The sequence below is a fragment of the Mixophyes fleayi genome, chromosome 4, assembly GCF_038048845.1.
Source record: "Mixophyes fleayi isolate aMixFle1 chromosome 4, aMixFle1.hap1, whole genome shotgun sequence".
Taxonomy (NCBI): Eukaryota; Metazoa; Chordata; class Amphibia; order Anura; family Limnodynastidae; genus Mixophyes; species Mixophyes fleayi.
This window is the reverse complement of record NC_134405.1, coordinates 154578101-154722279: the sequence shown is the minus strand read 5'-3', so window position 1 is coordinate 154722279 and position 144179 is coordinate 154578101. Positions and strand designations below refer to the sequence as shown.

The following is a 144179-nucleotide window of genomic DNA, read 5'->3' as shown; positions in this document are numbered from 1 at the left end:
AGTGTTCGCCAGCGATGGGCATTTTCACTTCACCCTATTATTGTTATTATATTTTCTTTATCACCAACGCTGTACATTGAGGTGATTGTGATTTTATCTTTCTATATTTCCTCACTGACATTTTACTGTGTCTCATTCCTTGTCTTTCTGTTGGCCTATATCAGCAGCACCTTTTTCTCTCCCTGTAGCTCTTCTTTCCTGATACACTATCTGGCTTCCTGTCACTAAGGAGCAGATTCCATCCAGCAGGAGCTCCCATAGGAGCCTCACATGAAGTGCGGCTGCACTCACCTCCGGGTATTATGAGGTGCAATTTTTTTGGGTCCAAACATCCCAAAAGGCTCCGATGGGGCTGACTGAATTCCCCCGTCACTGTACTCACCATGGTAACTCAATGTCACACTTTAGACGTAGAGTACCTGCTAACGTTGGCACAACTCTAGAGGGGGGTGCGGAGTCTAACGTGCCCCTGGTTTTCACCAAGAACCCCCGCAAGGAGGTATTGGCTCCACTGCATTAGGCATGCAGGTCGCGGTCCTTCCCTGAGTCCATATAGCGAGGCAGAAGATAGGGTAGTCTGGTAAGCCGGGTCATTAACGTGCTGGCAACGAGGTACAAGGGGGAATCCAGAAGATATGTCAGACAAGCCGGGTCGTAGGGGCACAGGAATATCAGAGGTAGTCAGACAAGCCGAATCACATGAACGCTGGAGTAGGGAGGAAGACCTAATACTCTGGCACAGACGGGAGGAAGGAACTGCTTTATATACTATAGGCAGCCAATGAGGGGGAGAGAGGTTAGCCAGATGCACCGAGGGTGGAGACAGGCGACCGTCCCGAGGTGGCAGCGGGACGGCGCATGACACTGAATAAATACTTAAAAATTAACAGAACTTTATCAAACAAATTCAATTCTAACATCTGCCATTTCTAATTTTTATTGCTATCTCATAAGCTGATCACCAATGCTGGCACATTAAAAAACATATTTTTACAACATGTAGCTGGTACATTTAACATTTTAATGTCCCTGCATAAACAACGGCTATTTGTGGCCTTCCTTCAGTCACCTATAGATACAGATACAGCACATGTACCTGGATCTGGGCAGCTGGTAATTACAAGCACCGTGCTAGATTCTAGCATCAGGCATTTGGTAATAAAAGGTACAGTGATATTTCCTGGCTATAAGTATCACAGAGTTATATCATCTCTGGTTTGCATTAACTTAAAAGAAATTAAAATGGTGCAAAAAAATTATTTTCAAGCTGTAAGCTTTTATTATGAATGAATGGGCTTATAGCCCTTCAGTAATAACTTAAATATTATTTTCGGTGGTAGATTTAATATATCTTTTATTATTATTATTATTATTACCATTTATTTATATAGCGCCACTAATTCTGCAGCGATGTACAGAGAACTCACATTAGTCCCTGCCCCATTGGGGCTTACAATCTAAATTCCCTAACATACAGACAGAGACAGATACACAGACAGAGACACACAGACAGACACACAGACTAGGATAAATTTTGTTAGCAGCCAATTAACCTACCAGTAAGTTTTTGGAGTGTGGGGGGAAACCGGAGCACCCGGAGGAAACCCATGCAAACATATTATTCTATATTATTACTATCATATATTTTGATATAAAGTAGCTTTTCATATAGGCCCCTGTACATACTCAGCAGAGCAGAATTGGAGCTTCCAGAGCGACAAATAACCTCAGTTGCTATGGAGAAAACAATCATCACTGCAGTAAGCACAGTGTCACCATGACACCCCAATTCCTACTCAACAGGCAACTCAAGATCCTCCTCATGCTCATGGTGAAAACAAGAAACCTCTGTAGTTACATTGTGTTAATAGAGTCTCAACAAATATCATAAAGGTGTTTGATAGCCCTTCAACGGCCTTCTGAAGGATAAAGAGGGAAACCTTTTTAGTGGAAAAGAGCAGATACTTAGTAAATGGTCTGAATATTTTTACCAATTATTGAACATGAATAAGAGAAGGTGAATCTGAAGGAATATCAGTAGATGGAATAGATGGCTAGAAGGAAGTAATGTATATGGAAGGAACAAACTCGGAAGAAAGGAATGACGAATAAGCTCTACACTAGAGGAAGTTAAAATTGCGGCACCCAGCTGTGGTCCAAAATCTGACTTATTCTCTGCTTTATTATATATAATAAGAATAAACAGGAGCAGTTGGCTTCAACGTTACCTGAACTCTTCTGCACATGGCAGGGAGGTCACATAGTAAAACCAGGGGAGGAGGAGAGTTTGCAGTGCATTCTGCACCACATGCTCTCCCTCCTTACTCTGTGGGCTCCGGCTGTGCAGGTAAGAGTTTATGTGGAGAGGTCAAGGTGGCAATGTGAGGAGGTATGAGTGGCATGTGGGGCAGTTTTGGAGTGCATGTGAAATCTAAGGAGGGCATTTTATGGCAAGTGGGGGTCTGAGTACATGTGGGACTATTTTGCAGTAATTGGGAGGTCTGCGTGGCATGTGGTATAATTTTGGAGCAAGTAAGGTTCGTGTATGGGCATTTTGGGATGAGTGAAGTGGGAATGTCGAGGTCAGTTTGGGGCTGTTTTTTCATTCTTCAAATTAAGGGTAATGAACTGTCCTGAAGATTGGAGGGTCACACATGTGGTCCTGGAAGTATGTTGGGTTGCCCAACACTGTGTTACTTTGATGCATCAATATTTGTGATAGGTAAGGCTAGGTGCACACTGGAGCTTTTTCGTCCACTCGTCGTGCAAAACAGCTGACATACGACCGCTCGTTTGGATGTCAGCTTAGTGTGTATAATTACATGATGGTCGAAAGTCGCCCCAAAGTGCCAATTGTCGGTTCATTTGGTTGTTCGTACTGTTTAATAATCTTGTTCCTATCACTTTATGATCATGTAGTGTATATAAGTTTCCAATCGATCAACGACCAACTGCCGATAGTTCCTCGAGCTGCGACTTCTTTGGGGGCGTGTGTATGTATATTTCTGATTCTTGTACCTCTCCCACGTGGTGCGGTGTCCGCACGTCATTTACTTGGTAATTAGGTGCATCTAACAGTAAAGCAATAGTAGCTGTCTACTACATTGATGTGTATAGCATATTTGCTTGTTTAATTATACACCTTTGTCAGTACAGTCTACAAGAAATGGACGTAGCTTTGTTTTCTATATATGTGTATTGCATATGTCTACCTCAATAATTATACCCCTTTGTCACTCTAATACAGAATATAGAACTTCAGTGATAGCATCACAGGTCTCAGGAATTATCAAGCCCAGAGCTTGAGTTGAAATTGTTGTGCTGTATTTGGGATCAGCCAGTGTCTTCCCTGTGGCCAAAAATCGTAGGGTAGCAACCAGTCTCTGCTGTGCAATACGTCCTCCTTCTGGATGGTGGGAGTGACTAGTTATAGCAGTTCCTGGAATGTGCGTTCATTAATTTGCAGGACATTCCTAAAGTCATCAGAGATGTTGTTCCGTATCTCCTACAGCAGGGGCATATGAGAGAATGACTCTTTCCTCTGGAACCACTCTTTGGTCCCAACAAGTCCAATTTTTTCTCCTTCTTTCCCTTTGGGTCTGTACTTGCAGTCTTCTTGCCATAGCGAGTAGTAAAAGAGGAGTTGCTTGCGGTTGTTCAACAGTATCCATAATAGTAAAATAATTAGTTGCTGTGCGGTTGTGAATGAAAGTACACTGTTCACAACTATGTGTTACAGAATGAATGAAGAAGACGTGTTTCCTTCTCTTTTTAAGTGCTTTTGAGTGGTACTCGATGAACATGCTTGGCCCATTATTTAAATTTCTTGGGGATATCGCTACAAGGACCACATATGTCGTTTTAGTGTGTACGAAATCCAAATCTTTTAACACGACAATATGACTGTGAAAAGATGCTGCCCAGATGGTCCGTCTTTAATTGTTTAAAAAGTGTCTACTGTGTGGGCACAAATTGCCCGAGCAATTGGATCTTGAGTCATTAGTTATCGTTGTAGATAACACGTCCATCGGAAAATTCTTCATTGTGTACCTAGTCTAAGGTAGGAATTTATTGGTTCTTTTGTATTCTGTACTAAATACCTTTCAGATATACTATCACAATGAAACTATTAAGGTCAACATATCTGATATACCTGTTTAATATAGAAATGTTCCTGTTATTTTCCCAGGCTGTAGATTCCAGTGATAAATAGAGGTACACATGAGATCTATGCCCCATACATGCCCCAGGAATCCTAAAATGTTCCCACATGTGCCACAGTACACAAACGACTGACCCTGACTTTGGTTTCTTATCCTGAATCACTAAATCTTAAAGACTGGCAAAAGAATTGTTATTTAACAAGATTGATCAAAATTGAGTTTGTTTTCAAACTACCAGCTAGGGCATCACTTCCTGTATGTGACTCTATTCTATTGGCAGGTTGTATGTTTGTTGTATAGGACAATCTAGGTCTATGGGTAATCAATGGCCATGCCCCTCCTCCTCCCAAAGATTCCAGCAGCCTGCCTCACCTTCCTATCCAACACATGAGGAATTTGGTACATTTTCTCAGTCTCCTGCAGCCCATTGACCAGACAAGAAATCTCTGCAAAGATGATTTGGAAAAAAGTTGTGTTTCTGTCATTTGCTGCAGCAGTGGTTCTCCTAGCAGGTAAGAACAATCTGGTTATTTTTTTTCAATAAAGCTGATACCTTGTGTGATGCATTTTCCTATAAAGATGTTATCTCCTTGCTTATATTCAATATACTGATAGATGATGCTGCTTTGGATCTTAAAATGGACTTTTGTTTATTTATTATACATATTAAATTATATTACAATGCACTAGTGAATATTTAAGCTAATAACTGCTTGGCTGAACATATATTTAATGAGTTAATAAACTGTTTGTGGCAATGTGAGCAAACTAATTTATCTATCTGTACTGTTCATACACGATTTGAAGGTATATAATTTTTTTTAATTACATTTTTAAAAATTGTAGGTGCAATCTTAGTAACAATGTAATAGTTTAAGCTAGTATGGTTATCTGTTATGTCAGCTGGTTAGTAAGCATTTCCTCAATGATAAAAGCAATACAAACAATTATTAAGGCAAAATAATGTTCAATTGTTTCCATCGTTGTCATCCTTTTATTCCGTGTTATCTAGTTTTCCAGGAGGGTGAATGTGCTTCAGTTAAAAAAACTGAGGATGGGGCTCCGAACAGGAAGGAAAGTAAGGAAAGTAAGTATAGCATCTCTTTCTGGAATTAGTTTACTGTAGGTGTTATTTTATAGTACAAGCTATTTAGATTTGAAGACATTTAGCTAAAAGAAGACAAGAGAACATTTTAAATATAATACTCAATATGATTACTAGAGAACAAAATAAAACCAATGAGAGTTTGCGTTTCGAGGGAGGAATTGATAGTTTATATAGGATATTGTATTTTATATATCAACATAAACCCATTAAACTCACCCAGGTCTGAAGAAGATTTTCATGCAGGAATCTGAGGCTTCAAAGTTTTTCAAGAAACGTGGCAAGAGATCACCTAAATCCCAGGATGAAATAAACGGTGAGGGTGTTTGTTTTGTGGAAACATATTTACTTTTCTGACCCACAGTTTCCTTGAAATTGTCCAGGATTCCTGCTGTCACTATAAGGATATATTGCTGGATTGCATTTATGTGTTGCCTTTGGATATGAAGATGCTTCTAATGATTGATGATGATTTATGAGCAGGGTGCAAGCAAATTTTATATTATTATCTTAAACATACTGACCGATAAATGTATACTATATAAATCACCATACATAAATATGTAAATTGTTCAACATGCCCATTTCAAATGATCAGTTTACTGACCCTGCAGAACACATTTACCCCTTGACAGATACATAAACATGCCCTGCAAATGTATTTATCTTGACCTTATACATACAGAATATCTGTATTTCAGCAATTATTATTCTAAAGTTTATCAGTCTGCGCCTATTCTGTTTTCATTACGCAAGTGTTTATAAATTGTATCCTAATTAGATTAATCATAGGTATCAGATAATACTGTTTATTTATGTGAAAACATAATGTGTGTCTCTTTGCTGGCCCATCCAGACCACCATTTACATGATTTCCAGATTGACAAACTATGTGACCTTTATAGTTACATAGAATCATCCAGATTAACTACAAAAACCACCACTTAGCCGAGATGAACGCTTCATTTCCCTCTGTACGTATAAAGACAGTGCACATGTATTATTTGACATAAACTTACATCTAGCCTGTGGGCTTAGTCTATATAAATGACTGTTGAATATAAAGAAACAAAATATTGAACCATATACAGTAGATAGATTATTTTGCCATAACCATGGAACGCTTTTCCTTAAATCTCAGGTATTTCACCTCCGGTGGTGTTTGCATTACTCTGTACAATGAAGGGCTGTTTTACTTAGGCAGTGTGTGTGTGTACTAGACAGAGCAGCAGGGAGTCTGGTATGTGCTGGACAGCACCAAGTAGCTGCAGGAGGCACAGGACAGCATGGAGAAAATACTAAGGTGGCTGTCCCTCCTAAGTCCATGATTAAACTGGCATAGTAGGTGGATCATTAATGTTAAGTGCACTTTATTTATTGATACTGTGTAAACATCTTATGAGCTTTTCTTCTTTTTTATGTGCACACACAGTGTATATAATTTAGAGATGTTTTCTAAAACATCTGGTGCACAAGTAGAACTTCCCAGGTCCTGGAGAAAAATGTGTATTGCAAGAGAGCATATACACGTGCAGGTCATAATAAGCATATAATACCTAAGGTCAGTATATAGTGGCACAATATACCAGAGAGCCGTATAGATTTAAATAAAACACTTAGCCCTTTATAGCTCAGCTCATTGTGTTAGGGTATTGGGTCCAGTGGTTATACACCCCTCTATTGCTAACATGGAAATCAAGGTTTAGAGAGATTCAATTGCCGATGTAGAGTGCAGCCATTGCGCTGCACACGCTGCCGTCAATTACAGTAGCAATGTCATGCCGATGTTCTGGCTGGAATCTCCTCGTACTTTACGGAGATACCTCGTGCCCAATTGAATCTCCACCTATTGTTTGTTTCATCATGTGGACTCTGTGTTCATTTGGAGAGCTTGTATGCCAAGGGACAGATTTATTTCAATGAAGCCTGAAGACACACAACCTATGATGCCCTAACTCTGCCCCTTGTAACCGCTTTAAATAGAACAATTCATAACCTTGACACTCCTGTCACCGAACAGAACATAGGTACACTACTATTATAAATACTATTTATTTTTCATCCCTTTATCAATTAATTTAGGTTCTTGAAGTAAACATTCTCCACCTATAACTCTACTTCTTTTAAACCAGCATCACCTTATTTATCTGATTACATCAGTTATTTTTCTTTTTTAGGTTAAAGATGAAAGTTTGATATACAGGTCTTTTCCAAGGCTCAGGCCTACCATAACCTGATGGTGCTGTCTAGCATATCGATATGTCCTCGATTAGTGCACATATACACTTCTTTTGTAATCTCATCTTTGGAGTTAGTATTGGCAATAAAGTGAAAGGCTACACAAATAATGGATTGCCTTTAACACTATATTAATGCAATTACCTGTATCATTAATAATGAACTGCTTATATGTCATGAAGTGCAAGACCTGGGCTCACTTATAAGTGAGTCTCTCCTGGAATGTAACATGACGGAATATGTTCCAAATGTCATATATTTATGTCCAATAATGATTTTGCTTAATCAACAGTAGAAATATTTCATATTTATATTTACTACTTTCTACAACAACCTACTTTCAAAAACTCTCATTTACATAGAGGAGCACTGAATCGAGAGAGGAACTAATGGACAAAGGGACGAAAACAAAAACATTGTAAACAGACATTTCTGAATTATTATTATAAAATTGGTTTTACTCAAAAATCCGTGGTCAGAAGTCCTCCTAGGCATACCCTTTACAAACAGGTCATTTGGGTTTTGTTTGTTTTTTGTTGGCAAAGTATTTACATTTGATGTCACCAAATATTTAAACGATAAATAAACAAGTGGCTAAACATGCCAGAAAAGCCCGCGAAAAAGCCAATAATTACAGTGTATTTCAGTTTGTCCATATAATTATGGTGAAAAAAATGAATACCCTTGCATGTGTTTATTAACAGAGACATCAAGTTTTTAAGTGTAAGAGAAAAGGGTATAACTATTTATTCATCATTGCAGGATCAGCTCTCCTCAGACACGAATGGAAATGGAAGAAAAAAATTCACTGGTGGATTAATAATGAAATAATATTCATAGCCCATAGTTGCCAACTGTCTCTTATTTATACTGATAGTCCCAGAAGTTAAAGAACTTTTTCTAGTCTGCTTAGTTGCATGTGCACACAAAAGTGACCCTAGATGTTTTAATCATATGCTGGCAGTCATGCATAGACACAAATGGAACAGTGCTAACTTATTCTAAAAATAATGAACAACGGCTTGGCAGCAATAACTTCATTTTTAGATGTGGAGCAGAGACAATGAAGTCCCTGGCTCAGTATTGAACCAGGCACTTCCATGTTTCAGTCTTCATGAGTCTTCCAATGTTTGGCCTACATGCGTGTGCATTGACATCAGTCCTGTACAATTAGAAAATAAGAACCCTTTAAGAGGTAAGTTTGTTGTTCTTTCCCATATTGCATATGATGATTCTTGATTATCAGATGAGATAAAGAGTAAACTCAATATCACTATGAGAAGAGAGCATAATTGTCTTTCTCAAAAAGAACCACCAGTCATAAAATATATTGTTTTCAAATAAGTATTCATTATAATGTCCCTTTACCAAAAATGTTGATTTTGCTGGGTGTCAACCAATCCCAGTAGTAGAAAGGCATTCATATATTGAGTCACAATGGGGGGAAGGTAGGAATATTTGAGGATGATGATCGTTGATCACTAATGAATTTACTCAACCTAAAAATTTACCAAAGCATCACAACAAAGAGCCGGGATCATGAACAAATCTCTGTCATGAAGTTTACTATTTTACAATGGGGGACAAACAAAAATATTAATTTAACATGTTATGTGATTAAATGTGTTCCAGCTGAGAACCGACAGAGACTGTCAGCAGATGAGCGAAGGAGAGAGTACTACGAGGAGCAGAGGAATGAGTTTGAGAACTATGTAGAAGAGGAGCAGGATGGTAAGAATTTTTGTGAATGTTTTTTTTTTCTTTTTTAATTATTTAAACTTTGTAAGTCTCTTATGTTATCTTGCATTTTAAAAGGGAATGTAACCTTATTTTTTTAGGTTTAATAGTACCTAGCACAGCGAAATGTATCTGCCACAAATCTTTGCTGTCTCCTTCAAATGCTTGAAGGTCCAAGAAACCTTCATGGATTCTCATACTTACTAACTCTTCCTATTTTCCAGGGACAGTCTATTTTCCAAGGCAAACTGTAGGTGACTAACTGGACGGTAGCCCTGAGTTCACCACACAACAGGGGCTCCCCACTAAGTCTAGAGTGAACAGGGGACGTGACAGAACACCCACTATGTAAACTACTTTAAGGCATAGGAATTGCCCTCCTCTGCTGTTAATCACCACGACAGTAGCCACTAGTTCACTTTTACATTAAGGATGTTCTAATGTCGCCATGACCTCAGCATATCAAATAACTACTACAAACACATGGTACAGAAAATGCAGGTGACAATGGAGGCAAGTATGGCACAGGATGGTGAGGAGGGTTGCATATAGAGCTTTGGGTGGGCAATATTAGTTATATACTATTGGTGTGAAAATGAAAAGTTAAGTATGTGTGACAGGCTGGACCGCTGATGCCACCCTGTCTGTTGTTGCTGGGAACCGGCTGGGCTTACGTTGCTACCATTCCCTTTCGTTTTCCCAAATGCGCCCTCTTTCCGCAGTAGGAGGGGCTTACAATGCTGCCACCACTGAGCTCCATTTATGGCACTCAGAACCACGTTCCTTCTGGGTAACTGATGCTGCTAGCGTACCTCGTTGCTGCTGTACCTGGGCTGGTACTCCTGACCTCTTACTATGGATCAGGGTTGCTGTGTATGGATCCCCCCCTGGCCTAACCCACTGACCAGGGCTGCATGGGTAGCAGGCAGAGCGGTGGTACTGGAGAGCTTGGGTCCAAACCTCAAAACAGTTGGAGAACGGATTAGTTTTAGGGTCAAATCTGCAGGTCACAGGAATACAGCAATATTGAAGATGTTTCCAAGCAGGTCTTTGAAGCAAGATGTTTATTTGCTCACACTGGTTAGAGGTACCAGTGAGCAGTTCAGATGTTGAAAGCAGAAGAACACATTTCAGTGTACAATACAGTCCTTTTATACAGATTTGGACACAGGCTATTTTTAGAATCAGGATGTACCCTGTTTACCAAAACATAGATTTACATGAATTGCAAAACTAATAATATTTACACATATCTGTGAAATTCTAGAAATGCTGTGATATCCTGCATCTTTGTTTTAGACACAGGAATTGTAGCAGCACGTTTTAAATTAAACCTTCCTGTCTACAAATGAAACCTCACACATCAAAAGACCCAATTAACATATGGGCCTTTCTTCAGACAGTTCGGAAAACACATTCCCAAAGACAGGAACAACAAAGCATTTCATTGCGTAAGATATGCAAAAATGCTTTTAAAACAAAGACTTATTGTATCAGATATACATCAGAGATAAGGTTTTTGAAAGGTTAGAATAGAAAAACCAAATTTTCTACCCTGGTCTCAGGAGATAACTATTTCCTATCTCACAATATAAAAAATAAGTGCCTGTGCATTTATATAAATAAGCGCCCTGCGCTATTTCCTTTAAATAAATTTATACCAAAAGTTATTTATCAGTGATCCAGTCACACTATGTATAACTTTTAAGTTATTTGTATATTGCCTACATATTACAAAGGGCTTTACATAAAATATTTAGTCATTCACATCAGTTCCTGCCCTAATGGACCTTACAATCTATATTTCCTAACACAAGGACACAGATACACATACGGGTTAATTTCATCAGAAGCCAATTAAACTATCAGTATGTCTTCAGAGTGTGGGAAGAAACCAGAGTTCCCTGGTGGAAACCCATGCAAACATGGTGAGAACATACAAACTCCACAGATAGGGCCATTGTCGAAATCAAACCCTTGACCCCAGTGTTGTGAGGCAACAATGCTAACCACTTTGCCACCTCAATATATCATTTTTATTACATATAACTGTTACTGGTTCATTATTGTAATTTATTGTAACATTAAAAAATCCCAAAAATAAATGTTTTGAGCATGCAGTTAGTGTTTTTGTTTTCCGTATTTACTCAATGAGAATGGATATGTGGGGAGGGGCATGATGGTGAAGTGTCATTATGCCCCATCCACAAATCAGTGCACAGAAAATTAGTTTGACTCTAGCACTGCCCCTACACATTAAATTCCATGCACTGTTTACAGGGAGCTGTGTGCCCGCTGCCTGGGGCACTGACAATGCCGGACAGCATTAATTGCTAGTGTTAGGCTATTCGGATTTCAGTTTGATAATGAAGTATCAGTGGTAGGTGCCACTTCTTAGTTTACTTGTGGATTTCTCTCGATTTTTCCATACTGACCTACTGTACACTATACTTCCTCCTATGATGTATATTGAATGAAATTCTTACAATCCGTTTTTGGCTTTATAAGCTAGATGTTTTTTATGGGCTTTATACATTAATGTTTCAAAATGTTGCCAACTATGCATTTCTACATATGTGATACAAGGGCAATCCATATGTGTGGATGGGATACAGGTTTGTATATTATTTTGACAAGTTAGAACTAGAAGTTCCAGTTTTGCAACTGGGATTCTTAGGGAATGCAAACGTTTCCCTGTCTACTTCATACAATATTTCCCAGTATTCAACATTGTCCTTGATCGTCTGTACAACTGCAGGATCAATGTTCCTTACTTTGGGGTGTTTGAACGCTGCTGAAAGAGTCTCGGAGCCAAGGAACATGGGATACTTCATTGTTTTGTGGAAATATTTTAGTAATGTTGTTTGAAATGGGTGCACAACTAGAAAGCATATACACCAGTGATTTAGACCAGCATGTTGAATAGGCAGTAATATCATAAGCAAACTTGTGGATCCCTGGGAAGTCTTCAGGAAAAACAAACCTCTATAAAATGGCTTCTACAGGAATATTTTACAATGTTTCACGTGAATACTGATGCAGCGTCTACATCAGATTGCAGGTACATAAGCTATGTGAAATACAACCTATTCTCTATTTGTATGAATTAAAATGTAACGTGGATTTTAGAAGGTACAGAAAGATTTTCTACACATTAAGAACAGGCTGAAGGAGGGAGTCATTGTATTTCCAAGATAGGCCATCACAGGAGGTACAGTGAGGATTGGCTCATGAATCATGATATATTGCTAATACACTGCAAGTTATATTGCTTATTTTTTGTTTAGCTTCCCCCCTCCATTAAATAACTGACAGAACTGAGGCAGAATGAGTAAGATGCTTGCTGGTAGTGGACATGCTTTGGCACAGTATCAAAATTGTTCTTTTTCATACAGCAGCTAAAGCAACAGATAAACTGCAGCTCAATCTTTTTTTCTTTTTCCATTTGTCTACAGAGCAACAAGAGCGCACCCGTGAACAAGTGGAACAGTGGCGCCAGTGGCATTATGATGGACTGTCTCCATCTTACCTTTACCAGCGTCAAAACATTTAATAACTATAAAATTAGTGTACATAGAACAGTTTTCAATTGATAACAATACCAAAGAAAAGGTCTGCTAGAAGATAAAGTTTCTACAGATCAAAGCAGTACTAGTTTCCAAGGATCATAAATTGTATTTTATCTGCAGTGTTGTTGTATTATTGTAGGCCATTGTTGCTCATACGCAAATTGTCTTTTGTTGTAAAATTTGTTCTCGCTCTGACTCTCTTATAGGAGAATGTTTGGTAGAAAATTTTAAAAGCTTGCATGTGCATTATATAATCATTCTTACATACTAGGGTAAAACATTTTTTTTGTGGGTGGGAGTAAATAAACAAAAAAAAGTGAAAAGTGTGAAGTGATAGTGTCCTCCAAAGTGATGTCTTTTTAAACCTTAATAAAACAGTTTTTTGAAATCTTTAATTTTTTTCAGTCACAACCTCAATGATAAAAAATATCCATTTATATGCAACATTTAATTATGTCTTACTGTGCAAATATATGTTACCAGTTACGCAAGAAGTATCTAAAAACTCAGCAGTGATGAAACTGCCCAATAGTTCAGAAATGGGATAAGACTTACCACCCACCGGTCATCATAAACCCGATAAACTCTGCACTTTAAGAGACATTATTTTGCCTTGGGCAAATGCCATATGTAGAGAAAACAGTCTCTCTGGCAGATCGGTTTATTTTCAGTGACCTGAGATAAAATCCAATAACAGATCTGCTTTCTAGATACAAATATATTGCTTCCAATGTACAGACCTGAGCTTAAGGGCTCATTCATATGTCCAGATATTGCACCAGAATCTATACATGACCTGCCTGGGTCAACAGCACCGTCAAAGGACTTATTCATGCCTATGCCACAGCAGTAGTTGTAACAAAATTATGCAGACTCCATTTTATTTTCTTGGTCCAGTATTTAATTCCTGTCCCTGTAAACAGAATACATGACCATAAGAATCAAGAGGTACCTTGCCATTTGTATTTACAAAGCAGGGTAATTGTGATGCATTTTGTATGGTATGCAATACAAAAGGTCTGCTTCACTCCGTTGTCATATTCAAGGAAATAAATATAAACAGATCTAACTAGAAGGTAAATTCAAGTGAAGGTGGAGCCTCTTCAATACATTCTGTCAGTAGGAAAACCTATTCCCTTTTATCTGCACACATAGGAGACTGTACCTTGTAGGACAAATCCCCCTTTTATAGTCCAAAACTCACCGAAGTAATCCACTGAGTAAAGGAATGTTTAGAGGCTGGCCAGCCTCTCTTATCAATGTCATAAAAGACAGGTCATCAGTTCTGCGCAAAGCTTTGGTCCTGTTCCCATCCAGCGATTGAAGAAAGTCTTGTTCCTCTGGAGACTTAGCCTACTCCAAAGCCGGAAACACAATTTCCTGTTTCAGGTGGAACCATGGTTGAAATTAAGATTTGGTCCTAAGGACCGCTCTGTCCTCATAAGAAAATAAGGAACAGAGATCTACAAGACAAAACTCCTAGCTCCAAAACTCTCCTGGCAGAAGAGAAAGCAAACAGGAAACCGGTCTTCCAGGTGAGATATTCCAACTTCACTGAACCAATAGGTTCAAAGGGCAGGTGCTGCGAGTCAGTCAGCACCAAATTTAATCCTCCCCTCCAAACTGTCCTGCAAAATTGCAGCAAGCCTTGATCATGGTCTTATTTACCCTATCAGAGAACCCCTTAGCCTTAAGAATTGTAGCTTCAAGCCAGACGAGGTAAACTAGTGGAGGAAGGGGCACTGACTTAAGAGGTCTGGTTCTTAGAGGCATACGCCATGCCGCACCCTCTGCGATGCTGAGGATGTCAGAATACGAAGACTCGCCCTAGGCCAGTCCAATGCAACAAGAATCACCAGAACACCCTCTCTTTTTAGCTTGTTTAGTACCTGCGAAAGCATGGCTATCGGTGGGAACAGGTATATGAGATCAAAGGCCCATGGAGCAGACATAGCGTCCCCTAGAAATGCCTGCAGATCTCTCGTCCTGAGCAAAAGTGCTCCACCTTGTGGTTTAACTGAGACACCATCATATCAATATTGGCTGACCCCACCTCAACACCAGCTGCTAGAAAATATCCAGGTGAAGAAACCGTTACCCAAGATGAAGGGCCTACCTGCTGGCAATGTCGGCTTCCCAGTTCTCTACTCCTAGGAAAACCGCAGATATGGGTAGAACCTACTGTTCGGCCCAATGGAAGAATTTGGCAGCCTCCTTCAAGGCCATGGCACTCTTAGTGACCCCCTTGGTGATTTATGTATGCCCCGGCCATGGCGTTGTCAGACTGCACCTGTATGATCCTTCCTCGCAGAAATTACTGGTTTATGTACATAACCGCTCTGAGCTCAAAAAGAATTGATGGGATGTTTGAATTCCTCTTTCAAAACCCAAACCCCCTGAAACAGACTCCCAGCCCCAGAGACTGGCATTGGTTGTCACCAAAATCCAGTCCCAGATGGCAAACCTTGTTGAGGTTGTCACTTATCAGCCACCAGCAGAGTGAAACGTCTGCTTAGACAAAAGCTGGTGTGACTTGTTACATTTTGAGATTAACTCTCTCCTGAATGAAACTGCAAACTGTACTACTTCAAAGGCAGACACTATCTTTCTCAAAACATTTATCCCTAGGTTTACAGACACCCACCTGCACGCTAAACAAAACTTTACTGGTTCATGTCCTCAGTTGCTGATGAACAGAAGGCCCAGGAAGATCATCCTTTGGGTTGGGCTCAGGTTCAGTTCTTGATATTCATAATCTAAGCATGCGATTGTAACACCTGGGCAAGGCCAGGGAATGCGCCCTAACCAGTAGATCAACTGAGTGGATGAATGAGAAATCGCCTGTGGCAGGCATCACAGTGAGCTGTGTAAGCTCAGACATTGCCTGCGCCAGAGACCTGACTCAGGATAGCTCTGTAATGTCAGTGTGTGCACTCACAAACGAGCGCTTGTCGCTGGACCAGAGCCATGGACTGGGTACAAGTCCATTTGGCATAACTTTAACAGGAAAAAACTTTTACTGCTGTCCCACCTCCAGGCTTGGCCCTGAACAAACTCCCCTTTCAAAGATGATAGAAATCAGGGAAAAAAAGAGAACAGAACAACAGTTGCACAATCTAAGAGGATGTGCAACTGCACAGGCACAAGTCAAGGACAAGGAAAAAAAAGCACACAATACCTCACCACTAAATCAGTACAGCCAAGAGGATAGACAGAGAGAAGTGACTGCTGCATAAGGCTGCTCTTAAAATGGCTGTTGTGGTTGTTCTGGTGGACTTGCCAAATCAGGAAGCTCCACCAGGGAGGAGGTGCTGAATCGCCCTGCCCCAGAAAGCACTGAAGATGGCTACAGTCCAAAGGACAGCTCCCTTAGCCAACCAGTGCCTAGTGAGGGAATGCTAAGTAGAGCAGCTCCCACCTGGACACCTATACTGCACTCACTAGGGTCAAGGGATAGGACCACGACTCCTACCCGGATGCTCGCTCGAACTTACTGTTGTTACCATGATCCTGATACGGCTGTTGGCAACAGGATAAGCTGCTTGCGACATCCACCCCAGCCTGTTCTAGGCATCCCCATGGACTGCTGAGGGATGCTGGACACAGAATAGCCGATTTTAGCCGAGAAGGGGGGAAAAAAAAAGAATGAAAATAAATAAAACTCAGTGCGCAGCCATTAACATGTGTCAAGCTCCTAAGGGCAAACAAAAAGCTGAGGACTATAGAGCAGCCAATGGAGTGTAGAAAGGGGAGGCGTTACAACTTCAGCTATAAATTTGAAAGGGTCAAGTCTCCAGCAACAAATCTCTATAACCCTACAGTCTCCAGCATACTACATGGATGTCAGAGAAATGTAGTTGTAACAGCAATATAAATTAAATTGTAGCAGTGTGGCAACTGTAGGTGTTACTGACTCATAATGGTTTCAAAGGGTTGTCAAATTTTTGACAAACCCTCTAAATACAACAGCACCTCACATACCAAATAGTTGGGACATCCCTTGAGTGTTTTCCCTCTCACCAGGAGACAGACTGTGCTCAAAACCAAAAACAACAATCTGTCCAGTCATACTCCAGAGTGCTAGTGAAGAGGCTTGGATAGATTGAGCTCACCAGGACTGTGTCTTGCAGCACAAACTGGCTACCAACTTCGAGTAACTGGGAGTGACGGTGGAGACCTCCTCCACCGCTACTCCATTTGCTATATGGCAATTTTGGGCAGGTATTAAAGTGAACAATCTTAATGAGGAAAAAAAAATGTAGATTTTTGTACTTACGTTAAATCTTTCTCAGATACCATGTGAGGGACACTGCTACCATAAGGTTGTTTGAGGGCGCATGGAGTTGGCACTTAAATAGTTAGCAACTAAACTTGCTGCTGCTGACTCCTTCCCTCTGCAGACCCATAGACCTCAGTAATACTAAAGTCCCAAGAAAAGGGTACAACAATACAAACTAAACCGTAGAACAGCAAAAGGGAGGGATTGCAAAGAAATTTAACGCAAGTTAAAAAATCTTCTTTTCTCCTACATCCACTCTGGGGGACACTGCTACCATAGGGACCTTCTAAAGTATCCCCTAAGGGAGGGAATGCTCTGGCCTACCAGCCCGCAAAACACTGCAGCGAAAACAGGCATGCGAAGATGCAAAAATGTTGAACTGGTAAAAACGAGTAAAGGTATGAACAGAGGACCAGGTCGATGTCCTACACAGTTGATCTGCAGAAGCCACGGGTAGAGTGCGCCGTGGGAACCCAGCTCGATTCAAACTCGCTTAGGCATGCTTAATCATGAACTGAATCCAATGAGCAATGGTTTGCTTGGTAGTTGGCCAACTTCTCTTATGAGCATCATAAAGTACAATAAGAGCGTTGGTCCTCCGACAAGAAGTCCTATCCACATAAACCTACAAGGCACAGACAACGTCCAGGCAGATAGAGGAAGAAGGTTTAGAGGGAGAAATACCTTTCCAAATAGCTGGCACCACTATCTCCTGGTTAATATGAAAATCAGAAATTACCTATGGCAAAAAAGTAGACAGTTCTGAGAACCGTCCTATCCTTGTGGAACACTAGATGTGGAACACTAGATAGGGAACTCTACAGGAAAAAGCCCCTAGCTCCAACACCTGTCGAGCAGAAGCAATGGCCAACAAAAACACCACCTTCCACGTCAAGAAATGTGGATCGACCGACTCCAGTGGTTCAAATGGAGGCTGCTGGAGGACATCAAGGACCAATTCAGGTCCCACAGGGTCAGTGGAGGAATGCGAGGACCCTGAACATGCAGCACTCCTTGAAGAAAAGTACGAACAATGGGAAGGCAAGCCAAACGGGGCTGAAAAAAAGATAGAAAGCGCAGAGCCCTGAAGCTTCAGAGAACTCAGCCTAAGGCCCATCTGCAACCCATCCTGTAGAAAACTCAGAAACCGGGCTAGACTAAAAGATGCAGAGCTATGACGTCTTCTCTCGCACAACTGTACGTAAAACTACCACACCTGGTGATAGATCTTGGCTGCAACTGGCTTCCAAGTCTACATGAGAGTTTCCACTACCCTAGAAGAGAAACTCCTAGATCTCCCGAGGCCGGCTTTAACAGGCACACTATTAAGCCAACCGAGGTAAGTTCGGGTGCTGGAAGGGTCCCTTACTGAGAAGATCGGGTCTGAGGGGAAGAGCTCAACTCGGTCCTTTGGCCATAAACAAGATGTTGGTGAACCAAACCCGCCTGGGGCAATTTGGTGCCACCAGAATGACCGGAAGACCTCCCAACCTTACTCGCTGTAGAACCCGAGGAATCATTGGAATTGGTGGAAAGTGGTATCCCAACCGAAAATTCCACCGCATGGACATCACATCCCGCAAGATGATGTCTGGTTGTTGCACAAAATCTTGGCACCTCATGTTTGTGTGTGGACGCCATCACATTCAGATCCGGAAGACCCCATCTGTTGACCAGTTTTTAAAAAACCTGAGGGTGCAGGGACCACTCTCTCTGAAGGATTGCGTGCCTGCTGAGGTAATCTGCTTCCCAGTTGTCTACCCCAGGGAAAATTGCAAATATTGCTGGAACACAGGCTTCTGCCCTAGCCAGAATTTGTTCCGCCACCTGCATGGCTCCTGAGCTCTTTGTTTTTCCCTGGCGTTTTACATACGCCACTGTTATGGTGTTGTCTAATTGGCGCCAAATTGGCTATCCCTGAAGGAAAGCTTGTGCTCCCTGAAGGGCTAACAACATTGCTCGAGACCCTGAAGACGAAGATGGAGAACCACTGGCCCCCAGGCTGGTATCCGACGTTACTATGATCCAACCCAAGGGAATGTCAAAGTCGTATAATTGGATGAAAAAGTATATTATTATTATTATTAATTTTTATTTATAAGGCGCCACAAGGCGTCCGCAGCGCCGTACAGAGACAAATTACATACAATGGGAGACAGCACAGTACAGTAAACAGTAAGCACAGCAACTCAGTAAGCTCAATGCACAGCTAGAGAGGGCGGTGAAGGGGGAGGATGGATCCTCAAATGACGGGGCCCAAGGAGGGCGTGGAAGACATGGAGACCCCCAGGGGGGAGGAGGGAGCGAGAGTGGACGTGGGGTGGAGGACTCTCGAGGAGGAGGGCTAAGTAGCTGGAGAGCAGAGTTAGAAGTGGTGGAAACAGGAGGAGAGATGGCCCTGTCAGAGGAGCGTACAATCTAAGGGGAGAGGTGGACAGACAGAGACACGCAGGGGAGAGAGGGAGAGTAGGGGGACGGAGGCAGAAGATAGGGTAGGAAGTTAAGTGGGAGACAGAAAGGCTTTAAGAAAAAGGTGGGTTTTTAGGGCCCGTTTGAAACTGGACAGATTAGGGGAAGTTCTGATGGAGGGAGGCAGCGCGGGCAAAGTCTTGGATACGCGCGTGGGAGGAGGTTATGAGGGGGGAAGAGAGGCGACGGTCAGAAGCAGAACGGAGAGGGCGGGATGGAGCATGAATAGAGAAGAGGGTGGAGATGTAGGGCGCAGTGGAGTTGGCGAGGGCCTTGTAGGCGAGTGTGAGGAGCTTAAAGAGGATTCTGAAGGGGAATGGGAGCCAGTGAAGGGCTAGGTAGAGGGGGAGACAGAAGAGGAGCGGCGAGAAAGGAAAATAAGTATTGCGGCAGCGTTTAGAACAGATCGAAGGGGATCGAGATGAGAGTGGGGGAGGCCAGTGAGGAGGAGGTTGCAGTAGTCCAGGCGGGAGATGATTAGAGAGTGGATAAGGCATTTGGTGGCATCTTGGGAGAGGAAAGGCCGGATGCGAGCGATGTTACGCAGCTGGAAGCGGCAGGATTTAGCAAGAGAGAGGATGTGGGGGCCAAAGGAGAGAGAGGAGTCGAGGATGACACCAAGGCAGCGAAGTTGGGGGACAGGGAAGATAGAGGTGTTGTCGACAGTGATGGAGAGGTCAGAAGGGGATGAGGTATATGAGAGGGAGGAAAAACTATGAGCTCAGTTTTGGCAAGGTTAAGTTTGAGGAATCGAGAGGACATCCAGGAAGAGATGGCAGAGAGGCAGGCGGACACCCTAGAGAGGAGGGAGGGAGGGAGAGAGATCAGGAGAGGAGAGGTATAGTTGAGTGTCGTCAGCGTAAAGGTGGTAGCTGAAGCCAAAGGAGCTGATGAGTTCACCCAGGGAGGAGGTGTATAGAGAGAAGAGTAAGGGTCCCAGAACAGAGCCCTGAGGGACCCCGACTGGAAGGGTGAACGGGGGGGAGAGAGACCCAGAGGTGGTGACAGAGAAGGATCGGTGAGTAAGGTAAGAGGTGAACCAGGACAGGACTGGGCCAGAGAGGCCGAAAGACTGGAGGGTGTGAAGGAGGAGGGGGTGGTCAACGGTGTCAAAGGCTGCAGAGAGGTCAAGGAGGATGAGAAGGGAGAAGTGGCCCCTGGCTTTAGCAGAGAGGAGGTCATTGGTGACTTTAGCCAGGGCAGTTTCAGTGGAGTGGAGGGGGCGGAAACCAGACTGGAGAGGATCAAGGAGGGAGTATTCAGAAAGGTAGGAGGTGAGACGGCTACAGACGAGCCTCTCGAGAATTTTGGGGGCAAAAGGGAGAAGAGATATGGGGCGATAGTTCGAGAGAGAAGTGGGGTCGAGATTAGGTTTCTTAAGAATGGAGGATACGAGAGCATGTTTGAAGGAAGAGGGGAAGATGCAAGTGGAGAGGGAGAGATTAAAGAGGTGAGCAAGGTGGGAGCAGGTGGTGGGGAAAAAGGAGCAAAGAAGGTGGGAGGGGATGGGATCCAGGGGACAGGTACTGGTGGGGGGGGGGGGGAGGATGAAATGAGAGAGTGGACTTCCTCGCCGGTGGTGGGACGGAAGGAGTGGAGGGGAAGGTGGTTGGGAGGGGGAGGATGGAAGAGTGGGAGGGGTGGAAGAGAGTGGAGATTTCAAGTCGGATGGCCTCGATTTTAGAGGAGAAGAAGGAGGCGAAATCTGAGGCAGTCAGGGAGGGGGGAGGAGGCCAGGAGAGTGCTGAAGGTGGCGAAGAGGCGGCGGGGGTTAGAGGACTGGGAAGAGATGAGGGATTTAAAGAAAGATTGTTTAGCGAGTGAGAGGGCAGAGCTGTAGGATAAAAGGATGAATTTAAAGTGGAGGAAGTCAGCCAGGGAGCGGGATTTTCTCCAGTGACGTTCGGCGGTACGGGAGCATTTTTGGAGGAAGCGGGTAAATTTGGAGTGCCAGGGTTGGGGTTTGGAGCAGCGGGGGTGGACGGAGTGGGCAGGGGCGACCGCGTCCAGAGCGTAGGTGAGGGTGTGATTGTAGAGGGAGACCGCCTGGTTGGAAAGGGGAGAAAGGAGGGTATCGAGAGAGGACAGAGGCAGGGTCAAGAGCGTTGAGGTTGCGTATGGACAGAGTAGGTTTGGGCAGGGGGAGGGGAGCAGGAGAAGAGGAGAGAGAGAAGGAGAGGAGATGGTGGTCGGATAGAGGAAAGGGAGAGATGGAGAAGTCGGAGAGACGACATAGGTAGAAGACAAGATCAAGGGAGTGACCAAGGCATATATATTAAGGTATATATATTATACCAAGGTATATTGATTAATATCGTTTTACCATGCGATTGCGATCAGTACGCCACGTGTTATGTGTAATGGCGCAATCGCACGATAAGTCACATACGCATACACTCGCACTTACACATTCATATATATATATTTCATATTTATAATAGTTCCACTCCACTCCTTTATGAGCAGATGTTATTTGGATTATAGTTAGATATTATAAGGTTATATGTACAATTAGTGATATTTAAAGTTCAGGTCACGGGAAGCATGTCATGTTTGGTATCATTCTAATCCCCTATTTATCCGCAGTTGTCCGATTCATTCGCCCAAAAGGATCGCACATTGTGTGCTCTAGTTATCGATGATAGGGAATAAATGATTAGAATGATATTGTCTGTGTAATGCTAATAGACCAGTTTGAACCAGTTCTTGGCAGGAAAACTAAGTATGCATCATCTGGAGAGCTCACCCCCACCCTTGGAGGGGGTTGTTTGAACTGACCTATGGACTGCATTACACTGGACCTTCCTAAAACCTGAACCTATGGAAACTTGCCAAGTCACCTGTATTGTATTTACTGTAACACCAAATGTATATATACTGCTCCCTGGAATACGCAGTCACACTGACCAGTCTTCAGGACTGAAGGATTGTCTAGCTGGATCTTTAGAGGCGGACCGAGCCGCCTCTAAAGATTTCTTGGATTCCCCCTTCAGCATCCCAGGAGCGAAGCCAAAGTGTTATCCTAGCTGTCACTGCAGGCGCGGATACAGAAGAGGAAATGGAAGCTGCATTCTGAGCCACCTCATAAAGGTAACCCGAAGCCTTCTTAAGGTGAAGAGCCAATGGAAGGAGCGCAGAACCCTGCAGCCACACTGCCAATTGGTCAGCCCAAGACTCCATAGCTATGGCCAATTATTTGGATGAGAACAAGGGTCTAAAAGATTTACCGGCCACAGGAAGATGTTCCTAGGAAACCCAACTATCCTGTGGTCCTGAAGGACCGCCAAGCTTGGTACCTGGAGGTAGTATGCCAGGGTAAACTGGCAACCAAACTATCCACTCTAGGTAAGTGCTCCCAAATAAGCTACCTTCTGCTCCTGCAGAGAGTGAATCATTGCATATCTGTGAGGAACCAAAAACTTCTCCAGACGGACTCCACAATCTCTGTGAGCTCCGGCGATGATGGACTACAAACAGTTCTGGGTTTACTGCGCTTAAAAGGCCCTTTTCAGAAAGACCCATGTCTTCCTCCACCATAACCAAATCCTGAATGCCCTGAATTCTGGCTTTGTCATCCCAGTCACCGAAGTGTTTGTGGAATCTGAATCCTTCACCAACTCGCCTTCCTCCACAGATGAACCCTCTGATTCTTAAAACAACAGAGTGTGAGAAAGGTGGGAGCGCTTGGCTCTAAGCACCAAGCGTCTATGAGAGTCTAAAAACCTGTTCAGGCAGTCCAAATGCTTTCCCTGAGAGGATGACCACGCAGGCTCTGCCTGAATTACCTGGGACAGATATGGGAGGGCCTGTAGGACCTCACTCCTGAACCCTCAGAAGCTATGGGGTTAACTGCCTCACCAGAGACTGCTGAGGAGGATCCTGCATTAACATTAATAGACGCTGCAGTAACCTATGCTTGGCGGTTGATAAGCTGGGCCAGCATGGAAACTGACTGTGCCAAAAAGGACTCCCAGGCTGGTTCCTCTGGGACAGAAGGCCCACCCCGGGACTGTCCGCCCTGGTCCTCTGCTTCACACTGTGCACAAAAAGCTCGCTAGTCTGCTGGCCCACTGGCAAAGCATTTTGAGCAGGTATAGCATTTAACACGAGAACTCTTGGCCTTCTCAAACATCTTAGTTTGTTTATTTTTTTTCAATAAAAAACAATACAGTGAGAATTGACACTTAACTAGTTAACCAAACACACCACAGTAGTTCAATTACTTGTTCCGACCCTGGCTAAAAGCCTCAAAACAGTACTCAGGTAGACTATGTCTAATATGGATAATATATATCCATCTCTATCTCTCTCTAGATATAGATATATCTATATATAGATATATTTATTGTGATCAGAGATACCGGGTTCCATAGGAACTAATGATGGATGACACTGGATTAGATGGGTGATGTAACTCCCTGTTACATTTAAAAATAATGGGGGAAGGGTCATAGATTAGTTACGATTCAAGGGGATTACTGAAATAGTTAAAAGCCATTTCCCCATAGTGCCCAATTCAGATGTCATCTTGTTGTAAATCTCCTTTTCTGCTTTCCTGTTGTTCTGTAAGTCACTTCAGTATTATTATTCTTTGCTATCTTATTGCCCGTTCTTTACACTAATAACTCTCAATACCTCAATCTTTTCTTATAAAGAGGTACAAAATACAGACACTGTCCTAAAGGGTTATATCTGGGTAAAGGCTCATTCAAATGTTTCTAATATTGCTGTGCCATACTCAGGATTCTTGCAAGTAGATGTGGTATCCCTAGAGTTATATAGAAAGTCATAGGGGTATTCATTTTACTGGTAATAACTTTCAGATAATGGGTACAATGTAATGAGCAGTGATAGTAAGTTACATACTCTATCAGGCACAAGCCAGTGGGAAAATAGATTAGTACTATCTAGAGCAAACTGAATAGAGCGATAGTTGAAATTAGATTGGAGTGGCCACTAGTCCTCCCCACTATCAGAATCACTTCTAAACCACCTTTTGAAATACTTTTGACAAGCAACATCACTTGATGTTAGATTCCCGACATGAGTTCATAATGGAGAGATTGTTGAAAATCTTGCAAACAAAAGCAAATAATGAAACAGCAACAAAGGACGTTCAAAACACTGTCTCCTGATATGTTACACTAACTGTCATGATGTTGGACTGGGAGCGTATGTTATGGACTGTAATTTCCTACGATCAAGTTGTTTGACAGATGGGTACCAAGTGTTGACGACCAGCATCACATCGCTAGGAGTAGCAGAGAGACACTTGGACCCATTCCACCCACTGCAGAGGAATCAACACCCAGAGAAGGTTCAAATTATACCCGGGAATGACACTCATGAATCTGTGCGGGGAGTAAACTAAATTGATTAATATTGTTTTACTGTACGATTGCGATTAGTACGCCACACGTAATGACGCAATCGCACGGCTTAACACACATTTACATTCGCACTTACACTTGTGAATAGTACACATGTATTAAGGTTCCAATCCACATTTAGTAGTAAAATGTATTAGAGATTATTTATACATAGATACAACTATAGTAAAAAGGTATTTATGGTTCAGGTCCTCTAAAAGGTAAAGCGTTTGGTCTCGTATTAAAGCTTATTTCACCAGCATTAACCTGGTTTTTACAGAGTAGCGATCACCTCTAGCGGTCACAAGTTATGAGCAATATGAGATTAATATTCAAAAGTACTTTGCTCATGGGTCAGTTTGAACTGGTTATTCGGCAGGAAGATATGTAGGCAACAGTTGGGGGAAGTTGCCCCCCACCCCTTGGAAAAGATCAAATTAATTAACCTATGACCAGCAGACAACTGGAACATCGTTAACCCTGGACCAAAGACGACCTCTCTGAGTGTTATCTGTGTACATAGTGACTTTTTTTTGTTAATTGAAACGACATATAAGCAAGTTCCTGGGCCATTGTTAAAATCTCTATCTTCCTGACTGCAAACTAAATGGATCTGGGCCCATGTGAAGCGCTAGCGGAAATGTAAGGTATTCGGTTTTTATACTTTCCGGTTTGTTATATCTTTTATGCTCCAGCATGGCTTGCTGTAAATCCTGCTATATTTTGCAATTAAATCTTTGTTGGAACCATAATAATTGCATTGGACAATGTTTATTGGTAGCGATAAAACGAACATTACAGCAGTGAAGGAGGAATTACAGTTATAACAAATAAAACAATCCTTACTGCATTGTAAATAATATATATCAAATTAATCCATTTATAATTGGTGTTTCTCTGTAAATTAAGGTGCAAGGAAAACTTCAAAGCAGAGCCACGCTCTCAAAGGGTTAATTGTTTATTCTGCGGCTCTGCAGAGTCAAGAGCTACAAGATACCATTTTCACCTGTAGGGTAAATTGAGCAGCTTAAAAGGTTCCTTGAGTGAGATATGGCCAGGTATAGCTGTGGGTTTTGGCACTTGAACAGACGTTATGGAGCCGTTCCCAGCATGTGTAAGACCACAAGGAGACCGCATAATGGCTTGCTATACTTTATATAGGCAAATATAATTCAGTTTCCAAAATACCACCTAAAATCAAATAATCCCAGTAAAATTTACATTTTAGCATTGGGTATTAAAACAGAGAACATGTAATTGTAAAATGATGTCAGGCCGCTTCCCCTGGAGACCAAATCCCCGGAAGGAAAGGTGACAAAGTGTCTTAAAAAAAGATGAAACCACTAGCAAGAATTTGCCAGTCTTTTGGGAAAGCAATAAACATTGGATAAGCTTTCCATCTTCCAAGCCAATTTCCCTTGGCACAGATTATACAACAACATGTATGTACGTTTTTATTCTGAATTTTATGCTTTTCTTTTACATGTTTTTCTGCTTGTGATATGTCATCTTTTATGAATTGTTTTTATAACCTGTAAGCACTGTACTTTTATATATTTAAACTGAAAAATGAATAAGTGCTGTCTTAATTGCTCTAAACGAACTCCGTGCCTGTTTAGAGAGAAACACAAAGAACAAATAATTAGGCGCTAATGGTAAAATATCATAAATGACTTCACCAACCGCTGTTACTGCATACAGCAGATAGGTGTTTTTTTTTTTTACTTTTATATACATCTGGCAAAAAAAGCAACAAAAACTATAGAAGAGCGCTGGTTATGGTGAAATATTATTCTCATATTTATTAAAAATAATACAATTTATAAAAATATATATAAAATCATAAGCAAATCATGCAATAAAATATATATATTCCTTGATTGTGGCAAACTCAAAAGCAGTAATTGATAAATACCATCTCCTCAGCACCAATAGTTTGCTGGTTACAATTAATTAGTAACCCATATATATGTAAATACAGATGGCCACAGACATTTCATACATAATTCCTAAAAGTTCTGTAACAATTACTTGTTCAAAGAATCAGGACAAAGTCCCTTAATAAATTGTGTGGTTAGAATGCATTGTCCAAAAACAATTCCACACAGCAATCCAAAAAATATTCCAAATGTCAGTAGGACTGTTCAGTCAGAATTTAAATAACTGTTCACAACTGGTATTTAGGATAAAAATAAAATCCCATTGAAAAATATGACAGATCAAATATAGACAATTCGAAGCCAAGAAAAATTTCCACTGTAAGCACATGTAATAAATGTCATACCTTAATTTAGATGGAGCGCTCCAAACTGTACAGTCCACATAGGCATTGGAAAGGCCAAAAAAATCCACTTTGCTGTTGATATACGAGGAGCTGAGTATTTCAGTTAGTTGCCACTGATATCACCTGACACATTTCTCCGCCTCTAAAGGGGGCGGTTTCATCAGAGGTAAATACAGAGGCAATACAGAAGCCCTTAAATACCATTCAGTGTGTTGTATAAACCAATACTCCTCCATTTCTTTTAAACTTAAGACATTCTCATTCAATAATAACTAACCGTTTATATGATGGTACAAAAAACACAAGCATTGGTCTACTATGCTTATCAATTGCAAATACAAGATAAGATTCTTCTATACCAGGGGTAGGCAACCTGCGGCTCTCCAGGTGTTGTGAAACTGCAAATCCCAGCATGCCTTGCCACCTATCTGCTGGTTATCTACTGGCAAAGCATGCTGGGACTTGTCGTTTCCCAACACCTGGAGAGCCGCAGGTTGCCTATCCCTGTTCTATACAGACGTAACTGATCCACACAAAGAAAAGACATGTGATCCATCTCTTATCAAATGACGTTTCAGTCTCTGGCATATCATAACAGAGTTTATTGTTATCACGATTGCATCTACGATCTCACACTTTGAAAGCCGATTAGTGGGACACACCCACAAAAGGTGTCCGAGTCACATGATTTAAATAACCAATCAAATGGTCAGAATATCGTAGCTGACATACTGTAGAGAAAATACAGTTGATTCCTCAAATTAATTTGTGACGGACTGATTATGACTAAGCTCAATGCTGATAGTTATTTAAAGAGTAGGACCAATAAATAGCATAAACTGACTATTTGTCAGTCACAAACTCCTAACCAATAAATCTAAATAAACCAATAAAGTTCTAAAATATGCTAACACCATTTGAATATCTAGACCTCCAATCTATTATATAGATATTTAACAAAAATAATGGGATTTTTATACTTGCGTAAAATCCGTTTCTCTAAGTCCATTGGGGGACACCAGGGACATTGGGGTATAGAGTAGGGACAGGGCGAACTGGCACTTTAAACTTCCGTTTAACTAAGCCCTAGCTCCTCCCCCTCTATACCCCACCTCCTGTCCAGCCTCAGTTTATGTTTAACCAAGCCCACAGAAAGCGGAGATAGAGAAACAGGAAAAGAGAATAAAATTAACAAACAACAACATTCTCTTACCAACAAGACTACATATCAAACTATAGGAGAAACTAGAGCGTTAAGGGTGGGCGCCCGGTGTCCCTCAAAAAATCCCATTTTCTCTGTCCTCCTTTGGGGGACACCGGGGACATCCCAAAGCTGCCCTACGGGAGGGAATGCGCAGAAGAAATAGCATGAAACACCTTTCTTCTAAAACTTGCATTCTTGGATGCAAACACATTAAACTTGTGAATGTGTGTACAGACTACCATGTGGCAGTCTTACACAGCTGTTCTCTGGAAGCACCATAGCAGGCCGCCCAGGAAGCACTTACAGACTCTGTAGAGTGCTTGCATAGATTATCTGGGACAGGCTCCGCAGCCTTAATATAAGCTTGACGAATAATAGCCGTAATCCACCTAGCAATAATTACTTTAGAAGCTAGCCAGCCTCTTTTGTGAGCATGATAGAGACTCAAAAGATCGCCAGTCTTGTGCATCTTCTGAGACCTCTGCACATAAATTCGGAAGACTCGGACATTAATAAATCCAATAGAAATAGCACTAAAATGAATACATAAAATCATTCAGGACCGGATCGACAATGTGTTGATTTAGATAAAAACCAGACACAACCGTAGGAAGGAAAGAGGTCCTGTTTCGAAGAACTGCCCTGTTATGAAAAACAAGAAGAGGAGACTTGTAAGATAAAGCAGCAAGCTCTGAAAACAGTGCGTGCCGTAGAAATGGGCAAAACAGTTTTCTAGGATAGAAATTTGAATTCCACTGTATTCAAAAGGTTCAAAAAGGCGGATGCTGTAAAGCATTCAAACACCAAATTAAAATCCCATGGTGGTACCGGAAGAACATATGGAGGTTGTACATGAAGAACGCCCTGAATGAAAATGTGCACATAAGGAATGACAGCAAGTTTTCTTTGAAAGAAGACAGAAAAAACTGACAACTGACCTTAAAAAGAACTAAGGCGCAAACCTGCATCCAACCCCTCCTGCAAGAACCTAAGTAACCTGGCCAAGCAAATAAAAGTAGGATATCCCTTCTTTTTACACCAGTCAATAAGTTTTCCAGACTCGATAAGAAATCTTTGCAGAGGCTGGTTTCCTAGCACAAAGCATGATTTGCACCTCAAGTTCGGAAACACCTTAGCGCTTAGGATCATAGCTTCAACAGTCACACTGTTAAAGCTAGACGTTGTAAACGTAGATGACAAAAAGGGATCTTGAGTTAATAGATCTGGGCGTAGCGGCAATCGCCAGGTCCGAGCTCGTCGGTGTACCAGGCCCTCTGCGGCCAATCCGGCCCTATCAGAAGAACTGGAACAGCCTCTCTCTTTACCTTTCTTAACACCCTTGGAAGCATGGCTACCAGTGGAAAAAGGTACACTAAGCAATACCTCCAAAAAGAACAGAGATGGCGTCTACTGCAACAGCCATAGGATCTCTTGCATGGGAGCAGAAGAGGAGAACCTTGTGGTTCATCCGAGATGCCACCATGTCGATATTCGGGTGACCCCACCATTCCACCAACTGACAAAACACCTTAGGATGAAGGGACAATTTCTGCATGGCCAAGGAACTTTTGGTACCGCTCTGATGATTGAGGTATGCCATGATGTAGCATTAACAATAGATATACATATGCGCTCAATATCAGACTAGGTGACACACTCGCAGCAGCGGGGGAACCAAGGAATCCCTCCTTGTAGATACAGTACAAATAAATATGTTCCAACTGCGCTCGCGAAGTGTTAATAAAGGAAAAGGGTGAATATTGCAGCAGAATAAATAAAACACATCATATACAATGGCTGGATATAACAAAAATAAAGGTGGTGTATCAATGCATACCATAGAATGAACTGTAAATTGGTCTGAATAGAGAAAAAAAACCCAAAAAGAGCAAAAAATCCTTGGCTCTATGAGTCCACAAAAAAACACACACAATGTCTCTGAAAAAACACTAGCAGGATTTGGAATTGCTGTCAATGGAGTATAAACCAATTGGGGATCAATCCAGAAATCCACACATGTCCACGTTTGTCAGGATATACCTCAAAAAGAAGGAAAAGAAAGGGAAGGAGGGAGGGGGGGGGGGGGGAAGGAGAATTGGAGAGGGAAAGGAGAAAAGAAGAAAAAAGAGGGTAATATCAGCTGGTGATATGTATTATGATTGATACACAGTGATATTGTAGTAAGGAATGCAACTTGCTGACTGAACAAAGGTATGTGACCAGGAGGGGTTAACTAAAAGCAGTTTAATAAGACCCAATATTAGCTATAACGATCAACTACAATGAATCATGCACAGCATGAAACGCTAACTAGAATACAAACAGAGAATACATATGAAAGATAAAAAAATGAAAAATGAAGTGATGACCGGAGTGTGCACCACCAAACTCACGCTAGGGTTGGTAAACGGCGTGGAAGCGTTGCTGGATGAAGGAGAATCAAGGTCCAATGATCTCCTTCAGAATGGAACTCCAGAACAGGCAGGCTGGTTGCAAACGTCGGATCGTGTACGCCGGAATCCGCGGGTGAGATGCGTTCCACAGTGGAGCGCAGAGTCACTTCCTATCTACGGATGCCGGAATGAGTCAAAAAGGTGTCACAACGCGTTTCATCTCGAACGGAGACAATGATGTAGCATGGTCTGACTGAATCTTCACTGGCCTTCCCTGCAGCAAGTGTTGTGCGCTTATAAGAGCATGAAGACTGCTCACAGTTCAAAGACATTGATTGGAAGCTTGGATTCCTTTTGAGTAGAAAAACCCTGAAACCGAGCATGAAGACAGAAGGCCTCTAATCTCGAAGGCTGGCATTCTTTGTGATTAAAGTCCAATTTTAAATTGATAAATTGCGTCCCCTGGCGAGAATCTGTTTATGTAACCACCAAAGAAGCAACTAACTGGTCTGCGGAGACAGGTGAAATACCTGGGCCGCCAGATTCAGATGATATTTGTTGCATTGCAACAGTAGATCCAACTGGGACTGCCGTGCATGAAACTGAGCAAACTGGACCGGCTAGAAAGACGATACCATGTTGCCAAAAACGCTCAGGCCGAAATGTACCGAAGGCTACCTTGCCGCCAACCAAGATCTTACCAACCAAGACAGGTTTCTGGCCTTGTAGAACAGGTTAAGAACACCCGTTTTGACAGATGTGAAATAAAAATACTCAAAAAGATCATTTGCTGAGATGGGAGCAACCTGGACTATTTGAAGTTGAGAATCCAACCGTGAAACTGTAGAGTCTGGATTACTACTTGGATATGTCGCCTACAGCACCTTTGGAGCCTCTGTCACTAAAAGAAGATTGTCCAGGCAAGGGATGATTGTAATCCTCTTGGACTTTAGCAGAGCAGCCACGACCGTCATGGTCTCTGTGAAGATACGTGGGGTCGTGGCCAGACCAAAGGGAAGAGCCTGAACTTGTTAGTGCTGTGACCGAACCGCAAACCTCAAAAGGGACTGATGACCCCTCTAGATAGGTACATGAAGATAGGCATTTTTGATGTCTAGAATCCCCATGAATTTTCCTTGTTCCATGCCGTGAACGACCGAGCTCAAAGGCTCGATCTTAAACCTGGGCACTGTGACATGGGTGTTGAAACATTTTCTGAGTCAGAATTGGTCTGAACAAGCCCTTTGGTTTTAGTACGAGAAAAAGGTTGTAATAAAAACCCAAACCTCTGCGAATCTGGCACCGGAATCATCACTCCGGAATAAAGGAGAGGTTTCTCGTAAAAACCAGTCGCTTTCGTGCACAAGTGGGAAGCCCTATGGCAAAAACTGTCTGGGAGAAAGACAGAGCAGATCAATCTTGTATCCTCAATCCACTACACCCAAGCCCAGACATCGGTAGTAGACTGCAACCACTGATCCCTGAACAAGAAAAGACGAGCTCACACCACTGGCGACAGCGGAGGAGCAAAATGTCCGTCATGCTTGTTTGCAGGTTTCGCTGCTGGACGTCAAGCAGACTAGGCCTGGCGCCCACGCAGTAAACCATCCCTAGGGGCGGATGACTGGCCTGAGGAATATTAACCCCGAAACCTTCCTGAGGACTGAAAGGACTGGAATTTGGATAATCTTTTTTTGGGAGCATTAACTGGGAGAAAAGTGCCCTTTCCACCTGTAGCTTGACTGATAATGGAGTCAAGCTGACGTCCAAACAAAAGACCCCCAGAAAACGGTATGGTCTCGAGAACCTTTTCAGACTCCCCATCAGCCTTCCAGGACTTAAGGCAGAGAATAAGACGAGTTGAAACTGCAGAGGCAGAAATACATGCACCAATCAGTCCCGCGTATGTAGTTGCCTCGCTTAAGTAATCTATCGCCCTCTGAATTTGCTCCACTAATGGAAGCAGTTCAGAGGAAGGTCTGCCTGCCAACAAACCTTGAAAACTGTGTTTTGACCAGCATTCTACTGCTTTGTTAACCCACACAGATGCCAAAGCAGGCCTGAAAGAGGCACATGCTGCATTGAAAATGAACTTAAGGACGGCCTTAACCTAATGGTCTGTACCATCCTTAAGAGTGGCTATGTTAGGACAAGCAATAGTAGTTACCTTGGCTAACCGTGTAACTGCAGCATCCACACGTGGAAGCGTCTACCATTTAGCAAAAAACTTCAGGAGGAAAAGGATAAACAGACTGCAGTCACTGAAATACTTGGAACTTGCTATCTAGGGAAGTCCAAGGCTCTGACAACAAATCTTCCAATAAGGAAGAAGCCAAGAAAAAGAGAGAATTTTTTTTTTCTGTGCAAAAAGAGGTGCCTGTGCAACATGAGGAACCTCTTACGTAGGAAAGTGAAGTACCTGACACACAGCTTGTATTAATTCTTCCACACTCTGGCGAACCGAATGAATCTCCTCCACAACCAAAGGAGTATCCATGTCAGAATTCACCGCTAAATTACCTTCATTTTTGGGAACTACAGTTAAATCTGGCTTATCTTCCTGAAGTTGTGGCGCCATCCTCCTACGCTTATGTGAGGAAGACGGTGCCACAGATTGTAACATCCTCTCTAAGAGGAAGAAACCTAAACCAAACCCTGTACAAAGGATGCAATTCCCTGTACCCAAGCAGGCTGCACACACTCTGCCAGGGAGAAACAGTCAACCTTGACTTCGCAAACTAGAACCCATGTCAGTTGCTACAGTGCAAGCAGAATCAGAAGATGGAGCGACCACAGCCTGTGACAGCACCAACTGAGCAAGTTCAGCCACTGTATTGGAGAGAGACCAAACCCAGGCATGTGCTGCCATATGTAAAGCAGCAGCTGCTGTATTACACGGTATGCTCTTTGAATGCCGGCAGGCTGCGCACAGTGCCTCTGCGCCTGACTGACCTGATGGTAGCTTTACATGACAGACAGCCCAGGTGAATCTCAACATTGATGTAACACCAGCTTTACCACGCATGGTTGTTCCCCTTCTGACATGTTAACAGATGGGACAAAACACAAACAAAACAGTGTAATAAACAGTGTAACAAAACACAATATAAATAACAAGCAGCCCACAATACTGAACAGAAAGTGAGCCTGCAATACAGCCAACACAACCCCACAGGAGTAAAAGTAATAAACTTTTGAAAATAACAATCCCCAAACCTTTCTATCAGGACTCCGGACAGAAAAGGGGAGCTATAAAATGGCTGTTAATTCTGGTGTCTGCACACATAATAGTGAGAGACTACCATGGAGGAAGTGTAATAGATTCCCCCAGGGCCCAGCACTAAATTGGTAATATTCAACAATCCAGTGCCTACCAGAGCTCACTAGGTTAGTGACCCTTGCCTGACCCTGTCTCCTGAGCTAAAAATAGAATCTCTTTCTTTTTTTATAGAATGACTGCTCCTAGTAAGAAGCAGCCTGCTCAGGGGGACACTGCGATTTTCTAGCCCTCTCTCTCTCAGCATTGTGCTGGGAGAGGGTTTCACTTACCTTCTGCCACCCCTCCACACGCAGTGTCTGCAGTCTGACTGTCAGATCAGGAGGACGAACATAGCCTGCGTCGACTGTGCCCGGCTCCTTTGAGGGTATGAAAACGTTGGGAAAGGGAGGCTGGCAACAGAGGCACCTCTCACAGCACTTCCGATCCCCCTCTCCATACAGCGCTTGACGCACGCTGCCATAAAATAATAAAAGTAACAGAAGAGGGCTGCTGAGCAGCCCAGATACAGCCCTTTCGCCGGGCACTTAAACTAGACTGAGGCTGGACAGGAGGTGGGGTATAGAGGGGGAGGAGCTAGGGCTTAGTTAAACAGAAGTTTAAAGTGCCAGTTCGCCCTGTCCCTACTCTATACCCCAATGTCCCCCAAAGGAAGACAGAGAAATACTGCTAGTATTAATATATATATATATTATATATATATATATATATATATATATATATATATATATATATATATATATATATATATATATATATATATATATATATATATATATAAAGTACAAATACATAAAAAAAAGGGCCTGATTCATTAAGGATCTTAATTCAGGTCTCCTGGACAAAACCATGTTACAATGCAAGGGGTGCCAATTAGCATTCTGTTTTGCACATAGGTTAAATACTGACTGTTTTTCCATGTAGCACACAAATACTTGATTGCTTATTTGTACACTGAAATGTAAAGTTGATATTTGTGTGCTACATGAAAAAACAGTCAGTATTTAACTTATGTGCAAAACAGAATACTAATTTGCACCCCTTGCATTGTAACATGGTTTTGTCCAGGAGACTGAAATAAGAAGGTTCTCAAGTTAAGATCCTTAATGAATCAGGCCCAAGATTTGCAATATTGACTCCCAAACTAGAAGTCATATTGTTAAGGCCTATAGTATAATTCAAACCTTGAGGCATAAGGGTTTTTAATCTGAATATGCCTCCCGTTTGCACAGGAGATTGAAGGACCCCCCCCTCTATTTGTCACTTGGACCTGCTCAATAGCTCCAACTCTTATGTCCTTTAACGAACCAATTCCACAATTGTTAAAATGACAGGACAGACTGAGTTTTAACTTGTTTCAAAACATTTCTACGATGTTCTAAGAAACATAAGTACAATGGTTTAGCTGTCCACCCCATGTATTGAAAATCACAGCCGCAATTGATTAGACTACATAACTAGACCTATAGTCTATAATATTTTTAATACAGAACTTCTCTTTGGCTATGAATGGTGTAAATTCACTCGCTTTGTGTTCAAAGACAGCGTCGTTTCCCACATTTATAAAAACCATTAGGGCATGTATTGAGCCAGAATTCAGGATTCCCAACTATTGCAAGATAACAAAATATCAAGAAATGGCTTGTCCCTAAAGAAACTTGGAGCTAACAATTCCTTGAGATTCTTGAATTCCTGAATACAACATTCTTTCTTCCATTTATATTGGGGCTTATGAATTCATCCAATTCCAATATTGCTGAATTGTTATTGATTATATGCCTAATTTTTTTTTGTATCCGAGTTGAATTTAGTGACAAACACCAATGATTTGTCACTATTTACTATACTTCTTATCTTCTTCCTATTTTGCACCATAAGAGTACCTCGATCCAACCCTGTAACTACTTCCAAGAAGCCATCTAATAGTCCTTTTGGGTAACCCTGCAATAAGAATGATTCTTAAAGAGCCTTCACCTGTCTGTCAAAACCACTGTAATTTGTACAGTTCCTCCTAATCCGAAAAAAACTGTCCCTTTGGAATGTTTTTCTTCAATCCCTTCACATGATTACTTCTATAATTCAGATAATTGAAACCATCTACCTCCTTAGGATAAGTTTCTGTATATATTTTCTTTTCCCTCACTGTGCAATATCCAAAAAGGTGATTTTTACCGCATCGTGTTGAATCTAATGCCAAAATCATTATTTAAGTGTACCAAAGTGCGAAACAGAAATTTTATCACCATCCCAAAAATAAAATCCATCTTCAATAATATCTGCCATAGAGAACCAGGCTCACCCCAAAGTCAGATTCCCAAATGTAAAGGTCTTCGAACATACCCACGTAAAGGTTGGCATAACTTGGGGCGATTCCTGTCCCGATTCTCTGAACAAGTAATTGTTACAGAACTTTTAGGAATTATATATGACATTTCTGTGCCAATCTGTATTTGCATATGTAAGGGCTACTAATTGTAACCAGCAAAGTATTGGTGCTGAGGGGTTGGGATTTATCAATTACTGCTTTTAAATTTGCCACAATCAAGGAATATATATTTTATTGCATTATTTGCTTATGTTTTTATAAATATTTTTATAAATTGTTTTATTTTTAATAAATATGAGAATTAATAACATTTGACTATAACCAGTGCTCTTCTATAGTTTTGTTTGTTTAGAAGAGGTTGAGTGCTTGGCTGTGTTAACACTTTAAATACCAGTGTGGGAAGTGTTAACTCTTTTAGCTATCAGAGTGCAGAGTGTGCACAATTGGGTAATTAAGTCATAGGTTTGCTACAGGCCTTATATGTAGCTGATGACAGTTGTGGAGAGGTGTGGAAGTGTGTGCCTGTGTTGGGGAAGGAAACAGTTAAATCTGTAGTATAAAAGATAGGTAAGAGCAGGATTGAGACTGGAATCCTGTGTGTTCCCTTAACCTAAACTTCCCAAGTCAGTAGTGTGGTTGGTGACAGGTAAAGGTGGTCAGAAGTGGTTTCTTGACAAAATAGAGGAGATATATTTTGTGACTGTTCGCAAGCTCCCTGATTTAATAACTTATGTATTCAGAGGCAGCTATCCCTGACCGTGTTGTAATAGAAAATGAACAATATGTGCAGACAGAATACCACACTAAAGTTGCTGTCCTGATGCTCAGTCTCCGATACGAAGACATAAGAGTTATATAGCAACTGACCACTCATCCTACATGAATAAAGTAATGACCACCAACTATCTAATAAAAACCATGTATAGACACACTGGACACCACATTTGAAATAATTTATTACATACAAAACATTTTACATAAAGAAATGTTTAGCACCAGTTCAATGTCTTAGCTGCTTTGTACATGTATTATAAAAATTGCAAAGACATTCGTAATAGAAAACATATATATATTTTTAAATGGCAGCTAATTGCAAGGTTTCTTAGCCAATAAAATATTTAACTACAAAAACATTTAATAAAATATTTCTGGTGGCTATAAGTGATCAATTTCAATTTTCTAGAACCCTAAATGTACAGTACATGTGACCTAGTCAAGTACATCAGAGCTACTAATAGTTTAATGAATTAATTGAGATCAAGATAAACATTTTTTTTTTTTTTTTAAGTATGCACCTTACAAAAATATCTAAAAAAAAAAAAAGGGACCAATATTTAAAATAAGACCAATATATATGAATTGGCCATTTTGAATTAAAAAAATTAAAACTATGATATAGTTCTGTCTTCCCTAATTGGCAATGTGGATGCATTGAGACTTGATTGAACACTAATGTTTCAGTAGTTACAGTAACACATTATGGTTAACAGAAGGAATCCATTTCTTTGACTAGACACAATACACAGTGTAATACTTTAACATTATTTAAGACTATTAAGAAACTTGCCATGTTCCTCTCCTCTTGGTAACAGTGTTTCACCTCCAATTTTTGGCCCACTCTTTTCCTAGAATTAAAAAATAAAATCCTTGTAATCTATGTAGAGTCTCAATTGTAAATGGTTTTCAAGTACTCGCTCTTCCTACTTGACGGTATGTTCATTATATATTACCATGTGCATCTATTGCTTATTACTCATTCACTGTAAGCAGTTTGTATGTGAAGTCTTTTCAATTCTAGAAAGTCAGTGAGCAGACACTTTTCGACCAACAAAAACAAGATGCAGCATCCTATTTCTTATATATGTCAAAGGCCTGCTAATTTCAACTCAAATATGGAATCCCATTGCTGATCTCACAATTCCAAAGATTAGTTCATCATGTGGACTTGAAGGGTGTGTTATGTGGGACACGCACACTGCAATATCACTGCATGTGTCGTTCCAAAATTAGCACAATTCCAAATAATGATCCTATCGCAATTGAAAGAATCATTATGAGCATGTTGGTAAATGAAGTATGAGGGCAGTTATCGGCTTGAGTCATCTTCGAACTACACTTAAAAGGTGCAAATGTAAGGTCAGAAGTAATCTGTCCAAGTAGCATATAGGAACCTAATTTCATATAGATGTGCACATGACACAGCAATCTTATTGCAACAGTTTAAAAGACGTTTTAAATAATTACTCTGTTTTGACTAGGGTTAAATAACCTAGCACACCATGGAACATCTTACTGATAAGCAATGTTGCCTATCATCAAGTACACTTACCTTAAGCATGCCATCTCTTTCCCATTTGAACAACCCACATGTGCTACAGAAGGGGGATAAAAAAAAAAAAAAAAAAAAAAAGTTTAGATACATACACTTTTTTTGTCAGCCAAAATACATACAAAGAGACTCTCAAAAAAACATGTAGAGCTGTATGGAAACATTTAAAAAGAATCACATGTGACTCCACCTCCAATGCATGTATGCATTCCAGGCACAAAAAAAGTGCAATTTGGAAGGCATGCAACTAATAATGAAAGATGCAAAAGTGTGAATACAAGTTGAAACTCGGCATACCACAAACCAGTAAAATTTATTAAGACGACCTAGTATTGAAAACAACCCTGACAACACGGAGCATCCTACATGGAACCATATTATTCAATGGGGGTTATACCTGCAGTGTTTCCTGGGGAGTCTGTCTAGCGAGATTGCTCTGTTACCACATGGACATTTGAAAAAACGTTTCACAGCGTCATGCCAGTGGAAATCATGGTTTTCATTAACACAGGTGTCCAGGAGTTTATAATGAGTGTATTTACACTATAAAAGAAAAAAGGATGAACAGTTTAAATCTGCGCTGTGTTTTATAACAATGTCTTTTAAAGGCAAGAACAAAACATGCAGGTGAATCCTAGGCTATAGAGGGAGATGAGAATATATGAGATGACTAGGAGAATCAATGCAAGAAAATATTTTTTCCCTCTATAAAAAAGGGCAAATGTACAATTTGAGTAAAACGCCTAGCTCCTAATTCATTTGTAGGAGGAACACAGAATTAAGAAACTCATGTTCTGAGGACCACAGGTTACGTTGTAAACACAAAATATGAAAACTCAATATATGAAACTGTTCAAGACAAAAATATCATGCATCTCGTTCATCACACTCACCGTCCTACATGTGACTGCACGACATTTTTGTTCCTTTATGCTTCTCATCTTTTCTTCCAGTTGTTCTTTCTTTACCAGTGGCTCAAAATACTGCTCTTGAATCTCTGCTTCAGCCTAGGAGACCATCAGATAATGCGCAAAACAAAATACACCAGAATATTACCTCAAAGTGAATTAGAGGTTAGTCACCTTTACTTAGGTGAAGAAATTAAACAGACACAGCAAGTGTAACCCGTCCAAGTGGTAAAGCATACCATACAGTGGAAAGTACAAAACTAAGTCGCCAAGAAACAGGATTATATAGAAAGCAAGCCAGGTACATTTTTTTTTTATGGTTCAAACATACGCACTAAAACAATGTTTGAAACAGAGCAAGATCACTGTATTATCCTCCAAAATCACTATGCACCAATAAAAAGAAGAAACTTTTAATTTAAAGTTAATAATCACTCTTTGAATTTAGGATTCACAAATTTGCAGCTCCTCTCTAGTACATTATAGAGCACCCTGCATTACGTAATCATGTATTCCTATCTTCCAGGTTGCCCTGTCCAAAAAAAAAATAGTATCAAACGGTTTCAGTATCTCCAATACAGTCTTATGTTTGGACTCAATACAATTATAAGTTACATTAGCATGATTATTGAAATAATTCCATACCTCCTTAAGGACACCAGTGTGCTTAGACTTGGCTTTAAATATCTTCTGGAACTCTTCAGACTGCAGGTAGGCAAGTTGTTCTCTGTGTCTTTTCACAGCTGGCTCAGTCCCATCTGCAGCTGTAGAGATCATTCACATGAAGAGACACTAACTTTAATTAAATATTACTTATTTATACACAGGTGGTGTAGATACTGGCATAAAACAGCTGTAAAGGATTTATTTTCTTTTTCACTGTCTGACATTAGTGGTAATGAAAGATAATCTCACTACAGTGACAATATTAGAACATGTCAATCGTATGTATATTTCACATTTAACCTACTGTTACTGCTTCATTTTTTATTTCCTTCATAAAATTTCAGTCATGTCTGAGCGGCCTTCCAGCCTTCAAGGTCACATAGGGGAAGGAGGGATAGCACAGTGCACTTTGGGTATGCCAATGGTTTCCTTGCAGTGTGTAGAGGAGGTCATGTGACCTGAAAGCTGCATGCCCCCTCTCTGATAAGATCGGGAGCAGCAAACTGGGGTGGCCCACAGGTGAAGGCTTGACTGGCCGCCTGTTGCCCACTGCAACCTAGATATTTCCACTTCACAAAACTACAATTAACTGGGGCAGGTCTAGCAGGGCAGAAATGTGTCAAACTGACCTGTTTGAATTGTGACATATGACAGTGCCAGTTGAAAGTCATTGCGCTTTTCAACATATATATAGCAGGAGTGTAGAGTGTAGCTGCGAATATTCAGGATAGAGTTTCAGTATTGAGTGTCCTGCCTCCTAGTGGTGAAGAAGCATACACCCTCAGTCATCTGCACTGACTTAAGTCAGCTTCAAGAAATGAGGCTAATAGAAGCCACTTTGGCATTCCAAGGTTCAATGTAAGTAGGAGTATCATTCATATGCTACATAGTTTGACAAACATCTATGGGAGGTTATATCCAAGCCAAGAGGCATGAAAAACAGCTTCCATTTCCAGGTAGATTTTTTGTAGGTGTAACAAGGGAACTTATGGTCTTAATCAGAACATATCAAGCTTAAAAGGCAGAACTGCCAATCAAATTCAAAGCATGACCTAATAATGGCATGTGCGTCTGTCAGTAATATAAAGCAATTTACCTTCAGGTGATGAGGAATTTATCTCCACTCTCTCAACCACATGATCTATATCAGAGGAGCTGGACCTCTTTCTCTTGATGCTGTTAGGATCTGCCTTTGTTAGGGGTTGTCCTTTGGTTTTCAATTTCACAATAGCAGCCCGCTGTTCAGAAAAAAGAGTGTTGGTAGTGATGAAAGACCACTGATGGTTTCTGTTGGTTTTCATTGCCTTAACTCTATAAATTTCATTAAATAAATTAAATGGGAAAGGTTTTAAAAAAAATCAAAATAACTTATCCCCCCTGCGCCAAGACTCTCTATTGGAGTTTTGCTTTTTAACTTCTGTAGAGTTATCCAATGGGCCAACAACACTGCCAATCAATATACTTACATTAGTACCGATTAAATGGATCGCTGGCCCACTACATCTCTACTAGCTAGTTAGTGTTCTGGATAGAGAAAGCAACAACATATTCCAAACAAGCACAGGATATATATATAGAGATATATAGATATAGATATATATATATATATTTTAGAGATGAGCGGGCTCGGATATCTGAAATCCGAGCCCATCCGAGCCCACCCGAACGCTGCCGATCCGAGCTGGATCCGAGACAGATCCGGGTATTCCCGCCAATTGCAAAACTGAAACCGAGGCTCCGAGTCATAATCCCGCTGTCGGATCTCGCGATTATTTTTTATTATTAATTTTTATTTATAGGGCGCCACAAAGTATCCGTAGCGCCGTACAAGGACAAACAATGGCACAGTACAAGGTGAAACAGCAGAGTACAAGTAACAGTAAGCACTATAACTCTGGGGGCTCAGGCACAGCATGAAAGAGAGGGAGGGAGGGGAAAAGTGAGTACAGGCAGGTAACTATGGCCCAAGAGGGTGGGCACGGATGACAGGTTGAGGGTCACTGAGGGGAGCGGAGAGAAGCGAGAAGAGACAGAGGGCAGAGGGACTGAGAGGAGGTGAGCTGAGTAGCTGGAGAGCGCAGTTAAAAGTGATGGAAACAGAAGGTAGGAGAGCCCTGCTCAAAGGAGCGAACAATCTAAAGGGAGGGGAAGACAGACAGACACATGGATGAGACGGAGAGACGGGAGGAAGGGGGAGAAGGGAAGAAGGGATGAGAAAGAGAGGTAGCCGACCGGTGGGAGTTTAGGCATGAGACTGGAAGGCTTTTAGGAAAAGGTGGGTTTTTAATGTTCGTTTGAAAGAGGACAGATTAGGGGAAGTTCTGATGGATCGGGGGAGCTCGTTCCAATGGAGGGGAGCGGCGCGGGAGAAGTCTTGGATACGTGCGTGAGAGGAGGTAATCAGAGGGGAAGAGAGGCGACGATCGTTGGACGATCGCAGTGAGCGGGAGGGAGTGTGAATAGAGATAAGGTTAGAGATGTAGGGAGCAGTGGAGTTGGCGAGGGCCTTGTAAGACAGAGTGAGGAGCTTGAAAAGGATTCTGTAGGGGAAGGGAAGCCAGTGAAGGGCTTGGTAGAGTGGGGATACAGAGGTGGAACGGCGAGAGAGGAAAATAAGCCTAGCAGCGGCGTTAAGTACAGATCTAAGGGGAGCGAGATGAGAGGGGGAGGCCGATAAGGAGAAGGTTGCAGTAGTCCAAGCGGGAGATAATCAGAGAGTGGACGAGAGATTTGGTGGAATCCTGGGAGAGGAAGGGCCGAATGCGGGCAATGTTGCGAAGCTGGAAACGGCAGGATTTGGCGAGAGAGTGAATGTGAGGGGCAAAGGAGAGAGAGGAGTCGAGGAGGACACCTAGGCAGCGGAGTTGGGGAACAGGGGAGATAGATGAGTTGTCAACAGTGATGGAGAGGTCAGAGGGGAAGGAGGTACGAGAGGGAGGAAAGACAATGAGTTCAGTTTTAGCAAGATTGAGCTTAAGAAATCTAGAGGACATCCAGGAGGAGATGGCAGAGAGGCATGCGGATACCCTAGAAAGAAGGGAGGGAGAGAGATCAGGAGAAGAAAGGTAGAGTTGAGTGTCATCAGCATAAAGGTGGTACTTGAGGCCGAAGGAGCTGATGAGTGCACCCAGAGAAGAGGTGTATAGTGAGAATAGTAAGGGTCCAAGGACAGAGCCCTGAGGGACCCCGACTGGAAGGGAGGAAGAAGGGGAGAGAGAATCAGAGAAGGAACAGTCGGCAAGGTAAGAGGTGAACCAGGAGAGGACGGTACCGGAGAGGCCAATGGACTGAAGGGTGTGAAGCAGGAGGGGGTGGTCAACAGTGTCGAAGGGTGTGAAGCAGGAGGGGGTGGTCAACGGTGTCAAAGGCCGCTGAGGGGTCGAGGAGAATCAGGAGGGAGTAGTGGCCCATGGCTTTAGCCGAGAGGAGATCGTTCGTAACTTGAGCCAGGGCAGTTTCAGTGGAATGGAGGGGGCGGAAGCCTGATTGGAGAGGGTCAAGGAGGGAGTGTTCAGAGAGGTAGGTGGAGAGACGGTTGCAGACAAGTCTCTCGAGTATTTTGGAGGCAAATGGGAGAAGGGAAATGGGGCGGTAATTAGAGAGTGATGTGGGGTCAAGATTGGGTTTCTTGAGAATGGGTGAGACGAGAGCATGTTTAAAGGCGGAGGGGAAGATGCCAGTGGAGAGGGACAGATTAAAGAGGTGAGCGAGGTGGGAACAGGTAGAAAGGGAGCGAAGAAGGTGAGAAGGGATGGGGTCCTGGGGGCAGGTAGAAGGGGGGGGGGGGGGGGGGGGAGAAGAAATGAGCGATACTCGGATCCTATAAATTCCCCGCTAGCCGCCGCCATCTTCACTCGGGCATTGATCAGGGTAGAGGGAGGTTGTGTTAGGTGGTCCTCTGTCCTGCTATATCTCGTGCTGTGCTGTTCAATTCTGTGCTGTGTCCTTCTGAGTTCAGTGGTGCTGCTGGGTCCTGTTCAGTCCAGTGGTGCTGTGTCTTGTGCTCTGTCCTTCTAAGGGCATTGTTATTTCCCCATTATTCCCAAGTTATAAAAAATTTTTTAAAAAAAATAAAAAAATAAAAAATAGAATTATAAAAAAAATAAATTAAAAGTCCAGTGGTACTGCAATATTACAAAGTACACTGATCCAGCAGTATAAGTCCAGTGGTACTGCTATATTACAAAGTTCACTGATTCTGCAGTATAATTCCAGTGGTACTGCTATATTACAAAGTTCACTGATTCAGCAGTATAATTCCAGTGGTACTGCTATATTACAAAGTTCACTGATTCAGCAGTATAAGTCCAGTGGTACTCTCCTGTGCCGCATATAATTTTTAAAGGCTTTGCCGAGTGTGTGTGGCTTAGGGGTACGCTCTCTTGTGCTACATATAATGGAAAACCAAAATTTGGAGGATAAAGTAGGGAAAGATCAAGACCCACTTCCTCCTAATGCTGAAGCTGCTGCCACTAGTCATGACATAGACGATGAAATGCCATCAACATCGTCTTCCAAGCCCGATGCCCAATCTCCTAGTACAGGGCATGTAAAATCCAAAAAGCCCAAGTTCTCAAAAAGTAGCAAAAAGAGAAACTTAAAATCATCTGCATTTGCAGCACACCCTCTGCATATGTTTGAAGGATCACCCACAGTGTAGATCCAGATTTGGATAATCAAGGTGTCAATGTTGTACACCGGGAGGAGGCTATTGATGTAGCTTGCGCTGTGGAGGAACTTGATGATGAGGATGGTGATGTGGTTATTGTAAATGAGGCACAGGGGGGGGAAACAGCTGATGTCCATGGGATGAAAAAGCCCATCGTCATGCCTAGTCAGAAGACCAAAAAATGCACCTCTTCGGTCTGGAGTTATTTTTATCCAAATCCGGACAACCAATGTATGGCCATATGTAGCTTATGTAAAGCTCAAATAAGCAGGGGTAAGGATCTTGCCCACCTAGGGACATCCTCCCTTATAAGTCACCTGAATAACCTTCATAGTTCAGGAACTGGGCCTAGGACCGTCATCAGTACAGGGACACCTAAATCCCTTGGTCCTGTTGGATACACACCACCAACACCCTCCTCGTCAACTTCCTCCACGATCTCCATCAGATTTAGTACTGCAGGCCATGTCACCAGCCAGACTGAGTCCTCTTCTATACGGGATTCATCCGAGGAATCCTGCAGCGGTACGCCTACTACTGCCACTGCTGCTGTTGCTAGTCAGTCATCTTCCCAGAGGGGAAGTCGTAAGACCGCTACGTCTTTCAAAAAACAATTGACCGCCCAACAGTCGTTTGCCATGAACACAAAATACGATAGTAGTCACCCTATTGCAAAGCGTATAACTGCGGCTGTAACTGCTATGTTGGTGTTCGACGTGCGCCCGGTGTCCGCCATCAGTGGAGTGGGATTTAGAGGGTTGATGGAGGTATTGTGTCCCCGGTACCAAATCCCGTCGAGATTCCACTTCACTAGGCAGGCGATACCAAAGATGTACAGAGAAGTACGAGCAAGTGTCCTCAGTGCTCTTAAAAATGCGGTTGTACCCCCTGTCCACTTAACCACGGACATGTGGACAAGTGGTTCTGGGCAAACGAAGGACTATATGACTGTGACAGCCCACTGGGTAGATGCATCCCCTTCCGCAGCAACTGCATCAGTAGCAGCATCTACACAACGTCTGCTCGTGCCAAGGCAGGCAACATTGTGTATTACAGGCTTTAATAAGAGGCACAACGCTGACAACCCATTAGAGAAAATGAGGGAAATTATTTCGCAGTGGCTTACCCCACTTAGACTGTCCTGGGGATTTGTGGTGTCAGACAATGCCAGTAACATTGTGCGGGCATTGCATATGGGCAATTTCCAGCACGCCCCATGTTTTGCCCACACCGTTAATTTGGTGGTGCAGCATTACCTCAAGAGTGACAGGGGTGTGCAGGAGATGCTTGCGGTGGCCCGCAAAATTGCTGGACACTTTAGGCATTCTGCCAGTGCCTACCGCAGACTAGAGGCACATCAAAAAAGCCTGAACCTGCACTGCCATCCTCTATATGCTGCAGAGGATGGAGGAGCAGCAAAAGGCCATTCAGGCCTACACCGCCACCTACGACATAGGCAAAGGAGTGGGGATGCATCTGAGTCAAGCACAGTGGAGACTGATTTCCGTGTTGTGCAAGGTTCTGCAGCCATTTGAACTTGCCACACGAGAAGTCAGTTCCGACACTGCCAGCTTGAGTCAGGTGATTCCCCTGATCAGGCTGTTGCAGAAGCAGCTGGAGAAAGTGAGGGAGGAGCTGGTAAACCATTGCGATTCCACCAAGCATGTAGCTCTTGTGGCTGAAGCCCTTCGTACGCTTTGCCAGGATCCGAGGGTGGTCACTCTTTTAAAGTCAGAGGAATACATTCTGGCCACTGTTCTCGATCCTCGGTTTAAAGCTTATGTTGTGTCTCTGTTTCCGGCGGACACAAGTCTGCAGCGGTGCAAAGACCTGCTGGTCAGGAGATTGTCCTCTGAAGAGGACCGTGACATGCCAACAGCTCCTCCTTCATTTTCTTCCACATCTGTGGCTGCGAGGAAAAAGCTGAGATTTCCTAAAAGAGCCGCTGGCGGGGATGCTGATAACATCTGGTCCGGACTGAAGGACCTGCCAACCATTGCAGACATGTCTACTGTTGCTGCATTGGATGCTGTCACAATAGAAAAAAATGGTGGAGGATTATTTTGCTGACACCATCCAAATAGACATGTCAGACAGTCCATATTGTTACTGGCAGGAAAAAAATGCAGTTTGGAAGCCCCTGTACAAACTGGCTCTATTTTACCGGAGTTGTCCCCCCTCCAGTGTGTACTCGGAAAGAGTTTTTAGTGCAGCGGGGAACCTGGTCAGTGAGCGGCGAAGGAGGTTGCTTCCTCAGAACATTGAAAAAATGATGTTCATAAAAATGAATTATCAATTCCTCAATCAAGTACAGCACTGCCCTCCAGATAGTACAGAGGGACCTGTGGTTGTGGAGTCCAGCGGGGACAAATTGATAATGTGTGAGGAGGAGCAAGTACACACTGTAGGGGGAGAGGAATCAGAGGTTGAGGATGAGGACGACATCTTGCCTCAGTAGAGCCTGTTTAGTTTGTACAGGGAGAGATGAATAGCTTTTTTGGTGTGGGGGCCCAAACAAACCAATCATTTCAGCCACAGTTGTTTGGTAGGCCCGGTCGCTGAAATGATTGGTTTGTTAAAGTGTGCATGTCCTATTTCAACAACATAAGGACAATTCCATCTTGCAACTCTTTTTTTGCCATTATGTGACCATTCAACAGTCGTTTGCCATGAGCACAAAGTAAAACAAAATTAAAACAAATTCAACAAATTAAACCAAAAGTAAAATGCCCTGTCATAATCAAAAACAAGAGGTATTGATGTGCTAGAACTACTGTAGTGTTTATAACTTATAAACACTACACTTGAAAGTTTGAGCCTTTAATAGAAAAAGTCACTCTTCATTGCACGAATATTTGCAACAGCGACAATTTTTTGGTTAACAAAGTCAACAAATAACACTTCGACGCTGTCTGTCTTTCACATACTTGATGGGATCTCAATGATGAATGCTCTGTACCATGGTCGTCTAAAACAAGAGGTATTGACGTGCTTGAACTACTGTAGTTTTTAAAAATTATAAACACTAAACTTGAAAGTTGGAGGAGGTATTGTGGCCCTGGTACCAAATTGGGTACCGTGGCCACTCCACTATGCAGTCCAGATAGAGGCGTGTCAGATATTAAACAACGTTGACTGTTGCTGCCAAATCATAAATTAATGAAAATGACCTGTCATTGTCTAAAATAAGAGGTATTGACACGCTCGAACTACACCCTGTATATGCTGCAGAGGATGTAGGAGCAGGCAGCTGTGCAGTGGAATTCAGACCATTTGAAGGCGGAGGTATTGTCACTGCACTATGCAGTCCAGAAAGCTACCTCGGTGAAACGTTTTGGACTAAAAACAATATTGTGATGTGTGAGGTGTTCAGAATAGACTGGGAATTAGTGGAAATGATTGTTATTGAATGTTATTGAGGTTAATAATAGCGTAGGAGTGAAAATAAACAAAAAAAAAAACCTTGTTTTTAACACTTTTTATGTTTTTTTCAAAACAAATCCGAATCCAAAACCTTAAATCCGAACCAAAACCTTTCGTCAGGTGTTTTGCGAAACAAATCCGAACCCAAAACACGAGACACCAAAAGTGGCCGGTGCACATCCCTAATATATATACACACACATACATTGGAGATGAAAAAGTGTATGTGCAAAAAATTTCCAGAAGCACTTTAGCATTTGATACACTAGATTACATAGGTCATTTTAACTCTGTAATGTCTCAATATATTCCTCAGTGACAAAAATTCTGAGCAATGGTTTAAAATGAAATTATTTAAAGATGGTTGCATGTATAAGGGGATTTCTAAGAGTTATGTGTACCTTTTTCGCTATAGCAGAAGGACTTAGCTTGTAGGCAGGAGGTGGAGACAAATCAAAGAAGAGTACATCTTCTCCCTCAGAAAAACCACGAGCTAACTTAGGAGTGGACACCTGTTGAGACATGGGGAATTCGGCAGCTTGCTTTGGAGATTGAAATGTGGTCTGTCCTACACTGGTAGCTATATTGGACATTTCTGATTTATCAGCGCTGTCAAGAAACCTAAAAATATAAATAAAATATTAATCAACATTAAATACCAAGTGTTTCCACTAAATAAAAGTAACAGCTACATTTCTAACCAATGCATATTAATTGTCAATTAGCTGTAAATCAATTAAAATGCAATGTCTAAGATCAGCAGTATCTGCTCATCACTCATGTTCTTTTTTGGAGCAGCTATTATTATCAGAAAGGGGAATAACTAAAGATTAAACAAAAAAAATTATTCTTGTTATGTCAAATGCTCAATGTTAGACTCAAGCACAACTATCTCTGGGAGATAAATCACAGTACAGCGTTTCAAAGTGACCAGTCTATTCATAAAATATATTAATTCTCAGTAGCTAAACGGCAGCCTGATAAACGTTTGCATAATATATGATCATTATTAGAAGTAATATACCATAGGCTTTATATGTATTTCTCCATTATATAAAACATGGAGAGTCAATTACTGATATGTCGTAAAATTGGACTTTTGTACTTGCATTAAATATTTTTCTCAGAGTCCAATAGGAGACACTAGATACGCAGTGTACTATGAAAGGAGTTTGGGCACTTTTAAAGTTTGCCTTCAAAAAACCTACACCCCTCCTAAATATCTTGGAAGCCTGCTAGAAAGTTCAGTATATTTGGAACAAAGTCCAGTGGACACAATCAAGAGTACTGAACAAGAGGGAGAGGAGAAAAAGAAGATTTTGACTCACCGTAAAATCGTTCTCTCTTACTCCATTGGGGGGACACTGCGAGACATTGGGGCTATAGTAGTGGGTGTAGGAGTCTAGGCACGTATCAAGTTATTTGATCTTCACTCTCCTCCACTACTATACCACTCCACTCCTGTGGATACCGCAGTTTTGACTAATCAAGCAAATGAGGAAGGGAAAGCCCTATAGGGCAAAGAACATAAGCATAAAGTTCACACAACAGAACTATTTACAGAGCAAGGAAGGGTGCAGAATGGAGTAAGAGAAATCGATTTTACGGTGAGTGAAAGTCTTCTTTTCTCTTACCTACCATTGAGAAACAGTGCGAGACATTGAGGACATACCAAAGCTGCCTCTAACGGAGGGAATGCTCTGGAAGGACTGCACACAATACCTTGCTCCGAAAGCTCGCAGCAGAAGATGCAAAGCCCTGCAACATGTAGAATTTAGAGAATGTATAGACAGATGGACCATGTAGCCACTCTGCATAGCTGCTCTGTCGAGGCCCCATGATGCGGTGGAAGTGATCCAGTGGGCAAGACTGTTTGGAAGCCGGCCAACCCTGCTCCTGCGCATCGTAATGCATAAAAAGATACTTGGTTTTATGGACAGAGGCCGTGTGGTCAACAGAATACCGAAGAGGACGAACCACGTCCAGTGGCAGTAAGTCATCATTAGAAGAAGACGACGAAGACGATGGTGGAAAGCCGGGACCACAATCTTTTGATTTAAGTGGAACCTGGATATTACCTTCGGAACAAAAGAGGGTTTGGTGCGAAGAACCGCTCTATCTTCGTGAAAAACTAGGAAAGGGGAAGTGCAGCAGAGTGCCAATTCTGACAATCTACGGGCTGACGAGATAGCCAAGAGAAATACCGTTTTCCAAGTGAGATGGCGCAAATCCATCAAATCTAGCTGTTCAAACGGCATATGGATGAGTGCATTATGCACCAGGTTGAGGTCCCAAGGCTCTACTGGGTGAACGAAAGGAGGCTGCACATGAAGGACCCCCCCCCCCCCCCCCTTCCCTGCAGGAAAGTCTGAAGATTCCCGACGGCCACCAGCTTACGCTGAAAATAGGAGTGCCGAGACCTGAACCTTAAGGGACCCCAGACGGAGCCCCTTATGTAGGCCGGCCTGCAGGAAGGCTAGCAGGCTAAACCTGGATGTGTGGAAACCCTGGGCCTCACACCAAAGAATGTAAGTCTTCCAGACTCGATAATATATGACTGAGGAGGACAATTTTCTGGCCTTGATCAGAGTATCAATAACCTCTTGAGAGAAGCCCTTGGCCCTGAGGAATAAGGTCTCAGTAGCCACGCCGTCAAAGTTAGCCGATCTAAATCGTGGCAGAGAAGAGGACCTTGAACGAGAAGGTCCTGTCACACTGGCAGGCGTAAGGGAGGATTGGTCACACTGGCAGGCGGAAGGGAGGATCCGTTGCCAGTCTCACAATGTCTGAAAACCATGTCCTGCGTGGCCAATAAGGGGCTACCAGAATTGCTCTTTTTAGCTTTTTTAGTACACATAAGAATCGGAGGAAACAGATACACTAGCCGAAAGTGCCATGGAACTGACATGGCATCCATGACATGTGCCTGAGGATCTCGAGACTGATCCCCGCACAGGGGAATTTGATGGTTTAGCCTGGATGCCATGAGATCGATCTCTGGTATGCCCCAGCGTTCCACTAGGAGGGCAAAGACTCGCTTGTTGAAAGACCATTCATCCGGGTGAACACTCAACCTGCTGAGGAAGTCTGCCTCCCAATTTTTCATGCCTGGAATGTAAACGGCAGATATCTGGGGGGCTCCGCCCATACCATGATTCTGGCTGTCTCCCGCATGTTGCCTACACTGCGATTTCCCCCTTGGTGATTCAGATATGCTACGGATGTAGCATTGTCTGATTGAATCTGAAGAGGCTTCCCTGTCAGAAACCTCTGACCTTTTGTCAATGTCCTGTACACCACTGAGTTCTAGAATACTGATCAAGAGTGTGGCCTCTTGGGGGGACCAGAAATCCTGCAATCTCAGGAGCCCCTTCATCCCTCCCCAGCCTAGCAGACTTGCGTCTGTGGTAACAAGGTCCATGGACCTGTCGGAACGGTCTGACCCTTGTCCAAATTTTGCTTGGACAACCACAACACCAGAGAAAGACAGGCGAAAAATTTGCCTGTCTAAATGCTCTTGAGATCCTGACCACTTTAGAAGAATCTCTTGTTGAAGTGGGCGAGATTGGTATTGTGCAAAGGGCAGGGGCTCGAACACTGAAACCACAGTCCCCAGGAGTTTTATGCAACTGAGGAGAGATACCTATCCCGCGCAAGTAAGGTCCTGGTTCTGCGCAAGAGGGTCGAGGACCTTGTTTTCGGGTAAATAGACTCTCTGGGTAACTGTGCCGAACATGAGACCCAGGAAGCGCATCCGCTGTGACGGAATGAGAGATTATTTGTGTAAATTCAGAATCCACCCATGAGCCTCCAGAAACTGTATAGTGATCTAAATGTGGCGAGTTAAGAGCGTTGCTGATGGTGCTCTCAGAAGATTGTCTGGATAGGGAACTATTGTGACTCCCCTCTGCTGCAGGAGCCCGCGGGAGCGGTAGCTAGACTGAAAGGTAGGGCCCTGAACTGAAAGTGAGAGATTCACCGAAAAGCGAAGGCGGCATTGGTGCCCCCTCCATATAGGAACATGTAAGTAGGCATCCTTGATGTCTATGAAAACCAGAAACTCTCCCTGCTCCATTCCTGTGATGACAGTGAAAGTTCACTCCATTTTGAAGTTTTGAGTTACCTGCTTGTTCAGAGACTGCAGATTTAAAATTGGGCGAAATGATCCATCCTGTTTTGACACTAGGAAGAGACTGGAGTAAAAGGCTGACCTCTCGTGTTGGAACGGGAACAATAAATTCCTGAAGAGCCTTGCGCTTGAGGGAACAAGGGGGGGCTGCTGTGGAGAAGAACCTTGGTGGTGGGACCTGAGCTAGGTCTACGACATAACCCCGGGACACAACGCCTCGTGTCCAATCGTCCATGGTGGAAGCCCGCCACTGGCCCTGGAAACGAAGACCACGTGCCCCCACCACAGATTCCCCTGGGGGAAGACTGTCACACTGCGGGCTTATCACCCGGTCTCAAAGTTCCTCGCCTAACAGAATCCTTACCCTCTTGCTATACGCTCCCCTAGGGGCAGAGGACTGGCCCCTCGACAGGGTGCCACAGCCTCGGGCGAAAGAACGAAAATACCGAAAACCTTGTCGTGGTCTACTGGAACACAAGGGAAGAGTGTTGCTCTTTCCTCCGATGGCCACCTGAATAACCTTTTCTAGCTCTGACCCAAACAGAGTAACCCCATCAAAAGGCAAGCCCTCTAGAGCTCGCTTTCAATCAGTGTCCACTGTCCAAGAGCGTAACCACAAAGTACGCCGTGCTGCTATAATGAGAGCCGAGAATCTAGAATTAACGGAGACAGCATCCAGGGCTGCCTGGCCACAAAATCAGAAGTCTCCTGAATATGCTCAACCAAGAAGAGTAGTTCCGCATGTGGAACGTTTCCTTGAATACCTGCAACTAACTATTCAGCCCATTGCTGAATAGCTTTGTTAGCCCAGGCAACTGCCATAGTTGGTCTAAACATGCTACCTGACGCAACATAAGCTGAGCGGAGGGCGTGATTGCACTTTTTGTCCGTGGGTTCCCTTAGTGAGACCAGCTCCTGAGGGGGGATAGCAGAAATTGAGGACAAGCGCGCTACAGGAGTGTCCACTCTAGGGGAGGCCTTCCATTTAACGGAATCTACTGCCGGGAGAGGGAAAAGATACTTAAATCTACCCGGCATCATAAACTGCTTATTAGGCCTTAGCCAGGCATCTGTTACCATCTCCATCATCTGAGGGGGTAGTGGAAACACAGCCACCTGCGCTTTGGTCTTTTCTAAAAAATTCAATAAAAACCTTTTGAGTTAAAAAAAAAAAAAAGAAGCATATTACAAAAATGCGCTTTGGTCTTTTTAAACAATGAGAAACCTGAAGGAGCCATGGGCTACAGATCTGCAAAATCTAAAGTATGTCTGATACCCAAAATGAGGTTATCAACATTATGGACAGAGGCAGAATCTACAGCACAGAGTCTTCTTCCTGAAGGTCAATGTCTAACTCACCCTCCTCTTCTGAGGAATGCTCGGAGTCATGATCGCTGCCCTGGGCCGCATCAGAAATAATCCTCTTGGCCCTGTGCGATACTGTAAGTAGCCGCTCTTCGTCCTAAACTGAATCAGACTGAGAGGATGTCCTGCGGCAGCTACGGGGTGTGAAGAAGTATGAGAAACTGAAACTTCACGTACCTCTGTGGACTGAAACATCACTCTGGTGAGCTCTGCCATGGCTGTTGCTAGTGACTTAGCCCAGAGCGGTTCCTACATAGCTGTTGCCTCGAGCTGGATGACGTCGCTCCTGGTGTTCAGCTTCGCAAGCCGCACAGAAAGCTTCCTGGTCAGGCTATCCAAGAGATAATTTAGCATTACATCTGGCACATGTATAAAATAGTGCAGACATACCGGAAGATCCCTTATTTTTGGACATCCCCTTCTCAGACAGGTTTAAAATGGTATAACAGATTAGTACCAAAACAAGATTTAGAAAAGAAAAAAAAGTCTGAGGCTATATTCAGCACACAGAACAAGAATTTTACAAAGTCTCTATACTAGGTAAATGTCTGAGTCTACACCAATCACCAGGAACTGAGAATAGTAGTCCTGAAAAAAAACCACAGTATTCAATATGTCTCTATAGAGTACAATATTAAAAACAGCATAAACTATACCAGTTGAGGAGAGACAGAGCAGAGGAACAGCATGCAGCACGATGATATCCATGTCCAAATATGGCTGCTTCCGTCTCCAGGAAGGAAGATCCTCCTCCAAGACCTCCCCCCAAAATGGCTGCCCCTGTAGACTGCATACATTAGAATGGCTGCCGGCGTGTGTAGCAATCACGCCTCTCTCAGAGTGCCCAGGTAGCATGTGCCAGTGATCAGTAAACGAATCGCCTCTAAAGGAGTGCGATAGTTACTGTGTCCCTCGCTGCTCGTTGTCTAGGGGCGGAGAGACTTGCCGACATGTCCGTCGTGACGAGAGGAAGGGCTGCTACAGCTTCACTCCCGCCTGACTAGGGAGACTAAATTGCGGCCGCTTGCTGCCGATCCTTAAGAGCACAGATAGTGTTTTTAAGTAAATGCTGCCTCTATGGCAGACCTATGAAATATCCCCCTGTTGCTCGTCAATCTAGGGGAAGGTCAGGCTGCCGGCAATGGTGCGAGGGGGGAGTGAGCTGAAGCTGCTGCACACCCTCCGCAGGGACCCAGAGTGAAGGAAGCAGACAGGCTATTCACTCATCCGGGTCTTGGGTTCGATCCCTGCACTGCACCTAAAAGGGAGAAACAAAACAAACACGAAAAACCTATTTCTAAATAAAGTATAGGCAGGAGCCTATACTGAAGTGACCTAACTACTAGGCACTTTTAAAAAAACAAAAAAAACAAACAAACCAGATATCCACAGGAGAGGAGGGGCATAGTAGGGGAGGAGAGTGAAGATCAAAGAACTTGATAAGTGCCTAGAATCCTACACCCACTACTATATCCCAATGTCTCGCAGTGTCCCCCAATGGTAGGAAAGAAAACAACTTTTCAAACAAGCCTTTTTTCTTAATGGAACAGTATGTGATATCAACAGTAACCTTCTGCAACACTTGTTTCACAAATAACTTGCTTGAATGACTGGTTTGTGTATATTATCTTCCAGGCAGCAGCTGATATTAGTGAGAAGTCCCCATAATTTCAAAGGTTTGCACAGATAGTTATGCAGATTTTCTTGCACATATAACTTGTTCAAATTACCAATTTGTATGTGCCAGTTTGCCCTTTGGACAGCAGCTGATTATACTCACAAAACCCCATTGGTTTTAGAGGTCAAAACAGATGATATTGCAGGTTTGCCAATATAATCTCTCTCTATATAATATCTATCCATCTATTCATCCATCTATCTAGTATTCCAATCCTCTAATACACGGTTTTCCAACTCCAGTCTTCAGGTCACAAGTGAAATTAGTACCACCTGTTGATTTTTCAAAATGTGTCAGTTCGTAATGAAAACACCTGTGCTCCAGCAAAGAGATAGGGAAAACATGCACTGTTAGGGGTCCATGAGAACTGGAGTTGGGAATGACTGCTCTAATACAACAGCCACAAACTTCTCTTTGGTACCAGATAATACACACTCTGATGAAACCACACAATATATGCAGTGGAGAAACAGGTAAGAGTTTGGGACTTATTTTTAGCTCTAAGTAGAAAATTATGTTTTCCTGTTTGGTTCCAGATAATGGGCGATCCTTGCAATCAAAGATAGATACACACACACACACACACACACACACACACACCAGGATTCTGTGATAAGAGGGGAAGGAACTTAGGAGCTGGGTTCATTTAAAATTTATGTCCAAAAACCTGTCACCACACTATATACTGAGCATATCCAGTATGCCTCATGGACAAAAGAGAAAATAAAGTTACGCAATGACCGTTTTTGACCCCGGCCACTTTCGATTATAGCTACACTATTATGTAGTGATATGACATCTAATTGTTCAATTACCTTTTCTGTATCTCCTCTGTCCTCTTTTTTCTTGCCTGTAACATCTGTTGTTTTTGTTGTTTCAAAAGCTCTGAAGCAGGTATAGACTGAAAAGATGGACCTGCTTTGACAGAAGCTGGCACAAAAACAGAATGCAAATAGATTGAATGTATGGAAAACTATTGTTTGCACAAACAAGATATCCGGTCTCTTTGGCAGAGTGCCATATGTTAAATAAGTGGATAAAGGAAAAAAAAAAAAGTACCTTGTGTGTTCAGGCCAGACAAATGTTTCTTCAAATTAAGTGCTCCAGGTGTTGGCACAGCCAAAAGCTCATTTAGCTCATCTGAACATGGCACAATGCCCTTCCTCACAGCAGCTGCAACAACAAAAACACTTATACTAACAGACACTCAATAAGGTGCACACCAAGTCATTATCAGAAGCTTAAACAAATTTTTGTTATATGAATATAAGATACCAATCTATACAAAACAACACAGTTCACAGAAACAAGAGTCTCATAAAAACTCCAATACCCATTTTCTGTTTTGCTTCCAGGGCTATGGCATCTGCTCCTCTAACCACCATTTTGGTAAGCGTTGTCTGGACAGATTTCTTTGGTGCTGCGGCTGTTGCACTGTAAGACAATTTGTATTTTTCAAACAATGTTGTATACCAATACTATTATCCTGTGTTATAAAACAGCTCTTTGTTAGACTGTTTAGACTGCTGTCACTGCTTTAAAACAGTCTGTGTGACATCTGTAAGTCTCAAGCAGATAACAGGCATAACTCCTGAACCTGTTATATCCTACTCTTCAGTTTCCAGGTTACAGTTCAAACCATTATAAAATATGCATCTATTTTACACCAATCATAACCTAATGCCTTAGAGTGTGAAAAATCTTTTTACATTGCAAAAATATTGTTGCAATAAAATCAGCAAGAACAAATCGGAGGAAATGTTCCTGCACCGAATCTGCATCTCATTATCTAATTTTCAAAAACTATACAATTACAAAAGTTACATCTATTGCAGGCAATACAACAATTGTCCCGATAATGGACATGTATTATAAGTGTTAGGCTAGGAATTTGTATACTTACAGGGAAGCTGCATATGCCATGGATGAAACGCCACCATAGTGAAAGCCACCCTGGCATAGTCGCTCTTTAAGGCCGTTTCCACCCCTAGCCATCTTCTTAGGGACGTGACCAGAATAGCTGGACTGCAGATCTGCTCGTTTGGCACTCACTTTTTTGTACTGAGCCTGTACATGATACTGACAGTACTCACAGTCATTCTGTATACAAAAAGAAAAACATTGATCTCCACCTTAGTGTTCCTTCAGGATAGAAGAAAATATTTGTACTTGCTGCAACATCGGCAATGCAATAGGAAGACAAAAATGGTGCTTATGCTTAGCCTCTAGGATTCAGGAAACAAGAGCCAAATTCTCGTTATAACCGCCCCTGCTCCTTGCTAGGTTTATAATTAGATCAGCAAGGAGTCATGAAAATTGGATTTTGTACTTAAATCTTTTTCTCCGAGTCTAATAGACGACATTGGAGACACTGCAATATAGAGTGCAATGACAGTAATTTGGGGACATTTAAATTCAAGTTCCCCCTCTATACCCTGAAATCCTACCAGGAACTTCAGTCCCCCCTCCCCCTGAACAAAGCCACATGGACAGAAACAGGAGTAACGAACAAGGAGGAGAAGAGAGGAGAGAAGAAGGTTTTCCAACAAAACAGCAGAAATGCTGGGGGCTGTCACGCTCAAAATTCAGTGTACAGCAACTTCCCTCCAAGGCTATTATCTATGAACTCCAAATATTGCATTGGTTTAACTTCGGAAAATATGTAAAGACCAGTTAGTTGGCTGCCAGACACAGCTGTAAAGCTGAGGCCCCTTGCTGTGTTACCTGGGAAGCACCTACTAATCTGGTGGAGGGTGCCAACACATTTTCTGTGACAGGTTTACCTGCTCCCAAAAGAAGACTGGCGAATTACTGAAGTAATCCACCTAGCAATGATCTGTTTAGAGGTGGACATCATAGAGGACTAAGAGGTCCTGCTCTATTCATTGGTTGTATGGAATGAAGTGTTAAAGTCCATAACCATGTACAGAGCGAAGAGAGCAGAAGAAAGCCTTTCAGGCAAGGTGGTTTTACTCCACACAATCACATATTCAGCACCAGGATAGGATCCAAAAGGGGGATGTGTAGAGGCTGCAAAGTGCATCACTCCTTGTAAGAAAGTCTGCATTTCAATAAAAAAATAAATAAAAAAAAAATAAAAAAATTAGAGAACGCAGACACCTAGACCTTCAAGAACCAAGTCTCAGTCTCCAGACTGCATGAAGAAAAGAAAAATGGGCCAAATCGAAGAGGCAGAAAACCCCTTTGGTACGCACCAGGAGATGTAGGTCTTCCAGACCCAGAGATAATCCATGGTAAAAACTGGCTCCTTAACCCTGAGCATGATCTGAACCATGCTGACCAGAAAGCCATTGGCTTTAAAGGATCATGGTTTCAAGAGCCATGCCGACAAAGCCAGCCAATGTAACACTGGTCAGATGATGGTAGATTACGTTCCATTTTGAAATAAGCTCGATTTGGAACTCCCCTGACTGTAACCATGTAAATTACACTGCCTTGAAGGTGGAGACCAGCTCTGCCTAGTACTTTCAAACAAAGGCGAATAGACACCAGTCTGTGATCTAACAGGGTCTTCACGAACCTCTGTAAGGAGAGGAATATGTTCTCTAGAAAGAACACTGCCTACTGGTGGGTATTGAAGAGCAATCTCAGGAAGACCAGCCTGCTGATATTCCAAGCTCTGGGCTGTCTCCCAAACATGAACTTGCCTCAAGGCCGTGGAATGCCCCATCTTGATCAGCAGATATAGCAGGTAGGGAATGACAGTCACCACCAGGATCTCTGAAGGGCAGCCATCACTGCCGTGATCTAGGTGAACAACCGCAGCACCACTGACAGGCTGAAAAGCAGAGCCCAAACGTAAATTGTGGGACAGTACAGGAAACCTGAGGAGACACAGGTTTCCTTTCCTGATTGAAATTATGCATCCTTGATGCCCGTGGCCTCACTCTAGTACATGCTGCAGCTGACAGTCCTCAAGGATTCCATCCATCCTGAACCTATCCAGCCAAAGTTGGACATTGAGGGATTTCAGGTTTAAAAATTGGTGAAAAAGGATCAGTCTGGTTTCTGAACCAAGAAGAGATCTGAGTAAAAACCCATGTCCCTTCTGACCGAATGCTTCCAGTAGAGCAAAAACTGGTTTGCTTCATTTTCCAGAAAGAGTGGAAAAAAGCCATCTGGGTGGGGACCTCATGAGATCTATGATGTATCCCCAACAAACAATACCTCTGATCCAGGCATGTGATGGAATTGAACCACCAGTCCTAGAAGAAAGCAGAAAGATCATTTCCCCCATAGGAGATTCTGAGTTGGCAGTCTGCCCCATCAGGCTGACCATTTTCTCCGGGCTTGAGAGCTGGACCCCTAGCTGCTGAAGCCCATAAACCTCTCTGATGACTTCCAGGAGAAGTGGAGGTTGTACTCTAGAGGTCTGACTCCTCACCCTCCCCGACTGTTAAATAGAGCGAAAACGTGGGGACCCTATGTCTGGGAGCATAAACAGGCAGAAGGGAACTTTCCTCCTGTGGCCAGGACAATAATCCTGTACAATTCAGGGGAGAATAAATAACACTCCAGAGAGGGGCAAGTACTCCAGAGGCCGTTTGGACTCTATTTCAGCATCCCAAGTACCTAAACCAGAGGTCACAGAGTGAAAAGACAAATACAAGCCCTAATGAGGCCCGCATCAATGGCCGCTTCCCCCAAATAACCAGAAGCTTCAAGGATATGCTCCACTAGAGTGTGCAAATCTGCTCAAGGTATGCTAAACTCCACAAATAGCTCCAACCACCTCTCCATCTTCTTATCCATAAAAGAAGCAAATCATAATGGTGGTGCACTGAAAAAGGAATTTACCAATCTCACCGTATCTTCGCTAGGGAAAATATAACAAAGGTTCCTCAATCTGTGGGATCTACAATCAGACTCATTAGACTGGTATACTAACATTCCTCCTACTGCTTTGACTGTAAAACTGTCAATTTCCATTCACATACATTTTTCATACCGCCAGTTCTAAACATTTCTACTTCAACAATAGATCGGGCTAAATCCACGCTTTGCATAAATGGTCTTCCAACTGAGGGTAAGAGAGGAAGGAAACAAACTGTTTCTACAACCTCTTCTAGTTATTCAGCAAGGGAGTCCAAAGTCTCCTAGGTATGCGGTACTGAAAAAGAAAAAATATGTTCTCAAGCTCCCCCCTGAGGTGGCAGAGTAGGTTAGGTACCCACTTGTCTCCTGGGGAAAACTAGACAGCTGAAATGCACCAGGTCAAAGACCTCTTCCAGGCAGGTTTTTAACGATACAATAGAAAACTTCCTAAAATGAAATGCGGCTGTTGAACCTCCACCTCACATGCTGCACCTAAGTCAGCAGTTGAGTGCCCACTGGACAATCCAGCATGGAACCTGGACAGGTAACTAAAAAAAATGAGATTCCCTTCCCAGGCATAGCCATGGACATACTCCCCTTATCTGATATTATAGGAAAGATGAGGAGAGATAGAGCGGACAATTGCAGAGCACAAAAACCAGCTGAAAGTGGACTGCAAAACAGTCACCAAGTTCAGAGCAAAGCTGCAGTGCACAGAGACGTATTGACTGTGGACTGCGTAACAGACACCAAGTTCAGAGCAAAAGTGACTGGATGAACTCTACTCACAGTGAATCCTATAAATCCTAAGAAAGAGGGAAAGCTGTTGGCTCTGCTGTCTCTATTTTTGGTGGGCTAGCCTCAAAGAATTAAAGCCCTGCCAATGAGGTGGTGCTGGATATGGATAGTACCCTTCCCCAAGCACTAAGATACCACCTCCATAAGTACGGGCTCCAGACACCATCCTATGTCCAGTGTGGGGCTGCCTGGACAGGGAGCACCCCTTCCGCCCATGCAGGTGCCTGGGCTGACAGCGACTTAAATCCAGCTGCTCTGTCCGGAGGCATTCCCACTGTGGGTGCTGGTAGTCAATAGGATGGGAACCAATCACAGTACCTCCTGAGCCCACTCCAGACATACCCAGTTATTGGAAACAATCCAGATTGATTGACCCCTGCAACTTTTCAGGAGGACCCCTGGTGAGCATGGCTGACATTCAGCCTTCATTGTTGGGACACTGAGCTGATTAGGATGGAAAGACCAAAGATGCTGCTGGGGTGAGTATCAATTACAAACACCTCCTCAAATGAAGCGCCATAGTTCACTTAACCCGTAGCTGAAGCCCAGGTATTCCAGCAGTGAAAACAGATGGGCAGAAGCAGTAGGGAAGACACACAATGCCACGCACGAGGGGACAATTAAGTACATCCCTCGAAGCTGTAAACAAAAAAAATAAAAATAAATAAATGAACAAACAAACAAGCGGAGGAGCTCTTCTTATTCAGTATACTTAAATAAGCAGTAGGGGAGTTCTAGGAAGGATGAGCGGGTTTTTCTTATCTCTATTGCGTTGCCTACAAGTAATAAAGCATCACAAGCTACCTAGGTCACCCTACTACTGAAGTAGAAATAAGAATAACCAGGTAAAGAAAATAAAAGAAAAAAAAGAATAGCAGCAATTTAAAGAAGTCCCAGAGAATTATGCAGCAACTAGCATGTGATGAGGAAGTGTTCTTCCATACTATGCTTCCATATACCTGGCCACAACTACTTCCAACATCATGGATATCGATAATTTTAGACCTGCATTTTTAAGAGAGATACTCATTAATTGCAAATAAGCACTGACCAGGTTCACCATTTGTGTGCAAGGATCTCCATTTTTCTTACGAGCTTTACATGTTCCTAAATCCATTGCTTCTCCTATTAGCAAGATCTTCTGTGGATTATCGACAGATATGCACACCTGCACAAAAACAATGACCATTCCTTCTTAAACTGTACATCGATATTAAGATTAGTATTAATAGCCAAGAATAATTTTCAATATAAAATAGATGTCTATGACATGTGACAAAAAAAGATCCGTAGAGGTTATAGAGGACAAGTAGTCTGCAAAAAAAAAATCTCTTTTTTTTTACGTAAAATACAAAAGGACACAAGATCTAGACAAATAGTGTGGTGTTCCAAAAGGTCATTGCCTCTCAAAGTATAATTAAAAAGGTATGCACCACATCTTAATATTAAACTCTTTTTGAGTACTCTTAATAGAACATTTTCAAGATTATCCCTGAACACATTATGCCCACAAGAGAGCATATTTATAAAAACCTACCCTGCTCACAAATGGTGACAAAAAAAAAAAAAGCAAACCAAAAACTTAATATGTTCCTAAAAGGCTCTCATAAAAATGTTACTATACGAAATTGAAAACACCTTACATGCCGTTTTCAGAATGCCCATTTTGTTCCCTATGTTTTTGTTTTTAATGGTCATTAAACCTCACATTAGTAAGCATAATCTCCTTCTAATTCTAGAAACCATCAAGGGGGAAAAAACCCCCAGATATTACAATTTCACTTTTGTGTTAGTGAGCATCATAGTCTGTCATAGTGTAATCATCTTAACACCAATTTTTTAAAAATTTGGTCCCAGTGTATCTTGTGACACTAACTCATTGGATGTCAAATGTTCCACCTAGAAAGGTGAAATTCTTCCTTCAAAATTTAGTATAGTAACTCACATCCTCATGCTCCCCCTCTAAATTATCTGTGGGTGCAAAGGAGTTCCACCCTCTGAAAAAATCTGGCCACCAAAGGGGAGCCCAATTTGGAATAGGATGCAGCTGAGCCTTGTCAGACCGTCACCTGTCCCAGTGATTACATGACTATAACTTGCAATCATCATTGTGCCTTTGAAAATTACATTATGTCCCAAACCGATGCGACAAAAGCAGAAGACAGGGCTGAAATAAAAAAATTCTGCTTACAGTTTACATCAAATTGTTCCAGATTTCTTCTGGGACCACTACAGTACAGAGGACTGTGCATCAGAGAAGGGATCTCCACAATTATAGAAAGGGGTGCAAAAGGAATGTGGATTACTTTGTAAAATCTGCCAACAAAAAAGGTAGTTATATTTTTGTCTTTTTCAAAAAAGCTGCTAACCAATATAATGTTGGTGAGTGCATAAGAAGTTATATCTTTCACATATTCCACTACGGTATCAAAAAGGTATTATGCTAACTTGCATAAAAGTACTGCAGAGGATGAACAATCAAGCTGGAAATCAATGCAAAGTTACAATTTAGCTATAGAGCCAAGAGCAAGCTTAGGATGAGTGCCTATGTAGAGAAAGCTGGGCAGAAAAATAAATTGGGAGTTTTTTGGGATAACACATTGTGTGCAGTATTTACACATTACTAAATGAGTGTATTGACAACCATGCAAAAGTTGCATCAATGTTATACAGGATGCATAGATTAAGTTTGTATGGGATAGAGATGGAGTTCAATGGGTGGAAGGGATGTTGTTTAGTTTTTAAGATACCTAATCCTTTGATGTACTGTTTATGTTTTAGTTTCTTATTTGTACTGTATTTAATATTTTACCATTTTATTTAATTTTTTTTATTTTTACTGGGTGCTCACAGAGGTGCAGTAGGGACTTCATTCATTTAGAGATGCTCAGACTCTGTTCCCCGAGAACCGAACCTAGCAGATACAAGTACCTAGCCGAGTCCTCGGAATTGAAAATGAGGCAAAACGTCATTGCTAAGTCGTCGGATCTCGCAAGTTTTGGATTCTATAAGTACCGCCTTCCACGGCGATCCAGTGCCATTTCACAGAGGGACACAGAAGGGGTAGGATAGTTCTTGGCAGTCTCTAGTGCAGTTGTGCAACGTCATAGGTAGAAAAGAAAGAGAGGAAGCAATTTTCTTCAAAGTCTCCAGTGACATTCAGGAGAGCTCCATTGCTGAAATACAAATGGGTCTGGCAGGCTTGGTCTTCTGAATCTGCAGTCCCATTGTACGGTGTTATCAAAATGGATTCACAGCAGTACACAGAAGACCAGGAGCATCCAGCAGCTGCTGGCAACAGTCATGAAGATAGTAATCCCTCTATGTCATCTGCTAAAGCATATGTTAAAGTGCATAGTGTTTTTATAAATCAGAGAAACAAAAATGTAAACCCCCTCCCCCCCCCCCCAAAAAAAACCCGGGAATTGGGGGCTGATTCGAAGCTCAGTGATGAACTTGCTTTTTGCTGTGAATTACAATGACTCTGTAGTGCATTGTCTGGCACCCTGGATTGGTCTGCTACTGTATAAGATTTTTCTATTCTCTGTAAATTGAGATGAGCAGGTTTCCAAAATATAATATTTCTATTCTTTATTAAAAGATATCATGCATAGATACAGCCATTACTGGAGGAAGCAGACATACGTCCAGGGTCTCAAATGCCAATTGACAATCTATATTTGATTAAGTCATTCTTTTACAGAAAACGTTACTCATTGCTTAAAAAACAAACCTTTCCAGCTTACATCACTGCTGGCACTCTTAGTCTCCATCATTAATCTTCATTAAAGTGACATGTTATTGGAGGGGTCTTTTTGAAGGGTCTTCTTGACCTTCTTTGAAGCAAATATGGTCAATTCATCGACCATGGCCTTATCTGTGAGGAGTTTGTATGTTCTCCCCGTGTTTTCGTGGGTTTCCTCTAGGTGCTCCGGTTTCCTCCCACACTCCAAAAACATACTGGTAGGTTAATTGGCTGCTAACAAATTGACCCTAGTCTGTCTGTGTGTGTATGTTAGGGAATTTAGACTGTAAGCCCCAATGGGGCAGGGACTGATGTGAGCGAGTTCTCTGTACAGCGCTGCGGAATTAATGGCGCTATATAAAAAAATGGTGATGATGATATTGTGAAATGAACATGTGACCCTTATATAACTTCTTGTTCTCTGTATTGTGCAATACGTGTTTTTCCGTTCTCTTAAAAGCACAGACAGATAAAATTCAAGTTCATTCTATTGAACTAATTGGTAGTATAGGGTTTTTGTTAATTATTACTTCGACACTAAGGAGAGATCTTCTGCCCTAACATGAGCAAGTCATTTTTGGGAGGTTGTTTGGCGATATAATTTCAACCCTAATGCAGAATCAGTATTTCTGCATTGTGAAATAGAGAGCAGAGTGAGAGCTGTGTTTCTCTGACCTTGTGACTGGAAAAAAGAAACCCAACGGTTCCTAGTCACAACACTGGCAGCCTGGTTTAGCGGAAACACATATTTTATACACACACACACACACACACACACGTACACAGTGGCCAGATAGCAAATGGTTAATGGGTTAAAAATTCAAAAAATATACTTTAAGATGCTGCACATTGCTTGATTTAACTCACCTCATCAGAGCCCTCCTTTGGTTTCATTGGGTTAGCATTTAGGATTCCAACAACAGTACCCTGATCGGTTTTCCAGTGCTCTTTGTGTACATCACCAAATAAGAACAGGGAAACAGATGTATCCAAATTCTTTAAGTCATTTAGTCGCCATATACTAAAAGTTTTACCCTAAAGAATGACAAAAAAAATATTTTTTTTTTAAAATAACAGGAAAATTAAAAAAAATGTATTTCAACTATGCTGTGTAATGTATACGATTGACAGACTACTTCAAATGAACAATGAATGCTAGCGAGCCAGAAAAAGGGAGCCAACTGTATAATTTAAATGATCTTACATTATTCGAACTTTGGGGAGTAATCTTCTTTACAACCACGCCAAAAGTAACCCAATCCTGATCCTCCAGCTTCTCTGTAGCAATTTTGTTCTGTAACTGAACCAGTCTGATCAGCTTCCTCCCATTCATTTTCTTATCCATTTCTGTAGACGACACCCTGGGATTCCTTTATTTACAAGGAAAACAAAAGATATTGAGACCAAATATAAAAAAAACAAAAAAACATTTCATACCTTCATTAAATACTTTTCTCTAAATGTAATGGGGGACACTGGACAATGTGGGATAAAGAGTGTGTAAAGAAGTGGAAGTTGCTCAAATCAATTTATAGGCCATAGCAGGTGCTTGAAAGGGTGGGGTTATCTTGAAAGGAACAAACACACAGAGATCCCCCAGCACACTGCTATAGCCAGCAACATATCTGCCATTTCTACTGTAGAAAAAAATGCAGAAGTCTTAGTTGCACACATTTGCAAATGAATGTTACAGCCACCTGCCACTCCACAGGGCTTTTGCTAATCCCAAAAGCACTCGCCAATCTAGTGAAATGTGCTCGCACATTTTCCGGGACAGACCATTCTACTCCAATGTACGGCTGGTAAATAACCAAAGTAATCCATCTGTCAATAGTCTGTTTAAAGACTGGCCAGCCTCGCTTACAAACGCCATAAAGCGCTAACCGGTCCTCTGTCCTGCATAAAGTCCTTGTTCCTGTCAACATGTCCTCAAGAACCAAACCACATCCAGAGATAGAAGAGAGCCCTCTTCTCTGGATACATACCCTTCCAAGCTAAAAATCACAATTCTCTAATTCTGGTGGAACAGATAGACCACTTTGGGTTGAAACAAAAATTTGGTCCAAAGCACTGCTCTGACCTTGTGCAAAATTAGGAACGGAGATCTACAAGAAAAAGCCTTCATTTCTGAACTTCTCAATTGGTTCAAAAGAGGGTGCTGAAAGGCAGTCAGCACCAAAACAGAGATCCCACAGAGCTACTGGAAGGGTGTGCGGAGTTTGCCGCATCACTCCATGCAAGAAGCTCTGTACTTCAGGCAAAAGAGCCGGTTTTCTTTCAGAGAAAACCAAAATGGATGAAACTTGGACCTTCAATGAACTCAGTTTCTCGGACATCTTTGGGGGATACCGGGACCTTGGGGTATAGAGTAGGGAAGGGGAACACTGGCACTTTAACTTTAGTTAAACAAAGCTCTGGCTCCACCCCCTCTATACCCCACCTCCTGCTAGAGGCCGGTCTAGTTTAAGTGCCCGGCGAAAAGGCTGTGTCTGGGTTGATCAGCAGACCTCTTCTGTTACTTTTATTATTTTATGGCAGGAATATGCAGTATGCAGCGTACGGCAAGCGCTGTATGGAGGGGGGGGGGGGGGAAATCAGAGGTGCTGCTAGAGGTATCTCTGTTGCCAGCCTCCCTCTCGCAACTTTTCATACCCTCCTATTAGCCGGGCAGAGTCGACGCAGGCTGTATCCGTCCTCCTGATCCGACAGTCAGATAGACGGCAGACACTGCGTGAGGAGGGGTGGCAGAAGGTAAGTGAACCCTCTCCCAGCACAAATGCTGAGGGAGAGGGCTAGAAAATCGCAGTCCCTGAGCAGGCCGCTTTTTACTAGAAGCAGTCCCATCTGTTAACATGTCAGAAGGGGAAAAACCATGCGTGGTAAATCTGGTGTTACATCAATGTTGAGATTCACCTGGGCTGTCTGTCATGTAAAGCTACCATCAGGTCAGTCAGGCGCAGAGGCACTGTGCGCAGCCTGCCGGCTTTCAAAGAGCATACCGTGTAATACAGCAGCTGCTGCTTTACATACGGCAACACATGCCTGGGTTCGGTCTCTCTCCAATACAGTGGCTGAACTTGCTCAGTTGGTGCTGTCACAGGTTGTGGTCGCTCCATCTTCTGGTTCTTTAGCAACTGACATGGGTACTAGTTTGCTAAGTCAAGGTTGACTGTTTCTCCCTGGCAGAGTGTGTGCAGCCTGCTTGGATACAGGGAATTGCATCCTCTGTACAGGGTTTGGTTTAGGTTTCTTCCTCTTAGAGAGGATGTTACAATCTGTGGCACCGTCTTCCTCACATAAGCGTAGGAGGATGGCGCCACAACTTCAGGAAGATAAGCCAGATTTTGACTGTAGTTCCCAGAATGAAGGTAATTTAGCAGTGAATTCTGACATGGATACTCCTTTGGTTGTGGAGGAGATTCATTCGGTTTGCCAGAGTGTGGAGGAATTAATACAGCTGTGTGTCAGGTACTTCACTTTCCTAAGTAAGAGGTTCCTCATGTTGCACAAGCTCGGACTTCCCCAGATAGCAAGTTCCAAGTATTTAGGTGACTGCAGTCGGTTTATCCTTTTCCTACTGAAGTTTTTGCTAAGTGGTAAATGCTTCCACGTGTGGATGCTGCAGTTACAAAGTTATCCAAGTTAACTACTATTCCTTTTCCTAACATTGCCACTCTTAAGGATGGTACAGACCATTAGGTTAAGCTTGTCTTTAAATTCATTTTCCTGGCAGCATGTGCCTCTTTCAGGCCTGCTTTGGCATCTGTGTGGGTTAACAAAGCAGTAGAACACTGGTCAAAACACCGTTTTCAGGGTTTGCTGGCAGGCAGGCCTTCCTCTGAACTGCTCCTATTACTGGAGCAAATTCAGAGGGCGATAGATTATTTATGAGAGGCAGCTACATACGCGGGACTGAGTGGTGCAAGTATTTCTGCCTCTGCAGTTACAGCTTGTCGCATTCTCTGCCTTAAGTCCTGGAAAGCTGATGGGGAGTCTGAAAAGGTTCTTGAGACCATACCGCTTTCTGGGGGGTCTTTTGTTTGGACCTCGGCTTGACTCCATTATCAGTCAAGCTACAGGTGGAAAGGGCATTTTTCTCCCAGTTAATGCTCCCAAACAAAGATTATCCAAATTCCAGTCCTTAGGAAGGTTTCGGGGTTAATATTCCTCAGGCCAATCATCCGCCCCTAGAGGTGGTTTGCAGCGGGGACATCAGGCCTGGTCTGGGCGACGTCCAGCTGCAAAGCCTGCAGACAAACAGTCTGCATGACGGCTTTTTTTGCTCCTCCGCTGTCGTTGGTGGTAGGAGCCAGTCTTCTGCGGTTCAGGGATCGGTGGTGTCAGTCTACTACTGATGTCTGGATTCGGGGAGTGGTGAACCAGGGTTACAAGATCGATCTGCTCGGTCTTCCTCCCAGACGGTTCGTCGCCACAGGGCTTCCATCTTGTCCGAGGAAACGATTGGTTTTAATAGAAGCGATTCAATCCCTTCTTTCGTCTGGAGTGATTATTCTGGTTCCTCATTCTCAAAGAGGTTTGGGGTTTTATTCCAATCTTTTTCTTGTGACAAAACCAGACGGCTCCTTCAGACCGATTCTCAATCTAAAGTATTTAAATACACAGGTCAGAGTGCCCAACTTCAAGATGGAGTCTTTACGCTTGGTCATTCTCGGCATGGAACAGGGAGAATTTATGGTGGCTCTAGACATCAAGGATGCATATCTCCATGTGCCTATTTGGAAGGGTCATCAGTCCCTGTTGAGGTTTGCAGTTCGGTCAGAGCACTTCCAATTTCAGGCTCTCCCATTCGGTCTCGCCACAGCTCCACGTATCTTCACCAAGATCATGGAGTTTATGGCTGCTCTGCTAAGGGCCAAGGGAATTACAATCATCCCTTACCTGGACGATCTACTTTTATAGGCAGATTCTTCAGAGAAGCTTCTGTTGCATATTCAGGTAGTAATCCATACCCTGGAGTCGCACGGTTGGATCATCAACTTCAAAAAATCCAAGTTGATCTCATCCCAGCGGATGGTGTTTCTGGGTCTCTTATTCGATACCCGTCTGAGACGGGTGTTCTTTCCTCAGGACAAGATCCTAGCCAATTTGGAATTGGATTCTGATAACAGATGCCAGCCTTCGGGGTTGGGGGGCTGTGTCTTCAGGCTCGGTTTCAGGGGCTTTGGACTCAGAAGGAATCCAAACTTCCAATAAATATCTTAGAACTGCACACAGTGTTTAATGCTCTAAGAAGTGCACTTGTTGCAGGGAAAGCCAGTAAAGATTCAATCGGACAATGTCACAGCAGTGGCATATCTCAACCTTCAGGGCGGCACCAGGAGTCCCTTGGCCATGAGGGAGACTCACCGGATATTTCTGTGGGCTGAAGCTCACGTTTCGGCACTCGTGGCCATCTTCATTCCTGGAATAGAAAATGGGGAAGCAGAGTTCCTAAGCAGGCAGACTCTGCATCCAGGAGAATGGTCTCTTCATCCGGAGGTGTTTCATCAGTTAGTGGTGAAATGGGGTCAACCGGATGTCGACATGATGGCATCTCGGTTGAATCACAGGGTTTCCCGCTACTGTTCCCGTGCAAGAGATCGCGGGGCAGTCGCGGTAGACACTATGTCCGATCCTTGGTGGTACCGCCTAGTGTACCTTTTTCTCGTTTTTTTTCGGTGGACTCCACTCCCTAGGGAATCCAGCCCAGCGCTGAACAGTCTAGGGTTGGTTAGTCATTATGGCAGGGAGACCCCTGGCGTGTGTCCCACTGCTATAGTGCCGCCAACCCTGGCTGGTTTGCCTAGTGCTGGTAAAGTGAAAATGGGGGGACCCCATGCAAAATTTTTCCCCGATTTTCACGGGACCAGCACTAGTCAGGCAGCACTAGTGTTAAGCTGGAATAGCGGGGGGACCTCACGCTTTTTTTTTTTTTTTTTTTCACTTTGATCTATTCTTTACAGTTTTTACGGGCTCCGGCAGCTGTATGACAGGTCAGTGTAACAGTGATGTGTTTGGCAAACTCTCCTGTGTTGTAACAGTGAGTTGTAAACACGAGAGTTAGCTAAACTCGGGAGTGTTTACATCGTACAAAATCGCCAGAGATGACCAGCGATTTTGAACATCAGTGTCAAAATCGCAGCTTGATACATTTCATGGTTTTTTTTCAAAACTCGCGGGTAAACACCCGCGATTTGCAGCGATTTAAACACGCTGGCAAACTCGCACTTTGATACATTTACCCCCAGCTCTCTTTAGCCTTTTTAGTACCTGTTGAAGCATGGCTACAGATGGAAAACCTGTATAGGAAAATCAAGGCCAACAGAACAGACATGTGTTAACTAGAGACGCCTGGAGATACCTCTGGATACCCCTGTAGCAGAAGCACTTCACCTTGTGGTTTAATTGAGACGCCAGCATGTTGATGCCTGACTGACCCCACCTCATCACGACCTGCTGGAAGACCTCCAAGTAAAGAGACCGTTACCCGGGATGAAGGGCTTACCAGTTTAGAAAGACTGCTTCCCACTTCTCTATGCCTGGGATGAGGAACACAGAAATATATGGTTGCACACAACAGAAGCTTTTCTCCATCTCCCTCATGGCTAGGGCACTCTTGGTGTCCCCTCCTGGCATTTTATGTATGTAACTGCCATGGCTAGTTGGATTGCACCTTTATTACCCTTATTCGCAGAAATTGCAGGGCTGCGTACAGAGCACTGAGAACCATTCAGAGCTTCAAAACATTCATGGTAAGTTTGGACTCTGGAGGAGTCCAAAACCCCTGAAACCGATGCTGGAGTATGACAGTCCCGCCCATCCCCGGAGACGGGCATTGATTTTCACCAATGTCCAGTCCCAGATGGCTAACAGACGACCACTGTGAAGGTTGTCCGTAGCAGCCACCAATAGAGCGAATCTTTCGTCTCTGGCGACAGAGAACATCTGTTTGGACAAGAGTTGATAAGACTTGTTCCACTTTGTCATTTACAAGTGTTTCAGCTCGACTTGATCACTGTGCAAATTGCACTGCTTCATCCCCAGCTGAAGCGAACACCCTTCTGTGAACTAACAGGGATTTCACCAGTCTCTGTTCCTGCCAGAGGACAAGGTCCTCTTGCTACACTCATTGCTTTCGTGTGTCAAATAGAAGGCCCATGAAGATTATCCTCTGGAAATGGCTCACGCTGAACTTCCAAAGATGGAATCCCACAGGTGGATCATCAAATACTCAGGTGATCTCCTGACCATAGACCGAAGCAAGGCCAGGGAGCTTACCTTGATCAGTAGATCATCGAGGTACGGAAAAACTGCCACCCCTCTGGATTGAAGGGCTGCCATTGCCATCATTATCTTGGTGAACACCTTCTGTGTTGTTGCCAGGCTGAAGAATAGAGACCGAAATGGATAATGTTGAGATTGATCAGAGAAGGCAATGGTGGCCTTCTCAAATTGGAACATGAAGCTACATGTCCTTGATGTTCATTGACACCATGAACTAGTCTCGCTCCATGCTGTTGAGAACAGACCATAAAGACTCAATCTTGGATCTGTCCACCCTCAAATGCATGTTTAGGGACCACTAAGTAACTGTAGATGAGAAGTAACTCCATAAGGCTGCTCCCAAAATGGCTGTGTCTCTTCTGGTGGGCTTGCCTAGCCAAGAAAAGCCACCAGGGAGGGAGTGCTGAAAAGGATCTCACCTCTCCCCAGTGTATAGCACTAAAAAGTTTGCTGCCGTCTGAAGGACAGCCTCATAGCTAGCCAGTCCATAGTGGGGGTATGCCTTTCTATCCTAGTTAGGGACTAGAATCCCTAACTAAGCCGGAGCCCACTCTAAGCATCCCCAACAACAGCTGTAGGATGTCACACAGAAAGCAACGTCCTCAACACAATAAAATAATTAGAGAACAAAATAAAAACAGAACATAAGTACAGAGGCACCCATTAACATGCGCCAAGCTCCTGTGGGCACTTAGAGGATTAGAATTTAGCCGAAAAGAGGAGGAGGACCTTCAATTTCAGCGCTAAATTTTAAAGTGCCAACACTTCAGTGTACCCCATGGATGTCAGAGAAACACACATTAATACTTAAGGGGATTTAATATTCAGAATACATAACGCAAAGACATAAATAACAAGTGCACACTGTATTCATTCGATCAGATAATTATGAAATGAGTTACATATAAAAGCAAAAGGCTGTAGACAGAACTCTCATGAATGTTATTGAAATCAGAGTTCACTTATATCAATAATATATAAAAAGTTATTGTAAAACACTGAAGTGATGACATCCAAACGCACCATAATGATATCACAGCCCACTGTTTATACAGATAGTACATACAGCACTTTGGATACAGTACACAAGTGATAATGTTTTTAGATAAACTATACCTGATTCGTAGTCCAGAGAACTTCTCAACAGAAATTTGTTGACTGACAGAGGGTCTGTTCGCTGTTCCCAGAGACATTGATGCTAATGCAGGGCTTGGCTGACTAGAGGATTTTGCTGCCTGAGATGACAAACCGGGGGTTTGGTTTTGAGGAGGGCTTCTATTTTCTACAGGAAAACAAATAGTAAGATGATCTTATTGTATTAAAGAATAACACAAACCAAAAACTGAAGATTTTTGATTAAATGTTATGGCTAATTACACATAAAACTGATAACTCCGTTAATTTTTATTCACGGGGGCAATGGAAACACTGGGGTATAGAGTATGGTGACAGGAGCTTGGGCACTTTAAAATTAACTTGAAAAACTTAAATTTCTGCCCCTCCAAACCCTGGAAGCGTGCATGACAGTCAGCATAATGGGCAGAATACCAAGCCGGTAGGAGCCCATCTGTGTCTCTTCCAGGAGCAGTGGCTCGATTCAGTCACAGATACCTGCATGGGTCATAGATATCCTGTAATCACCGGGACAATTCTTCACCACTGGCTTTGCAGGAAACCTAGCAAAGTGTAGTACTCTAAGGGAAGAGATTCAGTCCATACTATCCTCAGGTGTAGCTGTCCCAGTCTCAAAGGAACAGAAGGGGTTGGGTTTTTAGTCAAAGCTCTTTATGGGTCAGAAACCAGACCAGTCCTTTTGATCCATCCTTAACCTCAAGTACCTGAACATCCAGCTTTGGGTGGACAAGTTCAAGCTGGGATTGTCTGAGATCATCAACACAGAAGAGGGCAAGTACATTATGTCTATGGATATCCAGGATGCCTACTTGCGTGTTCCAATCTGGAAGTGACACCAGAGTCCTCGCATATTTGCTGTGCAATCCCAGCATTTTCAAACGTGGGATCTACTGTTCGGCCTGTCTACTGCGCTGAGGGTGTTTACCAAGATCATGACAGTCACTGCTACTCTTCCGGAAACCAGGGGGTTAACTTTAAATCCCTACCAGGATACTCAGCTGATCAAGGTGGGCTCTCTGAACCTTCTTCAGGCCCATTCGCAGGAAACAGAGCAGATCTTGGAATCTAATCTGACACCAATGACATTGTATAAACAGACCATTGACAGGTGGATTACTTTGGTAATTTCCAAGGGTAACACTGAGGAAGGGAAGCCTGTCCTTGAAAATATGACTGCACATTTCTAGCAGGTCAGCGAGTGGTTCCTGTGTGGCCTGGAATGGGAACTCGCTGAACAGCAGTTTGTGGACAGACATTGGGACGTCTCAAGCATTTTCAATATCCCCATGGATGAATGAGAAAATTAGATTTTTATTTTTTTTTTAAACTTTTTATTAGAAACATCTTTTTTTCCAATAAAAAGCATTACAAAATCTCGAGAGGTTAAGCAATAGCAAATAACACGTGTTTACATACAGCAGGACACAAAAACACTCTCATAGTTCTATCATATTCGGAAGATAATTGCGTAATTATCCAGAACAGCATAGATGTTGTTTTAACATTTCAGAACTATAGGGTATGGAGGGGATGGGAGTAATGAATAGAAGGGGAGGAATGTAGGGACCAGAGGACGGGGTGGAGGGCTGATGATTCACATATCAAATAAAGGAGAAGTAAACTTGTTTAGAAGTACCATTCCATATTCAGATTCCGCTAGAACTGGAGTGCAGGTTGATTATGATATAAGGTCCATGAGGACCAGACTTTATAGAAGGAGACGGAGGAGCCCCTCAGTATGCTAGTAATATGTTCCATCTGGTAAGTATACCAGATCCGACTGCAGACCATCTGGAGAGTTGGCGGTGTGGAGTTTTTTCAAGAGGTCGCTATCTGACAAGTGGCAGCACTGACAATGCTGTGCCTAAGTAGCTTGTGAGCAAGTTTGGTGAGGTCTGGAAGGTGCAGCGGTAGCAGAATAGGCTTAGGATCAGGTGGAATATGAGTATCTAAAATTGTTAAAGCTAGCACAAGGACTGCTGTCCAGTATGGTCGCATCCCGGGACAGTCCACAGTTTCTCCAGCAGTCAGAGCTGGTCTGTGGGTATATTTTTTGTAGCCTCGAGGGGACATAGTACCTATGTAATAGCTTGTTAGCATTTTCTTTGATACAAACATTTATAGAGCAACGAGCTGTACTTTCATAAATATCCAACCACTCTTCCTCATCTAACTCGGTTCCCAGGTCCGCCTCCCACTGCGTCTGAAAGCGATCCTTAACAGTCAGAGTAGCGGGAGTAAGGCGTTCTATAGAATGGATATAAGGCCTTTGGAGGACGGGCCTGAGACGCACAGGTTCTCAAATGTGGTGGGTGGTCTGGAAGAGAGTTGGGCTTTAACCATTTGGTGGTAATGCCTAATCTTAAGATATTGGTGGAACTGTCCCGGCAAAAAACCACACTGTTCTACCAGCTCCGAAAATTGTGGAAATATTGTTGTCTTAGTTATATGATTGAGTGAGTAACAGCAGCTTGCCCGTACCTGCCCATTTTGTATACATGGAGCGAGACAACCCGGGCTTAAATGCAGGGTTAGACCACAAGGGTATTAGAATCGAGGGGGCAGGAGAGAGGGATACCAAACGGTTACATCTAGACCAGATTGAGAGTGATAGGGCCAGAACTGGATGGGCTCGAACAGAGACTGGGAGCCAAAGGACGGAACAAATCGGTGAGCCACCCAGTATATCCGATTCTATGTCCACCCATATCCTAGTTCCAGGGGGGTAATGTCATTGTACACACTGGGCCAGCCTCGGAGCGTAGTAGTTACGTATGTTAGGAATGCCAAGACCACCTGCCGTGGGAGAGTGCTGTAAAATGCGAGCGGAGATCCTAGGTCTCTAACCACTTTCATACTGCCGCCCCGGCAATATCCCGGGTTGTTAACCCGGGATATTGCCGGGGCACAGAGCAGTATAGATAAGAAGATTCCCGGGTCGGACTGGTTCATACTGCACCTGCCCGACCCGGGTTTTAGAAAAAGAAAAAAAGTGTAAAAAAATGATTTTAATTAATAAAAAATACATAACAAATGTTTACTTCGCTGGCTGAAAATAAGTTAAGTAAACATTTGTTATGTATTTTTTATTAATTAAAATCATTTTTTTACACTTTGCCATTTTTTTTTTTTTACAGTATGAATGGTGAGACCCGGGAATTACACGGGTTGCACCATTCATACTGCAGGCGAGCGGGGTCCAACCCGGGAATTACCCCTCGCAAAATCCCGGGTCTAAGTCCCGGGATTTTGTGGTTGGACTATCCATACCGCACCAAGACCCGGGTTTTTCAGCGTGCCTCTGCAAAAACCCGGGTTTTTGGTGCAGTATGAATGGGGTATTACTTGACCATATAAACTTCATTATAAGAGTTTGTAACAATTTCAAGATTGAAGGGGGGACCCTGATGGGGAGAGTGTGAAAAAGGTATAATAACCTTGGGAGCAAATTCATTTTTACTGACGTAATCTGTCCAACAAAGATATCATGAGTTTATCCCATGCTTGTAGATCTTTTTTTATACAAGCTATAAGGTGGGGGTAGTTGGCTTGGTAGATGTTTTCCACCTCTCTGGTGAGAGCTATACCCAAGAATCTTATGTGGTCGGAGTTCCAGTGAAAGGGGAAATTTAATTCTAGGAGTTGCTTTAGCTTAGGGGGGAATATGGAAGTCTAGGATATCTGTTTTGGTTGTGTTTATCTTAAAATTTGATATTGTGGAAAAAATGTCGAGTTCTTGAAATAGGTTGGGGAGAGTAGTTAAAGGGGTTAGTTAAGGTAAGGAGGATATCGTCCGCATAGAGGGCTATTTTGTGAGTACTGGAGGGTAGCTGTATCCCAGTTATATTAGGGTTTATATGAATTCTCGTAGCTAGAGGTTCTATCACCAAGGTAAATAGAAGGGGAGAGAGGGGGCATCTTTGCCGGGTTCCGTTTCGAATAGCGAAGGATGGAGAGGAGCATCCATTCACCTGGACAGATGTCGATGGGTTATGGTACAGGGCTGACACCCCCTTGAGGAAGCGATCTTAAAAGCCATACGCAGCTAATGCTTGCAACATAAAAGGCCAGCCAACGCGGTCAAATGCCTTCTCTGCGTCAAGGGACATGAAAAGAGAGAGTTGCTTGCTATAATCAATATGTTGGATGAGATCTATGGTCCGCCTAGTGTTGTCCGCAGCCTGTCGACCTGGGACAAATCCAACTTTATCTGGGTGTATTACCTTAGGGAGCACAGAATTGACTCTATTCGCAAGGATTTTAGCATATATCTTGAGGTCGACGTTTAGAAGTGATATGGGGCGGTAGCTACTACAAAGAGAGGGGTCCTTACCCTCTTTTGACTGAAATCCGGGCTCGGGTCGTAGCCAGATCAAAGGTGTTTCCATCAAGGATGGCGTTAAACCACGTAGTGAGTTTAGGGCCAAGGACACCAGCAAATGTTTTGTAATATTTGGCTGGGAAGCCATCTGGACCTGGGGCCGAGGACACCTTTATGCTGCGTATGGCAGCAGTAGTTTCCCCGTTATGTCTAAATTGAGAAATTCAATCTCTGCTTCAGAGAGCTGCGGGAGTCGGCAGGAGCGTAGGTAAGTATTTATTCTGCCCTCTAAATCAGGGGGTGGCGGTGAAGAATCATCTAAGTTATATAACGATGAGTAGCACGTCAAATTCTTTCACTATCTGGCTCGGATTGTATGTCACTATACCCTGTGAATTTTATTTGACCTAATCGTGTTACGCGTACGTCTCTGCCGCAATCTCCGGGCCAGGAGGGAATCCGCCTTATCACTTTTTTCGTAAAAGAGCTGCTGGGTCCATTTAAGACTGCAAGCTGTTTTTTTTTTTTTTTAGATAGGACCGTGTTGAGCTGGCCCCTCACTGCCGAGAGCTCCCGCAAGTGCGAGGGGTCTAATGAGCCCTGATGCTGAGTAAGGAGGGAGACAAGTCTAGTCTCTAATGTGGCTATCAGTTCTCTCTCCTCTTTGTGTCGAGCAGAAGCGATACTAATAAGCCGCATTGTGGCTTTGTGCGCCTCCCAGACTGTGGATGGCGACAAATCAGGGGTGTCATTGAGGGCAAAGTAATCATTAAGTGCCTCCGCTAGCTCCAAATGTGTCTTAGGGTTAAGAGGGTGTTCTCTAACCTCCATGTTAGGCTTCGCTTAGGGAGATTTGCTACTTGTAACTCAAGTGATACCCCCATATGATCTGTCCAGGTAAACGGATGAACCTCAGCTTTAAAGAGTTTGGTAGCTAGTTGTGCGTCTACGAAAAAATTGTCTATATGGGTATATACGTTATGTGGAGGAGAGTAAAACGTGTACCCCCTGTCCATACCTTTAATGACCCTCCATGCATCCAACAGGGAGAGTTCTTAAAGTAAAAGAGCAAACTGTTTGGAAAGTCGCGTGGGGTGTATTGAAACTTGTGCAGATGCTGTGACCGTTGGGGAAAATTTGATTTTTGAACTTAAACATATGCTTTTTTCTGAGTCATATAGGACCCAAAGGATACCCTTTCATTAGCTCTTGTTTTTGTTGGTGTTCTACTTGGAGAATATTGTTCACGCCTCTACCTCTTTCTGTACTCCTGGCTCTGTCCACAGGGCTTTGCTAGAAAAATACTGAAGTTCCAGGCAGGCTTTTGGGGTATAGAGGAAAGGGGGGGAGGTAGAGGATGGGCCTTGAGATTTGAGGTCATTTTAAAAGTGCCCAAAGCTCCTGTCACTGCATTCCATATCCCAGAGATTCTAGTGTCCCCCCATTGGACTCAGAGAAAAGAATTTAACGTTAGAAAATGTTAACATACAAATATCTAATTTGTGGATGGAGTTTCAAAAATGTAGCTAGTACATCTAGTATATAAAGTAGATTTGATTAAGGTTGGTTTATTCTTTACCGGACATGTTCAACTTTCTTTTAGGCATTTCCTGAGGTTTTCCGTGTGAGGTAGGTGGCATGCAAAGCTGAGCAGCTAAGGCACTGGATTCATGTACAATTGCAGGTTTTTTCACCATTAAAGGACTGCGTTCTGATCTTGTTGCTAAGGACAAAAGAAAAACCTACTGTCACAACTAGTTTGGACACTAAAGAAGAATGCATTAACGTTAACAGCCAATTTCACTTTTGAATAAAATATAACTCCTTCACTTGAATTGTGGAAAATCACCTCTGGTTCGCTTTCCCTGTGCTGTTGGGGTCCCTAATAAAACTGTGGAGTCAATTTCCAAATAGAGTCCCTGTTGGCACAACCTCTTGCTGTGTCATGCTGTTCTGGCTGCCAATGTATAAATCCCTGCACCAATAGTTATTATGCTAGGACTTCAGTGCGCTGATGCACGTAGCTTACCTAATCCTGGCACAATAATTATTTACACGTCAGCCTCAAGATGTAAATAGGAGTACTCTTATTTGAAACCAGGACAACTCACATTACTGAAGGATTCAATTTATATATTAAAGGATAGCCCATTTAAAAAGGGTCCATGAAAAACGTTCACACTTCGCTATAAGGAAATACATTTTACAGCAGGTGTCTGTAGCCAAAGCCAGTTGAGACAGTTATAACTAGCCACTATTTAAATTTCTCGTCCTTTTAGAATTCAAATGCTTTTCATAAGGCAACTGTTAACTTTTAAATCACACATGCAATTCAATTTAAAGCTGCACTGGAGTTGTACTATGCAAATTATTAATTTTAACCATGATGGGCAGCATGGTGGAATAGTGGTTAGTTTTGCTGGCTCACAATGCTGGGCTCATGGGTTTGATTCCAAGAAAATGACCCAATGTGGGTGCGGGTTTGTATGGTAAAGAATGTACACTGCAAGCCCCTCTTGGGCAGCAACAATGTGATTAAAAAATTCTCTATAAAGCACTGCTTAAGATATTGATACCACATAAAGATGAATAAAATAAATGTTATTCCAACTAAATATTTTGAAATCGCTTTATTAAAATCATTAAAAAGGTCAATACTTTTGAAGAGGAAAGCACGTTCATTTATATTTCTCATTTTAAGTGATCATTTTAGGGATGTTTAGTCAGACGACACTTCACAGTAAACGTACAAATACTGCATTAAAAATAGTAATAACCGCTTTCAATTGTGTAGATCCCAACTTTGTGCCATGCATTTCAGACTCTAAACGCATGACCTGAATTCTGAAGTCAGACAAGAATTCAATGAGTTATCTATATAGGGTCCAATGGGAAATTAGTGAGTGCCCCAAAAGCAGTTTACCTTTTAACTTAATTTTGTTGGTTGATTTCTGCTGTGCAGCAGAGCTTGGCGAATTGGCAATACCAGTTTCCTGAAGCTGTTCCTGCAGCTTCCTCATCTGCTCCTGCATTTTTCTCAATTCATCTAGTATTAAGATAAAAAAGGTAGCAAGTTAAATCACAAAAAAAAAAAAAAAGAAAAAAAGGTTGGATTATATTCAACACAAATGAAAACAGATATACACATACAAAGATTATGCAGGGAGACGTGAACACTTAGTAGAGAAAGATACCGACATGATTTTTCCCAATTATATTACACAGAGTGTCAAAATAATATATTTCACTATGGTGGCTATGTTAGGACATATCTCATCTATGTCAGAGTGACAGACATCATATACTAAACATTGGTTTACATATTATATGCATTTTGCTTATATAACTGAATATTCCTTATAACCTTCATATTTACTTAAGCTAGACATTTCCCATTATAAAACACACAAAGCAAAGCCCCTGCGCCTCCTCCACGCAGTATGCTGTCACAGAATTGTAAGCTTGGGAACAAGGCCCTCTTACCTGTCTGTCTATTACCCAGTACAATTTTATTACTGTGTTTCTTCTCAATTGTAAAACGCTATGAAATTTGCTGGCTCTATATAAATAAAGGTTGATAATAGAAATCACCTTGGAGCTCTGTGACCATGCGCATTTATATCGGCCCAAATTTTGTCAGAGTTTTAATATCCTTATATTTCAAACGTTAATGCTCATATCCAAAAAAATAAATATTTCTAAGTTAATTAATAAAAATTATAATTGCTAACAAGATACTTTTAAGGTTATATACAAAGTACAATACATGAGAAGTACAACTTCAGTATAAATTGACAATTCTTCACTTACTATGGTGAAATATATCAAATGTTTTTCATGAGGATAGCTGTAGATGTTACATAAGATTGTGGAAAAGATCTCATTTTAATAAATTGTCATAAAATAGAATCTGTTTAGGATCTCAAACACTGGGCCATATAAAAACAGCAATGTGCATATTGGCAAACAGATAAAATCTAAATTATTCAGAAATGCGTCTCTTACCTTCCAATTCTTTTTTTGATTTTTCCCGGCTAGGGTTGAGAGATTGCTCTTTGCTTTGATGTACACAGTTGTTATCTTCAAGATCATCAATATCTCCAAACAGTGTTGTGAAATCTTCTTTAACCTCACCAATGTCCTGTCCTTCAGTTGCACTGTCACTTTCATGGTAAGAACCTTCTTCATCTCCATCAAATAGTTCATCATACTCATCAGGCTGACTTGTATCAGGACAGCTCTCAGCAGCTTCATTTTCTTCCAGTAAGGATGTGAGGAGCTCCAGATCAGCATCACCTGGTGAAGCACAAGTGGATGTTGACAGCATTATCAAAACCAATATACTTTATTGCAATGAAACTAAACACAAACAGTAAAGCAGATGCAGGAACAATTGTATAATATAATTTTTTAACAACTACATTTAATGCTTAACTGAATGGACCATACATGTTTTTTTGTGCTAATCATGGGGTGTTTTTTTTTATTTTTTATAAAGAAGCAGAGCAGGTAAAGCCATTATTAAGCCACCTCTGGAAAGTATATAGTACAACTCCTCCTCCACCTGGTGTCTGAGCAGCTGTCCCTGAAAAACAGACAGCCAACACAAGTGGGAATATTGGGCTCTCATGCAGTGTTTCAAGAGAACGAACAGTAACTCATTTGCTTATTAACTCAATGGCAGCCTTACACAAATGAGACGTACCCAAACAATATATGATAGACGGGGTGGGCAAGAATATAACACCACAGTGCAAAGAAAATATTCAATACAACATTTTCTAACTTCTTGAAAAAATTTCCTTCCAAACTGAGCATCAGCAGTCACATCCAGTACACAATGTCTTTTAAAGATGTGACCACCCTGTCACTTTACAGGGGTCATCTGCTGAGCCTTGCACGTTCAGGGGGTTTTACTGGTGTTTTAGAATGTGCCCTTAGCATCCGATAGCCGTTCCACTTGTCCGGATCCATCCTGCAAGTATATGTTTTAACAGGAAGAACAAAAAACTGATCAATCTTTCGGAATTTCTTTCTTCTGGAGAGTTACAGGGTTATTGCTCTGACCAGATGCAGAGTATATAATTTTTTTTCCTTCTCATTAGTTGGTTGTGGACAAAGACTGAAGTATGATGTTGGAGACTACCTTAGGTAGAAAAGGTGGATTAGCTTGCAACATAACTTTGTTCATATAAATGTTCAGAAAAGGCTCCATACATCATGGGGTGTGTAATTCCCCCACTTGACGAGCAGACCAGACGCCAGTTTGGTGTTCAGAAAAACACTAAGAGCAGACACCAGAACCTTCAGTGTAGTAAGAGCAATGCCCTTGTCAAAGCCAATCTGAAGAAAATGTTGGTCAAATAGTTTGGGTTTGCACCATAGGATAAATCTCTTACAAATCTGATAATGAATAGAGGAAGAATTTTGGTTCCCAACTTGAATTAAGCACATTACTTTTATCAGAGGCTCCTTTGCGTCCAAGCAGGGATTGCTAAATCTCCACACCAAACAGAGCTTCCGGATTTGGATGAAAACCCGGTTATTGGTGCAGCAGATTTAACCGAAGTGACAGAGGTTAAAGTTGTTCCAGGAGCATTCCGCAAGCTATTGCAAACTAGGGATGACAAGGTCAAAACAGAAGGATCGGTGTAACTTCCACTGCTTTTTTCCTGATCTTCAGTAGTGTGCAATAGTAATGCGTGAGATAGGAGGGACTACATACTCAGTCTGTAAACTCAATGGCACCACCACCAAAGCATCTATTCATTCCGTTCTAAAGTCCCTGTGGAAGGACTAGAACCGGGCCACATTGGTGCGAAGATTTGTTGCCATCAGATCTTTTGGGAAGTCTTAACTTTCAGACCTCTGTGCAGAGCCCATTCTCCAGGTGGACTGGACATCGCCTGAGAAAAACAGCTATGCTGTTGTCTGTCACGTGAGGCGCAGGTAAGGCTATCAAACAGTCTTCCGTCTATGACATGACAACCAAAACCATGGTCCTGCTTTTGATACAGCCCAACTGGTTTATGAAAGCAACTACGGTTGAGATGTTGAAAAAGATCCTGAAATAGTTATAAAAAAAAAAAAAAAAAAAAAGGGGGAGTGTCTAAAAATGTTGTAAGCAGATGAGCGCCCCAACCTATGGAGCTGGAATCTTTTGTAAGCACAGCACATTTTGGTCATGAGAGAGACACCTCGCAGTCCTTTAACCTTGGATTCTGGCACCAGTCGAGGGACTCTCTGGTGGCCCTTGCGAGTGTGATTACTGGGCCAGAAGGTCTGAACAAAGATTCAACTGTTACAACCAGGCTGATGTGGTGTTCACATATAGGAACCGCTTTTCCCTTAGAGCTGTATACACTCATCAGTACTCTGCTGCCTCCGGGTCTTAAGCACAAGGTAGTAGAATCTTATCTACAGTAGAACCCTGAAGCACAAGAGTGTATATTTGGAGACATTATGTAATGAAGTGTGTAATACAATTCACAGATAGACCAGAAACAGGGATAGGCAGGATGGCAGTTTGTGGTTCCTATTCAGGGGGTCAGAATGTGTGGAACAGGTCGGGTAAATAGGAAAACCTGGCACCAGTACAAAAGGCAGATGCAGACAGATTGCAGTCAGGTCCAGACATCAGGTCAGATAGCAAACAATATGAGACAGGGATTAGTAATATAACCTCTACCTGGCGCCATGCAAAAACAATGCAGTGTATAAACAAGACAGGCAGCCACAGGGAAAGCAGATGTTGAGTAGAGCTCCCCTTCTTATAGGGGCCAGTGTGGTCATGTGACTGTTAGGTGCGTCATGCATGTGCGCTCACACTTTCTGCTCAGTTACAGGACAGTTGAGCAGATGAATCGGTGTAGTAGCAATGACATGAACCAGAGGAGCCAGTCCTATTGAGTGAGCATATTCAGTTGAAAGCCCTGTGTATGCCTCCTTGCCAACGGAAAAATGTTCATGGTAGAGAAGAATATACCCAAAAGACAGTGACAAGCCCATACTAAAGTCAGAACTGAAGTTAGAATGCCAGTTGCTGAATTCTGACAAGTTTCTCCTCTGGCAAAATATACTCTGTCTTGGCATTGTCTATTAGTACTCACAATAACTGCAACTGTTGGGAAAGCACAAGAAGGCTTTATACCATAATGATGATCCAGCCATGTCCCTGTAGGAACAATATTGGGTAGTCCTGGTTTGGGCGATATAATATGATATTCCTGTCACAAGGATGTCATTTGGATAAGGATAGGAATAATCTCCCAGTTACCGGAGAGTGGCCAATAGAACCAACAGTACCTTGGTGAAGGTCCTGGAGATTTATACAGGCCAAAACGGGAGGCAGGCGAACTGGAAGTTGTTACCCAAAACAAAAAAAACCCCAAGGAATCGATGGTGTTGAGTAGTAAATGGAATGTGGAAATGTGTCCTGTAGATTTATTTCTGCACTGTGTGGAGAATGGACTGCAGATTCCATGCGGAAATGCCTTGCATGAACAAACTGACTGAGCCGCCTCAAATTTAGGAAGATTCAGAAATGCTGATTTGTTTTCTACCAAGAAAAGCTTGAAATAGAAGCAAATACCTCTTTGGGCCTGTGGAATAGGAGAAAGCACTATGGTTTGCTTCAGGCCTTTGCAAAAATATATTCTATGGGTACTTACTGGAGCTCTATCTTGTACCCCTTCTTGAGAATGTTGGAAACCCAGCAATTTTGAGTGGCGAGTGTCCAGATCTCTCCATAATTTGAAATCCTGCTGCACACAGGACACAGTAGAGTTTGAGCCATTGAGAGCCAAGGCCTCCCCTTCTTTAACCCTGAATGGAATAAAAGGCTACTTTGATGCAATGGCAATATACTGTCAAGAATAGTGCTCCATTTAATAATAAGCTCCATTTTCCTAAAGTGCTGCAGAGAGGAAAGGGAAGGGCTTTATTTTCCGGTCGTGCGGTATGTGATGGGATTTACCCCCTGATCTTTTGAATCATCAAGTTAAGTTTGTCATTGAAAAAAGAAAAAAAAAGTGCCTTTAAAAGAAAGTGTGGTCAAATCATTCTTCGTCGCATGAGGATGCAGCCAGACAGTTCTTATACTCCTGGTAGAAAGAGCAATTATATTCAGTGACACTTCACAATGCAACTCCAACCCTTTTTGCATGATGTCAATATTTTTGAGAAGCTACGATCTACTTATCTTTTCCTGCACATCAGTTTGCAAGGTATCAGCCCATACAGAGTTCACTATAGTTCCTGAGAAAACAAAGCTTCATTAAACAGCCTTCTATTATCCTATCCACAGGGTATTCAACAGGCCTCCATCTTCCAATGGAATGGTGATCCTGGCCAAGGGACTGGTTATTACAGCATCAATTTTTGCCATTGAACACCTCTTAAAAGCATCTTTTTCTTGGAAATAATACAGATCAAGCCGACTCCTGTCCAGCTACTCCCATTCCTTATTAATAGGATTTTTAAAAGCCAAAGTGCACCTTTCCACTCAAAAAAGAGAGGAAGGAGCTGGTGCATTGTCAATCCCTATGGTTCTGTTAACACTGATGTTGTGGTCTTCTCAAACATATTAAATGACCTGGCATCTTCCTCGATATGCCCTGGCTAACTGCCAGATGATCATTTGCGATGCACGAGTGAACCCAAAGGCAAAAGGACCAGCCTACACATCATCCAAATCCAAAAGTGTGGATGAGACTTGCTGCTTTTCTTTCCTTGAACAGGCTCTGAAAGATTAAGGAGGGAGAAAAAAAAAAAATGTAGAAAGCACCCCATCTAGGGGCTTACCTGGAACAGGTGCTCTGTAGCCATCTAGGTGTGGGCTCAGGCACTATGACAGTAGGATGTGTGTGAATCCACAGAGGTGCTACTAAAGGGATGCAGGGAACAGCAAAAGCAGCTCCTCACACTACACTACATGAACACTGCTTACTAAACCGAGAGGAAAATTTAAAACTAAAAACCACCAGGGAGGGGAGATGTGCCACTATTTCCTCCTGGAGAGGTTTCCTTTTTTTTTTTGTTTTGTTCCTGTAGTGTCACCATATCCACTGGCAGTTTTACTAGTGCTCCTGCTGCTTTCAGAGTTTCATAAACACATCTGGTTCTATTTTTTTGGGAAGCCTTCAGAGAGCTCCAAATGCAAGTAATAAGCTTAAAACCTGCGTATTCCACACTCATTTTTACATGCAAAAACAGAAGCCAATCCCCCACACACACACAAAAAAAAAGAAAAAAAAAAAAAAGAGTCAGTACGTATGAAGCACTATGGTGAAGTGCTTTTCTAACTGAGCAGTCAGAATGTAACAGGTTTGCAGTTCTGTATAAATGTACTTTATGGATTGGTAGCTTAACACACACACAGGCAAAACCAGTGATGTCACAGCAACTTAACTGCTCAAGCATTCCTCATACAAAAAAGAGTTCCATCATACACAAGAGTATTCTGTCCTCCATAGTACATTTTAGGTTTTTGGAATCCACGTCAACTACAAAGATAATAGCACTCGTGGAAATGATTTGAAATTTTAAGTTAAAGCTTAAGTGGGTTTGAGGACCCAAAAGATTTCTAATTATTGACAAGAAAATTGTACAGACCCCTGTTCTATATAACATTCTATATTCTGTCAGCAGTAATACATTTCTGTTGTGACACAACTCTAAAATATGAAACCACTCAAGAGAGCAATAATAAATTAAGTGTTGCAGTACTATTACTACAGTTATGGTGGAAACAAAATCACTCATATAGGCTAGTAGTCTGGTATCTTGCTTAATGTCATACTTAAATCATGTTACAAACAGGGTAGTTTGCCAAACAACCTTCAGTTAAGTTTATTTGTATATGAAAGTCTCAGGTTATATATTTAAAGTGCACATCCATCAATTCCTATATTGGGGGAGGGGACGTGGAGGGTTGTTTTAAACTGGATTTATCTTTAAACTAATTTGATCATTTTTCTGTAGTAGATTTTAGTAATTGACCCTAAGGGTGTTTGTGGTTTGAGGATGTTTCTGTTTCACAAATCTGGTATAGAAGCTTTAAAGCGATTCCACCAAGTAACATGATCAATGTCTAGTTTGGCCACCTACAAGATCTGGCGATTCAGAGATTAGACTAGTCTGATAAAATGGCCAGAACAATCAAATTCTTGCTCATCCTGTTGATCATACATTTATTGGTAATAAACACATTTGCTAATATAAAAGAATGTGTGGTTACCTGAAAAAGCACAATACCACTATATGAGTAGGTCCCCACCAGACCAACTAAAGTCAATGAAAGGAACAAAATTCAACATGCATTTTTCAAAAAAAAAAAAAAAAAAAAAAATAATTTTGAAAAAATTATTCTATTTAAATTTTATTTCTTCCAAAATATAAATAAAAACATTGAGAATTTACCTTCCATGACTGCTTAATGTCTGGATCTTAACCAAATGGCAAGTTAGACCTATAACAAGATATAAAAACAGTTAATATTTCCCATTAGCTTTCATTTATAAGGTGTTGATATACTAGGCAGCATTGTACATTGGGGAAGGGGCGGGGGGTGTCATGATAGAACCATAGAACGACATGAAACAAAAGGTAAAAGGTAACCCTGCACTATTCTCCTTTCCCTCCTGGACAGCTTACACATTTACACTGAGATCAGACACAAGATTAAAACCACTGACAAATGAATTGAATAACATGAATTATTTTGTTACAATAGCTCCTGTAAAGGGGTGGGAAATATTAGGCGTCAAGTGAACAGTCAGTTCTTGAAATTGATGTGTTGGAAGCAGGAAAAATGGGGAAGCGCAAGAAACAACTTTGACAAGGGCCAAGTTGTGATGGTTAGACGAGTGGGTCAGAGAATCTCCAAATTGGCAGGACTTCTAAGGTGTTCCCGATATGCAGTAGTTTGTCCTTCCTTGGACCACTTTTTGTAGGTACTATCGGTGAACCAGCAACAGGGTCGTGGGCACCCAAGGCACATTAATGCGTGTGGCGCGCAAAGGCTATCCCGTGTGGTCCAATCCCACAGAAGAGCTAATGTAGCAGAAATTGGTCAAAAAAGTGGAATGTTGGCTATGATAGAAAGGTGTCCGCATACACAGTGCATCGTAACGCGCTGCCTATGGAGCTGCGTAGCCGCAGACCAGTCAGAATGCCCATTGAGACCCCTGTCCACTGCCAAAAGCACTTACTCGTGAGCACCAGAAGCGGGCCTTGAAGCAATGGAAGTAGTTGGCCTGGTCACGTTTACATCATGTGTACAGCCAGGTCTGTCCTTTACCAGGGAAAGAGTTGGCACCAAGATGCACTATTGAAAGAAGGCAAGCTGGATGAGGCAGTGTGATGCTCTGGGCAAGATTTTGCTGGGAAGCCATGGGTCCTGGAATTCATGTGCATGTTACTTTCATATGTACTACCTAACTAAACATTGTTGCAGACCAAGTACAAATCTTCATTTCTTAAAGAACTCCTTTAAGAATTCTATCGACGGCTGAAGTTAGCTTCTTATTCACTACTTATTTATGCTCCAGCTTCTTATTCAGAAAAGCTTATTTTTAAAGGATTAAATCAATTTGGATCACTGATTTCACATCAGATTAACACTAAAGGGGTCCTTTATACAAAACGCATTAGTAGTTTGCCTGACCCAATGCTGTTTTGGGCACGCACTCAGGTGTCAAAGTGGGCACAGATAGCTTTTTGAGCATTTTGAATGAGTAGCTGCAGATTTGCAAGGGTTAAATGCCGTTGGGCCACCAATTTTGACAGTGTCTTCTTACTATGGGGGCTCTCATAATGGGCCTTCCTTCCCCAGTGCTGGGACCTTTGTGCTGTGCCATTACCCACACCCCCACCAATGACGCACGAACCAGCATCATTGCGTGGGGACGTTGACACAGTCAACGATGTGGGCATGCCCCCATTTAGTAACTCAGGCACATATAGAAACCATTTTAATTCCTATACTGTTCACCTGATTTGGATGTAAATTCCCTCAAAATTAAAGCTGAAAGTCTGCAGTTAAAGCACATCTTGTTTGTTTCATTACAAATCCATTGTGGTGGTGTATAGAGCCCAAAATATGAGAATTGTGTCGATGTCCCAATATTTATGGACTTGACTGTATGTCTAATCTTTTGCACATACTATTTTACAATCTGAACAATGTCTTGGAAGTTATTCCCCGATCAAAAAGCTACTGAAAGGGGGCGTGGCTTGGCGGCCATTTGAGTCGGACGCGTTAGGAGTGAGCTCCTGCTCCAAACCACATAGAACACCTCAATATCTAATACAGGGGTGCGCTCACAATCCACACGTGGGCGGAATTGCTCCACGGTGCACCCAAGCGGCAATCTGAGCCCTCAGACACCCGAGGCTCTGCCCTACATCCGATGCCTGGGAGTGCGGCCTAACCCGCCTCGTGTCTTCCAGAGACTGATCACCACCAGTAAGTCTAGCCAAAGGCTTACCTCTCCGGCGGGTGCCCAGCGGCTCCGGTCTGTTGGGGGTCCAGGCGGAGTCCTTCTCGGCGGGACAGCCCTGCAGGCGCAGCTGCCGATATCTGTAAGCGGTAGGAAGGGATCCTCCAGCGCTGCCCTGAAGTCTGTCGGCTCTTTTGATCCAGCGGGGCAAACTAAGCTAACTGCCTGCTAGCGCCTCAGCACCTGCCACAACACAGACCAGAACCAGATCCCAGATGCTGTCACTTTGGCCTCAAGGTACAAGTTAACTATCTATCTATATTGTCTGGCTGAAGGAGGTTAGTCCTCCACAGATAGCAGCTTTGGAATACAGATCCACAGAAAGAATAGATTCACCTGTAAACAGGCATCTCTCAGTGGAAACATTTACTCTGATGTAGCAACACTGACATCTGGTGGCAGTTTTCCGTTACTACATTACCCATCCAATCTACCAGTACATAAATTCTTCAAGTCTGTTCTATGGAGGTTAGCTCTCTGGCCAGACAGGGGCGCACTGGACATACTGTAATACTCCTTTAAACAGACTGCGGGCCGCGTTCTGCGGGATGGCTGCCTAGACCAATCATGAGGAGACGCAGATAGCGGCAATCTTACCACAACAGTATGTACTACCTGCAATGATTATTACACTTTGAACAAGTCGCTGAACACGCTTAGGATCGCCTTGATGGGCAAAGACCGAAAAAGCTCGGCCAAGAAAAACCATAAAAAACCCCAGGAGACCCCTCAACGTTCCGATCTTCGCTCATATCTACAAATTCCTGTGGCCGTGGAAGAACCAGAGATGACATCTTCTGCTGCTTCTGGCTCAACATCACCTGACACACGCCAGGATGACACAAACCGTCAGAAGGGGAATGGGGTAGCAGAACAACAGGATCTGTCTCAGGTCCTACAAATGCTTAAGTCCCTCCCGACTAAGCAAGAGCTTCCCTCCAAAAAAGATTTTGAAGCGCTGGAAGCAAAATTGCAAGAGATTGTCCACCAAGAAGTGGCCACACTGCAAGCAGACATCGCCCACCTTGGCCATCGCCTGGTGGCCCTTGAAGAACACAAGGAAAAGGGAGATGAACGTGTTACAGCTCTAGAAAAGACGGTGGCGGAACAAGCTAAGGCTCTGCAAGGATTCCAGCAAAAGATAGATGATTTAGATAATCGGGGTCGTCGGAACAACTTACGAATACGGGGTTTGCCGGAGGATGTCCCCCCACAGGGCCTGATAGACGCTTTGACAAAGGTGTTCAATGAGGTTCTGGAATTACCATCAGACAATACAATTGTATTTGACAGAGCGCATAGGGCACTACGCCCAAGGGGGGCCCCAACGGAAAGGCCTAGAGATGTTATATGCCGACTCCATTACTACACGCAGAAGGATGAGATTGTACGCAAGCTAAGGGGTCTCCAAGGATTGGAGTTCAACGGTCAGGAAATCCACATATTCCAAGACCTCTCCTGGCAAACTCTACAATTTCGGAGGCAGCTTAAACCCCTCACGGAGGAGCTCCGGAAAAAATCAATTAAATACAGATGGGGCTTTCCGCTCCAACTGCAAGTTACACATGAGGGAAAGTCAGCAGTCCTCAGGATTCCGCCGGACTTGCCGGACTTCTGCTCCACTTTGAGCATTCCACTAATTGCTCTAGCTGAATGGCAGGAATCCCATCAACGTCTATACCCGGTAATGGAGGCACAACACGACGATAGATTCCACCTTTCAAGTAGATCTAAACGGTCACCGCAAAAGCGTTTGAATCAGCAGGCGCAAGGGAACACTTGAATATGCACAACTGAGTGCGAATATCCACCCCTCGGAGGAAGACCTCTCCTAAGACCCTGCTGAAGGCCTTCTATTGTAGATTGTTTTCCTTGGGCGAGAATATCCTCAATATTCTTATTTTATTTTTGTCTATTTAATAGTCTTCATCCCTAATGTGCTATTCTAAATTGCTGATGACCATTTTTGATCTGTTTAGCCCATCATCATTTTTCTAAAGTTCTCTAAAGTTTTCTACTGTTATATTGTTCAAGTATTTTCGATAAGCTATGTGTTCATGCTTAATGTTTCACAAAATTAGATTTGTTAGTACATATGTGTAATGTAGGTTCTGTGCCTCTCTGCTGGGCGGGGGCCTGGGTTGAGATCACCCAGGGCTCAGCTGGGGGTGAGGTGCGGAACACTTATTTATGTTTGTTTGATTGTCGCTGTTTGCTGTTCTCCTCAGGGCCCTAAGACCGAGTGTTATATTCCGGGTCATGTCTGGACCATGGTCCTACATGGACTGCCGGAACGGTCTTATAAACGTGCCAAAGATTCTTAGTTCTTTGTTGATACTGATACTTCAGTTTAAACATTTATGGCTTCCTGACCCTCTTCCCTTCCCCCTTATCCCTACCTTTTCTAACTTCCCCCAACTACAATCTACTTACGGGTTCATACCTCTCTCCCCTTTGTGGTGGTACACATGTAATCACTTAGAACTGCTTGGTAATGGTGGGTAGACTCAAATGTGTTACCCTTAATGTCAAGGGTTTGTATATCCCCGAAAAACGGTCCCGTTTATTGCGCGACCTCATAGCTAAAAAAATTGATGTAGCCTTCATACAGGAAACTCATTTTAAACAAGGTTTTGCTCCAAGGTTGCACAGTCGCCAGTTCCCGTATGTCTTCACAAGTGACAATGCAGGAAACAAGTCCTTGGGAGTGGCGATTCTCATGTCTAGTCGTCTACCTGTTCAGAATATAGACCCACATATATTACAAGAAGGCAGAGGTCTGGCAGTGACATGTACAATCTTTTCCCAAATGTATACGTTTGTTAACATCTATGGTCCGAATTCTAATCAACCTCTATTTCTAGAAAAGCTTCTGGATAAAGTGGAATCGATAAAGAAGGGCATCACCATAACAGGCGGAGATTTCAACTGGGTTCTGCATCCACCGACGGACTCATCTTCAGGATCTGCTAGATTGGCCGGTAAGCTGTATCGAAGGGTGAGACGTACTTTGCACGAACACCAGCTGGTCGACACATGGCGTCTTAAACATCCCACAGACCGTGACTATACTTTCTTCTCGCACCCACATAATACATATTCGAGACTGGACTATTTCTTTCTCACCCACAACCATTTGCCCATGATATCAGAAGTAGCTATAGGCCAGATTACATGGTCTGACCATGCGCCGGTGTATCTGACGCTCTCTATTTCTAGAACAGGTAGTAGACCTTTCACCTGGAGGTTAAACGAGCTCTTAATCCAGGAAGCGCATAACAAGACAGTGATAGAAGAGGCCATTGCGGACTATGTCCAGACTAATGACACCCCTGACATTTCGAAGATTTCTCTATGGGAAGCTCATAAATGCGTTATACGAGGTAAACTTATCCAAATGGGTGCGATCAGAAAGCGAGAAAGAATAGCATATAGGGACTCACTCCTAGAAAAAATCAAGACACTAGAAATGCGACACAAATCTTTCTTAGATCCCTCTGTTATGACAGAATTGACAGAAACCAGGAAGACTCTGAACCAATTAATGTCAGATAAAATTAAACATGACCTACGTAGATGTCAGAACCAGTTTTATCAGTGGGGAGATAAACCAGGGAAGCTTCTGGCTCGTGCACTGCGCAAACAGAGAGCCCAACTATATATTCCTCAGATTAAGACAGACGCAGGGTCCACACTAGTTCACACCACTGATATTGCTGGGGCGTTCCAGACCTATTACACTAAGCTTTACAATTTGTTCGACACGCTGAACACAGCCAACCACCCGACCAAACAGGCTCGCATAGCAGAATACCTTAAGCGCATAGATTTTCCCACATTAGATGAGGATGCCGTACAATTATTAGAAGAACCCTTTAAGATCGAGGAACTGGAAGAGGCGATCAAGACGACACCATCAGGGAAAAGCCCGGGGCCGGATGGTTTCACCATTCTTTACTACAAAACTTTCAAAGCACAGCTAGCCCCTCTCTTGCTGCAGGCCTTTAACTCTATTTCTGCCCAGAAACACTTTTCCCCTCAAACGCTAGCTGCTCAGATTACCGTATTGCCAAAAGAAGGGAAAGATCCAGCTTCATGTGCTAGTTATAGGCCCATCTCTCTACTTAATGGGGACATTAAGCTTTACGCTAAGCTGATAGCAAATAGATTAAAACCATATTTGACCCAAATCATCCACTCTGATCAGGTGGGGTTTGTTCCAGGGAGGGAGGCGAGGGACAACACCACTAAGATAATCAATTTAGTACAATATGCGCATACTGCCAATATCCCAACAGTTTTATTATCCACAGATGCCGAAAAGGCATTTGACAGAGTAGACTGGGAATTTATGAAAGGGGTACTTAGTCACATGGGCTTAGGCCCTCGGAGTATGGCTCGAATTGCCGCCTTGTATACGCAGCCAACTGCAAGGGTCAGAGTAAATGGGGAACTATCAGAACCCATTATAATATCTAACGGTACCAGACAGGGATGCCCTCTGTCTCCTCTGATCTTTATCTTGTGTATGGAAGCATTGGCCCGCTCTATCCGGGCAAACCCTGATATCTCTGGTCTACAGATGGAGGACAAAAGCTTTAAATTGGCCCTCTTCGCGGACGACCTCCTAGCAATCCTCACTAACCCTGTGGTTTCGATCCCTAATTTACTATCAGAATTTCAGCAATATGGTGAGCTATCTGGCTTTAAAATTAACTACTCAAAATCGGTAGCTATCAACATCTCTGCGCCCGAGGCAGTAGTTGAAGGCCTGAAGCCAGCATTCTCATTCACGTGGCATCCATCACGACTTAAATATTTGGGGGTGTTTATCAACAAAGACAACGCAAAGATTTTTGAAGACAATTTTACTCCTATCACAAGCTCAATTTGTAGGGACTTGAGAAACTGGTGCCCAAAAGGCTTTTCCCTGATAGGCAGAGTCAATGTGGTTAAAATGAATGTATTACCACGGATCCTCTACTTGCTTCAAACGCTCCCCATACACCTCCCCATTTACTGGTTTAAAATGCTACATAAAGCAGTCAGGGATTTTGTGTGGAAGGGTAGACGCCCCCGGTTTAAACATGATACACTTTATATGCGCAAGCACGCTGGGGGACTACAACTCCCCAACTTTGCATTATACTACGATGCGGCTATGTTAAATAGGGTGGTAGACTGGACGAGACAGAGACTGGACAAACAGTGGGTCTGGATCGAGAGCTACGTTGTAGGCAAGGCACTTCAATTTTCAACATGGCTGCACCCACTCCCTAAAGTCATTCACCCGACTGTTACACCAACTCTGGCTAGATGGGCCAGACTGCGCTCGGTTCCCCACATTTCCTCACGACACTCGCCTTTGACCCCGATATTTGACAACCCGGGATTTCCCCCAGGACTTGCTAGACAGACGTTCAGACATTGGATTGGGGCGGGGCTCCGCAGGGTTGGCCAGCTGGTGGGCGCGTCTGGGGTCTTGCCTTTCGCCGATCTCCAATCTAAATGGAAACTTCCGAATGCGGAGATTTGGAGATACATACAGCTCCGCCATTTTCTCGGATCCTTGGGGATACGGGAGTCCGTGGGGCGGCCGCTTACACAGTTTGAATCTTTATGTACCTCTCCGCTATATCCTAGACATACTCTATCTCTCATCTATAGTAATCTCATTGAATACACCTTTAATAAACAACCCACCTTCATACGACACTGGGAGAGGGAGCTGACTTGCTCGATATCCGAACAAGATTGGAAAGATATCTTCTTACGCACCCAGTCGAGCTCGGTCAGTATACGGGTGGTGGAAACACAGTATAAGGTGATGACTAGATGGTATAGATGTCCTAGCTTGCTGGCTAGGATGGTTCCTGGGATGTCGAACGTGTGCTGGCGATGTATGTCGGCGCCGGGCACTCCGTTACATGTATGGTGGGACTGCATAGCTCTTAGAACTTTTTGGGACGCAGTCCTTCTAATTACTAAAGAAATTACGGGCGTTGAGCCACCTAATTGCCCCAAATACTGGTTATTGAATTATAATAAAATGACAATCTCTAAATACAAAAAATCAACAATTAAAAACCTTAGCAACGCGGCAAAGGCCGTGATTCCAGTACATTGGAGATCCCCGAAGATCCCTACCATTAGAGAGTGGTTTGCCCGAATAGAATCCTATAGAATAATGGACGACATACTCTATTCCTCAAAGGACAAATACAGGGAATATCATTACATATGGTTTGAGTGGCTCGAATTCAAGGATTCACCACTATATTCTCAGTGGAATAAATGAACCCCCCTTACTCTCTCTCCCCCCCTCCCGCTCTACCTTTCTCTCCCTCTCTCTATCCCTCTTTGTCTTTCCCCCATCCCTACATGATGTATTATTGAATACTAAATGGTACTATATTGTTATGCTGAACTATTGTTGAATCGTGTTCATGTATATGAGTCTTTACGTAATATTTTTGAATATCCTTAATGCATTGTTCTATACAAAATAGATATGTTTGTAAAAGCTGTTCAATCTTTCAATAAAAAAGAGATTTACAAAAAAAAAAAAAAAAAAAGCTACTGAAAAACAGATTGCCGACCTTCTCTGTAAAAAAACAATTGTATTTAAATCAAGAAGGATATCGTAAAGAAAGCTCAGTATGGGGGCAAATTGCATCTTTGTTGTCTGCAAATAATATCACAACAAGAAAGTGGCTTTATCAGATTTGGAATGAAGACTGTAGAAAATTGTGTACTAAAGCATTAGAACTGTACCTAGATTTTTCATCTTATGAGGCAATGCCACATGTTGAGAATACTGATAAAAGTGTTCAATTGCAAGATAGTGATGAATCCTCATTAAGTAACAATGCCTTAGAGGATGATCGACTGTATTGTTTATGTAACACAAAAAACAACCCTGACGCAGCTTGTGCACAGTGCAGTCTGTGTAAAGATTGGTTTCACCCAGCATATGTCGGATACAAACGTATAACTGACATCCCAGTAATTTCCCCATGGTTGTGTCCCAGCTGTAAGTCAAAAAAAATGAAAAATATACATAAGAACTTAAAGAATGAAACAAGTATTCTGAACAAAATATTGAACATTTTTAATCACATTGAAACAGGACCTGTGGACAATGAACAAAACATAAAAAATTTTAAAGCAAGGTAACTGCATTCACTTCAAGTAACAAGAAATGTTTTTCCAGAGGAAGTGGAATTTTTTTATCCAAAGATAATAAAAGTGTGCGTCGCTTGTTCCAGCCAGTCACCAAAATACTGAGAGAAAATGACATTCCCTACAAGCGGGGATTTCCAGTTAAGCTCCTAGTTCATAGAAACTAGGTGGAAGAAGGATTGAAGATCTTGGAGCCCTGGAACATCCAATCTCCACAGCCTGACCCTAAATCCTGGGATCATTCCAGTGGGGATTAGAACACATAGAGAATGACTCTTCCTGACTCCACAATTCTCCTAAGTATACTATTGTCTTCCCTTGGAGTTCAAGGCGGACACTTTTTCAGAGATTGTTGCCTTACAATCCAGAGACAGTTCCACTGGTCTCTCTCTTCAAAGTGCTGGTCATTTTAGCCACGACACTATATGGAGAGTCACGTAAATCTGGTATCCTTATACTATGACGTTGTTTGGTGGGACCTGCATTATGTGTAGGAATCCTCATGTTTAAGCCACGGGTATATCCTTTGGAATAGCAATTGTTGGAGTAACCTTTCCCATTATGTGGTTTGTCAGGTGCTCTCTCTCATGTTCTCTCCTCAGGTTACAGAGACGGCAGTCGTCAGCAACAGGTCGCTCAAGCCACCTCAGTGGTTATCCTGGGCTGCACTGTGAATATGGGCGCTCTAAAGCTGTTACTAAACCAGGGGTTGATGATCATTAAATGATTAAAGGGAGCATCATTTACCTTGTGCATTGCCGATAGAGATATGCTACAAGTCAGCAGATAGTTATACAAGTAGTGTGTACTAAGAATTGAACACAGAATTCATATTGTTACTCTGAGAAGTTGAGCTGTTCGAGGGTTTAAATTCTAAGTCTCTCACTCCAGTCTTACTATTGTTATATTGTTTTTCATATGTTCGGTTATACTTATCCATGTATACGGGTGGTGGCGCATTGTGGCCCTAGCCATGCGCCCCAAGTTAAGTATTTTGCCGGATCCCTGTCCTTCCAGCAAATGACTTGACCCTATGAACAGGGTTCTTTTCATTTCCTCATCCTATAGGGGGATCTTACCACGCCCCTTCTACCCTTTTCTTTTGTTTCCTTTTCCCTTCTCTCCCATCAGAACACAACATCCTCTGCAACATTCTCTTTATTTTGTTTGAAAATGGAGCTCTCTAGAAACATTATGCATCTATTATGTTACCTCTACCATTCAGTGTATATCACCTTAAATAATGGTTAAGTTTCTACCTCTAAATGTCCGGGGGTTGAATTCCCCCAACAAGTGTAGATTGGCCATGCCCTCTTTACATAAACAAGGCAGACATTGTAGCCAAACAGGAAACACATTTTGCTGCTAGGGCTCCTCCGGTCTTTAGAAACCAACACTACCTGACATGTTTCACCTCCAATGGACCCCTTAAACGATGCAGAGTAGCCCTTCTAATTAGCTCCAAATGCACCTTTACATTATCCTCAAAAGTAGAAGACAAGAATGGAAGATTTTTGATAATTACTGGCCAGATGGAGGGTAAATTGGTCACTTTAGTGTCCTTATATGCCCCCAATTCTAGACAAATACCATTCCTGAAGTCGACAATGACATTAATAGATAAGGTTAAACGGGGTAATGTGATAATATTGGGAGATTACAATCTAGTCGTAGATCCTAGACTTGACAGATCGCTTCCCTCTAGTCTCTCGGATTCCCCAACCCCGGGCAAGCCGTCATTAGTGTTTAGGAGGCTCCTGGCAGAACACGGCCTATATGATGTTTGGAGAGTAGAAAATCCAAATGTTAGGGATTACACGTACATTTCCTCAGTGCACAGCACATATTCCTGAATAGTTCTTATCCTATCAGATAAATGGGCACTACAGAACTCACATAGGGTACAGATTCTCCCTATCTCTTGGTCAGACCATGCTCCAGTGGTATGGTCTTGGAAACCCATGGGGCAATACCCTCCCCTGCACCCATGGCGTCTGGCAGCCCACTTACTTTCTTCTCTGGAAGCCAAGTTAGCAATTAAAGAGGCTCTTTTATCATATATACAAACTAATGACCCCAAGGAGACCTCAATCTTTACTTATTGGTGTGCTCTCAAAGCAGCAGTGAGGTACAGCTATTCAGGTGGCAGCTAGGATGCGGAAAGCAAATTTGCATAGACAGACAGAGCTGGAGACCAAGCTTAAACACATAGAAACACAACTCAAACATCCTACTAGATCCATTTGTACGGAGATCTCTCTGGTTAAGGCTGAATTGCAAAAGTTACTCTTGGCCCGCACTTCATTAGCACTGTCTAGATTACGCCAAAAATTTTATGTGGCAGGCAATGGAGCGGGCAAGTTATTGGCAAGGAAACTGAGGGGGCTCCAGGCCGCAACCGGATTAAGTGCATTGTAAACTCATTGGGCATCAAATGTTCTAATCCCCGGGACATAGCAAATACTTTTGCATTGTTTTATTCAAACCTATATAAACTCCAACTAGATGCCACTGTTCACTACCCGTCTGTACGATATATCCTCCCTTTTGGAAGAACTTCCCCTCCCTTCAATAGACCCCTCAGTTGGAGCAGAGTTCAATGTTCCGTTAGTAATTTAGACAAGCTATTAAACATCTCCCCAAAGACAAGGCAACTGGGCCAGATGGTTATATTAACGGTTTCATCACCTTCCATGAGAAATTGGTGCCCATATTGGAGCAATTATTTAATGCGGGCACAACAGCAGGGAAATTCCCTGCTGAAATCCCATATCATAGTAATCCCTAAACCAGGAAAGGCCCCCACAGACTGCAAAAACTATAGATCTATAGCCCTATTAAATTCAGACATTAACATTTTTGCAAAGCTTATCCCCAGTTATTCCTATGCGGATTCACCCGGACCAAGTGGGGTTTGTCACGGGCAGACAAGCTCCTGACAATTCAGGGCATACCTTCCACCTCATAGAACAGATCCACACAACGGGAGATGCACTGCTCCTGCTTTCACTAGAGGCTGAAAAAGCATTTGACAGACTCCACTGTTTATATATGACAAAGGTTCTGGAACGTATGGGGCTGGCTAGGAAGATTTTGAGAGCTATTCTGGCACTTTATGTCAAATCCTATTTAGCGATGGGTTCCTGTCCAACAATTTTCCAATGGCACCAGACAGGGTTGCCCTTTGTCTCCTCTCATATACCTCATGGCAATTGAACCGCTGGCGGCCAGAGTTAGAATTAATCAGCAGTGTGCAGAAGAGGCCCACAAGTTATGCTTATTCGCAGATGATGTCCTATTTGTTGCCAGCCCGGGGACCTCGCTGGCTGCACTCCATAAACTTCTAACCCAGTTTAGCGAAGCATCTCTGTATAAAATGAATACTTCTAAAACAGAGGCTCTTCCCATTAACATTCCGCAGGAGAGATTACAGAACCTGAAGGACATATATCCCTATACTTGGAAATCCACAGAATTTTTTTACTTAGGTATTCAGATTACCCTGCATCTTGATACTCTAATAGATAAGAATTTCTCTTTGCCATTGTTAGGCTGACGGTCTGTTCACAAACTTACAGAACTAGTTGGCGGAGGTCTTCACCTTTAGCAGCCGCCTTTCCCATAGAGCTTTATACGCTCACCGGTACTCAGATGCCCCCAGGACTTATCTCCAGACGTAGTGCAAGTTTGTAAGGCAGAACCGTAGCGGCAGGTCAGGAGACAGTAGATGGCAGTGGATGGTCAGATGTAAGCCGAGGTCAAAGGTCACTAGCAAGCAGAATGGTCCGTTAACACACCAAAGGTCAGTATCACAGGCAACACAGCGGGGTTCATGGTACAGGGTCACAGGCAAGGTGCGAGGTACAGGCAGGGGGCATACACAGTAATAAATCCAAAAGGTTTTCACCAAACACAGCACAGGAGCAGGTTACCCGACAGTGAAACTGGACGCTATAACCTGCAGGGAGGCCAAGCCCTCCCTGCCTTAAATACCAATTGCAGCCAATCAGAGCCTAGCTCTGGAAGTATCCACAGCCCCTGTTAATACATAGTTAATTTAATTACTTAGCCTGCAGGCTGGTGGGAGTGCTGCTCACGCACCCGTCTTCCTTACATTGCCGGGACGTGGCGCTGAATGAATTAGCGTCCGGGCAAGGCCGGGAAGTGACGTCCCGGTCAGCAAGGAGACGGCCGGGATGCTGGGGAGCACAGAGAGCGAACTGCAGTGGCTGTGAGCACCGCCGCGGCTCGTAACAGCTATTGGTCCAACTTCAGTCCTTCATGGATGTGCTACGAGGACTCCTGGCTGGGCAGAATCTCAGCGTTTAAAATGATGCTCCTCCCAAAGATGATGTATCTATTCCGCATGCTCCCATGCTGACTCCCAGCTTGCTTGATAAATAAACTAGTCAAAGTTATGAGGACGTCTGTATGGAAGGCTAGACCATCACAGATGGCCCTTCAACGTATGACTAGGAGAAAAGCACAGGGGGGGGGGGGGGGTCTGTCCCTCCCTGACCTAGGGAGGTACTACGAAGCATGTCTGCTCTCGCAAATGCGTGATTGGTTCCTTCCAGGGGGTAGGAAACTGTGGGTTGACCAAGAAAAGGCTTACAATCCTAATTTTTCATTGGTCGATCTAGTGTGGGTTCCTTGGGACTGGAGACCTCAAGCTCATTACCTGCCCGCTCTTACTAGGGACGCTTTGATAGTGTGGGACCGATTGTGTGAAGGCCCTGAGGGATTTGCCCGACCTACGGCAAACGTCTCATTACAGGCTGTTGCCAGACAGATTACGGATTTAAAACTTTCAGGATGGGTATCTAGAGGGATTTTGACATTAGGCCAATTGTTCGATTCAGGTATACGTTCCTCCTTCTCCCAGTTGTGTGAGCTATACCACTCTCCGAAAAGAGACTTCTACAAATTCCTTCAGCTTAGACACTGACTGACAGAGCCCTCACTCAAAGATTACGTCATAAGATCTCCTCCGACTATATATCAAGCAAATCTGGCAGCGAGTAGTTACAGAGCTAGTATTACCACCTGGTACACTATTCTAACTTCACAAGTTGATATTACCAAATCCAAAATACAACTTCAAAAGGGAGCTCGATCTTCAGGTAGAGTTCTCAGAGGAGGATTGGGGACGTATCATTCGTAACTCCTTTACAATGTCCAAATGTCTCAATCACACTGAATTGTTGGTTAAACTCTTGAATAGACTGTACGTGACCCCCGAGAGGTTGCACAAAATTTGGCCCTCAGTACAATTACACCAGCATGGCGGGGAAATTGAGAGGAGATATATTTCATGTTTTTTGGTCATGTCCAATTCTGCAACCCCTGTGGATGTTTTTCATCTGTTGGTGTTGGTCCTTGGATATTCAACAAATCCCTCCCCAGAGCTTGCTTTTCTAACATCACTATCACCCCTCAATTCCCTCCGGGGACAGATACGTGATGGGTCATGTCTTTATTGCAACGAGAGCTACCATAGTACAGGCCTGGAAGCAACTGACTCCACCAAAATTGTCTAAGAGTAAAGCTAAAGTGAACTTCAGTTTCGTGATAGAGACTCTAGGAGTTCCGTATTTCACGGCAGCCACTTCACCACTAGTGAAATGGCGTAGTTGGCATATTTACGTCACAGAAGGAGAGAGCGCCCTGTCTCCGTCCCCCCATCAGTTAGCCATGTCGGATCCCATTGGGCCTTAATGGCTTTATTATTCGATTTAAGCAGTACTTAGTGTGTAGGTTTAAGTACTTAGGTGTAATGGATCAGTCTCTGCTCTGTGAAAGAAGATTGTTATGTTTATGGTTTTGAATTCTAATTTCATTTGACAACTGGATATACTTTTATTTAAGGAATGTGTAGATGGCCTGTGCATCATGATACATTGTTGTGTTTCGTACACACTATGTACCCATTTCCCCTGATTTATGTCTTTCCCTTCCCTTGTTTTGTTTTCTGTACCTCAAGCAAATATTTTATAAAACTCAATAAAATTATTTTCAGTTAATTTTTTTTTTTTTTAAAGAAATACCACCTATACTGAGTTTTTTTTGAAAGAGGACTATTCAAATCATGCTCAAAGCAGATCATATTGTTCCAAAGGAATTTATTAATGAAGTGTCCCCATCCAATTTCACAATTTCTCTTTAAAAAGAGGAATGGGACAAAATAAAACCTGAACACAGAACAGGTTATCATGTTTTAAAAAGAGCCGGACTGAGATATGTCATAAATTAAAGAAAATGAATAAGTTCAGTGTTTTAACTTTTAAGTACAACAGAGTCAGACAATCTCATTCTAAAAAAAAGACATTCTGTTTACTGGCATGCTAAAGGTCAGTGCAAGTTTGCTAAATGTAATAAGTACAATATTTCAATATTAAAAAAAAAAAAAAAAAAAAAACACGTAAAAAGTGTGGTCAAGTAAATATGATAGTAGATGTTCAACTGGCTAATGCTGACACAGAACAGCTAATTGCAGGGAACATGGATTCTGTCACATCAATTGTGGTGCTTCAGAAAAAAAAAATCAAGTGAAAACAATCTTAAATGAATACTTGGATTGCATGTCAGTTTAAAAACAACTGGATGAAAGAACTAAATCCAATTTCAGCTAAGCATGCTTACATACAGCAGCACATAGGTATGACCCCATTTGTTCTCCATATGTATTCGGATTCACAATTACATATGATGAAGGATTTGCAAGCTGCAGGGAGATGTTTTTTGTATCTAACTGGCTCTGTAGTAATGAAGACATACAAAATAAAATGCTTTACTACGCGCTTCGTATTTCTGTAACCTGTACATTATCTACGTTCACCATTCTTGTGGCGGAAATGTTGACATCAGATCAAAGTACATCAACCATACAGCATTGGCCATCTTGTTTATGTCGGGATTTTTTTTTTTAAAGTGTGCAAGAACAAGCTTAGTCCATAAAAGGTTGAGATTGATTTTAGCTGGGCTCTTATCCATGCAGCAACAGACATTCAATCAAACCAACATCATGGACTATTTAAAAAAAACGTATCCTAGTTTGTGACGGAACAATATTGTGTAGTTTTACAATTCTGCATATATGTGCTGCACATATGATGAAGCTTATGAGCATGAAAGTATCCAAATTGAAAGCGAGTGTAGGTGCAAAACAATTGTTTATTCATTTGCATTACTACAGAATGCAAGTAGTCTTCAGGAAATTGAAGTTTAACTTTCATGGATGACATGTACACCTAGATGAATTGCATGATGCAATCAACAAATAGAAAGGTTGGAAAAGCTTTTAGAGGATAGGACCATTGGAGATTTAATAGAAAATGACAGACGAAGAATGGATCATCAAGAGGGGCTCTCCATTTTCAAAAGTTATTTTATAATATGTTTACAGAAACCAAAAAAACAAGCAGAAGTGGATGACAATGAGAGTGCAACAGCAGCTCATAATGTACTGCATTGTCCAACACCGATTACTCTCCTGGAATCATATGCTGCAACCATCCCATTATGGAGCGGATTACTGTTCCAAAACCTCAATTTTGGGAAACTACTTGACACTAATGCAGCAGATGAAAATTGGTTCAGGACTACCAAGGTTATCTTAAATGATAAACTACATCGTAGGCCTGGAGATTTTATACTATGTATGTATGTATGTATGTATGAGTTTTTGTAGGGAAGAACATGAGAAATTGGTCTTAATTTTTTCAAGTGTGCACAAAACATAAGATACAGAAGGAAACAATTAGAGACTGAAAGAAGTGTAATAGAAGGAACACAAGAGGAGCCTCTTACCCAGGTAGAAATGTGGCAAAAAAGAAAGAGAGAAGGTAAAAATAGACAAGCCAAGTACTACAACCTACTCAAAACAAAATCACATATGGCTCAAGCAAAGTGTCCAGCTTGGTCAGGGAAAGTAAAGCTTGACAAAAAGACTATAATATTGCGCAACACCTGTACCATTGACAATCTGCTAGTTGTCATTCATCTGGCATTAAGGAAACATGATTGGATTTTCAATGAACTAGACAATTTGAAGAAAAAGAATTCAAGTATCAGTACATTCATGAAAGTCCATCAGCATTTCATGAAGAATGACTGGGTTAAAGGAAAAATTTAATGGTTAAAGCACCTTAATAGATTCCATGGCAGAACTGTGTGGAACGCATATGGAAGAGAAGATTTAGTGGTGTGCCGTCTAAACTATTTTCTAACAGTTGAATCCTTCTGCAACGCACCTTTTTGTCCTGAGCCAGTCACCATTAGAACGACCAGTCTCATTGAAGTTTGGTAGGAATTATTTACATAGGCATTTGCCAACATTAATTGGGTGAGGGGCATATACTACATTTAATGTTAATTCATTAAATTCTTGCGCTCTACATAAAAAGGTTATAAATAGCAAAGTCAATAAATTAAATGAATACCACAATAATTTTCCTGAAACATGGAAATAGCATTACTGTTTACCTAAGGCTGGTGAAAGGTTCTCTGTGCCCTAGGTAAAGCTTCAGCCTAACACCCCTTCTCCCCCCTATTCCCACTTCCCAGCCGCTCACACACTTTACATTTCTAAAATAAAAATAGTGGCTATTACCTCCACTTGGCTGGTTGGAAAGGCTGCAGTCCAGATACTCTGATGTACTGATGTCTGACGCAGAATGCTGTCCAAGAGCAAATGCAGGATTTCTAGAGGGGAGGCTCCCATATTTACTATGTGGCATGTCTATAGAACTGATTTCCAGTGCTTTGAAGGTATATTTTAAAGACTCTCCCAGCATTTTCTCCAACACCCCACCCCCCCCCCATTTTTGTATTATTGTAATCAACGTTCGGCAAACACTGAGTGTTGTGATGTCAAGACAGTGCCAGGAGCACGGCGCCGCAGGGATGCGAAGAGGCGGTGCTGCCTTGTGGAAGCACTGCCTTTCTATAGAGGTAAGGACAGAGACATTGGGAAATAGCAGGCTTGCAATCAAATTGCCCTGTCTGCCTAACAATGTCTAATTCAGTTACATTGTTAATGTCTTGTTAGTGGGGGGCCACAGTGTTGCCCCCTAGGCAGCTACCTAATGGTGGCACCAGCCTTTTGTGTACCCTAAATATCACCTATTTTAAAAAGAAGTCCACTTCAAAATGTAAATCTAAATAATTTATATCTGTAGTAACTTTTTATATCTCTTCCTCAGTTGTGAAGACCTTGAAAACATTATATAGTACTGGCATTCAACCTGTTGTACTGCCTCTAGAAGTTTTTTTGAGATTTATGAAACTGCCAAGTGCTGTTTTTGCACAAAGCTGCACAAATGCATGCACATTCTCCCATTGCTGGCAATAGGAGAATGTGAAGCTTTGCGCAAATAAGGCACGTTACACTTCCAAACTCTTGCCCTTTATGTGGGTGCATGTGTGGTATTGTCTAATTGTTGTTTTTAAAGCGGCAATTACAGGACCCACCACAGTATAATGCTATCTAAAGGTTATATGATCAAGCGTCGGGTCCTGGTATTGCTGCTTTAAAACCGGTAATGTCAGTGTAGCCCTTTGAAGTCACATCAATTTCAAGTGCCGGGGTTTTCTATAGTCACAATTGATTCAAGCCGTGTCGAAAAAGCTTACCCCATCCCTGTAGACTTATAAATTGATTTTGACAATATTGTTTTGTTTATGTTTGCAGAAGAATAGCTTCCTGCAACGGGACAAGGAAATTTCAGAAAAAGTATTTGTACATGGTTTACCATGTATGTTGTTCATCACTGTTAAACCTACAACAGACAATCCTTTGTTCTGTCCATCAAGTCATACAGCACTTCCATCTATTGTTACAGTTTTTGGAAGAAGGTAAAATTACTGTTTACAAAATATAAAATGCAATTACATAATTATTGTTATGATTAGGATTTTATATCTTTTTAACTGGCATGCATAATTTTCCTGATGAACACATTGATAAAAAAAAAAATGTATGGCCCCTCTTCAAATAAGAAAAATGATAGAGTAAAGGAATCTCCATTAAATATTGAATAACTGTTTCTAAAGCAATGATTTATATTTCCTACATAGGTATAAGGCAGTAGCAGTGACCTACAATGTTGGAGAACATTTTGTATGCTTCTTTAGCCCTACAGATTATAGTTCTTTTCACTACTATGATGGAATTAAAGAATGTAAACATCCTGGAAAAGGAATTCAAGTAGCTACACCAGAGTTAACTCAAGAAATTCTTGTACCAGGAGTCAATGTTGGGCATAGCGTTATGGTTCGGCTCAACGATTCATCGTTGAATACCGTTCAGGTAAATATATATTCACTACATGAATAAGTTCTTTAGCAAATCAGGTACAGTTTGGGTTTGGAAATGTATAGCTATTGTTCTTCAACATTTAACTTTGCTTTACATTTCACTGACAAATTGCAAACTTAATACATACTATAACAAATCGCCCTACTAGTTAAGTTATCAGAACCTGTTGTACACAAGAGCTTCACCTTTAGCAACTCCCTTTCCCAAGGAACCAGATATATTCACAGACACCCGGTTGTCCCCAGGACTTAATCTCGTCTAGTAATACCTTAACAAGAGTAGGGGAAAACCACAAAGGACTTGGTAATGAGATGTAAAGCAGAGATCTCTATGGCAACAAGGATGCACGGTACACCTGGACCAGGTTGAGCATATATACTGAGTAACAATAGGATGTGGTATCAACTTCCACCATAATAACAGCTTGACAGCGTAGAGTAGAGGATGGACATAATGCCAGTTTTGGCCAGAGTGAAGATGGCGCTAGAGAGCAAAACACAGTGCAAGGGAAAGTGTAAGGCAAGGTTGCATAAATCTGGAATGAGCATCACAACTGACACAGGAAAGTCCAATAGAGCAAATAGAGAGCACCATGATCCTGCAGCTGGAAAGTGGTATCACAGAAAATAGGCATAGTGAAACAACAGGCAAAAGGTTCAGTCCCGCAAGCTATAAATACCAAGGCTGACATCCTAAGGTATGCAAAACTGCAGCAGTGAAAACAAAAACAGCAATTACCTGCTGATACTAAGACAGTTATTTTTTACTTATATTTTAGCAATAGTCAATTTAAAATACATTTGTTCGCATTCTATTAATCGTCCAATTGTAATAAATATAGCAATTTATTTTTGCTTATCTTTCTAACAGATCTTTACGATTCACGAGGACTGAATAATTTAAATGTGCAATTTTGATATATAAAGAAATTAATTTTCTTAGGAACCTACAATACTAAAGGATACGATTAATGCACAGAAATGGGTGATAGAAAGAAAAAAAACAAAAAAAAAAAAAACACACATTGGTAGAAGTTGTTTTTCTCATCTATACTTTCAATGTGGAAGAGCCATGCAGAATATTGCATCACAAACTACCAAAATGATATTAATTTTGGAAACAAGGAGGAAGACTGCCGGGAGCCATGTGTTTACATTTACAGAGAAAAATGACATGGAAAAGTTCCTTCAGGAGATAAGGGACAAAAAAAGGACTACATACCACATTATGTGTGCTAAATAAATTTTAAAATAATCACTTAATAAAGTTATTATATTGTAATTTTATAAATAGATATTCCTGTTTTTGAACAAGTGTTTTGTACAAGGTTAAATTTTTATAAGCTGTATTTAATTTGTTTTATACCACACTGAATATTATATTATAATTTCTTTAAAATGTATAACTATTGAGCGTATGCATGAGTTAATTCATTAAATATACATTCCTGTTCTTATATTTAAGTTATATAGGGGTGTACAGCAATGACATGCAATCTCATATTTAAGAAGCTGCATTTCAGACGTGTAAGCACTTCAAAAGGCCATAAGTCGAAATTAATCGTGTCGATGTTGTGGAGGGAGGACAGCTATGCTTTTGTTACCATGAGAGCAAAAGGGTTAATATACAGTGAAACACCAACAACTGCCTATCAGCCAAATGCAGGGGTCACTTCTCCTTACTCATCCTCCTTGACCTCTCCGCGGCCTTTGACACAGTGGACCACCCCCTCCTTCTGCAAACTCTTCTCTCTCTTGGCCTCTTCGGTTCTGTCCACGCCTGGTTCTGCTCCTACCTCGCTAACCGCACCTTCTCTGTCTCCACGTCTGGCTCTTCCTCCACCCCCTCCCCTGGTAGGAGTCCCCCAGGGCTCTGTCCTCAGCCCACTACTCTTTTCGCTCTACACTTCCTCCCTTGGTACACTTATCTCCTCCTTTGGTCTTCAGTATCATCTTTATGCTGATGACATTCAACTCTACATCTCTTCTCCTGATCTCTTCCTACCTCCTCTCTCGTGTATCTGACTGCCTCTCTGCCATCTCCTCCTGGATGTCCTCCCGCTTTCTCAAAATTAACGTATCTAAAACTGAATTCATTGTCTTTCCTCCCCCCAGACTCCCCTCCCACCACAACCTCTCTATTGTTGTCACCAACACTACCATCTCCTCTGTTACCCAACTCCGTTGCCTGGGTGTCACCCTTGATTCCTCTCTCTATTGCCCCCCATGTCCAATCCCTTGCCCAAGCCTGTCGCTTGCAACTGCGCAACATCGCCCGCATCCGACCCTTCCTCTCACAAGACGCCACCAAAACCATCATCCACGCCCTCATCATCTCCCGCCTTGACTACTGCAACCTTCTCCTCACTGGCCTCCCCCTCCTTCATCTCGCCCCCCTCTGCTCTGTACTCAATGCAGCTGCTAGACTCCTCTTTCTCTCTCGCCGCTCCTCCTCTGCCATGCTTTACACTGGCTTCCCATCCCCTACAGAATCCTCTTCAAACTCCTTACCACCACTTACAAAGCTCTTTCCGAATCTACTGCTACTATATCTCTAACCTCCTCACCATTCACACTACTGCCCAATCCCTGCACTCTGCTAATGACCGTCGCCTCTCCTCCACTCTAATTACCACTTCCCACTCCAGAATCCAAGACTTCTCCCGAGCTGCCCCCCTGCACTGGAATGACCTCCCTCGCTCCATCCGTCTCGCTCCCAATCTGTGCTCCTTCAAACGAGCACTTAAAGCTCACCTGTTCCTACCTACCATCCACTTAACCCCTTATCTACTCTGCTCGCTCTCCCCTGGTGCCTTTTCTCTCCCCTGGCATCACCGCTCCCTCTCGTGTCTGTTTTGTCCACCCTCCCTTAGGATGTAAGCTCGTATGAGCAGGGCACTTCTTCCCTCGTGCCTGCATACCTGTTCTTCTGCTCCGTCCTTACTCCATATGCCTGTCCCGGCGTGTCTGAAGCATTGGTACTGTGTGTTTATTGTTCTGTACTGTTTAACCCTGTATGGTCTACTGTTTGTACTATGTACGGCGCGGCGGAAACCTTGTGGCGCCCAACAAATAAATGATAATAATAATAATAATAATAAAACACAAGGAGTGATATGTGAAGTTAAGAACGAGTGACCCATGAGCTATGCGAATGGTTAAATGATGAGCAGGACAGGTTAGATAAAAAGACCTGGACACAAGTCAATCAGTTCTGCACACTAGAGGCAGATTCAAAGATGATTCATACTTTGTCTCAAACAGGTTAGGTGTCAATTTAACCAAGATAAAAACATTGAAAAAGAATATGATGGCATTTTCAACAATTTGAACCTATTCCCACCTGATTTTATGCCCAAAGCAACATTGAGCCAAGCAAAAGACAAGTGTTTTATATGTAACTGACCCTCCTGTGTTGATTCCCACTGTCAAATTGGTGTCCCAGCAGCATTTAATCCTTGCAAAACTGCAGCTACTTATTCATAATGATAAAATATGGTGACCTGGCCTCCTGATTTCATGCCCAAAACCTTGTTGGGTCAGGCGCACTACTAATGCAGTTTGTATAAGGTACCCCCTGTTACGATACTTACCTTCCACGCTCCCCCGCCGCTCCGTCGGACCCGGAAGCCGCACTTCCGGGTTTGGCGGTCACGTGATCGCTACCAGGGCAGGGAATTCAATTGGGACACTGTATAAAACCTAGCTCTGACACTTGAAGAGTGTCAGAGCAACTTACCAGTTCCTGGCTCCTGATTCCTGTGTCCTTACTTGTTCCTGTGTGTTGACTTCCAGTGTACTGACCCGGCTTGTTCACTCTTCTGGATTCCGTTGCCCTCCGTGTACCGACCTGGCTTGTTGACCTTCCTGATTGCCTGTGCCCCTGACCTGGATTGCCTCACGATCCTTCCGCTATACGTTATCTGCCTTCCTGTGTACCAACCCGGCTAGCTGACTACGCTTCTGTTCTGGTGTCCCGTGTACCGACCCGGTTTGATTGACTCCGAGACCGCTTCCTGATTCTGTCTACATTGCCTGCCTGTGTACCGACTCGGCCTGTCCGACTACTCTCAGCTTGTTCCTACTCCGCTGTACTACATCTTGGGGCAAACCTGAGGACTGCGACCTGCGACTCCCGGCAGCAAAGCCCATCCCGCCTTGCGGCGGTTCTTGGTGAATACCGGGGAGATCGTTAGACTCCACACCTCAGGTAAGCCAGCGTTAATCAAGATTAGTAGTGAATACAGTAAATCCGTTACACCCCCTTAGTGTTATTCTGATGTGAAATCAGTGATCCAAATTGATTTAATCCTTTAAAAATAAGTTTTTCTGAATAAGAAGCTGGAGCATGAATAAGAAGCGGGAGCATGAATAAGAAGTGAATAAGAAGATAACTTTAGCCTCGTCCGTTTTACAATGTTAGGATTTTCTGCAAGGAAACTACAACATCCCAAAACAAAGTTACTCCCGATGCTAGCAACATGCAAGTCAATGCCATTCCAGTCACACCAAAGCGACTCTACTGTGAAATCTCTGCATCAATTTCATTTTGGGTTAACTGGGTAACAGCGTTGCACAGTAACCTACATATTAATTGGTCAAAAGGCAAGAATATTGTACAGAACCGACCGACTGAAAAGTGAAGCGAGGATCCTGCTTGCGCTCTATGAAGACACAAGTGTATGTTTTAAGCTACAGGTGATAAATAATGCCTGTACCTGCGCGAAATGGGGGGGGGACCTCAGATTTCAACTTTAGGCTGAGCATGGTGACTATCACTTACTGCGTTCATGAGATTCTCCAGAACACAATAATACCCCGAAAAGCGCTGGACCGCCAAGCGTTCAACTATAGCCACACTCCTTTAACTACGTCATCGTGTTTGGCGCTAGTTCTTGGACTACGCATACATGGCAGACTTTTGTCGGTATACGTAACTACCGCTTTCTACTAGCTTTGCATAAGAAAAAGCCAAATGCACTTAGAAGTATACATCATCAGCCTTGCACAGACTATTATTATTTCCTTTGAAATCTTCATCATACTTTAGTACTTACGATCAGGGTTGCTAACTCTGAAATGAAAAACAAGCAAGCGCTAAGTGAAAAACAAGCCCAAACCAATCTTATAAAGCCCAACTTACAGAGGACAGGGTTGTTAATGTACTAAGCACAACATTTATTCTACATCAATAAATACATATAAAGATTTCTACAATCTGTCTTCAATGTTTCCTCAATAGAACATTGGATAAAATACAAATAATATACTATACCATGTTTCATACAGTATCTGGTACAGTAAAACATTGACCAATTGTGTTCTCACTGCTATTAAAATGTATTGAATGAGAGTTAATAATTCAAATACTTTATTCATCTACTATGAATGGTGACCAGTCAGGGGCAAATACAAGATTAAAAGCGAATGTAATTAGAATAATACTCAGTTTTCATGCAGTCAGAGGACACACAATTTAACCTTAGGCAATTAATATGTTAACCCTTAAACAGTGTAACATCTTAAATCCTGGAATGGACCCGACTGTGCCCTATATCTGCCAGGCTCAGTGATACTAATATTCTACATACAGACAGAGCACATATAAATATAATGTACAGAGAGAATATTCGGTACAAGATACATACTATAGACAGATGTACTGACACAAGTGACTCCTTTCTCCATTTTACATCCCTCACTGGGGCCCTCAGCTATACCCACACATGGAGATCTGAATTTCATATGTTCTTAAATCCCCAGGCTTCACTCACCTCTTCCCAGTTCTACTGCTTCCTTCAGTTGAGAGTTCCCGCTAACACACACGTACAGCTGATGTCACGGCCAGCAGCGTCCAACACTGAACAAAGCAATAAAGCTTTTTATTTTAAAAAAAAAAAAAAAAGTTGAAAAGAAAAAAAAAAAAGTGCCGAGCTTGTAGAGCCCGAAAACCACCAACCCACGGCAAGCAAAAACCGCAACTTAAAGATAACACTAGCCCAATTCCGCTTAACAAGCGGAATTGGCAACTATGGTTACGATTACTCTTTATTAGCTGAAGAAGGAAGTGGTATGAGCGCCATATTTACTATTGGCAGGAAGCTGCAAACAGCTGCGTTACAGCACATTGCCCACCTTCTATGCGTAGTTCGACGGCCATCTTTTGGTTGGTAAACGATTTTGGTTACTCGTTAAAGGTTTGTGGTGAAGTTTATTAATACTACCTTATGCGTTATCAGATGTTTTAAAATATATTTCCAAGGCGTGTTTTACAGATATTTTAATTACGTTCTTATTAAGGTTTGAGACTATCGCCTGTCAGATATCTCAGCCAATCTGCTTTCACTTAAAAGACATACAACCCTAAAAAGCTTGTATTGCTAGATGTAGAACATCTATATTGCTGTACCACAATGTAAAGTGCTAAAATTAATCACGATAATTTGTGAATTTACCTAAGGAATGTTGCATTTCTGTTATAGCTGGTTATCCTTGAATCCATGTCATTTTTGTCCAGACAGTATATGAATAACCTATATTTTATGAAAACGGAGCTGGAGCAAATCCTGAGTCTTTGGGGGGGAGGGTTATTTAAGCTAATCCCACAAGCAAATAGTGCACATTTGCATGCGAGCCTTAACATCGATAGTATACTGGTCTGTCTCTTGACAATACATGTGAGGAGGTTCTGAGTCATTATCAATATTATTATTATTAGTGAACAGACTGTCTTCATCCACCCTCCACCCTCTGCTCTCAAATGATTATATTCCAGCTCACACATTTGGGACCTTGTGTTTCTGGTTGGTGAAGGCTACAGAGTAAACTTTAACTCTTCAATAAGACCTGTCATCTTCAGAAAATAGTGATCAGATTGTCTTCTTTCTCCCTTTGTTCCTCAATGCCTGTATCACACTTCAAATACTTGGCACATTGTCCTCCTGGTTTGGAGGGTGCAGAGTGAATTTGAACTCCCAATAAGCTCTGCCAATTTAATTCTTATTTTCACAAATAAAGCTTCTATCCTGTCAATCAAGTGAGTCCAGATTTTTTAACATCAACTGCTGGCAGATGCTAGTGTTGTATATCTGGGTGAGGTGAGTAGATGGTTTCACTTTATTGTGTATGTTATTATTTACTTGTCTACTTTATAAACAACTCTTAAATTTAAAATAGTTAAACGTGAGCAACCGGATACCCTTCAGGGGCTGCATGTGGTCCTCTAACCTTAAGAAGGGCAGCACATTAGCTTTAATCTCAGTAATAATTTAAAATAATACATTTAATGAAAGAAAGAGACACATATCTAATAACACATCATATTGTAATTAACTTTTATTATTGCTGTTCATCTGCATTTACCTGGCAAATATTTATTTCAGAGGGCACAATTAAGATGCCGGTGTCTTGTGCTGCTTCTGGATGCAAATCAAGGTACACTCTGGAGGCCAGAGAGAAGGGTATAACATTTCACAGGTAACTTTAACCTCCTGCAGATGTTCAGATGTTCACTGGTTAGATTTTAATTGCTTAGTAGTTTGATTGATGTAGTGGTTAATTTCTATTCATGCTCTTGTTTGTTGTTTTTTTTTTATCACATTTGGTAATAGCAGGTTTGTTGAATGACCATGTGTGTGTTAGGTTTGGACCAGTTTCTACAAAACATAGGAACCAGCAATTTTGTAATAAGTAGTGAGTTGCACATTGTTTCATCATGCCTAACAAGGATGCTCAAGAGATTACATGTATTACAGCCCACATGACCTATGCTCCTCACATTATACTGATTACTGCACAAGGCTGTGGCCCAGTTGAAAGAACTGCCCTTTGCTGCCCCGTAGCACCACTCATCATAACCTCTGCAGATTACTTCACCCCCTGTCACTCTCCTTCAGGGAATCTGTCTTCAGGCACATCGTTTAGCAGTCTAAAACATTATGCTGTTGCTGCAACCAGAACTGCACTCCGTCTCCTAGTTTATGGTGGGTGATTTTAGCAAATTTGGAAGTGCAGCTCTGGAGAATTGTTAGACATTTATGAAAACGAGGAAACAGGAAACCGGTGGTGTTGCCTATAGCAATCAGATGTTTGCTTTCATGTTCTAAACCAGTGGTTTAGAACATGCTTTAGCAGAGAATAAGGTAGATGGGGCAGCCAACTCCCGCGTCACGTGACGCAGGGAGGGTCACGCTACATTTTTATAGTGCAGTTTAGAACGATGATGGGCAACTCCAGAATGCCCCAAGAAGACAAAGGGCCGCACTGAGGAAGAAAGTAGAGCACACTGCACTCACTCCTTCATCAGTACAGCTGGTAACAAACAGTAATAAAACAATAATGGGTAATAATACATACATAGAGGTAAGAAGGCCCTGCTTACAATTGTCGAAGTTGTATAATTGGATGAACGAAAGTATATTGGTTAATATTGTTTTGCCTTGGGTTGCGTACGCCACGTAACACAGATCCGTACGTCACCTAACACAGCGCGTGGTGCGAAAAATACGCACGCACGGGAAAATACGCACGCACACACTCGCATTACAATATTTAGTTATTTATATAATTCATATTCATATTTGTTCCGTTACACTGTAATTTATGAGCAGATAGCATTTGGTGTATTATTAGTTTATATAATAAGATTATATGTGCACTTCAGTGATATATATGGTTCAGGTTGTGGGGAGGGTGGCATGTCTGGTATCATACTGAAACCCTATTCATCAGTAGCTGTCCGGTGCAGTCGGCGAAGAGATCACACATTGCATACTTTAGTTATTGATATTAGGGAATAAACCTTTGTATGATGCTGGCCATGAAAGGAGCAGACCCCCTAGAGGGACGACCCCCACCTTTGGATTCCTTAGATTGAATCAGCCTATGACCTGTTTGCCCTGGAGACACCCTTTGTCTGGACCTATAGAAGCAAGCTACGTCATTTGCATTGTTCTCTGTAACACTGAATGAATATATATGATCACAGCTGCGCTGCCAGCCAGTCTACTCTGACCACAGTTATCTAACAGATATACTGTTCCATTGGGACCCATGGAAGCGCAGCGATTGCAGCGGTATGTATGCATGTATCTTTCGGTATTGGCTGTGCTGTGCTGTACTGTACTGTATTATTTAATAATGTATTGAACTGTTAACTTTTTACATCTGCTAAAATAAATCACTTTGTGCTTTGGAAACACATACAATTGATTGGGCAATGCTTATTTGAAAACGATAAAATTACTTTAATACAATCTATGGGACAATGGTTTGATACACAAGGGTAAGTGCTACATCATATTGAATATTTGTCCAGCTAGAATGCAAAAGTTACAAAGTATTTAGTGGGCTGTATGCTCGGTCACACAACTATGTTGGTCAGAGGGTTGTTGTCTTGTGTTAGCTGTGTAGAGGGTGGTAATAGGGTAACCTAGGGAGATTAAGAGTGTGGTAGAGGAATACTATAAGCTTGTCTGAAGAGGTGGGTTTTCAGAAAACGCTTGATTTGAAGACTAGAGGAAAGTCTTGTGGTGCGAGGGGGTGAATTCCATAAAGTGGGTGCAGCCCGAAAAAGTCCTGTAACCGAGAATGGGAGGAAGTGATTAGAAGAAAGACGCAGATCTTGTGCAGAACAGAGGTGTTGAGTTGGGAGATATTTTGAGACAAGTGAGGAGATGTATGTTGGTGCAATTTTGTTGATGGCCTTGTATCTTAATAGAAGAATTTTATATTGGATTTGTTGAAAAACAGGCAACCAATGTAGAGACTGACAGAGTGGCTCAGCAGATCTAAAACGATTTGCAAGGAAAATTAATCTAGCAGCTGCGTGCAAAATAGATTGTAGGGGCTCGAGTCTGATTTTGGGAAGACCAGTATGGAGGGAATTACAATATTCGATGCGGGAGATGATGATTGCATGAATTAATGTTTTTGCAGTGTCTTGTGTGAGATATAGAGTTGATGTGGGGAACACCTAGGCAACGAGCTTGCGGGATGGGATTTATGGTCATGTTATCAATAGAAATGTCAGGCAGGAAACTTCTGTTGTTGGGTGGGAATATTATAAATTCTGTTTTTGAAAGATTGAGTTTGAGTTGGCGAGAGGACATCCAAGATGAAATGGCAGAAAGACAGTCAGTAATGCGAGACAGCACAGATGGAGAGATCAGGACAGGATGGATAAATTTGTGTATCATCCACATAGAGTTGATACTAAAATCCAAAGGAGCTTATTAGTTTTCCTAGAGAAGTGGTGTAGATAGAGAATATCAGAGGACCTAGGACTTGTGGTACTCCAACTGATGAAGGAGGCGGAGTGGAGGTTGTTCCAGAGAAATTAACACTGAAAGAGCAATTAGATAGAAAGGATGAGAACTAGGATAGTACAGTACCTTGAAGACCTAGGGATTGCAATGTCTGCATGAGGAGAGAGTGATCAACAGTGTTGAATGCAGCAGAGAGATCCAGTAGAATTAGGAGAGAGAAATCGCCTTTATTTATAGCTGTGATCAGATCATTGACAACCTTGGTCAGCGCAGTCTCTGTGGAGTGTTGAGATCGAAAGCCTGATTGAAGAGGATCCAATAGGTTGTTTGCAGAAAGGAAATGTGTAAGGCAAGTGTAGGCAATTCGCTCGAGAAGTTTGGAGGGGCATTGGAGCTGAGAGATGGGGCGGTAATTTGAGAGAGAGTTTGGGTCAGAATTTAGTTTTTAAGAATAGGAGTAATCACTGTGTGCTTGAAAAGATACCAGTAGAGAGAGAGAGATTACAGATTTTAGTTAGAGGTGGAATGAGCACATGAGACAGGGACCTACCAATAGTTTGACAGCAGTGCCTCCATTTCTACAGGAAAAAATCTCAATGTATTTTAATATTGTGTAATACAGGTTCCCGAGATCAAATCCTGTGTTGTTAGATAAATGGTGTCGGGCTATGAAAAGAGCCACAGTCACAGGGGAGTTATGGACGCCTTCCCGATACCAGCGACTTTGCAGCTTGCACTTTCAGCAAAGTTGCTTTGACACCACTGGGCAGACAAAGCGGTTAAGAGATGATGTCATACCCAGCATCTTTAATTTCCCAGAAGAGATACAGGTAAACATGCTCTTTTTTGAATCTCTGCATATCTGACTGCAGCATTTTTTTCTGCTGGTAATAAGTGCAAAGATTATTCACAATCACCAAATGATTGACTACAAATGAGGACTGCTTGTTGCCTTCTGCTTAATGGAATATTATATTCAAACTTTAATTTAGAAACTGTATGTTTTGCAGATTTCTTATTGTTGAATAAAACAAGACTGCTCATACAGTGGCATATATGTCCTTCTGAAAAATATTAATCAATTATGTATTTATGATATGAGAAGGCAGGCATAATGGGCCTGATTCATTAAGGAAAGTAAAGCAAAAAATGAGTAACTTTGCACCTTGGCAAAATCATGTTGCATTGGTGAGGGGAGGTCAATTTAAAATATAAGGACAGATTTATAGTTGGGGTAGGGCATGGCCTAGATCAACTTTAAATTTCAGTGTAAAAATAAAACTATCAAGTATTTGTGTGCTACATGAAATAGCAGCCAGTATTTAAATTATGTGCAAAATAATAAACTAATATGCACCCCTTGCATTGTAACATGGTTTTGTCCTGGAGAAAACATACTATTTTTTTTTGCTTTACTTTCCTTAACGAATCAGGCCCAATAATCTTATTAATTTCATAAAAGTGCATATACGAGAACCAACAAAGAATCCTATTTTGTTCCTACATTAAGGAGCCAAGTGACACAAAATTCAAGAAAAAGTAAAAACATAGGCATTTTCATTAGTGATCCCATTTTAAAAGTACACTTGGATACTTTGCTTTCTATGGTTTTAGCTTGACTTAAGATTGGAGAGACATGTTTCATAAACACTTTCCAGTTACTAAACAGGCTCCTTTAAAAGTTGCTACTGGCCTTCTTGTCCTCTTATACATTCAGAGACTTTGATGGGTTTAAGAAATTACATTTAACAAATTATGAAATTATTGGCTGCCCTGTCTGTGTCAGACAATAAATGTAGGAAAGAATTAAAGATTCTTTGCTAAACATAGATAGGAAAATAGGCAGTATACAGTTAAATTAACATAATCATCAAAATTATGTATAAATGTATGTTTATACATAACTTTAGAAGCATATAGTACATAGTTATTTATTACAAACGTTGGATGGATTATGTACACAAGAAGCTGCATGCCTGACCTGTATGGCAGCACTGAATACTGTTGAATAGAGTTCCTACTTTTGTCATAGGGGCCTATTTAAGAAGCTCCTAAGAGCTGAAAATCCCCCAAAAACAGCTTTATTAGGTAACACTGTGTCCTATTAAAATAGGATCGCACTGTCTTTGTACGCAAAATCAGTCCCCATAGGTTTCTATTTTGCATGATTTACCAAAGATTTTCGGAACTTGTCCCCCAGTGGCTAACGCCATATGAAGATGGCGTTCGCCATTGAAGCCTGTAGGGAGAGCATTGCGGTTTTTCGGATCCCTCTCTGCAGCTTACCTTACCCCTCTGTTACTACCGCAAAGGTGACTTTGCGCATGCGTTACCTTAGGTCATGCATGTTGATATAGACTCTTTTCTGTTTCCAAATCAATTTACAAAACTCTTATTGGCCCTAACTTTGCAAATTGCTTTGCCAGCCCGAGAACTGGGTACACGGTCACCTACATTTTAACTCTGCTGAACTACTTTGATCATTGGCTTAGCATGCAAAGGGGAAATGATTTACTACACAATTTAGAAACAATATGTAAAGCATGAACCATTCCTAAATCTTAATCTTGGTAGACAATATGCTTATTTTCTGCCATGTCATTATATCACTAAACAGAGTTTTGTATTTTTGTTACTGTGCAAAGTGCACAACAAACTGTACCATATATTAAGATCATAAATATGTGTGTAAAATAATAAAAGGAAGATGAGTAGACCAATGTACTTAGTAAATGTTGCAGGATGACTCCTTAATAATTAAAGTTATCTGAATGTGGACAACCCCTTTGGGCAAGTATTTAAAATGAGGGAAAACTGAGGTGATAACTGCATATTACTGTAGAAGCAACAGAAATGTCAGCATTTTGCTTAGCTTTTCTTAAAAAACACTCGTCTTTTTGTTGCTATTTTTGATTTATGCTAATTATTTTTACAATTGATCATTATTTCCTCCAGAAGAATGAAGTCCCTGAAAGCAAAGTCTTTGATGTAACTCCACCATGTAGCAATGACATTCCCATAGTGCTTGAAGCACAAAACGGAGAACCAGATGAGGGCATGACAGCCGTTAACATAGATACTAGTTTGCACTGCCAAGTGCAACTACAGGTATATGGTTTACAGCCTTCATCTCTCTTTATTTGTGATACCAGCTGAAATTATCCTTGAGCTAATGCACCAACTTAAGTACTGTGTCACTCATTTGATTTATAATATGTTTATGTGGAATGAAAATAAATTGTGAAAGGGAGAAGTTTTTTCCGCCCTGGTTTTTATTTATGGAGAACTTTAGAAAAGTTCTAGTTATAGTTGCCTATACCCATCAGATTCTAGTTATCATTTATTTAGTATATTCTGCAGAATGACAGCTAGAATCTGATTGGTTGCTATAGGCAACATCTCCACTTTTTCAAACCTGCAGTTTAGTAAATATAGCCCCTAGTCTTTATTTCAGGCAAATGCGCCCTAAACACCATATAACTTGGCTGCCTATTTCAATAGAGTAAACAAGAAAGTTGGCTATTAAAACAATTCATTTGTTTGTTGCAGCCATTTTAATTTGTATACAGGATTAATTTTGTAAACCACCCTTAAATTGTTTCACCTGAATCTCTGCTGTTATTCTAGGATCACCCATATGTCATACCAGATATTGAAACATTGAAAAAGAAGTTGCAAGCGTCAGAAGATTCAAGAGCCCAGAAAGAGAAGGAACTTAGGAATGCGAAAGACAGAGAGAAGCGCTTACGTCAAACTTTTCTTAGCATTTATCAGGAGCTCAACAAGAGAAACCTACTAAGTTCACAGCTTCTGGAAACTCTCCAACCCTATGAAGGTACATTTAGTACATGAACTACATATCTTTATGAAGTTCATGAACATTATCTGGCCAAAACATTACACAATTATTTTATTCATTGCTATTTAGTTGACTTAGGGCAGATATCTTTATTATTAATTTAAAAGAACAAATTATCTAAGTAATTAAGAAATCTAAAATGCTAAAGGACTGTTTATCTTAAAATATGTAAGTTATTTTATGTAAGATAGCAAATTTGAACATTCCCAGACTGTCATATGTCTGCAGTTCTCTCATGAGAGCATGTTTCTAAGATTGTAATCTGCCTCTAGTAGCTTTCACGTGTATTTGCATAACTGCTACTGGAAATTGTTCACCAAAGGTGAGTGTTAGTGACAGAAAGGGGGTGTAGTGTCAGAGGAGGTATCCTGTTGGCTACGGTAAATCTTGGCTTCACTAATTTCTTTAGAGCCAGTAGTTTGGCAAATGAAGATGAAATTAGATTTCTCTTTTATCTTTGAGGGATTCTCGATATGCTGGGTATAGAGTGTGGTGACAGGAGCTTGGGAACTTTTAAATTTGCCTCCTATAACCTAAGCCCCTCCCCCTCTATACCCCGGAAGCCTCCTGGGTACTTCAGGTTTTTTTTGCAAAGTGTCCGCTGGAGCAGGGCATTTAGTTAATTCTACCATGGGCAGCTTTCTATTTTTATATTTAAACATTATTTTATTTTGTTTTTGCTTCATTTTATTGTGTGGCAGGAGATTTTCTCTTCCTTGCCAGCAACTGCTTACCATGGTTAGCCTTGAGCGGGCAAAAGAGGTGATTGGTGGGTGCATCTTTAGCAGGGACCACTGTAAGTTCATGTGTCCACGCACATCAGAAACATTTACTTGCATGTTCTAGTCTGGGATGGACACCAGTGTCTCCTCAGTTTCCATGTACTGTCCATTTTTGTTTGGGTTCTTCAATTCCAAGATTCATACCAGCATCAGAGGGGATGGCTGTCATTCCTACCTGGATCAGCGGATCAGAGTGGGGCGTTCCCCTACCTTGCAGCAGACTCATGTTCAGGAGATGGGCCAGAGCCTTGAATCTCAGCAGGAGGGTCTTCCCAGGTCTGCTCTTCAATACCCACTACAGATACCATGCTTGGAGGCTGCACACTTCAGTGACTGGCTCATGTGTTTTAAAGGGGACTACTGTATATAGCTACAGTCTAAGAAATACATCGATGTGATAATAAATATACTATATACAAGGATAAATTATCTTGGCGGCCTCCCTGACATCGTGGCTCAGACCATGTTCAGTGCCAAGAAGCTGTTTTGGAGTTCTCTCGGGGTCTGGAAGACCTATACCTCCTGATGCGATGACAAGAGAGTTTACTACCTCCTCATTTCATTTTGGCTAGTTTACTTCTCTTTGCTGGAGGGTCTGGATGTGAATTTTATTCTTAGTTCATTGAAGGTCCACGTGTCTGCCTTATTGGTTTTCTTTTGTGGGAACTGTTTTTGTTCTTTTACTAGACCCGCAGACATTCTTTCAGGGAGCAATGCATGTGCAGCCTCCATACATGTCCACAGTTGCTCCTTGGCATCTTATCCTGTTGCTGACATACTTGCTGCACTTTCCATTTCAAATATTGGGTTCTGTGGAACAAAAGACTGCCTTAGTTCCTCTTGGTTATCTCCAAAACGGGAAGAGTTGGGGGCTGTGTCTTGTAAAAAATGTTTTCCTCTAGATAAGGCTGTCCTTTGGACTAAGCTTTCTTTCTCCATACGATGGTTCCCAGCTTCCATCTGAATCGGAACATTGTGTTTCCAGCCGTAAGATGAGGGTAGGTCTACAGACGAAGAATGCTTTCTTCATCCTCTGTAAGTGTTCTGAGCCTTTAGGACCGAGGTCCATAGGAACAGCGAAGTGCGCAGTACGGATAAGCTGGTACTCCTTTATGATGTCCACGAGAGAAGCTGGCCAACCTATGGGCAGATCACCGCCAGTTGGATTACTTCAGTAATTCAGAATTTTTTGGAGGGCAGGTAAGCCTGTATCTAAATATGTGTTGCACATTCAACCAGGTTGGTGAATACTTTTTGGGCAGTGTGGTTTGGGGCCTCGGCTTTGCAGCTGTGTCAGATGGACACCTGGTCCCTGGTCTTCGGTACATATTTTCCTATGTCCTACTGATGCAACATTTTGTCATCCAAATATGTCAACCTTGGAGAAAAGGTGCTGTACACCATGAATATTGATAGAGACTGCTTTGGGACATTACCAGCGTATCCAGTGTCCCCCCATAGGATGAAGGAGAAAATGGGATTTTTGAACAAAAAAGTAAAAAAAATTCACTGAGTCCAATGAGGGACACTAGACAAGCACTTTTTGCACTCGTGGTTCTTTCTTGTTTCCCTTGTTAAGGTGCTCATTCCGGTCGTTTTGCTGGAGATCCTTGTTCTCTCCTCTCCCTCAAGTTCGTTATTCCTAGTTCAGTCCTTGGGGCTTTGTGAAAATTGTTTACGTTCCCAGCAGGCTTCCAGGGTATAGGGGGAGGGGGAGGTTTGTGGAGGCAAATTTAAAAGTGCCCAATCTCATTCTACTCTATATCCAGCGTATCCATTGTCCCCCATTAGTCTCCGAGAAAAGGATCTAATGTAAGTACAAAAATCCAATTTTTTTGTCACTCATTTTTTTAGGTACAATTATGTCCCCATGCCATATTCTCTGTTTCCTAATGCTTGTTCAAAAATGTTCTGGTAGTTTCTTTAACTATAATATAATTTGAAATGTTCATTTTCTTTTTTCACTCTGTTCCAATGACCCCATATACTGTACTCCGTCAGTGTAATAGATATGAGCCTAGTCCTGCTGACTGTAAACTAGAAAATGATAGTGACCCAGTTTAAGATCCCAATGTCTGCTTACTGAGAAAGTTACAATGTTGGGAACAATGTGCAAGTCAATGTACAGGGCTCATTGTTAGTGTGCTGCCAATATAATTATGATAATTAATGATACAATTATTTAGAATTCTTATGTAATTCCTGGTACTTTCATGAAAAATAGGGACTACATTGGACATAATTTATGTCGGAACTAATTAACTGTGGTAACTACCCTTAATTGTAATGGCACTGAAACAACTGGGAAGGCTTGGACTGACAGTTAAACTCGATGACAAGACAGTTGAGAGTGGGAGTTGAGGGAAGTAAAAGTTATTCCACTCTAAAATTCCCAAAAGAAGTTGCAGGAATTGACAAGGAGAGACCCATTAGTATGTCCAGACACTGAGGAAGAACCCAGAGATTTAATTATTATTATTGGAACCAATGCCAATCTGTTTGGCACACTGACAAGATGGTGTACAAATGTTTCACCCGTATTGTCTGGCGGCATAGCAAAGAAAAGGAAGTGATTGAGACAAAGGCCCAATTACAAATTCTATTTTAATCCGGTATTTGAAAGGAGCGATGCTTCTGTAGATGAGAAAAACGAGGTTAATACCGGAACTAATGAGGAGATGGAATGTTTTTTCCCTAGGAGAATAGAATTTAGGACTAGCTGAGGAAATAGAGCATCACATAAGACTCTAGACCATTTAGAGAATGGTCCTGGAGACTGGCTCCTGCTGACCCAAACAACATGAGAGATCATCTGAAAGCGATCTTAAAAAACTAAGAAATCAGAAAGTCCCTATGCCCCAGATTGTAGTAGCATGAAAGGATAATGGGAAAATAAGGATGTGTATTGACTACAGAACCCTTAAGAAACTGGTCATCTCAGACCAATACACCGTTCCAAAAGTAGATGAAGCGCTGGACTGCCGGCAGGGTAGTCAATGGTTTTCGTTGTTAGATTTGAGAAATGGTTATGTAAGCTTTGCCAGACCAGAGCTATGTAAATAGGTCGTGGTGAGTAATTTTATGACAAAAAATAGCTGCCATTTCAGAGTGGCCAAGACCATCCAATTTGAGAGAACTTTCTTGGGCTTCTGTGGCTATTGTATGCAGTTTGTACAAACTGATTCAAAACTAGCCAAACTACTCACTGACTTCAATAGCGTATACCCGTCTAGCAGAAGAATTTGGCTAAAAAATAAGACTCCATATAAGGTCAATGACCTGTTTTGAGGCAGGTGGACAGAGTCACACAAACTAGCATTCAATGGTCTAAAGGATAGCCTTACTCATGTCCCTGTCTTAGCATATGCAGATTTAAACCTACCTTTTACACTTCATGTAGATGCATCGTATGGAGGATTGGGGGGTGTACTTTATCAACTCCAAGAAGGAAAATAAAAGCCAATTTCTCTTGCATCCTTTGGGGGACATTGGGGTATAGAGTAAGGACAGGTGGGATATAGAGAGGGAGGAGATGGGGCTTAGTTAAGTTAAACAGAAGTTTAAAGTGCCAGGTCGCCCTGCTGTCCCCCAATGGACTAAGAGAAACGGATTTTACGTAAGTATAAAAATCCCATTTTGTTACATCAGTTGGGGATTATCACTAAGTGAACGTAATCTATCCTGCCCACAAACTAGTGTTCCTAGTATTAAAATGGGCAGTGGTGGACAAACTCCATGACTATCTTTATGGAATTCCATTTGAAATACAAACAGAAAACAACCCCCTGACTTATTTTCAGTCCACTGCAAAATTGGATCCAGCTGGACACAGGTGTCTAGCTGAATTAACCATTTATAAATTTACTCTCAAATATCGTCCTGGAAGAGGTAACATTGACGATCACGCCCTGACTAGGTTATGCAATAAAGTTGCTGAGTCTTGGGAGGGATAGTGATTTGAAAAACCTGCTCTAGAGTTCAAAGGGATGTGCCATGAAAACAGACCGGTGATACCACCCGTTCAGGAATGTATCACATCACTGGGTAATAGTGATAAAGCAATTCTTCCACAGTACTGTTAGCTTAGTAGGTTTGAGCTGGGAGCACTACAGAAAATATGTAGCGTACAAATGAAAGAAGACCAGCAGCAAGATCCAACTATTGGACCTATACGATGGGATACCAAACATCTTAGACCGTTAAATCAAGTTTTATACTAAACCCTTGTGAGACTTCATTATTAGACAAACAAAATGAACACCTGGTAGTGAAGGGAGGCCTGCTTTACAGTGAAGTCACTTGTCCTAGTTGGATAAACACGGAGACTAGTGTTACCACTAAAACATGATTCTCAGGTTAATTTAAGTATCAGTATACCAATATTATTACTGAAAATGTAGTGTGTGTGGTAGGAAGAGCTATTATTTAATCCTTAAGACTGGATATGGTGAAATAAATTTCATATATATAGTAGATTCATCATCATCATCATCATCATCATCATCAACATTTATTTATATAGCGCCAGCAAATTCCGTAGCGCTTTACAATTGGGAACAAACATTAATAAGACAATACTGGGTAATACATACAGACAGAGAGGTAAGAGAACCCTGCTCAAAAGCTTACAATCTATAGGACAATGGGAGTTAGAAACACAAGGGCATGTGCTACATCATATTGCACAATGGACCAGCCAGACTGCAAAGGTAAAAGTACTGAGTGGGCTGTGTAGATTAAATTTAAGTAACTGTGACTGACCATAGCGCAACCTGTTCTAATTAAAAGGATTGTACATTGGGTAATGGGTGCAGTGAAGTATAACATATATATATATATATATATATATATATATATATATATATATATATATATTATTCTACAGTGTTATTGTCATAACACCTGCTAATAAAATAAACATTCCTGGTTAATTTGTTACAGTGCCTTATCTAATTAATTGGTAAATCTCTGGAGTACTAATCCCAAATCCGTTCTTATTTCTAAAGAGGTACAATATTTCTAAAAGGTGCACTACTGCTTGGTAACCTGGGCTACCCCTTTTATCCCGGTTACAACTACAAAATACCAAATATGTTGTATGGATTTGGATGCATAGAGATTTAAACAGCATGAATTGAATATGTAAATGCATATTTACATTGTTATAAAAACAAGACTGCTTAGCTGAACAGTATAATATTGCAATGATAGTGAGCTTATACACCTGTGTAACATTAGCATTTCACTTCACTAGACATTCCGCTGGAACTGTTTAGAAAGCCTGAATCAGAGTACACAGCCCAGCAGCGCCTGTTTTCCCTGACTTTACAGCTGAATGACCCTCTGTCGTACAGATACCTGAAGAAGGAAATCAAGTTGCCGCTACCAGGGCCAAGAAGACTCCGTCAGTGAGTATAAAATGTTCGGGAACTTCTCAACACATTTTTCATAATCCCATTGCGACCTCTATATGCTATCCCCATGTTTGTGTGGGTTTCCTCCCATATAAAGACGTATGGATAGGTAAATTGACTGCTGCCACAATTTACCATAGTATATATGTGTGTTTGTGATAGGAAACAGATAGTAAGCTCTGCTGGGACTGATGTGAATGATATTCGTTGTAAAGCGCTTCTTTATATGTAGGCGCTATATAAATAAATTAATAAATATATATATTATGAAAATAGTGTTCTACTTAAAACTTATGCAACAAATTTAATGAAGGGTTTACAAAATAGTTGAGACTACTAAAATTGTGGCATCATTATATTAACAGAAAAGTTACTCAAGACTGCTAATGGATGTGCCTCCTAGAAAGTTAAAATGATCTCTAACATTTTGTTTATTAATTAAATAAAAACAAATGCCTTACTTTAATAAAACTATTTTTTTTTACTAAGACATTAGGGTGTTTTGTTATTTTCCTAATTTGGCTTCACTTAAGGCCCAGAAATGAGGCAAAGTGCAAATATAATTACATTTTTTCAGTTGTTACAGAAGGACCAAGGATCTGATAATGCTCAGATCTTCCTTTTGTACCCAGGCTTCACTCTATGTAATCAGGCTTCCAATGAGTGAAACTGTGGAACACCCTCCACTATTCCATCTGACTCATGTGCGTGGCCCCCACAGATGGACAGACAATATCTTTCACCACACAGTTGCTCAGCTGGAGCACCTCCACACTCCCCTGGAGAGTGAGGAACTTCAGCTCTCCAGCATCCACACCCGTCAGATGCTCTCCCTTATTGTTTGTTCAGTAATAAAAAACGACCCCCACCCCTTTCAAGCTCTGACTCCGAGGACAAGGGATTCTTCTAGGGTTGCAGCAAAATAAAATTCTCTTGAGACAAAGCCTCCTCTTAGTAAGGTTTTTTCAACCTTTTTTGTATTTTTAGAGGATCCCTAGTCAAGTGGGTGGAGCCATAGTGGTGGTTGAAAAACACCTCTGATGCCGGTTACAACAGATGATCTTCCAGAGCTACAGTGAATTTTGCTAATCTGACCCAATCAAATTCACCTTGCAGGACATAGCATTGTTCACATTTTCCAGAGCACTAAAAGTGTTACATGGAGTGATGATTCCATTGAACTTCATTGGAATGTTTCAAAGGGGTGTTATGTAATCCTTTTTGTAGTCCTGAAATAGGAAGGTTTAGTTTCTTATTTTGGACCTGACTCCCCTCAACAACTTTGATTCCATTTTGAAGCAGAAAATTCTTGCAGAGTTCAGTGGTGGTGTCCATGAATAGTAGGGTTTTCTCTCCTATATAGATAAAGGATGCTTATCCTCACATCTATCTATCACACCTTCTTTTTGCAGTGCAGGATCAGCACTTCCAATTTATAGTACTCCCTTGTGGCCTGTAGAGTGTTTTACACAGCTAATTGTGGTACTGGGGGGTTCACTGTGGTATCCAACTTGGAAGACCTTTTGAGCAAGTCGCCATCCAGAGAGGAGAAAACAGTCAGCCTGCACTTACTTCTGACTACCTGGTCAAACTTCTGCGTGTTGACTAGGCACCAGAATCCCCCTATGTTTCCGGTGGAAAGAATTACTTTTCTGGGTTTGGCCTTCAACACTTCTTCGACCAAAGTATTTATTCCCCCAGGAAGCAGATCTCTGTGTTTCATTACTCACTTTCAACTCCCCACTATCAACATATGTTGCCAGCACTCAGGTCCTGTACCTGATGGTGGTGACCGCTCTGTGAGATCACCACCATTCTCAGAGTGGAGAACTGGCTTGCAAATGAAAGTCATAGAAAGATGGACTGTGGCGAATGGCTCTCCGTCCAGACCTATTTCTTCAGCTTGCATTCAAGTGGAGAACCCCTGAAGTGGATCTAATGGTTTTTTGGCACAACGACAAAGTTTTGTGGTTCATAGCACGTTGCCTGGGTGACTTAGTATTTTTCAACCCTGTCCATTATGGTAGTTTCCTGACAATAGTGTCTGTACAACTTTCCTCATGCGGCCACGCATCCAGGTACTCAGGAGGGTGAGAGGGAGGCAGTTTTGGCTATGCTGGTAGCCACAGACTGTACCAGAAGGGTCCAGCATTCAGAGGTCATGGCTCTAATTCCTGACAAACCCTGGTACCTTCCTTAACTAAATATGCTTTCTTGAGATCTGGTGCTGCACATGGCTTTAATTATGTGACTGTGGAGGCCACATTCCTTAGAAAATATTACTCTTTTGGCTACCACATCCAAACTATGTTCTTGCCAATAAAAGGGTCGGCCACTTTGGGGCTGGGTCTGAGTTCCCTAAAGGTACAGGTTTTGTTGGTGGAGGTCCTTTTTCAGCATCCCCTGGCCTTCATTTCACTCATTAGGACAAGGGGTGACTCATGTAGCTTTTTCATGTCATTTTACCCCTATTCCTCCAATCCTCAGGAAGTGACTCTTCACTTTGGATGAAGTACGTGTTTTGAAGACTTTTCTCCAAGCTATTGCTTTACTCACATGTTCTGAATCTCTCTGATTCCTTTTCTGGACCACATAGGGGCAGCGCGGCAATTAGGTTATCTTTCTCTTGCTGGATACTTTGGCTTATTGTTAAAGAATGTTCATGTTGTTTCATGAATAAGGTCCTTCTCTTCAGGATCACATCCAGCTCTGTGGGCATGTACTGAAGTTTCAAACATCATCATTGTTTCAAGCTGCATTTGGTGGCCTAGACGGATTCCAACATTGGGCACATGATGTGGCAGTGGGGTAGGAGCTTCTGGCATATTTGGTTTTTTTCCACCTATTTGCCATTAAATCCCTTTCTCATTTTGATTTATTTCGGGTATAGGGTATTTTTCAACCCTTGTATATATTTTTGTGTCTGTATGTTTTCATCTGTGGTTTGACCTCTGGAAATAAATTGTTTCTATTTCATTGTTTGTCATTTGGTCTATTTCCTCATAAATTGTCTTTGGTCATGCCTTGGGTGTGTGGCCTGGAAGAGGAGGAGTTTGTAACTTTTACTTTTTTTCCAATCTTCTGCAGGTAAGATTTATGCCCATCATCCTGCGTTCCCCAATCTATCTATTTATATTGATAGTATTTTACTTGGTTTTCACAGAGCCACTAATCAGCAGCTGATCCACACCTATTAAATTACTTACTGCACCATCAAATAGTTTTGATTCTGTATTTAATCAGTAAGTACAAAAATGCAGTAATTATGATCTGCCATGCTCTGGTCTGTCACAATTTACAAGTTAACATAATTAAAAACATACCAGAAAGTTGAATATAACCACATGGGAAAATGGTCTAGTGGCATGGGATGCATCTGTCATTGGTAGCATGAACAGTTAGAGAATTGAAGTTGTAGTAGGCGGCTGGCAAAGATGGCCAAATAAAAAAACCTAAGTTGTTTCACAACCTGTATTGAGAAAAGGCATAAAACAATGACTAGCTTATCCATTGTTAGACAGAAGTTATAGCTTAAAACAAATGTAGTTATGGGCGAGGGAATTGTGTTTAAAATGTGAGGGAAATACGCTGACCTATGCCAAATAGAGTATTACATTGGACTGAAAAGATTATTTGTATATGGGAGATTTGTATAAGAAAATAGAGCAGAGTTATGAGGATGTGTTAAATAGGAAGAGATGGCAGTGATGAAGATAGGTGTACAGTGATGATGGAAAAAAAGCTATGAAAGGTCGATTTCAAGTGTGAAGAGATGAAGATCCACATTTTACATGAACACCATGGCAACATCTCGTTCATTGTGATTTTTGTTATCCCAACATTTCAGAATAAGAATTCTTTTCTGGAGGCATAGTTATTTATTAGTCATCTAGTTCTACACTTTCTGTATTTTTGGACATTTCAGATCAAGCTGTTTTTTGATCTTTAACCATAGTGTCATCGGATTTGTACTTGTTGCTATCATCCCATTATATTTGTTTAAGTGACACTGTATAAACTTTTATTTTCCTAGGTGGTTGAAGTCCGACAGAGAGAGTCCTGGACTTAATTCTTCAGTCCTAGAAGCATTGCTTCAGAAAAAGCAAACACACCCACATCTATACACACGGACATGTATTGTTGTGGATACATTGTCTCTGCAGCAAAACGTTACCTTTAATTCACAGCAAAATGAGTTTGTCGGTTTTGTGAACTTGGGCACAGGGGGAGTTGGAAGTGGAAGCCAAGAGGTGGCCAATGAAGTACTGATGTTCATGCTTGTGGGAACTTCTGGTCACTGGAAATCTCCTGTTGCCTATTTTTTTGTTAAATCCTTAACACCACAAGCACAAAAGCAACTTCTTGTTCATGTTCTGCAGGAACTGTGCGAGAACGGTATTGAAATAGTTGCTGTATTGATGGAAAGAAATCCACGTAATGAAGAAATGTGCACGTTGCTTGGCTGTGCCTTTACAGATCCCTGTCAGCTACAGACACACTTCTCTTTGCCCAACAGTGATTACAAACATTATGTTGTGTTTGATGTGTGTTATGAACTACAAACTGTCACTGATACAATAGAAGAGTTGGGTTCTATACAGAGTGCAGATGGAGTAATTATGTGGCAGTATATTAATGATCTGATGAACATACACAAAACTACCTGTATGTTCCCTCAGCTTGCGAAATTGTCATTGTTGGTTAACAAGTTAAGTGATACTGTTGCCAATGCTCTAAAATTTATTCAGGAGTTAAACACTGAAGAATTTGATGGATTCCGGGCCATTGTTAGTTTTATTCAGGTAGGTTTACCATTTACATTCTATTGTATTGATTTTTATTTTAAAGGAAGCATGAAAAAGAAAATAAATTGAAACTACAAACACCATTTTTAGGCAACTCAAGTCTCAAAGCTTGCCCCGACCATGAGTTACACACATGATGATAGAAAGGTGAATACTCATGAAAGTGGTATAGAGAGAAACTGGGTTGAGAAGTGGAGTTATTTGAGAAATTATATTGTTGTTCTTTTCTCAACTTCATTTGTATTGTAAGTATAGTTTGACTTTTTTGTGCCAGATAAGGGAAAATGGACAATATTTTACTTCCAAAAAGACTAATGTGGATGGTTACATACATAATATTTTTTATTATATAACATAGTAGATGTTTGTTTGCAACGTTATACTGCCAATACTCATACATTATGAGAAAACTCTGTAAAATCATTAGAGGAAAGAAGGATAAAGATGAAAAGGGTATTCACTGATGCTGAAAATTACTATGAAAGGGTTATTTGCAGTGTGAAGTGATGAAGATCCACACATGCCACTTCATGTAATATGATTTAATTCTGACATTTCGGGATAAGAATCCCTTAACGGTGCCAAAATGTGTATTTAGTAAAAGGCAGCAGACAAACATGAGTATGAAAGAATATAATTTCCAACGAAAGTTAAGACTTGGTTCAAGCAAACAAATTTTGTAGCAGATCTGCAAACAATAGTCTTCTAAGAAGTCATTCCCAATAGTAATGTCTCAGGGCTCCAGTTACATTAGACAAGTGCATCTATCCTGTGAAACAACAGATTAGCTCATAATCTGGGTTTACATCTTTGTTCGTTTGAATGATTCTAAACGTTTCTCAATAACAAAGTTACATCTGCAACCTGTTAATATTTTCTATGGACAGAGCATGGTTTTCTTGTAAGTTGTTGATGTTTTTGGAAACAAGATGTTTAAGTGTTGCAGTGATCTGTCATGTGAAGAAGACACATCACTGTTATAGTACAGCACAAATAATTTGCTAGCTGTATTTACTACAAAATTATCCATGCAAACTCAGCATTAGCTTAAAAAGTATTAGCATTATTGTAAAATGAATTGGTGTTGTGGTCTGCTGATATGCTTAAACTGTTGTTTTACTTACATTTTTAGATTATTGGTAGGTTGTTTGACATATTCAATAGCAGCAGTGTGCGGATACAAGGTGACAAAGGCCCTGTAAATCATGCTAACCTTGAACAAAAACTCCAAATCCTGCAAGAGACTCGCGAATACTTATTAACTCTTATGACCTGTGACAATGTTTTCCTCTTCCAAACATCGAGGTAACAAATAATGCAATCAAACAGAAGCTCTTCTTAAAACTTTATTTTTATGTATGTGTGCATGTAGTTATAAGTGTATTTATATGGGACCACACAGTGTGTACAGCTCCTTACACAATTATAAGAAATTATAGAAAACTGAAATAATGAGTGAAACAAAAAAATACTTATGGGCTTAGGTCCCTATATAAAGAGTGTGCAATCTAACATATCTGGGTAATCCTGCACTACTGCCATCTATGTATTATTATCCAGAAGAGTTTCTATTCTCGAGCTATATCTTCCCATTGCACATTTTGGCTGTTTTCAATTCCTTGTATTAAAGCTGCATTATCTGTGTTAAATCTTCAGTTTAGTTGTTATAGATTGCAGTACAAATCTTTGAAAAGAGAAGGAAGAGGCAGTGTTAATTGTACCTATCCGCCTATGCACAATTCAGGTAAACATTTTGACGTCTGAAGTTTGTGCCTCTATGAAGTGCATTTTAAAATGGATGTTCTGCTCACAAAATGGCTGCTTATTTGTGCGTGCAGAGGACAGTTGTATGTTAAAGGATTTATACAGAAAACAATGCATGCTTTGACATTTATGAGCATTTTGCAGATTTCTTATAGCTTAGAAAAAGATGTACATTTAATTATACCGTGCAAACTTTTTTATGCTAATGGGGTACTAGAGAACCATGTTCTATTAGTGTCCTTAGGTAACACTCTATTTCACTAAACTTGTGCAAGTAGCCCACCTGCATTAATAACTGCAATTAAACATATAGGGGGCTCACTTAGAGTTGGACATATGTGTTTTTTGGTTTTTTTTTCCCATTCTGCGCAAGCTCACCAAAAATACAAACCCATACGCTCGTATATAGGCCATATATAGTTAATTTGCATTGATGACTTGCTTTTCCTTGCGCTGAATACAATTGTATCCAATAGAGAGAGTCCCGAAAAGCTGTATGTAAATTCTGGGCAAAGAACATAAATAACTCCAATTTAAAAGCTTGTAAGAAAAGTAGAAGTTTTCCCAACAATAAATCAAATACATGTTTTTCATTTTTTTTCTTTTGTTTCAGACATGAAAACGCTGACATATGTCCGTAGTGATAAACATATATTACTGTCCTTTCTCCTTTTAGAGCATGGTGCACTGTCGGTCTCCTTGTGAATATTACTTCGATCACAGAGCTGTTACCATATCTTTTGATGGACCAAGATTATGTCACCACCTACAGGTTCCAGACACATCACCTCAAAGAGTTTTTCAACAGCATCAGAAATACATGTGGTACTGTTTTTTATTTGCTTTATCTGTGCAGTCTATTGAAGTAAATACATTGGGGAGATTCATGAGATTCATGCAAATGGAAAATAAATGTGGTGTTCACAGTAAACAAATAATAAAATAATAATGTAATTTTTGTAGTGCAGTTTAGAAAACGAAAGCAAAGATCTGCAATGGGCAGTACCTCCTTTTTCCTTTAAACAAGTCATTTTTAACAAATGTTCCCCCATATTGTAAACGAATCAGCCATTGGTTTGTCTCTCTTTCAACAGGTAGCACAGCATGCTATTATTTACATTGTCGGGCACAGGTTGTATAAGCATGCTGTAAATTATATATAATTGGTCACAACTGTATAAAAAATTGGAGGTATTTCTGCATCAACGTGAAACACAGACATTACTCTGGGGCTAAGCTCTACCAACAGGAGACCTGCATTTTATGAAAATCTCCATCAGTGCTAGCTTAACCTCTCCCAGGCAGGGTCAGTTCTACCAGAGTCCTCAGACACAGGAGTGGGCTTGGGCTCTGCCAGGTCTTCACTTGCTTTCTTTTTTTCTCTGAAGAATTTTATTTCTTTGAAATCTCTGCATGTGCCTTATTGTCAACACCTAGAGCATGATAGAGGAATAGCTTCTGCCATCCCCCCACCATCCAACCGCTCCATGCAGTACCGTCCTTTATTAGGATACTTTCTATGTCTTGGCCTGGTACACACACTTATGGTTTTACCTAGTAAGAGAGATGTTGGAGCAGTGCAAGCATTTATCACTTATGGCGAGGCAGGCTTGTATTGTTTCCCCAACAGCCACTCTTTACAGTGTACACATTCAACTAACAGAGTGCCATTGGTTTCTTTATATTGTGTGGGTGTGTGTGTGTTTTTTATATATATATATATATATATATATATATATATATATATATACAGTCAAGTCCATAAATATTGGGACATCGACACAATTCTCATATTTTGGGCTCTATACACCACCACAATGGATTTGAAATGAAACTAACAAGATGTGCTTTAACTGCAGACTTTCAGCTTTAATTTGAGGGAAATTACATCCAAATCAGGTGAACAGTATAGGAATTACAACGGTTTATATATGTGCCTCCCACTTTTTAAGGGACCAAAAGTAATGGGACAAACTAAACAATCCTACATCAAACTTTCACTTTTTAATACTTTGTTGTAAATCCTTTGCAGTCAATTACAGCCTGAAGTCTGGAACACATAGACATCACCAGACGCTGGGTTTCATCCCTGGTTATGCTCTGCCAGGCCTCTACTGCAAATGTCTTTAGTTCCTGCTTGTTCTTGGGGCATTTTCCATTCAGTTTTGTCTTTATCAAGTGAAATGCATGCTCGTTCCACATATTGCAATATATGTTAAACTGACCAACTCAAGTCAAAGTCTTCCCATTCTGGTCAGTTCTAACATGATCAAATGCTATGCAATTTTATCTGGGCTTAAGGCTTACCTGCAGACAGCTTTTAAAGGCAAGTCTTTCCCTAGCACTAGCAGCCATGGGAGACCTTTTATTTATTTATATTTATATATATATATATATATATATATATATATATATATATATATATATATATATATATATATATATCTGCATCATAGATATAATATGCGCATGGTGAATGCAGGTATGACAAAATTCCAATCTATGTTGTCATGAAGTGTCCTCTACTAAATATATACTTAAATGTCTGAACAGTGTATTGTCGATTTCATAGAATTTTTTCTTCTTTTAGGTGGCTCACATTTAAACCCTACAGCACTTGATGTGAAGTTTGCAGTAGAAAAGCTGTTGTCAGAGGGTGGATTTATTGATCTGTGTGTGAAGAATAAGGTCTGCTTTGTACATAAAAGTATTGGATGGAACCTCCCTGGTTATCTGCAGAACATCCCCTGTCCATTTGAAGAGACAAGTATTAGGCTTCCTGGTCATATCTATTCATCATGCTTGCTAGATGTGACTGTTAACAATTCTGAAATGTTCATTGCAGGCTGGGTTGTAAGGAAAGCTTTCCGCCAGCTCTCCTGCAATAAGTGCAGGTGGGCTCTTGTAACTGATGATCGACCCCAAGATTTTACAAGCGCTTACCACTTACTGCAAGTTAAGGGAGGTACCACTCATTTTGTGCCATCAAATGGAACATTCAAAACTGTGCAAACGGCAGAGAAGGAACTGTATCACATGCTGAAATATGACTATTATAGGCACAGTGCTTCTGCCCTTATGTTGGAGTACCATGTACTGTTAACATTAGGTCCAACAGATATATTTAACCTTAAAGAACACATAGCACAAACGGAGCTGAACATCGACAATCATCACTTTCATCTAGTACGCTTGCTCACTTCTCTGTACTATGCACTAAGAAAACCCTATATCGCCAAAATAACTGAAGCAAATAAACTGCAAGCTCTTGTGAAACAAACTCTAACCAGATCTCAAGAATAAATTACACTCAAGTGTCTACAAAATCCATGTTAAGAACAAACCAAATTTCAGAATGTGAGTGTTAATCATACTTGCCTACTTTGAGTTGGAGGCCTCCCACAGACTCCTGATAGGGGGCGTGGTGGGATGGGGTGGGGCATGGTCAGTTGTGTCATTTTGGCCCTGCCCTGTGATAAAATCCCAATTTTGTTGCTGGGGGGATAGGGCCCAAAGTGACGCGATTCACATCATTTTGGCTGCTGAATTGCAGAATGCAGGACACTTGTCTGCTCTCCCAGGAGTGGGCAAGTATGGTGTTAATGCTGCTTAAAGATTGCTCTTAAACTGTTGTAGCTCAAGTACTATGTTTATTGCAAATGCTAAATAAACTACTATTTATCAGTGCGCTTGTGTAAATAATAATCAAGGATACAAGGAAATACAGTCTTGCTTTTGTCAACATAGTTCTTTTTTTCTCCATTGCAGGGAGACGAAATCAGAGAATTCTATATGAATGTGTTTCACCTTTGAGAATATGGAATGCACTATATGTAGGATATAAAATAATATTTGTACACTAGTTTTTGTGCTGCATGCAATTGTAATGTGCCAGTGGGACCTTCAGCTATAGCTGCTTTTATCATATACAGAACATCTCTGATGTATTGGAAGGGTTCTCTTGGAAGGTCATTTAGACTAGTAATTATTGATGTAGTACAGTGCTTCTTAAAGTCAGTCCTCATGCACCTCCAACAGTTCATGTTTTCAGGATTTCTTTAATCATGCACAGGTGACTTTTACTTGGCTGGGTCAGTAATTATCTAACCCAGTGGTTCCCAAACTTTTGTAGTTCTCGGCACCCTTTTTTCAAGGCACCCCTCCAAAATAATTATTGAGCAGTCCTGTTTTAGAAGTAGTTGGTTCAAAAAATTGTAATAAGTATTTAGGTCAGGACAGAAATACTTATTTAGTTGTATGCAAAAATGCCCCCTCTGCATCCAGACACTCTGCCCTCTCTGCATCCAGACACACTGCCCTCTCTGCATCCAGACACACTGCCCTCTCTCACACTGCCCCCTCTGCCCTCTCTCACACTGCCCCCCCTCCTCTGCCCTCTCACGCTGTGTGCCCCTCCACTGCCCTCTCACACGCTGTGTCCCCCTCCACTGCCCTCTCTCGCGCTGTGTCCTCCTCCACTGCCCTCTCTCACGCTGTGTCCCCCTCCTTTGCCCGCTGTCCCCCTCCTTTGCCCGCTGTCCCCCTCCTCTGCCCTCTGTCCCCCTCCTCTGCCCTCTGTCCCCCTCCTCTGCCCCGTGCCAGGCGCCAGCCATAAAAAAAAAACCAAAAAAAAACCACAGACTTACCAATCCGTCGGGCGCCGGGACCCAGCAGCCTCCTCTCTCCCGCAGCTTGTTACTGACGTTGATATTCAGTGACAGCTGCGGGAGAGAGGAGGCTGCTGGGTCCCGGCGCCCGACGGATTGGTAAGTCTGTCCGTTTTTGTTTTTTGTTTTTTTTATGGCTGGCCCGGCCGGCGGCACCCCAGTGACAGCGCCGCGGCACCCCTGGGAGCCGTGGCGCACAGTTTGGGAACCACCGATCTAACCTGTTCCACAGACAGAAATCCTCAAAACATGAGCTGTTAGGGGTCGTGTGGACTGGATTTAAAAAACACTGATGTAGTAAGTTTGTATCGCAATTTAGAAATTTAAATTGCGTATGGTAGAACACTTTTGTAAGAAGGCATTGTTCTCTGAAGTAGTTTGATGACAAAAGGTACTATTGTTATTGTGAAATGTCCATGTCTGTTGTTCAGTAGCCCCCACATACACAAACCTGTTTGGGGAAAGGTAGGAAGAGAAAAGTGTACAATATTAATAATCTCTGTCTCTTGTTTCAGACTCTTGGTATGTTTTATTGACAGGTGATCTTGGTTTGGGACAGGGACGAGGGTTCCGTAATCTTTCATATGTTACCTAAGTGAAAATATTGTGAATATAAGTTTAACTTTAGTTTTCAGTGGTGCTGAAATCAAATATTTAGACTTATGTATATTGAGGATTATAAAATACAAACAGCAGGATATAGTGAACTAACATTGACAGATTCCATTGTCCACATTGATAGCTATCACACAGCAAATACTAAGTATTGTATCCCTTAGAGAAGATCCCAAATTGGAGTAGTTTCAAAAACTGAAGTGCCAAGAGTTTGACTTCATCGTTTATCCCAGGGCAACATATGTTACTTTGTCTTCTCTCTTAAAGAGATACAGCAAACTGAATTTCTATCAAATTTCTGAAAACAATACAATAGGTTTAGCCAAACCCATAGGGCCATCTATTATAAAAGTACATTATTATTATTATCATTTATTTGTTAGGCGCCACAAGGTATCCGCAGCGCCGCACACAGTACTAACAGTAGACTATACAGGGTGAAACAATACAGAACAATGAACAAAAAGTACCAATACTTCAGAAACTCCGGCTAGTCATATGCAGTAAAAACGGAGCGGAAGAACAGGTATGGAGACAGGAGGGGAGGGGGCCCTGCTCATACGAGCTTACATCCTAAGGGAGGGTAAACAGACCAGGCACAAGAGGAGCCAGTTGAGGCAAGAGGAGAGAAGGGAGGACGAGCTAAAGGAAGGAGATGGGGGTTAAGTAGATGGTTGGTAGGCTTTGAGGAAGAGGTGAGTTTTGAGTGCACGTTTGAAGGAGCACAGAGTAGGAGAGAGACGGATGGAACGAGGGAGGTCGTTCCAAAGAAGGGGGGCTGCACAGGAAAAGTCTTGGATTCTGGAGTGGGAAGAGGTGATAAGAGTGGAGGAGAGGTGGCCGAGCGCAGGGAGCGGGCAGGAGTGTGAATGGAGAGGAGGTTAGAGATATAAGGGGCAGTAGAGTTGGAGAGAGCCTTGTAAGTGGTGGTGAGGAGTTTGAAAAGTATTCAGTAGGGGAAGGGGAGCCAGTGTAAGGCAAGGCAGAGAGGGGAGGCAGAGGAGGAGCGGCGTGAGAGGAAGATGAGTCTTGCGGGCGCATTGAGTATAGAGTAGAGGGGGGAGAGACGGGAGTGGGGGAGGCCAGTGAGGAGGAGGTTACAATAATCGAGGCAGGAGATGAGTGCGTGGATGACAGTTTTGGTGGCATCCTGAGCGAGAAAAAAGGACGGATGCGGGCAATGTTGCGTAGTTGGAAGCGACAGGCTTGGGCAAGGGAATGAATGTGGGGGGCTGCTAGTGGGGCTGCTATCTAAAGATAAAAGGTTAATCTAAGGATATTTGGAATTTTTCACATTGACGTTTATTTGGAGAGGTTTATAGTCCCCCTGTCATATACCGCCTGCCCTATTAGGTCAATTAATTTACTACTTAAAGGGTCATTAAACTCCAATACTATGAAACTTCAAGCTAAAATATTTTACAGCTCTGTTAATAAGCATCATCCCTTCACTCAACATTAGAGATAGCTGCTACTCCTATATCTTTAGGGCAGCACCCTGACAGAATCTACTACAGGACAAAAACTGATAGACATTGCAGGTATTTCAGTTAATGTAACATCACTGGCACTGGACATGTGAATAAAGTGATAACGTATTTCTGTAAAGCAAGTCTGCAAACCTGTTAGTTGCTCTGTTAGAGAATACCCCTTGCCTAATATGGTGAGAGAGCATAGTCATGTGAAAAAAAAGTGCACCCTCTGAGATCTGTATCGAGTTTGTTTTGTTATAAGAAAACAATCATCTAGTCCTCATAAAGGCAGAACATGTGATCAATCTAACCTTGTGACAAATAACACAACAGTTTTTATCTTGTCATTATTAATCTAATAAAAAAATAAGACAGCATGAAGAAATCATGTGTAAAAAAGCAAGTTATTTTCACAAGAGATTAGATTGATCAAATGTTAGAATTTGATGAGTATTAGATGATTGCTAATTATGTTTTGCTATGTAAAAAAGAGGATTATTATACATACGTTAGGTCCATTTCTTTGCTTCCATCTGTGAAACACTGCTACTGTGGGTTGTATGAGGGGACTTGGCAGCTGCCACTTAAACTGTTAATTTAACTGTTGACAGAAGCTCCTCTCCCCACTGCAACCCCTGTAATTCCCCTGTGTAATGCAAAAGCCCCAAGGAAGGAGAACAGGACCACAACAAACATGCAACCAACCAAAAGCAGAAAGGGAGGGAAGACAGTGTCCCTAAGGTGGGATCAGAAAAACATATTTAACCTAAGTATAAAATCCTCTTTTTTTTTTTTTTCATCCAGTCTGGGGGACACTGGTACCATGGGAACGTTCTAAAGCAGCTCCCTTAGAGAGAGAACGCTCTGTCAACCCAGCATGCAAAACAAAACCTTGCGGCCAAAACTCGCATTAGAAGATGCAAAATCATGAAAACAATAAAAACTGTTTAAAGTGTGGACAGAGGAACAAGTGGCCGCCCGGCAGAGCTGATGGGCCGAAGCCCTGTTATGCGCAGATCAAGATGACCCCACAGCTCTCTAGGTATGCACAGCAACTCGCCCAGTAGCAGACGGATTAGAACGAACATAAGCCTGCCTCATGGTGGACAAGATCCACGAGCAACGGTCTGCTTAATAGCCGGCCAGCCCCTCGTGAGCCTTGTACAAAATAAAAATGGAATCTGTCTGCCTCACAGTAGACGTACTGTCCACGTAGATTCTCAAAGCATGGACAACATTTCACAGGGCTAGGGAGCCCTGACCAGAAGAGGCAGCCTTCTGGAAAATTGGGACCACGATCTGATTGAGGTGGAAACCAAAAAACAACCTCGGGCTGGAAAGGGAAACCATGCACAACACGGCTCTGTGTGTCATGGAAAACTAGAAATGGCGAACGGCAAGAAAGAATTTAGAGTTTAGAAACTCTCCTCACGGAAGCGATGGCAATGAGAAGGACCACTTTCCAAATCAAGAACCGGAACTCAACAGTCTCCAATAGTTCAAAAGAAGACGTCAGTAGAACAAAGTTAAGGTGCTATGGGGGGCACGTAAGGGGTTTGAATTTTCAGAACCCCTGGGATGCGGCACGCTCTGAAAATAGATTGCAAGAGGCCTGCATGCAATCAATCCTGCAAAAAGGCAAGGAACCTGGAGAGCTGAAAAGTCGCTGTATGAAAGGCTCCCACCAAGGGATGTAAGTCTGCCATACTGTGTACTATTTGCAGGTGGAGATCATCTTTCTCACCTCTACATGGTATCTACCATGCGGGAAGAAAGACCCCTAGAACTCCATACCCTGGCTTCAACAGCCATGCTGTTAAAGCCATCTGAGGAAGGTCCTGGTGCCAAATGGGACCCTGGAGCAGGAGGCAGCAGACACCCTGAACCCTTTGCCATGTACAAGTCGTTTGTGTACCAGGCCTGATTGGGAAAATAGAGGGCAACCAGGATACCAGAGTCCCCTCCCACTTGACCCATCGTAGTACCTGGGGAAATGTCAGGATGCGGGGGGGGGGGACACAGATATCCCAATATGTACGTCCATGGTATGGTAATGACATCCACTGCACACACCAAGGGATCCCTGGTCCTGGGCACCTGGCAGTTGGGGCAAGATGCCATGAGGTCTACTATAGGGCTGGAGATCTCTGCAGTGCAAGCAGCATGGCTTGGAGCTATGTTTTTGGAGTGTGGGAGGAAACTGGAGCACCCGGAGGAAACCCACGCTGACACAGGGAGAACATACAAACTCCACACAGATAAGGCCATGGTCGGGAATCAAACTCATGACCCCAGTGCTGTGAGGCAGAAGTGCTAACCATTAGGCCACTGTGCTGCCCATGTGGCACATACGCAAATACCTAAAAACAAGGTATAATGAAATGAAAATGATGTAATGAAATGGAATAATCAAGGGAAATTTACATTTCTTCATAGTTCATTTCGCTATATTGGATGTTCTTTAAACTCGCGCAGAAGTTTCAATTAAACAACAAAGTTATAGCATAAATAAGCCACAATAGAAGTTTTGTTTGCAAGGAAACCGGAGCACCCAGAGGAAACCCACGCAAACATGGGGAGAACATACAAACTCCTCACAGATAAGGCCATGGTCGGGAATTGAACTCATGTCCCCAGTTCTGGGAGGCAGAAGTGCTAACCACTGAGCCACCGTGAAGAGGCAATGCATGGACCCGACCCAGTATAATCTAATTGAAGTGGTAGGGTTAGGGTTAAAGTTCACGTTCCATTCAAGCACCGTGCATTGTCGCTTTAAATCTAGTAAACGTTACACTTGCACTTTGAACGGACGTCAATTTCAACTGTCGGCCTTTGCAGT

The 144179-nt window shown here is 42.0% G+C and overlaps 3 protein-coding genes across 5 annotated transcripts; 2 read left to right on the top strand and 1 right to left on the bottom strand.

Annotated features, from left to right (window-relative positions):
• The first annotated feature begins 4498 nt into the window (after positions 1-4498).
• UCMA (upper zone of growth plate and cartilage matrix associated) lies at positions 4499-13203 on the top strand. The gene is made up of 5 exons (XM_075205270.1): positions 4499-4675; positions 5176-5250; positions 5492-5584; positions 9139-9237; positions 12699-13203. The coding sequence occupies exons 1-5, from the start codon at positions 4618-4620 to the stop codon at positions 12794-12796; spliced, it is 423 nt and encodes a 140-aa protein (XP_075061371.1). The 5' UTR covers positions 4499-4617; the 3' UTR covers positions 12797-13203.
• Positions 13204-37458: 24255 nt separating this feature from the next.
• MCM10 (minichromosome maintenance 10 replication initiation factor) lies at positions 37459-114280 on the bottom strand. Of its 2 annotated transcripts, none has more exons than XM_075208655.1 (20): positions 114153-114280; positions 88118-88166; positions 81704-81994; positions 80622-80744; positions 79278-79421; positions 73360-73525; positions 66164-66329; positions 65827-65994; positions 62266-62382; positions 57484-57680; positions 56914-57014; positions 56640-56753; positions 56396-56510; positions 48810-49029; positions 41413-41554; positions 40296-40414; positions 39636-39749; positions 39140-39285; positions 38743-38785; positions 37459-38038 (listed from the first exon to the last, which is right to left on the bottom strand). In XM_075208655.1, exons 2-20 carry the CDS (start codon positions 88122-88124, stop codon positions 37955-37957), a joined length of 2577 nt encoding a protein of 858 aa, XP_075064756.1. In that variant the 5' UTR covers positions 88125-88166; positions 114153-114280; the 3' UTR covers positions 37459-37954. The 2 variants fall into 2 exon arrangements, with proteins under 2 accessions (XP_075064756.1, XP_075064755.1); XM_075208654.1 differs by lacking the exon at positions 114153-114280 and adding an exon at positions 113472-113582.
• Positions 113785-138273, top strand: THAP9 (THAP domain containing 9). Of its 2 annotated transcripts, none has more exons than XM_075208653.1 (10): positions 113785-113894; positions 115080-115173; positions 118585-118792; positions 120921-121070; positions 121590-121797; positions 127858-128011; positions 132051-132819; positions 133955-134127; positions 135263-135411; positions 137177-138273. In XM_075208653.1, the coding sequence occupies exons 2-10, from the start codon at positions 115094-115096 to the stop codon at positions 137887-137889; spliced, it is 2604 nt and encodes an 867-aa protein (XP_075064754.1). In that variant the 5' UTR covers positions 113785-113894; positions 115080-115093; the 3' UTR covers positions 137890-138273. The 2 variants fall into 2 exon arrangements, with proteins under 2 accessions (XP_075064754.1, XP_075064753.1); XM_075208652.1 differs by having other exon boundaries at positions 120918-121070.
• The last annotated feature ends 5906 nt before the right edge of the window (positions 138274-144179 follow it).

Bases quoted from the DNA above. Each gene is read 5' to 3' on its own strand.
- UCMA (XM_075205270.1), top strand. From the start codon at position 4,618: ATGATTTGGAAAAAAGTTGTGTTTCTGTCATTTGCTGCAGCAGTGGTT. The intron at 5,251-5,491 runs GTAAGTATAGCA...AAACTCACCCAG, and splicing joins CAGGAAGGAAAGTAAGGAAA to GTCTGAAGAAGATTTTCATG. The intron at 9,238-12,698 runs GTAAGAATTTTT...ATTTGTCTACAG, and splicing joins TGTAGAAGAGGAGCAGGATG to AGCAACAAGAGCGCACCCGT.
- MCM10 (XM_075208655.1), bottom strand. The intron at 62,383-65,826 runs GTGAGTTAAATC...GTTTTTGTGCAG, and splicing joins CAAAGGAGGGCTCTGATGAG to GTGTGCATATCTGTCGATAA. The intron at 38,039-38,742 runs GTAAGTGTACTT...TTTTAATTCTAG, and splicing joins AAAGAGATGGCATGCTTAAG to GAAAAGAGTGGGCCAAAAAT.
- THAP9 (XM_075208652.1), top strand. From the start codon at position 115,094: ATGCCGGTGTCTTGTGCTGCTTCTGGATGCAAATCAAGGTACACTCTG. The intron at 128,012-132,050 runs GTGAGTATAAAA...TTATTTTCCTAG, and splicing joins GGGCCAAGAAGACTCCGTCA to GTGGTTGAAGTCCGACAGAG. The intron at 135,412-137,176 runs GTACTGTTTTTT...TTCTTCTTTTAG, and splicing joins CAGCATCAGAAATACATGTG to GTGGCTCACATTTAAACCCT.